Below are 144,179 nucleotides of genomic sequence, written 5' to 3'. Positions count from 1 at the left end.
CTAATACACATGTATACTTAGTAGGTGTCAAAATAAATTTATAGCATTGTAAAGATACCAGTTTGGCCTGAAATTAAATTCTTAATACAGAAAACATAAGAGCCGATACAGAAATGGATTTTGGAGAAATGCCCCCTTATGTCCTTTCTCTCTCTCTAAAATGAACTCTACTCATCTACCCACACCACAAAATGTTCTCTGTTCTAGGCCACTCTGGCTTCCTTCTCTGTACCTCTTGAGTACCTATTTCCTACATCACTGGAAAAATACATATTTAACATCAGAACCTTGTTCTCATTCTGAATCTTGTATTTAAAACCAATACAAATATACCTGTCTATTTGAAGCTGGTGTAAAGTAAGGTAAACACATCTCATCTTCCTTACCTCCTTGCTCAATCCACCACTCATTTTTCCCTTCCTTTCACATTCACAGCGGCACCTGGGACATTACCACATAAGACATAGGCTTAAAGCCCCCGAATTACATCACACTTTATTATTACCTTAAAATATCCTTAGGAGACAAGATCTCTCATGTTAGAACTGAGGCTACACCATGCACTTTAAAAATCACTTCCTATATTAAGATGATAGACAAATAATTGAACTAATAGCATAGTTTAGGGTACATACTTTAAGTTGCTTCTTAAATGAATTTGAATCACATAATTTTTCTGACTTAATTTAGAAAGCCGACACCAGCCTGAGAATCTAAGTACTACCAGTGGTGCGGAGCTCTGCTCGGAGCTGGTAGGGTTTGGGCTTCATGGCTAAACCATACATGGGCGTCAGGTCCAGCTCGGCCCCAGGGCATTTGCTCAGCTTGAGCTGCTGCAGAACTGTGACGATGAAAATGAAGACCTCCTTCCGTGCAACATCTTCTCCAAGACACTTCCGGATTCCCATTCCAAATATCATAACCTTGTCGACAAGACTTTTATTCAGTTCCCTGTTTTCGTTTAGGAATCTCTCAGGATTAAATAAACTGGGATTATGCCAGATAGTTCTGTATAAGAGAGATAAAAGTTGCATTTTAAAAAAGACAAAGAAATCATTTATCATTTTGCCATTCTTGCCAACTTCTCCACAATAATTTCGTTTTGCATGAAATGTTTGTCTGGAATATCCTTTAGAAATTTTATGTAAAATATATGTGTAAATATTCAAACATTTATATGTATATATATTTATGTAGGTATATCATGATTATGACTTTTGTATATAAAATTCTCTAATTTATTTATAAGTTTAGTTATCACAAAGAATTAGTACACTTATTCTTAGTTTTCACTAAAATGACTTCTGTTTCATCAAATAGTGAATAAAATACTTGAAAATTTATTTCAATTTTTTATGATTTTAAATGAAAAGTTCTATAAAATTGTTATACAAATATTCCAAAATATTGGTATAAGTAAAAAGGAATAAATATTCAATCTCCTTTGCTTTAAGCAAAATGAGCCACACCTCTCACTCTCTCACAAATATGTTTAGCAAAAGGCCTTTATACATTGTCACAGAGCTGCCAGGTCACCAGGAAGTGGGTGTGACGGAGGGATTGCCCACATCTGTGCGCCTGGTTCTCACTTTCCCCTCCACTTTTTGTTTCAGGCACCATGTCTGGCTTGTGTATGACAACTCACGCTAGCATGTTCCCTAACACACCCTAAATCGTACATGAGGGACCCACTTTACTTTATGAAGAACTGGGCCTCTTTGTGTATCCATGTCACTCTCTAGCAGAAAATTTATCTTCTTTCTATGCCAAAAAACACAGACCTAGAGACCTACAAGTCATACTCAGCCCTCTAATAAATTTCATTTGCTCTCATACTCTTTTAAAATTAATTCCTGTTGTGAACATTTAAACATCGGAAGCTTCCACATGAAAATTTCCATTTCTAAGTTCTGCCTTATAACTGATAGAGCTGACAACATTGGGACAATGTCCTGCTTGACCTCCGTTTACTGAGCTCAATCAAATACAACAGATGACCTCTTCTTATTGTTTCCACAAAGGCAATTCTCTCATTTTTGGTATTTTCCACTGCTCAGTAGGTGCTTATGTTTGCGACCTTTGTTTTAGTTAAATAGGAATAATTTCCCATGATATCAAGTCTTGAATCACATACTCATTTAGCTTAAACAAGCGCCTCCATACAAATAGTATTTCTTTATAAGCACCTGTGTTAACACAATTTGTTTGAATATTACTCAGTATTCAGTATAATCACACATTCTTAGGATACTAGAACACTTAAAGGCACTTGGGGTAGTGCTAACTGAGAACAAATGCCATTAAATTTACACTGACTATATTTTCCTTACAGTGGGTTTTTGTCTTGTGTTTTATCCTCAACAGAGGATATTTTTTCCATTACTTTTCAGAGAGAGTGGAAGGAGAGAGCTAGAGAGAAACATCAATACGAGTGAGACACATTGACTGGTTGCCTCCCTCGTGCGTCCAAACCAGGGCCAGGCATCGAGCCTGCAACCGAGGTAGGTGCCCTTGGCCGGAATCAAACCCGGGACCCTTCAGTCCATGGGCGACACTCCAACCACTGAGCCAAACCGGCCAGGGCTACAGAGGGGTTTTAATGCTCGATTTTATTCTGCACATTCACTGAGGGTGAAGAATGGAGGTGGCAACCTTGCTGACAATACATTTTGCAGTGGGACGGCCTGTGCAGTGGACGTGCTGTGAGGCGCACAGGAGAACGGCCTCTCTCCCAAACAGCCTGGAGCATGAGGCGTCAGTCGGGGGAATCCTGGCGGAAGGCAACGAGGCTGTGCGGGGCGCTGTATCCGCGGCCCACTGAGCGCGGGAACTCAGCCTCTCCCGGCGCCTGGAGGCAGTCAGCCCCGGCCACGTGGGACATCCAATTTCTGTCAAACCAATAAACAATGAATATGGTCCTGCTTCTACTCCTTGCTGAACTTGTGGCTTTAGGTAACTCATGTCACCTGGCTGAAAGTCTCCTCCGCTGTATAATTGGGATCATGGTAGCGCCACTGCAGAGGGTTGTTGAGGCTCAGAGGAGATGCTTCAAGATTTTGGGCCCAGCATAGGGTCTATCAATACCAGCTGCCACCATCATCATTCCCGCCACCACCATCACCGCTGCCATCAGCCTCACTTCCTCTGTGTGAGGTATCCTCAGCTCAGCTCTCCTTTTATAGCTGATATAGATGAGAACCTAGCTATATTTTATTTGCAAATATTTATTGGGTAGCTACTATGTGCCAGGCACTGATCTGGGTGCTGAGGTAGAGGAAAACCAAACAAACAAAAAGAAAGAAAAATCTCTGCCTGGTCTTTCACGTTCTGTTGGGGGGTTTCGCGCTGCCGTTCAAACATCAACCGGCCATAACCGAGACAGAGGGTGAACCCATGAAGTCCTTGGCCTACATCTCCCCCAGTAAGCCCACTTTCAAAGTTGGGTGTGCCCTGAATGAATTTGTATTAAGATACCATCTTCCCATTATCAGTGAGAAGAGAAAACTGAATTTCCTTCCAACTTCTTTCAACAGAAATAGAAGGAATGAAGTTTGGTTAAGAATGTGTATCTTTCCCTGATTAATAAATAGCAAACAAATAAACAAACTTAACCCCCAAAAATAATTTTGGTGACTTACTCATCATGATTTACTTGATGCATGTTGATAAAGGTGCATGTATTCTTGGGAATGAAATAGCCATTCAGAGTAATGTCTGCTGTGGTACTGGGAAAGCAAAACACATCATTATCACACAGCACATCCCGTGGATTCAAACAGCCCGTCCCTAAACTGCCGCCCACAGCTCACAGGCTATATTTATTAATGTCTTTTAAACAACTATAATGATATGAAATCTTTACAAATCTTCGTTCTTTCATTAGTTGATACATCTCCCACCTATTGTCAAATTAGTAATTTATTTTTGTATTTGTAAAACATACTGAGCACTTAACATATTTAAAGTATTGCTATGAGCTAAAATCTCAGTGGAAAATGATCTCAATATTTCTATGACAAAGTTGCCTATAAGTAGACACATCAAATTATATCAAGAAACTATAAGGAAGTTATAAAGCATTTTCTGTATATCCAAAGTGTTTTGGCCTTTATCAATAGATCAAGAAAAAAACACACATAAAATCTTTTAGTATTTGGTAGAAAGAACAATAGAATTGGAACTAGAAAACCTGAACTCTAGACACTGCTCACAAAGAACTATTGGGCAAATCTCATATCTACTCTATGATTTCATTTCCTAGCTATGAAATGATATTGTTTGTGTTGGATAATCTCTAAATTGTCTTTAAATAAATAACTGTTTTTTCTAGTCCCATACTCAGACTTCTTTATGCAAACTGTATACTTTGTTCTTTATACCTCTGTAATTGTGTATGGATTAGATTAAATCATGTGATGTTTCCATATGGCACTCCCTAACTTCCTAGATGGCCCCAACACTCACTTTCCCCCCAGAGGAGCAGCAGTGACATTTCAGTTTGATGAGTTTGAGAACCTTCTGGGTTCTCTCTTCTGATGGGCCAACCTATAGAGAAGGTGCATCTCATCTATAATCACTAATGGGCTGAGCTTAAAGAAGTAGACTTTGTACTTCCAGGGGAAACTGCTGTTGTTCAACCTTGCGAGAGATTGAGTGGCAGAGTATGTCTAATTCAGGTGGGAACTATGAGCAAGCCTACTTGATTCAGTTCTAAGCTAAACTGTGCAAACTAGTTCTGATCATTAGTAAAGCTCTTATTTGAATTTCTATCTGACTTATGTTTATCTTGTAGCTGGTATTGAACTTTGTCAAATGATACAGATATTATTCATTAGGTGTCCTCAAAATCCAATGAAGGGGAATGCCAAAAAAAGGAATAGATAAATTCTTTTGGAAAGATTACCCTCTATGCATGATCACTCTCCTATCTCAATACATTCCTGTGCTCCAATTTTATTCTACAAAAAAACCGAACTGCTCCTATTTTATAGAAACCTAGCATGGAAAATTTGATCTCACTATTATTAAAATATGAGTAACTATTCTAAAGGAGAATTCAATATATAATTGCATTAATTGCAGGATTTCCCTCTCTCCATACATATTTCTGAACCTGTGTGTGTGAAAGTGGCTTTCCACATAACTTTTAGGTAACATATACATAATAAATATTTACTAGGGTACTGTTTAGTCTTGTGTGGGGTGTACGTGTATGTGTGCATATACATGTGTGTGTGTTATAGGTAATAGCAAGACTTTTGATCTTTTTATCTATGATTATTCCATTTAGCTTGTTTTAATTCATTTTATTTTAACATATTTTATGCTTTTTGATCCCATGCCTTTTAAATGGAAAACAGTAATCTTCCAGGTAGTATAGAAAAATAGATTAGTCCCCAAAACCATATATAAGATGTCTTTTATGTCTGTGCAAAAATTCTTGGTTTGTATCCCACTACTCTCGTTGGTCAATGTGTTTGCTCTTTTATTTTATATTAACTTATTTCTTCCCTCTTAATAAAATAATGAACACTTATGTTTTAAGATACATTTTCTTATCAGATATGTCCTCTGATGTGTTTTCAGGGATCCAGAGTAGATGATAACTATTATTTAATCCAAATGGTGCCTGTAAATTTTCAGAGGCTCTCTGTTCCTGATTATTCAGTAAAGCTTGTAGGTCATACTCTTTCATGAAGAACCCAAAGTCATCTTATGAAAGTCATTGGGACAAAAGAATTGTTTCCTTAAAAATAGGACTTATTTTTAAAACCTAAGTTAAAGATGAAATTTACTTCCACCAGAAAGAGGATATGCAGGAAAGGGATTACTGTGAGTGGACAGCATTGTGTGTGCATATGGAAAACAAAGTAAAGAGACAAAATACAGAGAACCATGTTGCTTACTGTCTGGCCTTAACTCCGCTCAGCTAGTGGTCTGACCCTTTAGGACACCTCTGCTGAAGGCACTACCTACTGCTGTGAAATAACCATAATTCCATCAGTTCCCTGAGGTAAAACACATCCCCACTCCTTCACTATTTAAAGATGGGAAGAGAAAAAGCACTGAGAATTCCATTTTTTATTTTAATTGTGTGAAATGGAGATAGTTCACACTGCTAAGATGTTGGTTGTCCACATTAATATTTAATAAAGCTTGTCCACTCAATCTATACTGGCATGCATTTGTGAGTTGGAGAGTCTGGTTTAAGGTTCAGTAAACTTTCAAATATCTATAAATGGATATTTATAGATATATAAACTCTGTTTAATCTACTTGTGGCAACACTGGCCTCCTTAGCCAATTGCCCAGCAAAATTCTAAGCTACTGAAAATGAAGCCACATCGGGAGGTGGTTAAGACTGCTCATAAGAGGAAGTTAAGTGAGTTTGTATAATACTTCAGGTCCAAACATATATTATGGTTGGATTATCCATTGTTTGAGACTTCTATATCCTTTCCTCCCCTTAATTAGAACATATAAGATGAAAATTAATCACATCCTAGTGTAGTTATGAAAACATTCATGCATATGCTATTGTTCCCTGTAAAAATTTCATTAGAGAATTTTAAAATAAAATGAATTAAGATTTAAAATAATAGTAAAATATACTAACACAATCTATATTTAAAAAGACTTAAAGTATTCTAATGCCTTAGATTCCTCATTCCCCCCAACCACCATTGGTTGCTGTTTCAAAGGAGAGTTGTATGCTTACCAATGTGGAATAGTAAAAGGAATAAAGGAGGCATGTCTGAATATTTCATTTATAAAAGCTTCTGTGTAGGGCAAAATTTTCGAGTCTTCAAATCTGGGTGATTTCATCCCTATGCTTTCATCTGAAAGAAAAGGGTCTTTTTTATTTAATAAGAAAAATGACAATGACAAAAATTATATTTTTCATCCGAAAGCACGTTACCAATTTCTTCTTGAATTTTGGCTTGAATTTCTGGATAGTGTATCAAATAAAGAAAGCTCCAATACAGACATGTTGATACAGTTTCAAACCCTGAAAAAGAAATGAGACAAAATGCTATGGAGAAAATTATTAGCAAAATTGGTATCTTCAATTTACTTCATATTTGAATATGTGAATCCAGAGAAAAGAATCTAAATATACCTGAAAATTAATAAACTCACAATAAAGTAATTATTGTACATTAAAGTTTGTTTAAACAAGGTATCATCACTTTTGAGATTATTTATACATTGGTTAAGTTCTTTTCATTATGCAAGCAAAAGCAAGAAAAAGACATCACATGCCATTTTTTTCTCAAGAGTAACTTTAACAATACATCAAAAATGTGATCATTTCTTGAAAACTTAACACTCAGAAATGCCACATTAAAAAACTTTTCTAGACTGTTTCAGTTGTAAATTCACCTCTATTATGACTAAATGTCAAAATTAATGATGCTATTTGTGTTTTCTACAAAATAAAATCTAGTAGCAAAAATTCATTTTTAAATCCACATATCTTTTTTCCAGGTTTCTTTGGTGATGATTACATCAACAATGATGATAGCATACATTGATCACTTGATTGCATTGTCATTGAGATGGCGGGGGGGTGGGGGCGTAATTAGTCTCACTTTAGAGGTAAGAAACTTGTAGCATGGGTATGGTTAAAAATTTCACCACAGCCACACAGAGATCTAGCTAACACCTAAATTCAAGTCTATGAGACTTAACCATTTGTTTGTTCCCTAAACAATTTGCAACACAACGTGTACAAGAAATACACCCAGATATAGCTGCAGAGCAGAGGGAACTCCTTTCGAAGAGTGTCCTCTCAAGACTGGTTTTCAGATCTTTTGAATAAGTCAGTCTCTTATAGTGAGCCAGTAGCTTCTACAATTTCCAAGTCACAAAATTTGTACCATGACTTTATACTGCAAGAAATTATCCTAAAACTAAGTTGTCCAAGTGAAGTTGCTGACTATAGTAGAGCACAGTATGGTGTGAAAATATTGGCTTCTATTCAGAATATATTGACTCTAACTCTCTAGCAGAAGACGAAAGAGCAAGCCATGAATACTGCATGACAGACACTGATTTTGTCCATTGTAGAGTCATGAACATTACATCCAAGACCTGGGACTATCTAGATATATAATAAGAATCATATTTTTATCATCATGAATTCAGCTTTTTATATTAAGACTTAAGCAACATATTATTTATCTTGATAGATTATCTAAATATTGAGGTCATAAGAAATGATTTTGGGAGATCCTTCACTATTTCCAAAGGAGAAATCAAGTTATCAGTTTGAAAAGTCAAATATGGAAATATAAATGTTAATAATAAGGTAGTGTTGATTAAACAGTGTGCTTGCAAATTTTCTCCACTAAAATATGTGGTTTAGAGCTCAATTGTTTTCTTCTAATATTCTATTACATATCACTAGAGAAGTAACAGACACATATGGAAGTTTATGTCCTATTAATTTTCTTTATTACTCTTATTTGAATTCAAAATACAAATTCTATCAGGTATGTTTGTTGAGCAAATAAATGCATTATATAGTAATGCATTATACTAGATGTTCTTTGTTCTGCACACATTTATACAAATCATTTTTAACTGTGTTGTGCACATCTGGTGGCACTAATCTATATCCCAGTCATTTGCCAAAATTTTATATTTGTTAATTTTTTCAAGATCTTGACAGTATTACACTGTTCTGAAATATGTCATCAAATCATGATGAAAATGAAGCCCGCTTGATGTGTTAATCACCCACACACCAGCCTTTAGTATTCAGTGGTGTTCAGGCTTTAAAAAAATGACCTCACAAACTCTAATAATAGTATTTAGCACTCATAGTTGGCAGAAGAAATGCAAAGTACAGGCATGATCACATTTGCATGATAAGTAACCAGTGCACCCATCAAATTTAAATCATGATCAAAATCGTGTGTGTGTGTGTGTGTGTGTGTGTGTGTGTGTGTGTGTAAGGGGAGCAGGGCTATTTGCATAGAAAAAATAATACAAATAAAAACAAATGCCTCTTGTTTGCAAGAAATTTCAGGAACACAGATTCCAGAAAAAAAGTGAACCAAATTGCCAATAAATATGGTATAAAAGAAAAAAAAGGAAAAAATGAATTTGAAGAATATTCCACCTAAAATGAAACTGCTAAAACATCTTTAGTTTTTTGGTGTTGCTGCTATACTAAGGAAATTTTCTTCCTGCAGCCCAGTATCTTACAGGAACTATAAGAAACTTCATAGGCAAAAAGGGTGACAAAATATGAAATTTAGGAATGATAGTAGTACTGATCGTCTTTCTAAGATTCTGATGATCTGCATGAAAACTCAAGAATCTTTTTATTGGGTGATCCAGAAACTCTGTGTCTCAGCATAAGGCTCTAATTTAAAAGGAGGCAAAACCAATGGACAAAATGATAATCTTAGCATTAGCGAGGTTTTCAACATCAGCATTATTTGTGCAGGTTGGGAGCTGTAAACAGTACAGGTGTCCACCCCAGAGGCAGCAGATGGGTAATATGTGGGAGATACATCCATGGAGTATGATGCAACTGACTAAAGCTGCAAATTAGAAACACACCCAGCAACCATGATTGAATCTTAAAAATACAAGGAGGCCTCACCAAAAATGTTAGAAATAGACTGAGATGTAAATAACAAGGGTGTTTTCATAAGTTAAAGATCATGATAATATAAGAATACATGGTAATACATGACAATATAAAGCCTATTTCATAAGAGCACATAAAATTAAAAAGCAACACTTTAAGCAGATTAAGAATAAACGTCAATGGGTTGGGAGTGGGATGTAGGATAAAGAGTAATAAAGAAACAAACAAGGCCAGGTATCCATGAACAATGATGTTAATGCACATGAACTGGAGACCATCATTAACTCAATTCTCTACTCCTGAGATGAAAATGAAGTTTCCCAAATGACACAGGACGAGGCAGAATGTCAGATTGTTTATGCAGAGTGAGATAACTACATGAAACGATCCATATCAAAAGAGGGAAATACTTGAAACCGTAAACAATAGAACACAAAAAAATGTAATTAATCCTTATTTGCCTTACATGTTGACAAATACTCTCACATACCAGCTCCAAAGATGTCACTCACGGTGCTTATGATTTCATCGTCATTCAAGGTGGCAGTTTTGGCAGTGGCATGTTTGTTGTGGCATGTGTTAATCAGAGCATCAGTGATGTCTCGCATATGGTCCTGAGGAGACAAACCTTAGTATGATTACTGACCCCTGCCTACATTTCACATCACACAGAAATCCCATGCACCATGTAATATAAAATGAACTCAGTTTGCTTAGGAATATAAAGGCTTGAGTAGATCATTTCAAAACTTGCAACCAATTTTGCTTGTCAATGGTAATGCTCGATTTTAAAAGTATGTAGAATTAAAAAAAAAGTTACCAAACTCAATTTTCTTCTTAAGATTTCTTTCAACCAAAAAAAAAGTACCTATGTCTGGAAGCGTGGTTTAAAAAATTAGATTAACTTACTACAGGGAAATTGCTGCACAATGAATATACTAAGAGGTTTCCAAACCCACTGTAAGAATTTTACTGTAATCACCATGCAGAAAGAGATGAGGCTTAGGTAGGTTAGGGAGTAGGAAGGAAATGTATGACTTTATAAATTCTTTTACTTACTGTTTTTGTTCTAAAATTCTCATTGGTACCTTGAAATGGATTGTTCACTTCCTCTTTTTTTTCAGTGGAAGGAATTTAACTCCTTACAGCTCTTCATTTGCTCAATTTTCCACTTTTTCATTTCTATTTTTTTCACTATGCCATCATCTGAGCAAATCGGCCTCAAAGATCTAGGATTCCTTCTAGTACATACATAATTCATGAGAGAAATTGGTTCTTCTGTGGGCCATCAAATTGGGCCAAGAAGATTTGGGTGACCTCACAACAAGGTCCACTTCTGTCACCTCAAGAAACTTCCTACATGTGTTGCGATCTCAAAGTTCATTTCTATATAGTAAAGGGACTCAAGTAGAAAAAGTGGGTAAATTGGAAGCTTCCTATACAATATTCTTTGTAATTATTTGAAACACTCTTTAAAAATATGCTGATACTTTTAAGACCTTGTAGCTTCAGATGGAAAATGGAAGAGACAAAATCATTGGTTCATTTCTTCAACTCACTGAAAAAACATACATGGTCATTATTTATCAGCCAGTAACAGTTTCATAATTCAAGTATGTACCTTATCCACACACTGGGTAAATCTCTGAGGTCTCAAAAAATTCAAAACTCTTCTTAAAGTTCGCACATGAGAACTGAATGACTGGAACTCACTTTTCCTAATAGATTGGGTAGGGGTCAGTATGGCAAAATTTTAGTGAAAAGAACCAAAGAAGAATACATACAATTTTTCTGGGTAATCAACATATCTCATCATTATCTTTTGCTTCTTTTGCCTTAGGACAAATTCCTTGTCCTGGCATGAATTTAAATTCTTACCTTATCATATGTAGTAAGATGATCTTGTACATGTAGTGCAATAAACTGATTCAGGGCCTTGTAAAACACTCGAGGACCATTTATAATTCGCAGTGGAAGGTAGCGAAAACATGGTATGAAATCCGCAGGATTAGCTACACTGGAAGCCTTGAGTATGTCATCATTAGTTTGAACTATCCTAAGAAACTCCTCATCACTGTGGTCATATCTCTTGCCAAAGCAAAGGGCACAGACAATGTTGGCCACTGCACATGTGATGGAACTCCTAGGATCAAAGCTACCATTCTTGGAAGTCAACTCTGCAAAGACTTTTACCAGTTCAGAAACTTCCTCAGTGACGTGTTCTTCGAGTAAGCAGGAGCAGGTAGAGGATTTTGCTTCTGCTTTAGAAAAAGTTCGTAAAGCATTAGAGGCTATTTTCTTATGAAGCTTCCAACTCTCTCCATAATTGACTGAAAATGTAAGACTCTTTCCGTCTGCCAGGAAAGAAAACGTATGTATCTGAGGTCTGCCTGCAAAATGCTCTCCATCCTTGAGCAGTACTTGCTTCACCATTTCCATTCCATTCACCACTAGGACAGGCACCACGCCGAGCTTGATGAGAAAAACATCTCCATATTTCTTCCTCATCTCTGTGAATGTAAGGTAAGGATGGTCTCCAAGTTGAAGAAGATTTCCTATGATGGGGAGGGACCATGGACCAGGAAGTGATGGCTGCTTTCTCCCCTTACTCCCAAGCAGCCTCACACAAAAAAAACACATCACCAAAATTATGAGAGAAGTGGTTACCTCTTCAGGAGTGATTGACTTGTCAAATATCATTTTCAAAAATAAAGCACCTAAAACAGAAATATATAAACCTTATTTTTGCCATTTTAAGCATAGACTAAGAGTCTTTCTCCCTTTAAACATTTAAATGAAAAGTACCGACTCTTGGTAGTTATTTGAAAGCTATTCTTAACCAATGTACCAAGAAGACAGAATCAAATTCTTAGAAAGTGCATTGTGCCTTTATTCCAAGTCTATTATTTTTACAATTTTAAACACCAGACCAAATCTTTTCATGTCAGTCATTGACATGATAGACAGGAGAAGAGGACAATTGGATGTAGAAAGGACTCTGATGGTGGGGAAAGGGGTTGAGGCTATAGAAGCTGATTCCATGCTCATTGTTAGCTGAGGATCTCCATCCTGTCACTTAATCTAAGTTTGTCCAAGTTTTCTTATCACACTATCCTACCTGACAGGATTAGTCGTGCATTCTTTCAGCAAATGTTCTTCTACCTTACCCCCCCATGTCAGGCACTAAAAATACAAAAATTCATAAACTTATTAGAAAACTGGATAAACAAAGATATGACAAAGTGTAAAATGTTATAGAGAGTTGAGTACAGAGTTGTCTGTCATGATTTGAGGATCAAGTTAAATAATTATTTAAAAGTACTTAGTCAGTTACAGCCATTTAGTCGATATCTAATTGGTCGTCTGCCTAGCCTGTCCTTGGCCTCCCTAGCTTGCTTGTAAGGGTGACGTGTTGAAGCTGTCCTTCTGCTCTGGAACTTGCCCACGTTGCCACGGGTGATTGATCCATGGATGAGCCACTGACCCCAAATGAACCTTCTTTAGGAATGTGGAATTGGGACTGTGAAAGATCATCCTCTCTTGGGGCAGCTATATCTACAAAAGCTAAGTCTGAAGATACAATCTGGGAACCTTTAACCCACCAGGAAGATGTGAGAAACTGTAAAAGTAGGCTTGGAAAAAAAAAAAAGAGTAGAAAGGAAAAGAAATAACAGAATGAGGGAGGTATCACGACCTTGCATTCACAACTTCTAGTACCTTCATGATATCTTGTCCTTGGTTTGAATTCTTTCCTGTTTAAACTAGCTATAATTTGTTTCTATTACTTGCATCAAAGAGGGACCTAACCAAAAAAAAAAAAAAAAGTTTCAAGCTCACACAGTCTATATTTGTTAGCCATTGCATTTTGTATTAACTATAGAGGGAATAAAAAATTTTCCCTTCAAAGCATACATAACTAAACTGTTCACATTTCTCAAATTATTTGCTGGACAAGTACCATTGGTAGGCAATACACTTATTGGCTGGTGTAAGTGTCCGATTCTCACCTGATTTCTTCTGGATGTTTTAAATGAATATGCAAGCAAGCCCTTGTCACTTGTCATCAGATTGCTTCACTTTTCCAAGTTCACATATAAAATGTAGCTAATTACACCAACTTGATTGGCACTGATTACTAACAATTGAACTTTGGAGTTAAAAATGAGAGATCAACTTCTTTTATGGAGAAAAATAACCTGAATACACGTTTAAACTAAAAAGAAAAACTGAGTCCCTAATCAATGCAACAACTGCAATTTGCAAAATTTCATTTTCTTTCTGTTCAGAAAGGAAACAGTGGGGCCTTCGTTGTGTTTCTGTTTTGCAGAGTGATGATTTTGTGTGAAACTGTGAAACATCTTCCATTAAAACTAACTGTGACCATGTATTGCACACTTACCATGTGTCAGACCCAAAACTAAGCATTAAATCTGTACTGCCTTTCAAAACTCATCCTTCTGTGAGAGTTATGGAGAAGCTTAGAGAGATAGATGTTTTCTCTATTTATTTCCCTTGTTTTTTGAGCTGAAGAATGAATCATCAATTACCTCTAGCACTTGCTTTTTCATAAAACTTAATTTCTCTTGGGCATTCACCAAACTGCCACTTTTCACATTGATAAATATCAGTGGCATTTCCAAAGCAGACTAATAAATAGGTGAGAAGTGGGTGAGTCTGGAAGAACTTTGGACTCTCATAAAGATGGCTGGGTTTCTTGCCTCCTTCCTCCCCAGTTTAGCTGTGGGACTTCTGTTAAATTACATCTCCCTTGGCCTCACTTTCCTCGTCTGTAAAATGACCACTTCAGACTGGAAGACTTCAAAGGCCAGCTGCAGTCTCAGTAATCAAAGCTAGCACAGAAAACAGGGCAGAAGCACTAAGGTGAGTACAGGGTTGACTGCCCAACAATATTATGTTGCCAGAGTTTCCAGGCAGTTTGCAATTCATCAACAAATGTAAGTAACTGTGATCACCCTGGACTCTTTTTCAGCCTGGGCTCTTCTAGCTTCTTTTACTAAAATCTCTCTGGCAGCTTACCAGGCCCAGATGCATTGCCAACTTTCCCAGCAACTTTCTTGGAAAACCCTGAAGGCACATTCTGTTCCTATTGTTTTGGGGGTGAATTAAGGCTGAGGACAGAGAGTAAAAGGTTCCCTATGGGGTGGGCTGCTGCATCGACAAAGATTCAACGGGAACTCTAGAGAGGAGCCAAGTAAGTAGAGAGTAGTAGGTTGGGGAGGTTTGTACTGATCCTCAAACCTAGACATGTGCATTAGACACCCATCCCCCAAAGGTGTTAAATCATTGCAATGTCCGCATCCCAGACATACCAATTAAATTACAATCTCTAGAGGTGGATGCATTTTAAAAAGCTCCTCAATATGACTAAGGGACATTCCTAGTTGAGGGCATTTTTTTTGAGGAAAAACAACCTGTTCTGAGATCAACAAATCCATTCAGCCAAATAACAATGAAGCATGGAAGGCTTACCTGTGCCCAGAGATTTTGCAGATCAATGTGAAAAATCTGGCAGAAGGATCTAATAACAGAGAAAATTTTAGGGAGAGCTGCTAGTATCCTAAGAAATAGAACAGTCTGGTCCCGGTGGCAGCAGCAGCAGGCCTTGGGAAAGACTGGGAGAGAACATTCCAGAGAGAACGTAATAAGAGGACCTTGGACCCATGGGGGGAGGAGTTTGGAACTGGATTAGGGGCGTTTGAGAGGTGGAGGGAGAGAAGGAGGGAGGGAAGGAGGGAGCCAGGATTTGATCCAGGCAGATGGATTCCACCGTGAGTGGAGAGGGGACAGGAACAAGGGGTTCTGAAGAAGAGGTTAAGATGGAAATTGATCTTGGATAAAAGCAGGGCCTTTTGGTGAACGCAGAAGAGAAATTAAATTTTGTAAAAGTGCAAGTACTAGACATAACTGATGATTTGTTATTCAGCTCAAAAAACAAGGGAGCCCTGGCCAGTTTTGCTCAATGGTTAGAGCATAGGCCCACAGACCGAAGGGTCAGGGCACATACCTGGGTTGCAGGTTCCATCCCAGCCCAGTCAGGGGTGAATGCAGGAAGCAACCAATCTATGTGTCTCTCTCACATCCATCTCTCTCTCCCCCAACTTCTCTCTAAAAATCAATAGAAAAAAATATCCTCAAGTGACAAAATTAACAAAAAGGGGGGGGGGATAGATGAGGAAAATGGAAGACTAATCATTTTTAAATTACTGGTGAGAAGCAGAGGTAAGGTCAAAAGATAGGTAATAAGGAGGCAATAAGCAGGAAGGAAAAAGACGATGGTACAGAGGCATTGCTTTGCTGCTAGTTTCAGGAAAACGCACCACACTCTAGGCAAGGAATGGGAGGAGGAGATATGAACTTAAAAATCTAGGAAACTTAGGTTCCCTTTCTCAGGTGGATTTGGTAGATTCCTCAGGAGACTTCACCATCAGATATGTATTTCCACACTAAAACAGTCAACTTCTGAGTATGATAGTCATAGTTTTGGTTTGAGAATATATTCTTACCTACCTAAAGGTTAGTTTTTCTACCTGTTACTAGGAAAATGACATATGGTTTAGGAATATCTTCCTGTCAAGATATCTGCAACTGATTACATAACTAACTTTTTTTTGCACTTTGGAGTCTGGTCCCATATATATTTGAGGTATAAGGGTCAGCTTTTAATAAGAATGTCCAAGAACGACCATTGCTAAGTCAGTATGTTCTCACATTGGGAAGAAAGCAAGCCTCCAAAGTGCATGCTAAACCTAATGCATTTCCTCAAGGATAAACCTTCAGGCCCTGAGCTACAATGTCATATTCACAAAATATCTTGGATTTCTAAATATCTAAACTCTAAAAATTCAATGAGACTTGGGTTGCTCTAAAGAGTTTTGAAACCATCAATGTATACCACATTAACAGAATGAAGAGATTAAAACCACAAGATTATCTCAATCGAAACATAAGAAACATTTGACAAAATTGAACACTTTTTATGATAAAAATAGTCAACAAACTAGAAATAGTAAAGCACTACCTCAACATAATGAAATCCATATGTGAAAAACCCATAGCTAACATTGCACTCAATGGTGGAAAACTGAAAGCTTTTCCTCTAAAATCAGAAATAAGACATTTGTATTCAACATAGCACTTTAAGTTCTAGCCAGAGCAATTAGGCAAGAAAAAGAAATCAAAAGCACAAAAATTAGAAAGGAGTAAAGTCACAGACAACATAATCTTATACTTAGAAAACCTAAACAATTCTGTCAAAAAAAGTTAGATCTAATCAATGCATTCAGCAAAGGTGCAGAATACAAAATCACACAAAAATCAATTGGTTTCTAAACATTAAAAATGAACAATCAGTAAAGGAAATTAAGAAAACAATTTCATTAAAACAATATCATCAGAAAGAATAAAATGCTTAGGAAAAAACCTAAGGAAGTAAAAGGCTTGTACACTGAAAACTAGAAAACATTGCTGAAAGAAATGAAATAAAACACAAGTAAATGGAAAGACATTCATGTTTTGATTCATGTTTATAAATCAAAATTCCAATGGTTTGTGTTTTTTTGCAGAAAAAGAGAGGATGCATCCAAAAATCCATATGGAATCTCAAGGGGCCCTGAATAATCAAAACCATCTTGAAAAAGAACAAAGCTGCAGGTCTTACACTTTTTTATTTCAAAACTTACTACAAAATTATAGTAATCAAAAGTCAGACACATAAACCAATAGAATGGATGATCAAATAATCAAATGGTATTGACAGTAGAAAAATCTTTTTACCATATATGTGACCATAAAAATTAAAAACTTTTGTGTATCAAAGGTCACTATCAATAGATAGTGGTGAGGCAACCACAAAATGGGAGAAAATGTTGCGCATCATGTATCTGACAAGGGATTAATGTCCAGAAGATATGAAGAACTCCTAAGAAAAAACATGGACAAAGAACTTGAATAGGTATTTTCAGAGATATACAAATGTCCAAAAAGCACATAAAAGATGCTCAACATCACTGATCAGCAGAGAAAGGCAAATCATACCATAGTGAGCTATCACTTCACACCTATTAGAATGGCTATTATAAAACCAAAACAAAATGAAACAAAAATCCTGGAAATAACACTTATGTCAGTGCTGTGGAGAATTTGGAAACCTTTTGCATTACTGATGGGAATATGAAATGAGGAAAACAGTATGGCAGTTTTTCAAAAAATTAAACGTTTAATTACCATGTGACTATAAAAGACTAGCTCCTTGACCAAGCTTTAATTAGGCTTATCTGAGCCCTCTTTTTTTCAGTCCTCACTGGAGGATAATTTTCCCATTGCTTTTCAGAGAGTGGAAGGGAGAGGGAGAAGGAGGGGGGGAGGGGAGGGAAGTTACTGTTTAGTACTTAATACCACTGAACTGTACACTTAAAAATCATTAAAATGGTAAATTTTATGATATATATTTGCCACAATAAAAAATATATGACTAAAATTCTCAAGTGAAAAACTGTAATTCTCAGGATATTAGGCTTTCCCCCCTCCAGTTAGTACTATCATAATGCGCTTCCAACTTACTTAGCATGTATTCCTCATTCAGTTGATGCCTTGGTACATAAATTTTAAAAATGAACATGTGGTCAAAATTCTCTTTTGAACATTGCCTTGTGTTATTAAAAAGATTTTTTTGTTGTTTAATTCTTTATGCATGTATCACTTCTAGACATTTCAGAGATAAGTGAGCTGGGATTATTTTTTTACCCTTTATTTTAATATTTCAGCGTTTGCATATTTGAACTTTTCTTAAATAAATATATAAGGTGCTCTTGCTTTATAAAAATAATTTCAAAGAGTACTTGTCCCCGACGTGTAATTTCTATGATTGTATTAATAGGTCTGGATTTGACTTGAGATTACAGTGAATCTACTTAGAGGGCCGAAAACAAACTCAAGAAGGTACCTATTCATCCTTCTACAAAAGACCGATCCATTCCAGGAAGAAGGCCCTCGGTTATTGTATTCAGTTTTCTAAGATGCTCAGTACAGTCTGCTCTATTTCTTTCTTTCATTTTTTTTTCTTTAAATAATGCTATTCTTGGTTCAAATTGCCCATGCTTAACAATATGCTCTTTACAAAATTCATTCCTTCTTAGTCTTCCTACTTAGTTAGGCAATACTGCGGTCTGTTCCTATGATACATGTTTCTGTAAAAGAAAAGTACTCATCTGTTAGGAGATTTATGTTAATTACTTATTTATTTTGTTAATCCTGACCTACGGATATTATTTCCATTGATTTTTTTTTAACTTTTATTTTTTGTAGAACTTTAATTTGGGTGACTTTACTTACTATTATTTTCTTTTAAATTTAATTTCTTTCTTTATTTTTAAATTATCCTTATTGTTGAAAGTATTACAGATGTTCCCCCTTCTTCCCCCCATTAAGCCCCTCCATCCCTCATCCTTCCCCCACCCAGGCCTTCTCCCCACTATTGTCTATGTCCATGGATTATGCATATATGCATATAAGTTCTTTGATTAATCTGTTCCCTCCATTGATTTTTAGAGAGTAGGAGGGAGGGGGGAAAGAGAGAGAGAGAGAAACGTGGATGTGAAAGAGACACATCGACTGGTTACCTCCTGCACCCGCCTTGACCAGGAATTGAACTTTTCGGTGCTCGAGCTGACGTTCCAACCACTTAGCTACACTGGCCAGGGGGATTTGTGTTATTTTAAAGAGGAAGTCAGGTTTAGTCAGTCTGTGATTTCCCCTCGTACATGAATATTTTGAAGAAAGCAGGGACAAACTTTCTCTCAAAGGGCATCATTATCAACAGGTGAAGAACTAAGGGAGGGACCTTAAATTCTGAGATATTCTTTGAAGGCTCGTTTAATGGCTGTGCTTCCCATATATTTAACTATTTGGTGAAACTAAAAGCGGATATGGAAAACTTCCAAAAATATTTACTTTTGTGATTTAAAAACTAAAAAAGTGGTTGATTAGGAATTCTATACCCCAGGTAATTTTTTATTTTATTTTGATGAAACTGGTTTTTAAAAATAAAGACCCCCCCTTAATCTATCTCCCTGAGGAAAAATCCTGAGCTGAGAGTAAAAGGCTGCAAAGGGTGGGTTGCAATGGCGGTGTAAGGTGTTGAGATTGAGGGTTTTCATGATTTTTATCACTGCGCTGGTTGCAGATAAGAATGCCTTTGAGTGGTCTGCATCTAACCCATTTTTCCAATAAGCCCTATTGGTGTCATCAGATATTTCTGGAAAAGATATATTGTGTTATTGCAGAGACATCTGGTAGTTAACATTTTTTGAGGATTATCTGCAGCTTTAAACAAATGATCTCATTTAATCCTTAATACGAATATTTTGAGTTCAGTATAATCATTTTTCAGAATATTTCAATGGCATTTTTTACAAAAACAGTACAAAGAACTCCCATATATCCTTCAAGAAGTTACCAAATGGTAACTTTATTACCTTGGCTTTATCATCCTCTCTCAGCTTTTACAAATAAGTTGCAGACATGATTGCTATCCCTTTATCTCTAAATATTTTGGAGTATATTTCTTAAAAAGGAAGACAGTCCCTTATATAACTCCAGTGCAATTAAAGTCAGGAAATCCACATTGATACAATAATATTGTCTTATTCAAATTGTCCAATAATGTTCTTTATAGAAGAAGAAAAACACATTGCATTTAGTTATGTTGTTAAGCTCTATCAATCTAGAATTGTTGCACAGTTTTCCTTTGTCTTTCGTGATTTTAACACAGAAGAGTACAGGCCAATTCTTTGTTCAAATGTCATTATAAATACAAATTCATCTGATGTTTCCTCCTGATTATGCTCAGATTATGCATTTTTTTCCAAAAAGTTCCAGTAATAGTTTGTATCTCTATCTAAAATACATAGCTTATTAACATTGGGGTCAGCATTTAAACCTGAGTGAGCATCCAAAGCCTATGTCTTCAACCTCCATTCATAACATCATGAATAATTATGGAATTTCTCATACAGTAGCTTTAACAAAGGCCCAGGATTTTTATAATTATCACTGAAAATTTACTCTAGCCTCTGCCACATAATAGATGTAAGAGGAGGGAAATCAAGTGGTATCATAGTATAGACCTTTCATAGGAAGTACGTGTTCATTTTCTGTTATGTGGGAAATTCAATCTAAACATTTAGATTAATAGAAAACTTTATCAAAGTCTATTTTATGTGTCCTGGACTATGAGTTTTATGCTTCCTTACTTTATTTGCTATTTTGGTACCTCTCTTGTTTTCTTATCCTAAAAAGTTATGTTACACAATATGAAAGTGTCAGTTTGATTATACATTATTTCAGTTTATATTGGTATATTCCTAAAGAACATAATTTAAACATTATAATCAAACTCCCTTGCATTGGAGAAATTCAGCTCCTAAAAGCTTTGCACAAAGGTGGTGATTTCTATGTAATATCCGACTCTTCTAATTATTTCAAAATCCAACCGATTATCAAAATAGATTGAAAAAATAGTTGTATGAATCAATATTAATAAATAAGCCTCCATATTTCCAAAACTCTACATATCTTGGGTTAATTTTCTAATGTCACTCTTACAATCTAAATTGAAACTTAAAAAATAATTAATTAATACTGTGAATTATCCCTGATGTTTTGGTCATGAGTATCTTTATAATAAGTTCTACGAATTAAAACTTAAATTTATCCTTGATATTCCTTATTTAAAAACTTCAGTTTGTATACTCTTTCAAAATCACACTTGACTTGATTTTGACTGGTAAAAGTAAAAGCCCCTGAAATAAGCATAGCTTCTTAGGACACATTGGCATTGCATGTAAAAGAATAAATACATAAAACATGATTTAAATCTATTAACTTAAAAGTGTAAGAATTGTAACATACCTCAGGGATCACCATTCACTCTCAACACTGAAGTCCTGGAAAATCTGTGCACCGTTGAGAAGAATTAAAGACTATTTGCTTTTGTGTTTTCAAAAACATGGGTTTAGCTCCTTAGTAGGTCATGATCAGTGAAACTTGTGTTTTAGTGTGTGTGTGAAGATATCTAAGTGTGCATCTCTTTTGTGTACTGTATAAAAAGTGAAAATAGTTTATTTAAATGTGACACAGTCCAAGAAAACTTGAAAGCCACTGTTTTATTCAGTATTCAATTCCAACTTATTCTTCAGTTATTTTCTACAGGTAACTAATGTGCTGTGTTATATTCTCCATTGACTTTCTTTTCTCCTGCCCATGCTAGATGTTTCTAGGCCCCTTTTCAGTCTCTGCCCACCCTCTGCCAGTGATACACACAGATAAACTCTGCATCTAGGAATAGTGCCTTCCCCTTCACCCTCAGCTTTCTCATAAAATTAAAGCAGTTTCAGCCAGCACACTAGGGTGCTCTTTATTTCAGGTATTAGAGTTTTCTTCCTTCTATTGGTAATGATCCTGAGTCCCTTCCCACTTGATAAAATTCGCCTAAAAATGTCGATCAGTCTAATTTTTTCATCATTATATACCAACCGCCTAACCCATAGTATGAGCTCTGTAAGTATTTGTTAAATAAATAAACAAATATTACAAACGTACTAACAAGAGTGACCCTATCTTTCATTATAAAATGGCCATCCTAAAACATCCTTCTCAAGCAAATTGTTTAATCTGATTCTCAAATGACTAAAAGCATCCTCCCCTGAGATTGTACAATTAAGGGGTAAGGGAGTTAGGGGAATCTTTTCTTCTTCTTTTTTTAAAAAATATATATTTTTTATTGATTTTAGAGAGAGGGAGAGGGAGAGAGAGATAGAAACATCAATGATTAGAGTCATCGATTGGCTGCCTCCTGCACCCCCTGCTGGGGGTCGAGCCTGCAACCCAGGCATGTGCCCTGACCGGGAATCGAACCTCAATCTCCTAGATCCTAGGTTGATGCTCAACCACTGAGTGACTCCTGGCCAGGCAGGAGTCTTTTATTGAATGAGCTTACAAAAGGGCTGGCTACAAATTAAATCCAGCCAGCAAAAATGTTTTGGTTGGTTCACACATTTTAATCAATGTCCTATATTTAGGCATTAGAAATTCTCACATAAAACCTCAGCTTGTCTGGAAAGATAATAAGATCTACCAACACCAGGACCATAGCTGGCTGGAGCTGGGATGGCTGATTCACTTGGACTGGGCATTGTGTAAATCTTTTATTTTTGTTTGTCTCTCTTACTAGATTGTGAGCTCCCCAGAATCCTCATATCATGTTTTGTTTTTGTTTTTTGTTTTAGTCAAAACTGAACAGATGTATGTGAGTGCATAAAGTACAGATGGGCCACATTGCTTAAGGTTATTTGTGAAGATGGCTTGACTAACTATACGGGACGGTCCCCTGTTCTCTTCCTCACAGCATCTAGAGTTTGTCCCACAGAAATCTTATCTAAGCTCCCGTTTCAGCTATCACCTCCACACCATAAAGCTAAACTTGCAAGCCTGGCCCTTCTCCTGGATTCTAATCAGAAATCTCTAACTGCCCCTCAACAACTCAGTCTGTGTCAAGAGACTCTGTTATCTGGCCAAAAACACACTTTTCAACTGACTGCCCAATATTTTTAATGCTGCCATTATCCTTTCATGCATATAACCTTGAAGCCTCAGCAATTTTAGATTCCTTTTCTCCCTCGCAAGCCACATTCAGTGAGTTATTAAGTCTAGTCCATTCATTCTTCAAAATATTAAATGTCTCGTTTTCTCTTCTCCTGCTTCTATTCAAGGTCAAGTTTTATCATCGTGATAAACACTTAATTGCTCTCCTTGCCTCAAGCCTTTCAATATAGGTTTATTTATAATATCAACAAATATCTACCAAATGTCTGCCAGTCTTAGAAGTTAAGGAGTACAGCCGTGAACAAAAGTGATAGAGTCCCTACACTCATGAAATTTGCAGCCAGTAAAGGAGACAGCAAACCAACATACACACACATAATCATATAATGTCAGATAGTAATAAATTATATGAAAAAAGCAGAGTAAGAGAATAAGAAATGATGAATTAGAGAGGTACATGTAAAAAATAATTATAATTATTTTAGCATCTATATTTATATATAACCAAAGAAAACTTATTGTATCTAGTTTCCCAGATCAAACTTCCTGAAACATTTCACATTATGGCATTTCTCCATCCAAACACATTCAACAATTATTCATCTACAAAACAAGTGGAATACAGTCCAAAGTCATCAGCTCAGGGTTGCTTAATCTGACCCCAAGTATTCTTTCTTGCCTTTAGCCTATAAACACAAAACTCCAGAAATACGGTTAACTCTCTGCTCTTAGGCTTTTCTACTTTACTGGCCTGTTACCACTCTACATCCCTCTGAAGCACCTGACCCTTCATACCCCAGCACAAAAGCCCTTCTCCTTTCTCCCTGCTCCAGGTCATCCAGGATGACACAATCTACTACCTTGTAATGAACTGTCTCCTTGTGTTCATGTTTTATCTTCCCATGTGGATGGCACACTTTTGAAAGACGACCATCTTATATCACTTTGCACTCTTTTTAGTACCTTACGAAGTGGTTGGCAGAGAGACGTGTCTATGAAATAACTGTTGACCAACCAATTTCCTGAGTTGACTACAGTCGGTCTCTAGGGCTCTCTCTGGGCACATGCCCACAACATGGGGCTCTTTTCTCTTGGTGACATTAAGCCTGTACCTGAGACAGAATCATTGCTTGAGGTGTCCACTTGAATATGTCTTTCATTTTCGCCTTGAAAGCAGTATGTCACTGTAATCCAAAGAGGTCTTAGTATCATTTTTTGTGTAAGATGCAGTGCTTCATCCAGAGGTTAGCTTTCCTCATGTGCCACAAGGGGGGGCAGCAGCTCTTTCTGAGGAACCAGAATAACCACATTTTCATTGTCTTACAGGTGTACCCCAATATTTTGCCATCCCACATATTTGTTCCCATAAAGTTTTATATTTTTGTCTTGCTCTTTTGCATGTATTTTTTTACAACTAAATGGCAATTCCTTCTTCACCTTAAAAAGAAAATTTTATTTTAGTTTCTTTGATTTGATTCCTCTAGCCACTAAGTATGTACTTTCTACTCAGATTCTTAATTTTCTGTTTTTAAAGAAGTGGACATCTAACATGGCACCAGTACTATTGGAAAGTACTTGTTGTTGGAAATAACAATTCAAGGGGGAACCCAGAAAATATCTTTCAACCAACATCTGACATGGACAAGTTATATATATATATATTTGTCCCTGAGTTTACCTAAAGTACTGAGTGGGGGGTAAATATTTAATACTTTGCAAAATATGAAAAGTTTTTAACTAAGACTGGGTGTTCCAATCCCGTTCACATACAAAATTACATGAATATGTGTATAAGTATAAAATAGAGCTAGCAGGAATATTAGAAATGAGCAGGACCAAAATATTTCAGTTCACAGACAAAGACTTCAAATCAGAGAGAGGTCAAATGATAAGCTGATTTGTTCAAGGGTTCATCAGGTCCAATGCTCTTTCCATGAAGTTCTATCATTTCCCTTGTGATCATAATGTAAAATCTGTAGCTAAAATAGTTTTTTCAAAAGTCTGACAATATTATGCTAAAGATCATTAAAACCATGTTAAATGTTGCTTTGGGTTCTGAATACGATGAAACAGCTATGTCCACACATAGTACTAAGTGTCACCTTGTAGTTCTTAAAGTTATTCGAGGAGATTTATCTCTGCTGAGTTGGAGGGTCAGATTAAGTGAAGAAAGCAAGTTATATAATAGTAACAACGACAACAATAATAATATGTAGTATCACTTCTATTTATATTAAGAAAACCAAATGAGTGAATTTGTGGATATAGTTCTGTAAGTGTATGCAGTTGAAATTCTTAACCATGATACTATGGGAAGAGAGGGAGGCAGGAGCAGGTAAAATGCTTTCCAGAAGGCTTTCACCTAATTCTGCAATTTTTCCACAATATTGGAAAAATTGGAGTTTTTGCAACAAATATGCATAACTTTTGAATTGATGAACAGTTTAAAGGAAAAAAAAAATAAATTATAAGAGGACACACCACATTAACTATGAGAAAAAATATTATTTTTATGAAAGGCCATTGAACTTAATTTAAAAATAAATAAAAAACAAACACAAAGACATCCATTATTTTCCCACTGAAAATAGTCTGTCAGTGATTAACCAGCATAATAATAAGCTCAAAATTCAGTCCTAATCCTGGCTCTGCATTAAGTTATGGCTGACAAAGAATGGACTTGTTTTATAGGAATTATTAAAAATTTTTCATGAGGTACTTCCTGCATGAACTACATTAAATCTACCATTGACCACAGTGAAAGTCTTGAAGAGATAAAGACATCTAGGATGAATGCCACCCAAAGATAAGGCTCAGAAGTTTTTTACTGCCCACTAATATTTGGCCCATGAGAACGGTCTTGAGCCCTGGGAAGCAGTCCTCTGTAGGCTTCTTACTAGTGTCTCCTTGTGTACACTAATCCCTTGCCAGCTTCACTTATGAAAATGTAATTAGATTAATGAATTTCTTCTATTTAAATTTAGCTTTATAGTTTCTTCTCTAAAATGAGAATATAAAGTTTCAGGTGGTGAACACACAATGCAATATACAGGTGATGTATTATAGAATTGCACCCCTGAAACCTACACATCTTACTAACCAATGTCACCCCAATAAATTCAATTTTAAAAAGAATTTTTAAAAGAACATAACAAAGTAATTTTGAACTCTTTCTAGGTTTTTTTGTCCTTTATATGAATTTGATATTTTTCTTAAAGGGGAATATTTATTCACTCCTTTCCCAAACTCCTCACATTACCATAAAGGAACTTACTGATTTAGCTTAGTATTAGGCAAGCTCTTCTAGTCCCTCTCTCTGCTTGGCCATTTCTCCCTTGGAGAGAGGAGTAGCTTATCTCATTGGTGAACTTAGCGAGAATCTGGTATCCATCGGTGTCAGGTTTTTCTGTTGGATGAGATGATTGATGGTGAAGTCGTTGTCCATGAATGGCCCTGCCCCTTGTCTAATGTTTTTTCCTCTTGGAATAGTTTGTGTTCAAGTGGGACATGCTTCCCTCCTCCAACTCTTCTGTGTCCATTTGGTAGCTGCCTGTTAAGGGTGTCTGCCATTCTCTAGTTTCTCCACCTTAGATTGAGGAGATCAAATCCCAGCAAGAGGAATCCCTACAATATACTGAAATCCAGTATTTTCAGAATAATGCTGATTCTGGACTTTGATTCTCATTTATCTCTTTGGGTTGTTTATGACATGGGAGAAAATGTGCATGTAATTAGCATTCTTCTTTGAGCTCCAGAACTGTATATCCAAAGTGTCTAATGTGTATCTTCTTCTTGGGCGCCTCAAAGTGAACTCAAATTTGACATGCCCAAACTTAACTCACAAACTTCCCTCTTTGGTTAAAATAAATAAAGTAACTAGTGCTCTTTTGAGCAGCCTCTGCCTCAGCAAATGACATGACCTTCTCTCTAGTTGCACAAGGCAGAAACTGGAAGTCTTTCCTGACTTCTCTCTTACTTCACGTATCCAAGCCATCACACTTCTCTCCGTCTTCACCACCATCACCCTATTCTAAAACACCTTCATCTGCCATTGTCTCATAGTTGGTCTACCCACATGTTCTCGAGACTCTGTTCAATGACTTCACCATGTTCTAACCAGAAGGCATGTTTTCCATGCCATTGATGGCATTCTATTCCCTTTCAACAAAGAACTCCCAGCCTAGTGTGTAACAGGGTTCAGCCAACTTTTTTCCTCTAAGAAGATAAAGATTTTAGGCTCCGTGGGCCATACAGTCTCTGTTGCAACTTTTTAACACTGGTATTGTAATGAAAAAGCAGCTGTGGACAACAGGGAAACAAATAGGTGGCTCCATTATAATAAAAGTTCAATGTAAACACAACCAATGGCTCCGTTTGTCTCATGGGCTATAGCTTGCCAACCCCTGTTTTATAATATTCTGCATATCATAACCCTATTTACCTCTCTACTCTCTTAGAATATTCCCACTGCCATTCCAATGAAATTTGCTTCATACCTTTACACTGATAGTATTATTTCCCGCTTCAGAGCATTCACAATATCTCTCTACATCTGGTTATTCACCTGGTTAGCTCTTAATCATTCTTCAGGTCTTGGCTCAAAGCCACTTACTCAAGGAAGCCATCTGTGGCCTCTAACCATAAGATAGTCTCTCAAACCCTTCCTCTAGGGCAATGGCAATTCTTATCTTGCAGTTATTTGAGTAATGTTGGTTTCTTCCACTTAACCATCAAACTGTATTAGGGCAAGAATAGTATCTTTCTTTACTTATCACTGCATCCCCATTACCCAGTGAGCAGCATGTAGCTGGCATTCAGTAAATTTTTGGTGACTGACTGAATAAATGAATGAGTGCCTAGGTGAATTATTCCCACTCCCATCACTGGCTCTTAACATCACACTGTGGCCTGTGCCTGTTTTCTCAAGTCCTCTCTTCATAAATTGTTTCTAGCAATGTTTCTTTCTGCCTTTTCTTGTATCAATCTCCCTGTTTTGGTGCATTTAGAGGAATTCCTATTGCTGTTAACTTACCTCTCTGTCCTTTGCACTTGTCTGTCTTTTCTGGTAAGAGTTCCTCTAGCTTTCCTTTGGAGTCCAAATGCTCATGTCACAGATTTGTCAAATTTCTCCAGCTAAAAACCTCCTGGGACACACTAGTGGTAGAAAGCAGTTGCTTTTGTTGCCTTGTTGCATTGAGGGAGACCTTGCACTCTGAGAAACCATATGGGCATCCCAGCAGAAGGGCATGAAAAAGGACTTAGAAGATTTGAACATATGTTTGGTAATTTGGAAAGGTCCAAAGAAGCAGAGCTTTTGCTCTGGATTGGTGGCTGCTGTGTTGTCAGGAAGTGATAAGGATTCATTGATGGGGCATCTTAATAATTATTTTGTAGGAGGCAGGGAAGAATGGAGCACAGCTACATCTGTAATTGGTAAAAAGCCAGGGTTTTTTCCTATTAGCCAAATTAGGGTAATATTTGTGGTTTTTTGTTTGTTTGTTTTTTAATCATTTGGACAACTTTCTTGTTTTTATCTATTAAGCCATGATTACAGAATGTTCTTGTTTTGCCTTGATCCAAAAAAGTCCCAGGATCTTGTCTAGTTTTGTCATTGTGTGAAATTGTTAATGTTTGAAGGGAGAATACAATGGCCTAGCTGAGAGTGGCAGGCCAGTTCCCAGCAGCACTAAGGCCTTCTAGTAGTGCCACGTAGCTCCTGGCTTTCAGAAGCTGCTGCCCTTTTGCTCAGAGTGAGCCCTCCCAGGGAAGGGTGGGTGCACATGAAGGATGTCCACACACACAAAGGCTCTCTGTGCCCAGTTCTGGGTTTGGTAGTCTGTATCCAGGGAGGCCGACCTTGGCCAGCATGTAATAGAATTTCAAGAGTGAATACTTTTATTTATCATTTTTTCATTTTGTCCTAGTTGAAAAGTCACATTAACTTATGAAGTCAGGTAAATAAAATTCCTTACTTATTGAAAAATGCATGGCATTCTTTGGCCTGCGCTCACTATTATAATCACAGATAAGAATTTGAAAGCACAACAGCCTTCAATAAGGTCCCTCAAATACTCCCTTTAAAAAAAAATATCTTGAGTAATTTTGCCAAGATCATCTATAGGTTATCAACTGAGAAGAAAAACAACCGAATTTTGGAAAAGAGCCAATCCATCAGCATTAACTATGGGCTGTAGCCATTGCCCCTGGATATGACACAAGAAAAGGATTTATGAGAAGAAGCCAAGTGTAATGTATAGTCTGAGGACTGTGATAAGGAAGGGTTTGTATTCTGTAGGCAGAGTTTGAGATTTCATGTTAATATGAGATGGCCTCATGATACAGGGTTGTCTAAGCTTGCCTTGGCAAATAGGAGCACAGAGCACCTGATTCACCCACATTGCTTTGGGATCAGTGAAGCACAAGTTATGGAGCTTTCTGGAAGTCTCTGTTCTATACAAAGTTCTGGGAGAAGAGTCTTGATTCTATCTCAGGCTATGCAAAGGCCAAAGCTGACCAGAGCGAAACGCTAAGCCCTTGATTGGACATACAACTTCTTAGTAGGGGCAAATGCTGTTGAATTTGAAATAACTTTGTAAATTTCAAGTATCACACACATATAATGAATTTGTATTAATAGCATTGTTATTTAGAATTAAATTATATAAAGCAAACTACAGGTGTGTAAGCATTAGCAGTGTGTAATTATCTGGAAGAGAGAACATTGGAAATGTTGTCCTGAGGGATAAAAAACCTCAGAAATACAGAAATGAAAGAATTTAAAATGAGACCTAAGGAATATATGGGATCCTGAGCCTTCACACAACTTTTAATCATTTTAACTAACAAGTTCTTTATCTTAATCCCAAAATTATTTACCACTTTTCTTTAGTTGTGCCACTTTCTTTTTCTTCACAAATATGCTGACCTTGAATTTGACAAAGAAAATTAGAATTATCCGGGATGACTACTTGACTCACCTGCAACAAGCAAATCTGGAGCTAGTGACATTTGACCTCATTGATGAGCACCACTCGTATGCGTGGTTAATGCCTCTACTGTGCCATAGGCTCTCCACCTCTTCATCTTCTTGAGGATCTTTCCCATAAATTCTCTCTCCTCTCTCTCTCTCTCTCTCTCTCTCTCTTTCTTTCTTCCCTTTTCCATGGTATAATCAGAGCTCATGACAAATAAATATTCAGTAATAATAAGTACATAAGGTACTTAATAAATATTATGCCAGAGTATCATTTGAAACTATTTTTTTTATTTTAACTTGTACTCTTCCTACTGGTGTTGCCCTCATTTTAGATGCTTGGTAAGTTTGTTACCATTAAATTGAAACTGTAAGGGCTATAACCTTATATAAAATGTTATAGATAATGATGACAATAATAGTTAATACTTGTGGAACATTTACTGTGTTCCAGACCCTTTTCTAAGCCCTACACATTGAATTCATTTAACCCTTACAACAATCCTATGATAGGTGCTATTGACATTTTTCCATATTAGAAATGAGAAAACTGAGTCACAGAGTGGTTAACTTCTTTTTCCAAAGCCACAGAGTTAACAAAGACATGTTGATGTTAAATTAGAAGTTATAGAGGTTGCCTGGCCGGCATGGCTCAGTGGTTGAGTGTTGACCCGTGAACCAGGAGGTCACGGTTTGATTCCCTGTCATGGAACATGCCTGGGTTGTGGACTTGATCCTTGGTAAGGAGCCTGCAGGAGGCAGCTGATCAATGGCTTCTCTCATCATTGATGTTTCTATCTCTCTCCCTCTCCTTTCATCTCTCTGCAATCAATAAAAATATATTTTAAAAAAAGAAGTTATAGAGGTTACAATTATATTTGATATGGGAAATATGTGTAAAATAATGTCATACTAACAGTAGATTAGTACTAACAATATTTTGCTCTGTTTATACCATTGTGTCTTAAAGGTAATTCTAAGCTCTTTTATTGCACTCAAACTCTTTTGAATGCAGACATTTTAAAGTCCACATAGTGCATAGAAGGGAGCTAAATCAGTAACAAAAATAGTAGCTTACATTTACATAGCACATACTATGTGTTATGCACTGTTCTTAGTAATTGAAATATATTAACTCATTTAGTTCTTACAATTATAGTTGCTACTATTATTCTTATTCTATACATGAGAAGTTAAAGCTCAAGGAAATATAGTATCTTTCCTGAAGTCATAGAGTTTGCAAATGGCAAAGCCAGAATTTGAACCAGTCAACCTGGTCCAGATTCACAGCGTTTAACCAATATGCTCTACTACTCACAGAGTGCTTATGAGAAATTAAGCAATCTAATTATATATATAATTAATATAATATAGTATATAGTATATATATAATTTCATTACAGGATAATATAGTTCAAGATATATTTCCCATACGCTTATCTAAGTTCCAGATCTATACTCTTGGATGAACACAAATAAGAACACAGTAAATTAAGAAGTACATTGGCAAAAATATATAATCTCAGAGCCTATAATTTCTCCCTAGATAACACTAATTAATAACTAAGGTCACATTTTAAATGATTTTTTAGAAATAAATTTCCCAGACAAGGGATGACTATTTTATCAAAAGAGATGATGATTTCTCTTCAGACATATTATTTTTAAACAAATATAAATTTCTTTTATTCCCTAGAGAGTATTAATTTCATATTTCAAAAGGAAAGAAAACAAGATGATTAAGTGCAAATTTCAAGACAAAACTTGGAATTTGCCCACATTCTTGACTACAACTATATCATGAAACAAAAGTAATATTTTCTAAAGAAAAGGAAACGAGTGTTTAAAAACAATAAACTACAATTACCAACTACTATTGAACCAAGAGTGTGCATGCGTCACTAAGCTATCTTTAGATTCTGCTTTTAGATGAGTCTATTCATGAGAGAAAAATACATAATAGCCACCAGAATACGTACATACTTCATTAAGACTTACTGAATCATCACAAACATCCAATGCTTTTATTAATAAAGCATTGGAATCCCATGTGGATATGAATTACTACTTTTTTAAAATTAAAAAGACTAGTCCCCTGACGGGTGTAGTTCAGTTGATGGGAGCATTGTCTTGTACACCAAAAGGTCATGGGTTCGATTCCCGGTCAGGGCACATACCCAGTTGCAGGTTCCATCGGGAGGCAACTGATGCATTTTCACTTTACATCGATATTTCTTTCTCACTCTTCCTCTCCCTTCCTCTCTCAATAATAAAAAAAAAATTAAAACAACAACCATGCCTTCAGATGAGAATTTAAAAAAACACACACACCTAGTTTCTTATCCAAAGAATTTAAAATAGATAGTATTTTATATGCTGTATACACTGTATATAAAAATACTATATATGTGTGTGTGTATGTGTGTGTGTGTGTGTGTGTATATATATATATATATATATATATATATATATATTTCCTGCACAGAAATATATAGTAATCATAGAGTATAAGAGAGAGAGGATATAAAAACCTGTCATAAGAGACAAAAAAGGGCATTTTATTTTATTGTGATAAAAAGGTTTAGAAAGAGTTAAAAAGCAGAAGAAGTTAACCATTGAATGCTAAGAATGCAGAAGGAATTTTTTCCTCTTCTTAAGTATTTCTTATGTTTCCATATTTTCTAGAATCAGTTGATATTACTTTTAAATCATTTAAAAGTGTTACAAAAGTCTACCAAAAGAGTAAGGGAAATAATTATCTATTGGAGAGCATTAGCAATTTAAAGCAGTAAACATATGACCTGAAACCCATAACCCTTATAATTTCAAGATCAGCAGTCAGTTCAGCATCTCAGTAGAATAAATAATAAACTCAGAGTGCCTCCACTGAAATCTTTCTATAAAAATTCAAAAGCATTTCAAATCACGCCTCCAATGACACACTAGAGAGTCACCAGCGTACGGTACTGTTTCTATAATTTCCCGTGACAATAACAACAGAAACAGGCTATTAAAATTCACTTAACCTATTTAGTAACGTAGATACCCATATTTATTGTAACTAACCCAAATAACATAACTTATACACATAAACAATTACAGATATTCTAACAAGAAAGAAAAATTAAAAGGAGAGGGACCTACCTTCTCAAAGACTAAAACCCCAAAGTATTTTCCACTTTAACTAAACTTAACTAAAAATTTTGGTTAAGTAACAGAGATTCCCTCCTGAGATCAAATCCAGTCTCAAATTTCCCAACAATTATCATGTTTTGTATTCTTTACCCAGAAACAGCTAGAAAAGGTGAATGCATTTGGGAAAAGAAAAACATTATAGAGCAATGCGTAGATGTGACTATCATTACCCATGCTTGGCTTCTCACTCTTGCCAGTCTTATGTCAGAGAAGATGACGTTCTCCTGGGTCATTTTTCTCCAACCGGAAATCGAGGCTTAAATTTCTTGAGCTCACAGTGGGAGGAAAACCCCAGCTCAGAATTTTAAATCATTTCCTTAAAATTCCAGACCTTCCACTTGACCAGACCCATTACCTAGAAAATAACAAATGCTTGTCTTCAACAAACTCCATCCCAAAGTTGTTTTGGGGGAAAGCAAACAAGCAAGGATTGCAGATGGGCCTGCTGTGTGGCCGAGAGGAGAGCTCGCCCGGATTCACACGGTGCATTTCCAGGAGCAGGCGCACAGGCAGGCCTGCTCCTCTTCTTCCAGCCCGTCCGGCTGCTCCCACGACGCAGACGGGGCCCCCGCTTCCCAGGGAGCGGACTCGAGCCACGAGCTCCTGCTCTCTGAGTACGGGCATGGGCTCCTGGCCTCTGCATACTGAGGCGATTCTCTCGTCTCCTTCCAAGTACCTTCATAGGCTGGAGCAGGATACATTTTAGCTCCGTGGCTGTATCTGATCTGGGGACCAGGGAGTTGAGGCATAAAGGTTTGCATTTCGAAAGAACGGACAAAACAGCCCCAAGACAATTTTTTCTCTTATTGAGGACTTTTTTGGGCTCCCTACAATCTCCTCCAGAAATAGCTGGTGCTGACTCACTTGTCTTTAGGGACACAGTTATTGTGGCCAGATTTTTTCTGGCACTTGATTGAGAGATCTTAGATTAGCAATGTTGCTTGGCAACATGAAAGCACCCCCCTCCGTTTCTTTTCACTTTGATTTACCTACATTCAAATGTTAAACTTTCAGAAAGAGCACAGATGGTTTTAAGATTTAGCATTTAGTATTTGCAAAGAAAAAAATACACTCAATTCCAATGCGTTCTCCTAGCACACAGAATTCTAAGTTTTTGTGTGATAAGCAATTCCATTTATATCCATGTGAAATGTCCTTGCCATTTCCTTCAGTCTCCATCCCAGCTGTTCTATCACTACCCACACTCAAAAAACCTCTCACGATATGCATTTTATTTATTGTTGAAAGTATTACAGATGCCCCCCACTTCTCCCCCTTACCCCCTCCACCCATCTCCCACCCCTCCCAGGCCCCCACCTGTCCATTGTGTCCATGGGCTGTGCATATATGCTTGTAAGTTCTTTGGTCAATCTCTTGCCTCCCTCCTTCCTGCCTTCCCTCTGAGATCTGTCAGTCTGTTCCATGCTTCCATGTCTGTGGTCCTATCGTGTTCATTTTTGAATGAGCAGTAGTCCAAGTAATACCTCAACCCAACAGCATAACATGATTGACAAAAAAGAAAGAAAGAAAGGAAGAAAGAAAAAGAGAGAGGGAGGGAGGGAGGAAGTGGGGGAGGAAAGAAAGAGGAAAGAAAGTTTGCATCTGACCTACCCTTCAAGAAATTGCTTTACTATATGTGACAAACCCTATTTTCAAAGGGACTTATATACAGAGTAAATCTCATTAAGATTCAAAAACATGAAATGTGCACGTTTCTCCAAAATATAGCATATCAACAAATTTTTGTAAAGAATTTCAAAGAAAAGTACTTAACTTATTAATAAGTATTAACTTACTAACACAAGTTATTTAAAAGATCCAAAATGAGGGAATGATTTATAATGTATTAGTATATGTGATAGAGATACACTAATATCCCATGTGGACAATTGATTGGTGGATTATTTCATGACAAGTAAAGGTACTAACACTGTATTAGATTGTTAAGTATAAAAGTATGTTTTAAAAATTGCATGTAGAACGTGACCCCTTTTCTTGCAAATATAAAGGTGTGTGTGTGTGTGTGTGTGTGTGTGTGTGTGTGTGTGTGTGATAAGGGCAGAAGAGGTACCAAATGTTTCCTTTAAATGGTCAGATTATGGGTGATTTTTATTTTATTTTTTTCCTAAATTTTCTTCAATAAGTACATGCTATTTTTATTATATAAAGAAAGTAAGCCAGTTCAAGTTGCTTTTCTACATGCTGTTGAGTCGGCTAACTTGATGATCAGTTTCGTACTGTGCTGGTTACCGGCCTGCCGGGATTTAGCTCCAAGCCCATCCTCCTATCCTCTGCTTTGTGGTGCTGGGGTTGCTAGTGTGCAAATGCTCTTTCTTTTTCCCAGCTGGATTCCTGTTAGATTCCACCAGCGGGGGCCCTAGAAGAGACTGGAAGGCAAAAACAAGGGGAAGGAACATGCTCTTTCTGTTGGCTTGTTTCTGTGGGCGCCGTCACCCCAGCCGTGGCCTGTCACCCCGGGCAGCAGCGTGCTTCACTCTCTAGCTGCCTGAGCACTCCCTTGCCCCAGCGGCCTGACGCAGGCAGTGCCCTCTGCCAGCCACCGCCCCCCGCAGAGGCACCCTTCACCCGGCCGGCCTCAGTGGGGCAGAGCAGGAGCGGCCCTGCAGCAAGCCCAGGCTGCGGGCACGGTGTTCTCCCACTTTCAGAGCCCTGCGGCAGGCCTGAGGGCCTAAGCGTGGGCCGGGCAGCGCGGGAGTGTCCACAGGCCCCGGTGGGGGCCACGTGCAGGCCTCCAGGGTTTGGAATCGGCGCTGGAGCAGCTTCTCAAGAGCGAGCACAGGCAGGGAGCACGCTGACTGGATTCTCGGGTACCTATGAAGACTTTCATGGGCAATAGGAAGAGTTCATAGAAGACCATGGCAATCATAAAAAGGCAGGTTTCTGCGGATTCAGATGCTTCAGAAACGAAAGTGTAGATAAGCCCAGTCAACTGAGGACAAATGGCACACCTTTAGACTGGCATGGCCTTTATATGAGAGGTATCAGGTGGCGGCTCTATTACAATTTAGACGTCAGATTTATCTCTAGGTAAAACTGTAACAAAATTTGAGGAGTAATTAACATCACCCAGAGATGGATACCATGACTCTTTCTGGAGAGGAACACAACTGTTGGGACTCTGCGTGTCCCTGAGAGAGGGGAGAGCAAAGGAGAATTGCGCAATTGCATCATCTTTCTAGGCAAGAGCATAGCTTTTGCTTTATGGAAGTTCAAAAATATGTACAGGTGTGTATAAATGCAGAGTAGTCAAAAGGTGGACTATCCCAGTTTAGTAAGTTCAAAAATAGGCACAAGTGCTGGCCAGGTAGCTCAGATGGTTTGAGCATAGTCCTGATATGCTGAGGTTGTGGGTTTGATCCCCAGTCAGGACATATACAAGAATCAAGCAATGGATGCATAAATAAGTGGAACAGCAAATCAATGTTTCTCTCTCTCTCAAATCAATAATAATAATAATAATAATAAAGAATGTAGCCTAAACATAATCAACCCAATGGCTTAAAACAACTCAGTTGTGTTTCTGTTTTGGCATCTAAATCTTCAAAATGAATAGTGTTTCAAGATAACAGTTTTTGTTTGTGATGTCCACAATAGGCAAATCTGTAGGGAGACAGAAAATAGAGTAGTGATTGCCAGGGATTGGAGGAGGGGGGATGGGGAGTGACTGCTAATGAATATAAGTTTTCTTTTGGGAGTGATAAAAATCTTCTAATATTAGATAGTGGTGATGGTGGCACAACTCTGAATATGCCAAAACCCACTGAATCACACACTTTAAAAGGATGGATTTTTATGGTATGCAAATTTTTATCTCAAGAAATCTATTCTAAAACTTGCAATTAAAACCAAATTATGAAACATGGAGATGAATATCTTCATTAATTTTTACTCCAGGAAAATGGTTATCTTTGTTAATCAGCTTAAAATAAATTTACAGAATGGCTTTCTGTATTTTGTGAGTAAATCACTATCCTATGTGTGTGTGTGTGTATGTGTGTGTGTGTAGGTGTGTGTGCATTTCCCCAGAAAGGCTGTCACTTAAGGGGAGCACTTTCATTTTTCCATGGTATTGCTATCCGTTGATATCTGAGACCTTACAAAGTATTTGTGATTTTGGAATAAAAAGAGAGAGAGAGAGAGAGTATGAATTGTTAATAATATGAAAAAGATGCTCAACTTTACTAAGAGAATGTAAATGAATTTAATAATGGACTATCACCTCACACCCTCAGGCTGGTGAACATTGAGTTGGTAATAAGTAAGAAAGAGAACTTGTATCCATTACTGGTAGAAATGTAAATAGTTCCATCCTTTAGAAAAGCACTGTGGCAGTGTATATTAAAATTAATAATCCACATATCCTTTTATTCAGTAATCCCATTGCTTGTATGCTAGCCCATAAAAATAAAAGTATCAGTGCATAAAGATATAGTGACCAAAATATGTTTCAAATTTTCATAAACAACATGAATGCCTACCAATTGGAGAATAATTTAATATATTATGATAGTTTCATAAAATATTACTTAACCCTTAAAAAGAATAAACTAGATCACTGTATATTTCTCTGGAAATATAGTCATGATATACAGCTAAGACACAAAAATCAAGGTGCAGAGAAATATATACAACATTCCATTTATGTAAAACAAAGTGACAAAAGTGTGTTTTATATGTGTCCTCTGTATTTGTATGTATATGTATCTGATTCTATATACACAGAAAAAGGCATAGAAAGACATACACTATTGTATGTAAAGATGCATAATGAATTCAACCAAAATGTTACAAATGGATATATGAGGGTAGTAGGATCTCAGGAAATTTTTTCATCTTTCCCTATAATTTGATGTATTTTACAGAGATTATGCCTTACTTATATATTCAGAACAATTGATTAGACTCCTTTCAATGGAGAAAACAGATAATAACATAAACAATATTTTGTTACTGTTATGTTTTGAAGGAATTGAACTTAGAATACTTTTGTTAATTTGTAGGTTCAGAAATAGTAACCGTTTGGAGAATGGTTGGGATCGAAGATGACTTTTGCCGGACTGGAAATAAGTTTCCAGCTGCTGAAGAGTGTAACTTCCACGTGAGTAAGGGCCACGTGTGACTCACAGAACGGACCACGGTTTTCAGAAAGTCTAAGCTCCCCAGGCTGAGGGCGTGGCGTTGTAAAAAGGAACTGCTCCGATCCAGCGTGTGGTCCTTGCTCTAACATTAATGTTGCATGGAGTCGCCTTCCTCTTCAGGGCCGGGGGTGGGTGGGTTCTGGTCCGTAACGTGGCCTGGACCAGCTTAGATGTTCTCCAGCCTGATGGTGAACGGACTCACCTCGGGTGAGGGCCGTGGCAAACACAATGAATCAGAGTATCTCAAGCTGCAGCTTAGAATTCTATATTTATAAAAACCCCTCGTGTCTGGAAGGTCGGGGACCACATGGGAGTCCATGTCACATCTAGCCTTAATTGTTCTAACTCTCTGCTGCCTTCTTTTTCGCTGCTGATCGACACTCATGACACGTGCCAGGTCTGGGGAAGGGAGGGAAATGGTTTTTCCTTCAGGGCAGGCGGAGTTCAGGTTGTTGAGGCTTGGCTGGTACCACCTGGTACAGGAGAAACCTTCACTTGCTGTCATTTCCTGATCTTGGTGAAAATTATGCCTTTCCTTGAGAAGGAATAAATTGGATTTTCTGGGGGTTATATTACTTGATCTGCCCCTTAACAATTAATGAGATTTTTCAAAGTACAAACAAAATGTAGACAATAAAAGGGGTGAAAGTTTATATTTTCTTACAAAAATTACATTCTGAAACTTTTAAGTCAAATTAACCCACTTTTATTAAAGGTCTGAAGGATTTAGCACATTGTATGTCTCAAAAAGGAAAAAAATGTGTCCTCTTCGAAGTGCTTCATATATTCTAAATACCATATAAAGTTACAAGTTCATTATATGTTTCAGACAAGGTGCTTTCTACTCCAATTTATTGTACAGTGTTTACATAATATCTTTTTTTGTTACTGTCTAACTCTCATGGAGCTGAAAAGATAATGTGATCAATTAAATTTTCATTGCCAGTGATTAACCACCATTAGAGAATCTACCTTTTCATATATTTTATACTTCGATGACTAGTTTCAATGTGTAAAAAATAAGAGATGTGTAGCCTGTTAAAAATTAATTGCTACCATCCTAAAACTATATTGTCAAAACAGTGTGATATGTGTGAGGTCTTAATTCTATTCATCTTTTCTATTCATTAAATATCTTTAATTAAGAGCCTATGATGCCCCAAGCATTTTGTAAGGTGCTGAAAATTCAAGGATGAACATTTTCGTAGGCCTTTGATTCAGTGGGAGCACTCGTCACTTAAACAAAGAACCGTGATAAAATGTGATGAAATGGCCACAATAAAAGCATATAAAAAGACATAAAAAACCTTTCACCTCATTTATAACTTCCCATTTTTACATTTCCCATTAATATAATAAAGTAGAGTGATATATTTAAATGCTTTGATATGTTTGTATGCCTTTAGTCACCAAATAAAATGTATTTTAATGTAACTATTAATCCTATTTTTATCTTAAGGAAACATACCTTATAAAAATGGCAAGATTTAAATGAATTTCCTGCTAATTTATAAATATTAGTGTTTTAAAATGGAGAACAATGTATAGAATCATAAGTATATATTTAATAATATGATCAAAGAATCAGATATATTATATTTAATAATATAATTATACATGTCAAATTACATTATTGTCCTATTGAAAACCTTTTTTTTTTTAAATGCTCTGTGGAATATTTTCCTTTTTTCTCATTCTTATGTCTTCCTTTTTGGGGGTCAGAATTATAGTGTTAGAGCAAATAAAGTATTAAATTTTTTAAGATATAATAACAACAATAACAAAAAGGGAAAGAAAGTCAGAAACACAACCTTAGCAAAATACATGTTTAACCGCATCTGGGAGATCAAGCCAGATAGCACTTGGTAAATACTCTTGGAGACAGCAGTGCCCAAAGGTTGTGTTTGCTGTTCTGCTTGAAGTTTGCTTTGCGTGGGATCTAAGACACCAGATGACCAGTAATCTCACTTGCCCTTTCCTTTCCACTCTCTGCGGGCTCTGCACACACCTCCTTTCCCCGGCAACCTTGCCTGCCCCGGCCATCGCCCAGCTCACTTGTCCTCTAAAGGTGTCTGGCATGGTTAGGATTCAGCAGGTCACACCTTAGCCTGTCAGGACCTGGCGCCTCCTGTGCCCAGCATTAGTTCATCGCTTCATTTCCCCTCCAAAGGGCCTAGTGACAAGTCTGCCCTGTTAGACACACATCTCGGTGGGCCCAAGGCAGCCAGCAGTTTCCCATCTGGTTACCTGTCATATCTCCTTAGGTGCTGGCGGTCTGAAGCACCCCCAGCTCTCAACCTCAGCAAGGGCCTTGCCAAGGAGGGTGAACCGTAAGATAGACAACTTCACTCGCAGGCTTTTAGACTTAATCGGCACAAGACCAGCAGTTGCCAACTGCATAACGTTAGGCACAGATTCATGACAAATATTTTTAGTTTTGTTTAATTTAACTGACCAATCATTTATAAAAGCTATGCAAGCTGAGGGAAACTGTACGTGGTACTTAAATTTAAAAAATTTAATGTATTGCACCAGTTTTGACCTTCACAACAACGTTGCAAGATAGAGTAAACATTTCTTCCATTCCATTGCATTCCATTCATTCATTCATTCGTTCATTTATTTAACAATTTTTTTTTGGAGAATCTACCCTGTAACTAGCACTGCTCTTGCAGTGGCTGCAAAGACTAATAAAATATTGTCCTTATTTTCTGTGGATTGCCTGTGTTATGGGAGAGGCACAAAATTAGGCAGATCCTACATGTAGCCAAAGCAATGACAGAGGTAAGCAAAGGAAGAGTATATCCAATAAGGTGAGCTAAGGGGGTGTATGCAAGGGCCGGATGCTCAAAGGAAGGGACGCCCGAGTTGAAGCATGAAGAAGTCAGAATTTGTCAGGAAAACAATGGCACTGACATGAGGTTCTCAGTCAGGTTACGGCCTCTCCCCAGCTGCTTATTCCAGATTTAATGGAAACTAAGCACTCAGCAAATAATGGGCAGAAATAGGAGAAAGTAAACTCCTTCTGCCTGACTCATATTTTGTACTTTTCTTCATAAAGCAATATTATTTCCTTAGGAGGAGATAATTTTGTTTTCAAGGAAATATTGATAGTGGAGAACTGAATTAAAGATTGAGATATCTTTGATCTAGTTATTAGCCAGAGAACAAAATTAAGTTTAAGAATTTTGATGAAATGCTCCAATTTTCTAACTCTCCCTAAATAAGCAGACAGAAATTATCATTTATATTATAAATTAGGCTTATCGTGTGGTAAGTATTTTGTGATTTTTGTGAAGCACAGGTTACCATTCAAACTTTGTTAAATAAAAATAGAGTTCATTTTACAGTTAAATTCCATATTGAAGAAGTTGAGGGTTTTGTTTTGTTTTCAGGAATCATCAGAGAACTTAAAAGCATACTCCTACCCAGCCAAAGAGAATGTTTTAAAATTATTTTATTGAATAATTAGAGGAAGTGAAACAGGTAAAAGAATAGAAGTTCATTTCTCTTGTTGTAGACTTTCCCAGAAAAAAACAGCAGGAGGAACATTAAAAAGATCACTTAGAAAAATTTCACAATGGAAAACCACAAGACTAGAAAGGCCAGCTCTGCCAAGACTCGCTGTGTGACTCTGAATACTTCACTTTGCCAAGGTGAGCCTTCTGCTTTCTTTTGTATGATGGAGATAATGGTCACCATTGTATTCCAAGTTACAAGGTTCCAGAGGATTAATTAAATGATATATGGGAAATAATTCTGAAACAAAAACACTAGGCATAAGGTACTAAAAAGAAGAATGCTTGTATTTATTACGACAAATTAAATGCAGGGTGGGGCAAAAGTAGGTCTACAGTTGTTCGTATGGAAAATAAAGCAATATTTAATAAATAAGAATACAAGAATAAACTGGTTTGCATACTCATAACTGTAAACCTACTTTTGCCCCACCCTGTATTGGGTGTGTATTAGTAACGATGAATGTTACACTAGCAGATATTCAAGGGAAAGACATCCTAGAAAAAGCCTGAGTTTTCTTATGAGTAGATTGTGACAGTTCCTATTATGTTGCTTACAATTTATTTTAATACTTCAGCATAGATAGTGTGATATATGGGTAGACAGGTTAACTATAATCTACATGCTAGATTAGATTATTAGCACTATTAGAAGTATTTTAATTAGGGTAATTTGATGGCATTTCAAAGACACTAATCGGTATTGTATGACTTCAAATAACAATGACTTCTAATATTGCCATCTCCATCCGCGACAGAACAGAAGAGATGTTTGAAATGCTTTTTCCCACTGTAAAGATGATATGAGAACCTGGTGAGCCAGCTGCCTCCCCCCCCCCCCCCCCAATATCCTTCAAAGCAGTGCCTTAGTCCTAGGACTCCTGTTCCTTCCCATGGCCAAGGGCAAAATAGACGACTCACCTAATTTCAACTAAGTCCTCAAGACTGTTGTCAGAGGGGCCTCCAAAAGGACAGAGAGCTAGAATCTCACCTGATTTAAAGAACAGGTTGTTTGAATGTTTTTGCACCTTCTTGGTAATAAATCTGTTTATGCTGGCTTGTGTCTGCGGCTTGCTTTTGATGTAACAAAGCACTCGGTGTGTTGGAGAGGGAACCTAGAGCTCACTGCTACCTCTGTGGGCGAAGGGGAGAGAACGACCGGGGTCAGAAACCAACCAAAAAGAGCCTAATAATTGTGAATGGACAAATTGGCTTAAGTCACTACACCAAAACTCTCTTTTTTAATACTACTTGAAATATCAATTCAAATTTTTCTTATAAATGTAGCCAACATCTACTATAAACTGCAGAGTTGTTGAGGAGATTATTACTTGGCATACCACAGTATGAGTTCCCATTCTAAAGACTTCAAAGACTTTATTTCTTGAAAACATTGCTTCCTTTGAGGAATTAATGTAATTCCGTCTTTTTTAATAATGAGAGTCATGCAGGCTACTTATCTCCCTTTTCACTTTGGTTTATGGAAAACTCTAAGTGTGATATTTGATTGAACATCCTCTGGTCTGATCCAAACAGCCCTCATTTTAGTTTTCTCCCTTTATGTGGTTTTGACTTGTTAAATTTTAATCAAATTGCTCTACATTTTAATTTTTTATTGATTTTTAGAGAGAGGAAGGGGGGAGAGAGAGGAGAGAGAGAGAGAGAGAAACATCGATGTGAGAGAGGACCATTGATTAGCCCCCCCCCCACACACACACACACTCACCCTGCCTCTGTTACACGATTCCCAAGCCGGAATGGAACTCATCACCTTCCAGTGTATGAGGTGATGCACCAACCAACTGAGCCACATTGGCCGGGGCTGCTCTATATTTTATTATAATAAATTTTTTCTATCTTAAATCCTTTATGTAACAGAGATTAGAATTCCAAATTTATACTTATGAATCACTCTATTATATTATGGATTTCAAACAGCATGACTGCTATAGGCAAATCTTGCAACACTAAAAAGGATTACTTTTTCTCTACAGCTTATTTTCATAGTAAAAAACTGAGACTGCAGAGAAACTAGTGAACATTAGAAGCACCATTTTCATAAAAACAAAACATTTAGTACAAAAGTAACATTTTAAATGAATTATAAATTATGGAAAAATAAAAAGTGTGCACATTTTCAATAAGGAATTTCATTAATGAACATCTATAATAAATGGTTTCCTCAAACAGTATAATTAATATTAAAGTTCTCATTATATATCTTTCAAAATGTCTTCAATAATATGTTGTAATACTCAGTCTTTCTAAATATTTTAAACTTTAAAAAATATGCCAGGCAGGTTTTTAAATCAATATATTTTTAAATCAATAAAGTATTTTTCTATTTCCACCATTTTCCCCTTTCCCATCCCCGGGCTAATGATACAGGCAGAATCAGGAGCCAGAAAGGGCTTAATCTCATTTTGAAATTTGGGCTCCTGTCCTTTAGGTGCTGAAGTCCTTCCTTGTACAGAGTCAGGACCATGCATTCAAATTGGTTAAAGCCACTGATTGGTTACTGCTAACTTCTAACATTGGTACTTAGTGGCCCAATTTGTTCCTTTAACCTCTATTTCCTTGTTCCTAACATCTTTGAAGTTTAAAATTAGGATTAATTTTTAAATCTTCATGTTGTAGTACTTATCTCTCTCATTAGTGTAATTTGAGTTAATTAGAATCTGTAGTTAGTTCTGAGTCTTTGTTATAGTAGGACAATTGAAAAGAGGGGCACAGACTCAATTATGTTGTTTCATTGTGTGGAGGAGACAGAAAGTCAGTGGGGCTCCCCTTATTAGGTTAATATCGACCTGACTTCAAAATGTTCCAATGCTACAAGTTGCAGTGGGAGTCATTGCACATTCCAAATTCCATCCCTGTTTCCCTTGCCCTACTCTCTACAACCCAATTAATTCAAAGGTGATGGAAGAAGAGAAATGTTCTACATGTCAAAATGACAATGTTCATTACATGACTTACAGAATGAGTAGTATGTGTGATAATGTCGGGGAAACTCATGTTTTTACTTTTAAAATAAATTCCCTCTTTGTCATGTTTTATTAAAATTGCCCTCAAACCAATGTAGAGAAAATGTGTGCCTGAATAATCTTATTTGATGACCATGATGATTTGATAAACGTGAGAATGAAATAAATATAAAATATTATGGATCCATTATCTCTAGTTACTTCATAATCTGGCAGCTGTGGTGTGGTTTGATGCTCCAAAGGGAAACTGCTTTTGAGTGTAGGTGGTGATGCCAACTTTTGTTATAAAGGTAAAACATTGCATTCTTCAAAATCTTTGTGGTTTATTATGCTAAGTAAAATAAGTCAATTGGAGAAAAACAAATAGCAAATGATTTCACCTATATGTGGAATCTAAAGAACAAAAGAAACAAAATTGAAACAGGACAAACTGACCAATTGCCAGAGGGGAGGGGGATGGGAGAACTGGGTGAAAAAGGTAAGCAATTAAGAAGTACAAATTGGTAGTTGGAAAATAGTCATGGGGATGTAAAGTACAGCATAGAAAATATAGTCAATAATATTGTAATAACTATGTGGGGTGCCAAGTGGGTACTGGAAATATTGGGGGGATCACTTTGTAAAGTATGCGATTGTCTAACCACTATGCTATACACCTGAAACTAATACAAAATAATATTGAATGTAAACTGTAATTGAAAAATAAAATTTAAAGTTCTTTTTAAAAAATCTATATGGTTTAGGCCTGGCCTGAATTTCAATGAACAAATAGGCTCTCTATAAAAGCATCAAAAGAGAGGCATAATATTTCATATAATTAAATATACATACCATGTACTGTATTCAGGGGAACTATAAACCAATTCAATGGTTAAAATTAGTAGCAGTTAAGAATATAATCAATAGAGTGAGTCATTACTATTTAACAAAGAGAAATTTTTTAAAACAACATCAATACAAACAATATTCATCGTATATGTAGAAAGATCTTAAAACTCGCCCCTTAGGAAAATTCTAGTTGGAAATCACTAAGAGCCATTAAAACATGAATAAATGTAAAACAAATGAAAAACAGATTTTAAGGTACCAAGATCAGGTGGTAAGAAACAAAATAAATGTCAGCTACTTAAGAAATCTACATTGAATAAGAAATGGCTAATACTTTTCTAAAAGGGATATTAAGGAATTACCTTAAAGATATTCTCCTTAGAGCCCTCTAGATTTACGAAAGCATTAGCTAAGTCATTTTTTTCTTATGTTTAAATAAAATATATAGCATGAAAACAGTGTTTCTTATTAACTAAGAATTGATTTTAATTGACTGCAATGTAAAGGTGTTTCAAAGGTGTTTTAATTTTCAGGAATATTTTCAAGGGAGAACTTTTTTTCATAGGCTTACTGAGATAAGTTGTAGGGGACTAATAATTATAACAAATAAATTAGATTTTGGTGGAGGGTACACTACATTGCCATTACGTTTTTTTGGCTCTTTTAAAACATATTAATTGAATAACAAAAGATGATTAAATCATTTTTATTAGAAACCACAATTCTGGTTGAATTTTAGAAACCAAAACCATGGTTCAATTATTTCCTTGCATTAAAATCTGTTCTTAGCCTATAAGTGTTATGTTTTTAGTTGTAGTGTTTATGTCTATGGGGCCTCACAAGTTACAAGGGTTATAATTTTCTTTGCAAAGGGGAAATGTGGTAATTCTGTGTTTTGTACCTCCCCAAGGAGGAAATTCAATTTCATTTCTTTGGCTGTAAAACGAGGACAATACCTGCTTTACTTATCTCCTAGTGCTGCTATGAAAATACTGATAGAATATATGTGAAAGTTGGGGCAGTAATAAAACCTTTGGCAAATGTAGGATGATAGCAGTATTCTTCCTGCATATCACTTAGGAAGATCAACCCACTCTACCTATATAATTTGAGCAGGAAATAACTTTCTGAGAATGCACTTTATAATGTTGCAATATTGCATGTTGATGCAAACATGCAGAGGTAGCTAGCTTGTGCTGTCTTTGTCCCACTTAGAAAGGAGCTCCATACTCCAGACAAACGCAGGCCCTTGCCAGGGCCAGGGCTTGGTGAGCAGTACAGGCTGGGTCCTTTAGTTGGCAGCCCTTCTGTTGTCAACAACCTTTATAACTGTACACTGTGACCCAGCAAATATCCTTTAATTTAAAAACTCAGATTTGCATTAAAAAAATTAACCTATGGAAATGGCCTCACAAGTAACTGAAAAATTATACCCTATGTGGTTAGATTAGTGTGGTTATACAAAATGGATATGCTCAAAAAATGTAGTAATAATTGGCCAAAGACTTCATAAACTGCAAAAATTAAGTTTTAATTGCTACTTACTATATAGATCAGTGCTGTTCCATTGAAAACATAATGCAAGCTATGTATGTAATTTAATTTTTTCTAGTAGCCACATTAAAAATATTAAAAAAGGTGACTTTTTAAAATTTTAGTAATGTAATTTATTTAACCCATTATATTCCAAATATTCAATGTGTAAACAACATAAAAGTCATTGCTCATTACTTTGTCTGTTTTTTTCTTTATTTTTTATACTAAATATTGTAAATCCAGTGTGTATCTTACACTTAAATCTCAATTCAGAGGTTTTAATTTCATCAGAAATACTTCATCTGTATTTAGATTTCATAAAATCTACAGTTCATAAAGTTGTTCCCAGAATATTGAACATTTTTTAACACTCAAATTTAAAAATTAGTTCTTCAGTCATGCTAGCCATATTTTAAATACTTGGTAGTGACATGTGTTGGGCAGCATGATTAGATTACATAGCTACTATACACTTTTCCAGTATGTGTTTATTAATCATCAGATGTGCCTTTGGATATTTTAAAAGTGTGTCACCTGAAAATATAACCAACTTAAAAAAATAATATTCAAATGAAGAAGTAAATTAGTAATCACAGTCAAAAAAGGTAACATTTATACAAGATACAAAGGTTTTTTTTAAAAAATATGTTTTTATTGATTTTTAGAGAGAAATGAAAGGAGGGGGAAAGGGAGATAGAGATAGAAACATTGATGAGAGAGAAACATCCATCAGCTTCCTCCTGCACACTCCCTACTGGGGATAGAGCCCACAACTTGGGCATGTGCCCTGACCGGGAATTGAACCAGTGACCTCTTGGTGCATGGTTCTATGCTCAACCACTGAATCGCACAAGCTGGCCTACACAGGTTTTGATAAAAGATTTTGTAGAGTACTGCATATCTACTTTGTTGGAATATTAGTTTCCTCTACTGGCTTATCAACTTTGTTATTATCTTTTTTTTTTTTCATAAAATGACTTTTATATCTGCAATAGCCACATTCATAAATTTCTGTTTAAGAATTAAAACTCAGCCCTGGCAGGTGGCTCAGTTTGGAGCAATATCTTGTGCACCAAAAGGATCTGGACATGATCCCCAGCTGGGGCACGAAAAGGAGGCAACTGATCAATGTTTATCTCTCACATTAACATTTCTCTCTCTCCCTCTTTCTCCCTCCCTCTCTCTCTCTAAAATAAATTAAAACATAACAACATATCCTCAAATGAAGATAAAAAAATTAAAAACCCAAATTTAATTGCCTCATTTAAAAATAAACATCCTCTTCTATGAACCTTCTAACTTGATTAGCCTTTGCACAATTTTACTTTCAAGGGAGGAAGGAGAAAACTCCGTTCATATTATTAATAAGAGTGTCCTTTCAATACAGAGGAAGGATTAGGAGAAAACAAATTTGATGCTTTATATTATCTTTTCAAGTTGCAACTTGGAAAATGAAATTATGAACAAAATTGTGAATATTCACATTCAACTTACTTTCCTAGTCCCTGGAACAATGCAAGGATTGCAAAGCTCTATCAAGCATTAAAAAAAAAAAAAAAAATCCCACAATTTTTACTGCAAGTTTTATTGCACTATTATATATTCTTCCTATAGGTTCCGGAGAATGTTCACTTTTTAGAGATAAGCTTTATCATCATGATGGGGGGAAATGACACAGACTTGTTCCAGGTTCACAAATTGTTCTCTTTCCCATTGAAAATTAGAGCGCTCTTATAATTTTCTTCCAAGAAAGCAAATGTCTTGTTACATTCCTGTTCCTGAGGCCCTCTGAATAGAGAAGCATTGTAATGTTTATTTCAGCAGCGTAATTCATGCCTCTATAAATATGCTGAACTATCTAGTAACTCCATGAAGAGGCAATGAATTGCAGCGACAAAGGAGTGCTCTATTCAGAGAATGATGCGCCAATAAGAAAAGCATGCAGCCTCATCTCTTCAAAAGAAAATAGCTTTTACAAGACAAATCCCATGACAGGAAGTTTGCTAATGCACCTGACAATTTTTATACTGGCATTTTATTGTGTCTAATTCTGCTTGTTATAAGTAATACATCAGCTAGGGTATATAAAAACATTCTGTTTCACATGTTTTTATTTTAATGGCAAGAGTTACAGTGGGATTTGAGTCTCAGAATATAAAAAGGAAGCTTCATCTTGATATTCTTTCCAACTTTATGAGTTAAATAAATCTTTTGCATTTTGGTGTTCCTACAGGAAAGTGTTTTTCATCAGTGTATAATTCCACAGTTAGCCATATAAATGTGAATATTCATTCAGATGTATCACGAAGAACATGTCTACTCATGTTGAAACTTAAAAATATTCTAGTTAAAGCATTATAATTCTTTATGACTCTTTATTTAAAAAATACATCCAGCCTTGTTTTTTTCTGAACACAAAGCTGTTGAGAGTTGTCACTTCACATGTAAGGAAGTATCTTCATAGTCTTACCAGCAGGATAACTGCAGATCAGCTGTGCCCCTTTACAACCATGTACAATGTTGGAATTTGTAGGTCCAGGATATAGTATGAGCGAGGGCAAAGATGGTGAGCTAGATAATATATTGGACTTTTCTGGTACATTCTTCATTCTTCTCTCAACTACCCTGGGTTTTTTGCCTGCACTGCTAGGCTCATCTCCTTGTTGATGGAATAATGAAACTGAAAGTATTGGGAGCTGGATCCAAATGCGTGCTTCTTGCTCCCTCCTTTCCTGCTTCCATTCCTGTGAATGCCGGCAGTGTCATCCAAAGACCATAACACATTCTGCTATCATGCATTCCAGGGTAACTCCTCTGCTTCCCTCCCAAGTAAAGAGAAGCAGATTGGGAGATGGACGCTTTGCAGGGTTTCTCAAAACCTGTCCCATACCAGAAGCATTAGTAATGCCTGGGAACTTGTTAGGAAACACAAATTTGGGGGCCCCATCCCAACCTATTAAATTAGAAACTCTGGGATTTGGGAGCAGTAATTTGTGCTTTAACAAGTCCTCCAGGTGATTCTGAGTTTGAAAATCATTGGTGTAATGAGGGGCAACACAGAATTGCTCAAAGTTATATAGTGAGAGATAGAACCAGCCTTAAAAGCACGTGTGTGTCCTGCCTAACTCCCAGCTCAGATCCACTTGCCCAAGACTCGACATATCTGTGAACATCTGCCTCCGCTTGCATCTGTATTTAAGGCTTATTTGAATAATCCTTGAAAAAGAACTTCTCCAAAACTTTGCTGAAATTGAAAAAAAATTAGCATAGATTTTCATATTTTAACAAAAAAGAAATTATAATGTGTAATGAATATTTTTGTTAACTATTTCTTTTTGTTTTTATTTGTAAGTAATTGTTCCATTTTTCAATTACAGTTGACATACAATATTATATTAGTTTCAGGTATACAGCATATTGATTTATATAACTTACAAAGAGATCACCCTGTTTATTAAATATTACTTGATTTTGAAGATCATATTGGAAATAATAGCTTTCAGATTAGACTCAATTGTTTCTGTTTCTAGGAATGTGCTCTTACAAATGGAAAATTCTGAATGTTTAAAAGTACAGTTCACCTTTGAATAACACCAATTTGAACTGCTCAGTTCTACTTAAATACATAAATTTTTTTTGCAATAAATATGCAGTGAGCCCTCTAATCTGTGGATGCAGAGGGCCAACTGTATGCATCATTCCACGGCATTTTATATAAGGGACTTGAGAATCCACAGACTTTTATATTTGTGGAGGGTTCTAGAACCAATCCCTGGTGGATACTGAGAGATGATTGACATTTTTAGGAAGTCAAACGTTACATGTGGATTTTCGGCTGTGTGGGGTATCAGTACCCCTAACCCCCATGTTGTTCAAGGAGCAACTGTACTCAACAAAATCTTCGTGAATTCTGCTTCAGTGTTTCTATTTGAGAAGTAAAAAGTCTCTTGTAGAACAACATTGATGTAGTAAACCCCTTGTTGTACTAATACCATTCTTCTCTTTATCTTGGTATCAGAAACTTTATTTAAAGCACATCAGTAAAATGGTATTACAGGCTCTTGGTACTTTAAGACATTCTAATGTTCTAGTACTGTGTTGTTTTATTGACCTATAAGCTTGTTTTTTTTTAAACTTTTTTTTTTTTATTAAATATATCTTTATTGATTTCAGAGAGAGGAAGGGAGAGGGAGAGAGATAGAAACATCAATGATGAGAGAGTCATTGATCAGCTGCAGCCCGCAACCCGGGCATGTGCCCTGACCGGGAATCGAACCCTGATCTCCTGGATCCTAGGTTGATGCTCAACCACTGAGCCACGCCCGGCTGGGCAAGCTTGTAAACACATAAATGAACTATGGACATCATCATAATTGTTTTACTTTTTTCACCAAGATTTACTCTGTATCCCTCTAATCATAAATAGTTTCTTTCTCAATTCACTTCTGGTAATATCTATATATTTACATTGTATATATTTTAAAATTTTAATGTGGTGGCCCCCTCCATCTTATCCTTCAAAATATTTAGGGATTTAACAAACTCTATAATTTGGGGGGAAAAATGAAACATTGTTCCTCTCAAAGTTAATATCTCACAAATGATCACTGTACAATAGTTTGGCATGAGTAGAAAGTTTTCAAAGGGGGCTGGCGTTTGAAATGTTTGATTGCCACACAGTTTTAAGCACCCTGTATGGTAATACATTTCTAAAGTCACAAATTGTGGAAAGAAGACAAGTTATCAAGGGTGATTATGCTGAACAGGCTTGATTTCCCTGTTCCTCAGGTATACGTACCCTCCCCCACTTTTTCTAGGGAAACCCTGTGTTAAGTACAATGAAATGATCACCACTTAGGGACCAGCACTGCCAGGCATAATCCAGGTAAAGCACATTTGTACTAGGCAGCCAAGTATATGATTTAGTATACTTATGATGGGATTCCTTTTGGTCTGTAAATTGATCCTGATGGCCAGAGGGATTATGTAAATAATCAAGGGTAAGAAATGCAATGCAGAGGGTGTAACTCTAGCCCAGGCTGCAAAGCAAGAGACGGCATGTACCTGGCAGTACATTGGACCAAAGCTAGGTGTCTAAAAATGGAAGCAGATACTTTTTATAGTCATGTTCCTAAGGGGATCTATGCTACATAATTATGTTAAACAATCTTCTCACACTCCCAGTGCTACTGTGGGAGATTCTAAATCATTCTGGAGTGTGCTGACCATTGCTCTCTTGGAATAAACTTTAGGCTTCTGAATTTAGTGTGCTCTGTCTTCATAGCCAATTTAAAAAAAAACAAAAAGCACTGTTATGTACCTATTACATAAACTGATTTTTTTGGTATTATCCCCTAGGATCATGATAAATGTTTATTCATGTAATTAGTAATTATTTATTGAATATATCTACTTTAGGCCATGTGCTATACTAGTTTCTGGTAATATAAGGCTAGCAAGACACAGTCCTATTATAACTGAGTGGGTGTAACAAATTCATAGACACCCTGGTGTGGTTGGAAGGCATGAAGTGCTGTAAGAGCCCAAACAGTCTTAAGGTGTCTGGGAACGTTTCTTAGAACAAAGTCACAGTAAGGCTAAGACCTGAAATGGTAATTAACCAAGTGAAGAGAGAGGGGAAAGATGAGAAAGAGGAAGGAAGGAAGGAAGGAAGGGAGGGAGGGAGGGAGGGAGGGAGGAAAGGAAGGAGGGAACTATCATAATTATATGGCAGCAAATTACTAAAGTCATAAGGTCTAACCCCTGCCTTCAAAACAAACCAGTGTCTTCAAAGTCTAGAACATTTACCTAATCATCATTTCTCTAGTATGTTGCAATCTTTGAGTGACCTATTCCAGTATTTTATTGCCGTTATAAATTACTCCACATCAGAGTGCCTGGAACATTGTAGATGCTCAATAAGTATTATTTGAAATAATTTCCTCTTGTATCATGCAGTCTAGTATGATGAGTATAGGAAAACAATAGAATCTGTTTTTTTCTTACAAATTTTCTGTGCATTACTTATCTTTAGCTTTTTCTTAAGGCTGAAATAGCTTTGCTTTGGAGAGTCAGTCATATCAATAATAACCTATCTCCAAGTACTCAGTAGGAATGGGAATCGGAGAGCACAATAGAGGATTCCAGGGAGGGAGTCTTTTAAAGAATAACTTTTAACTATGAACTTTAGCATTTAACTAATTTAACCCCAATCATTATATACTGGCAAAGCACTTTGGACACAGTCTATCCCACTGTCGTAGAGGAGAAAGTGCTTTCACCATGGAGTGACTGGTCCTTGTTATCATATATTACTGCATTTATGAGATCACTCCTCCTCCATACATGCCTCAAAACGCTGTATGATTAATGTGGTGCTTAATTGCAAAATTGTCTATCTACAGCTTTCCTGCCCACATGTCAAACATGAAAATCAAGAGGCCGTCTAAATCTTGACTTGGAAACCAAGATTGCTGCAGGGAAAGTTGAAAGCTGCTTAATTCCAAGTGCTATTAGCATTGCATGTGCATCATTAGTGACTTTATCTGCAACCTGGTGTGGACAAGTGGATCTATTTGTCTATTCACATTATATTTAATAAAGAAAACTTCAGTCAGTTATTCTTTAAACACCTGCACACAAATTTTTATTTTTTTTAAAGTAGAAAAAACTCATGTTAATGTTTAATTTGCTCTCTTTAGATATGTCATTTGAGTCAGATTGTTATCATTCATGGCAAATAAGTACCTTAATGAGCAGCTTGGAGTATAAAGTGCACATGGGATCATGCATGACCAAGATTGAAAGGCAGGTACACCTAGTCCAAGCATTGTTTCCCAGTCCAGGAGCACAGAAGGACTTGACAACCCAAGCGCTTTCACCTATCTAGGCTCACCTTGCTTTTGGAGGGGCTGGAAATGGGACCCTGGACTCCCAAGTCAAATCAGGGCTCTCTTCACTCAATCCAGCATCTAAATTTTATGTTAGAATTCTCCCAAATGGAGCGATTAATAGATCACTGTAACCTACTGAAGAAAAAAAGAAGTCAGTGGCAAGAAATATCTTTACATTTTGATCACTTACTAGATCAAATTGATCTCTGTGAGGGATATTTTAGTTTATTAGCCTGTTGCGTGTGTTGTTTATTTTTGCTTCTCACTGCCAGTAATTCGCTAAAATTTCACAAATGCATTTAAATTCTTTATATAATTTTGTGTTCCCTAGTAGGTACATATACTCAAATTAACCCTTTCTTGGAAAGGTTTTGAAGATAATTTCTAAGAAATCATTGACTAGCTTTCACAGACTGATTAGTTGCTAACTCTTATATTAAACCCAGGTTTCTTGTTCAGTCATTTCCTGACCCACAGAAGATATCTAATTTAGGGGTGAATTATTTTTTCTCTCAAAGTCTTTTTCTTCTAATAGGTTGACTTGGCTCAGAACAGGCTCAGGCAATATAATTTATAGTTGACAGTCTCCGAAAACATAGAGGAAAAGATACTCCAACAGGCCTTGTAACATCATACAGGAGCCTGGGGAAAAGACATAAGGGTAAGTCCTTCACTGCGTCCCTACGAAGAATTAAAAAGGGCTTGCGATTCTGAACTTGGGACGCTTCCTAAGAAATCAGAATTGTAATGAGAATGCTCTTTGTGAAGCGCCTTCGCCATAAGACTGTTGGACCCAGTGGATCATATTCCAGAAATGACCATGGGAGTCAGACTTGGAAAGATACCCGGGAAGAGCACCCTGCTGATGACAGAGCCCTGGCTTTCCTCCTCAAAAGTCTGTTCTCTGCCTGAGTCAAGCTGCTTCTCTTTCAAGATTCTACTATTAGGATGTCTATCCCTGTGACGTTTCTCAGGGATAATTATTTTAGCAACTTTTCATTTTTTAAACAAATACTTGAACTAATGTATGATATGATATATTTTATGTCATATTTAATATAGTACATATCTCATATACCTTATAAGCATAATTAAAAATTTATTTTCAAATAATAGTGACCCTTACTATATGCGATAACTCTAATATATTATATCTTACTGCATTTTCATTTTTAATATGCTGGTCTCAACTCACTAAATTGATACCATTATGTTTTAGTTTGACAGTTAATTTGATTATTTGATTTATCATTTGAAAAATACTGTTTTAAGCCATAGTAAAAATATTTCTTTTAAAAACCATGTTAAAACAATTTGTAAGCCTGATTAATGATTTTGTGCTTTATCTTGTAAGTGCCAAAAAGCTGTTGAACAGTTTTAAGCAAAGAAATGGAGTTACCCTTTCAGTATTTTATTTTGTACTTAACATCTTAATTAAGGATAAAAACAACAATTAAACGCATGACATTTTCATTAATATTCTCAACTAGGAATCGCGTGGTGGGAATTATTGTAAAATCTGATTTAAACATAACTTTGAACTACTCATGAGCAGAACCATCCCCACCTTCTTTTCGAGCTTTATTGAAATATTATGGCCTGCAACACTGTGTGAGTTTAAGATGAACAAAAGACTCCCCATTGTTCATAAACATTTCCCTAAATGTATTTTAGCTACGTCAGTAATGTTGGCAACAGCTGAAAGAGGTTTACAAAATGCTAAGAGACAGAAGATAAAGATCTGAGCAGCAAGGCGGAACAGAAGTAGGGCTGCTCAAAGCACACTTTCTCCCCAGCTCCAGCACACCCAGTAACTCCCCCTGAGAGTGGCGGGCTTCGGTGGGAGATCAAAGAACATACGCTTGAGACCGTATCAGGAAATCTAGGCATTAACGAGCCAAACATGTAGATCAGAATCTTCTTTCCGATTAATTTAGGATATAAAGCAGAAGAAAGTGGGCAAAATAGCTTTCCAGTGAACTGAAGAAGAAAAGAGCAGTAACCTATAGTTCAGAGTAGACCCCTAAAATATGGGCACTCAAATATTTTATCTATTTTGGATACCTATGGACTGTCTCATCCCCCAACAAAATGCCTATTATTTGTCCCACATTTCTGAAAATTATAAGACCACTATAGAAAATTTAAAGTGCTAACTGAGAAACAAGGAAGGCCTGAAAACGGCTCAGTAATCCTCATAATGATCATTGCAGGAGGACTGACTGGGTTCAATGGCGGGCCATTCTTGGGTTCCCACTTGGCCCAAAGAATGGGTGTTCAGTATCTTTATAGAGTTTGTGATACCTAATGAAATTATTTTTACTCCTCCTTTAGCTTGCAAAATAAAACAGTAAAAGAAAATGAACTCTAAGGCACTTTCCAGCCTTAAGACCTTGTACAATCAAAAGTTTTGAAAGGATATACTCACTGGTTAGACTGTATGTATATGAAAAAGAAAGGTTTTGTCAGTAGAGAAGACACTTGAACTGTGACATTTCCAATAGATGGCACTAAAGGTAGGTCTTGTGAAGCCATGAATGCTACCACCATCTTGATGGATAATTTAATATGTTAAAAAAGAGACCCAAATGGCTTTTGACTTCATATATATTTGTTGACAAAAACCACATCTTTAATCTGAGGCAAATGCAGCTTTCCCTGGATTTAATCTACTTTGTTAGGGTTTGTCTTTTAATTTCTTGCACAGTGAGTTAGTATTATCTGGTGCTGGTCAAGAATATAAACTAATTTTCACACTTGCTTTTATTTTATTTTTAAATTTATCTTTATTGTTGAAGGTGTTGCAGATGTTCTTTGTCCCCCATTGATCCCCTCCACCCTGCATCTACCCCACCCCCAGGCCTTCCCCACACCAATGCCTGTGTCCATAGGTTATGCCTATAAGCATATAAGTTCCCTGATCAATCTCTCCCCACTCACTCCCCCACCCCCGCCTTCCCTCTGAGAGCCCTTTATATAAGCCATAAACATAAAATCTAGAGCTTTATCTCTTCCCATGGCATTCTCATAACCTTGCACCTCGCTATAACCCCAAGGATCCTTACGTATGGTCTTTTGCAACAGCGCGTACACCTGTGTATACAGCTGAGGGCTTGTTTATATCTGGTTGCTGTGGTGGTGCCCACAAGAACATTTTTGCGGTAGGTGTTACTGTTTGCACCAAAACTCTAATTCAAGCTTGACTTATAGACACCAGAACTTAGTAAACATAGGTGATTTCTAGGTGAACACACTGTTTTGTATGTGAATAGTGTCTCCTAGAATTCTCAGACTTCTGTGCCCTGTTCTTAGTGGAGATAATCTGACTTTGGTAACAATTTGAGGGGAACAGTGGGGACTTTGAGAAAGAGAACAGGCAGTAAAAAGTTTCTGAATGTACTTAATCATGATCGTTGAAGTCTTGATAAAATAGTCACCTTCTGTTCTCTAATAATCATTTTGTATATGTTTATGAGATGGAAATATTATGATTATAATTTTATTTCAAACACATTATTTTATGAGCATATAATACCGTAGTTTATCTAAAATGTGTGAGTCTTAAAGCAACCATTCACCTGTAAGTAGGTAGAAATATAGACTATCTGATGAGAGGAGATCCAAGTCTCAGAAGGAAATACTTTTAATATACTGCATTATTCAGGCCTATAATCTCTCGAATTGTTATATAACATTTCACTCCACTATTTGGAAACGCTTCCAAACCACACAAGGTCTTCAGCTTTCAAACCACAGAATGTCTTCAGCATTGCAAATAAGTTACTGTGCCAACATACTTCTGCCACCCTGTTGAGCCACATGATTAGATGAGTTCCCTCAGCACAAATTATTTTTAAGGATCTGTATTCACTTGGTTGGGAACATTATACTTTTAATAACCTCTTAACACAAAAATCTGGTATCTTGTTTCATACCTGCTCTCAGTCAATCAGTATGTGTTTGTTGGGTCATTTGCTACGAGCTACGAAATGAGGTGTAGTGCAGAAAGGAAAGCCAACTAAGACATGGTTTCTACCCTCAAGTTTCTCAAAGTCCAGAATTGGAAACAGACACATAATGACAATTATGAAACAAGCTGATTAAGAGTATAAGCAAGGCCAGTGCCAAGTGCTATAGCAATAGAGGGGTTAGCAACTGACTGGTGGAGTCTAGAAAGACTCTAAAAGGTAAAATTGAAACTGAGAATTGAAGGCCACATTTAAGCTGTTCAGAAAAAAGATTAAGACATTCCTGGTAGAGAGTGCAACACTGTAAATTATAGAAACTTAAAAGGGTAAAGTATGTTAAGAATATTGACAATGATGGTTTATATGGCAATGATGTTTTAGAACCTGAAATGTGCTGGGAGGTGCATGGAAATGACGGGGGAGGCAAGATGAACCCTTAGTCAGCTGCACCTACTGCCAGGCTAGAGGGTTGAACTCCATCCCATGAGGAATTGGAAGTCATTAAAGGATTTTTTACCTTTTAGCAGGAAACTAGAGACATGATTATAACTTTATTTTTAAAAGATAATTCAAATTGCCATATTAAGTGAAATTCTACTAATTTTCAGTTGGCTCCACCAGTCATCGTTTGGAACACTGCCTCTTCTTTCTTGCGGTTTTGGTGGATCTGGCAAACAAGAATCTCTACCTCTCCAGCATGCGGTTGGGCACTTGGGACAAGTTTGCTTATCAAACTGGCCCAAGAATAGACCCTGACAGAAAGAGAACTTACTATGGGCCTTTGGGGGTGAGGTGGGTGGATGACATGTGTGCTGGGAGAGAAGAGCATCACATTTTTGCTTTTGTTTTTCCTCTGGGGTTTCTGGCTAAAACCCTCATGCAAGCCTGTGGCTCCTTGGTCATCTTTGCCACTATGGGGACAGAACCTGTCCCAAGAAAACCAACGGTGATAAAAGCAGAGCTGAGATATTTAAACCTTAATATCTAGCTATGTTTGAAGCCAACTCTCTACTTCAGTTCTTTGATTCAGTAGATTCTTTTTGTTTGTTTGTTTGTTTCATTAACATAGTTTGAGTCGGGTTTCTGTGCTTGTAGCTGAAATGTTCTCACTAATATGAGGAGTAAAAGACAGGTAGTGGTGGAAGCTGAGAGGTGCACCAAGAGGAATTAAAATTATCTAGATGAGTGACAATAAGGGCCTGAACTAAGACAATGCAACTAAGGGAGGGGATGTATCCAAATGTATGAATCCTGAAGGAACAAGTGTGAGAGAGGAAGGGCAGAAGGAGGGTGGAAAGTGAAATCCTTGTCTATGAAATTCTCCACCATGGCATCCAGGCTAGTGAAAGGGTGCACTCTTAGTGGAAGTGAATGAATGAAGAGCAGGCTATGCCTGAGCTTTCCTTGGGGTTCCATCCAAGACAATCTACATGGTTTACTGCACCTTGGTGAACAGCCAACGCAAAGAAACAGGCTGTGCGTGCATCTCCTCTCTGCTAGTCTAGGAGTCGGGTTCCAAGCTTGGTGTAATTACCTGACATAGCACTGGATGTTCCTTCATCTAAAGCTGAGCCCTGTCAGATGTGACATGCAGCTAAGCCGAGCGCCCACAAAAGAATGAGAATGACTCACTGTGCTCTGCTTCTGTGCCCACCACTGCTTTGAATGGGATAGAAACTTAAACCATCATCTTTGAAGCTGGTCTTTGTGGGTTGCTCCAAGCAGAGCAGTAATTCAATCTCCAATTCCCAGAGGTATAAGTGATAGTGGCTTCAGAGAGACGATGCCACGACTGTGCCAGATACAGCTAAAAAGGGACACCGCTGCCTCTATTCAAGAGTTCAAGATTAATCTTGTGTGATTTTTTTCCCCAATAGGATGAAATAAAATTTTTCAAAAAGCTAAGCAGGAGTTTAAAATAGATGCTAGTTCTTAAAAAGAAGTCAAGTTATGCAGCATCTAGTATAAATCCATAACCACAACGAGCCCATTTAAATCTGCATGTAAAACACCAAAACTTCAATATAAAGAGAATGGGCAGGAGAGCCACTCATGAAGAGACATGCACAACAAACAGACTCAAGAAAACTTTAGCTTCATGGGCAATTAAATCAATGTTTATTAAAACTAAGCCAAAGTATTAGTTCATTAGTAATAACTGGAGGCAGGAAATTAAAATGTTACAGTGAAATTATCATGTTGGAATTGAGTATAGCAATATTAATTTAGGATTAATTTATTTCTTCTTTATTTTATTATTTCAGTTTTTTCCACTATGGGAATTTAAAACCATAAAATATCCTTACTCTTACTCAATATTCCTGTTCCTAGGATTATGTTGTGACATTATTATTCAGCAGAAGAAAAGGTATGTGCATAAAATGTTCATGATAGTATTCTCTGTAATATCAAATATATTGGGGAAAAGTTTAACTGACCAATAATAGAGAATGCATAAACAAAAATGTTGCAAAAATGTACATAGGTATAAACATTATAGTTAAAACAGTGTGGAAATATGGAAAATAAGATAACTTTTAAAGTAGAGAATCAGTATAAAAATTATATATATACTATGTAAACAAATGTATATGTTTGGACACAGAGTTGACTCAAAGAAAACAGAAACAAAATAATGCATGTATTGAAACTTAATTTATGAATGATATTAGTAGGACAAAAGAAGGCCTACTCAACAAATAATGCTGGATGACACATAGATAAAATCAATTCCAAGTAGATTAAAAATTTGAATGTGAAAAGTAAAACTGTCAAACTTTCAGAAGATAACCTAGGAGAGTGTTTTTCTGGTTTCGAACAAAGAATAATTCCTTAAACAATACATTAAAAGCATTTACCACACAGAGAAAAGTGGTACAAATGGCCTCACAAAAATAAGAAACTTCTGTTCACCAAAGACAACCTAAAAAGAGTAAAAATATAAGCCGCAGATTGAGAGGGTATTTGTAATACATGAGGCTGACAAAGGACTAGTATACAGACTACAGCAAGAATTGAAAGTTGGGTCAAAGTCATGAATATACACTTTATAGATGAAGGAATATAAGCACCCATTAAATATGCAAAAAGATCCTCAAACTCATTCATAATCAAGCATTAGTAATGATTTTAAATTAAAACCACACTGAGATATGTTTCGTACAAGGGGTGCTGTACGGATGGAGCTGGGTGACTTGTACCCTGCTCAGCTCCATGGCGCAACACTGTCATGCACCTAGGAGTGCCCGCTTCCTGAAGCTGTGGATGCCCTGGCCCTACCGCCACCAAACTGGCAAGGCTTCAGAGTCTGCCATATCCACAAAGAGGTGAAACAATGAGGATCGCAGTCGCTGCTTTCTGAAGTGTAAATTAATCCAACCACTTGGAGATCATTTGGTAATTATCTAGGCTGATTAATAATAGGTTTAGAAGAGGAATGGAAAAGAGTGTTGCCTGGTGATGAACACAAAATGAGCGGATATTCAAAATAAAAATGGGAAATGGCACCAATCAGCATGGGTTTTTCCAGATGTACTTAGAAGCCTGACAACAAAAGTGAAGAAAGCAGGTCAAGATAGGTTATAAAAACCTGTCAGGATGGATGGGATTACATTTCAGGAGGGTGCAGGTAAAGGTAAAGTTGAATAATTATCCATGGTATCCATGTTAGTACCTGGACGAAGGCATAGGCCAGCAAAATACAACCTGTGGACCAAATCCAGCCCACTGCCTGTTAATGTAAATAAAGTTTTATTGGAACAGTCACATCCATTCATTTATGTATAATTTATGGAGGCTTTGGCTCTACAACAGTGAAGATGAGTAGTTGTGACAGATACCAGAAGGCCCGCTAAGTCTAAAGTATTTATACTCTCACCCTTACAGAAAGTTTGCTGAGTTTTGGATCAGACATTTGGAAAAGTAAAATAAAATAAAAATAGAGTGATTGGTAAAATTAAAAAATATATATTTAGTAGAACAATTAAAATATTCTTGGTCACTTTCATGGAGAGAAATTGTAAAATGCATGCATGTTAAGTTGGAGCTAAACTAGAAGACAAAGTCCAGAGCATGTTCATGCCAGCAGGTTGCCAAACTGACAATCAAGTGGTGACTAGATATAGCAGACTCTAATATCTAGTAAGCACAGGGGAAAACCTGGAACAGGAGACCAAATATTTCATGTGAAATGACAAATTCCTACGCCATGTGGGTATAGATATTAACCCAATTTAAAAGATCAAAAAATAAATGGTGAGAGGTTGAGTTTTACTTCTAGATTCTCCGGATATTCTATTTACTTTTATGACTCTTGCAGTTAGGACAACAGCCTACGACAGTATCCATTCACAGACCTGGTATATTTGTCAGGGTAAGGGTAAACTACTAGAAATGATTTCAATAATCCAGCGGCCTGAAGATAAAAACAGTCCATGTCTCTCTCCCATTACGGTCCCTGTGAGTTCACCTTAGGTTTTCAGGGAAGCCTTACTTCTTGAGGTCATTCTGAGACCAGATTCCTTCTAAGTCATTGCCATGACATTCCTTAGGCACTGTCACTATTTGTACGGACAGAACTGAATTTCCACCTCATCTAGCTTAATGCAAAGGGAAAGAGAACATGGAGGAGGTTTCCTTGATGTCTGAATTCCTGGACCAAGAAGTGGCACACATCACTTCTGGAACTGTTTTGTGCCAGCCTTAATTCCATTTTTATGGAAGATGAGAGTAATGGATTTTGGTGAACAAGTAGCATTCCGTCTATCACAAGGAGTAAAATAGTTTTCTATCTAGCAGAAGAACGCCAGCTCAACCCATGCTAAACAGAGATACAAAGGATATGACCCCAAGTGTGGAGATGAGAGGGTCACCTGCTAATGAGTATTTGCTTGAAAGAAAGGTCCATACACATTTTTAAGGGTTTTCTACCTTTAAAATGAATTCTGAGAGATATGCAGAGATTGTCTCTCCCTTTTGCTAGGGGATAAGAGAAGGAAACGTAATATTGTTTCAGTCACTGAAGCCTCTGTGTATTTAGTTATTTGAGAACAAAGTTTGCAGATTGACAATGTGGTCATAGAAAAAATAAAGCTCAACCTAAGATGACAAAAACTGGCAGTGCAAAGCTGCCACAAACTAAGAATACTGGCCATGTGACATGGTCATGGTCTCTTTGCCTCTCAAGGCAAATAAACACAAAGTTTCATGGGAAGCACCCTTGTATATCAACCAAAGAGCAATCCAAGTCTCTTATTTTATTAACTAGGTTGACCACAGTTTCATGAATGAAAACTATGGTGCTAAAGACTTTCTAAATTCTTTGGACCAGGTGTGCTGGCTGGGAATCCTTGTTCTTAACTATAATATGAATATTTTATCGATGCCAACTCAAGTTGAACCACCACTCAGAAAATCTGGAAGCAATAAACCATTTATAAATGTCTAAAACTTAAATATAATTATGGATGATTCTATTATAGGAAAGGCACTACCTTCTAAACTGCATTTGGTACAAAGCTGAGGGGAAAGGCTTTTCCCCCCCAATTTATAAGTTGCTGGAAGGATGAACAAGGGTACATATGGGAGCTGGATTAAGAGAGATATCAAGATAAAATTAACACATTTCTGTAGGGGGTGGCAAGTCAAAAGGTGTAGGGACTAAATTGATTGGGAGTGGTGGGTTAGGAAGAGAGTAGGCCTCTAGGATATTATTAACCTCATCAAATCTTAGTTTTTTTGGTAAAAATAGTCATACTTTCAATTTAGACTTATAATGCACTTAGAGTAGAATCAGGTTTATTATAACTATAAATAACTGTCAGTTGCTGTTAATGTTTTGGTTAATGTAGTTCTTTGAAAGTTTGATTTTGAATAATGAACAGGATTTTAAAGGTTGAAAATGCTGGAGTGCAAAATTCCAGGCCAATGGAATGGTATCACCAGCTACTGGCTACTTCAATGGCATGAATCCAGAATGCAACAGGATTTAGTGTGGATTTACTAAGCGAAATGCCTTTCCTAAGCCACATGCCTAAAAGGGACTCTCTGAAGTACCAAGTTTTTTCATCCTTGGTCCTATATTTACAAAGAATGATTTTACTTATCCTATTTTATGAATTTCCTATTTTATACTTTTGAGGGCAAACTCCACCAGTCTCTTTCTATATGTTTGTATTGGGGTGAAAGGGTTCATCCATGCACGTATCAATGACAACCCAGATAGGCAGGCATATAAACAACATTTCTATCGTATCAGTCCTCACTCAAATGATAGCTGAAATGAGAATAGCTACATGTCAATTTCCATTAGAGTGCTAAACTTGGGTTAAATGCTAAGGAATGAATAATCCAGTTCTATGGAACAGAGTGGAAGCTCTGTACATGGGTGTTATTTAAGAAACAAAGAAACTATTTTTGGCATCAGTTGTGTGCTTCTTGAAATTTTGCAGTTTGAGGATTAAATTGGAAACCTAAGTTCGTATTTGGGGAAAAAAATTTTTTAATGGAAAATCAACTAGTTAATGCACAATGAACTTTCCAAAGCTCTTTTAGGACTTTGAACTATTAAAGTACATTTTCTTCAAAAAAAACCCCACACAACTTGAATTACCCACAGATAATGTAATAAGATTATACAGGTAGTGGCAAAAGTAGGTTTACAGTTGTGAGTACATGAAACATAGTTTATTCTTGTGTTATTGTTTGCTAATTATTTATTACTTTTCATACAAACAACTGTAAACCTACTTTTGCCCTACCCTGTACGTGTTTATGGAATCCATGACCCACTTATTTAAGAAGTCTGTTTTAAACAGGAACATGAGGGAAATAAATATGCCATTGCTTTTTTGTGTAGAAAAGTTATATCCTGGGAAAACCACCTCCCAGTAGTTTAGAGGGAGACTTTGAAATCTGGGTCCAGGACAAACCATGATACTATTGCCTGAGGGGAACCATTTCTTATGTTCACACACCACTTGTTTTTAAAATGTTTAAATTCCACATTCTAAATGGCCATTCCTTGCTTTTAAACCAGAGCAGTCTGACTTCAGAGAGAGAGGAATTCCTGATTCTCAGGATGTTGTACAAACCCTTTCCAAAACTCATCAGGATGACTTACAAACAATTTTGGATTAATACCTACTTCTGTTTTATTCTCTTAAAGAGGGGAAATGTGAGAGAAATTGTCCTTTATCTTTCAGAAAATAATCAGAAACAACAAGAAAAATATACAAGTGCTACCCTTTTAGAATATTCCTGAAGTGTTATCCAATACATGCTAATCATTATTTATGTTGTCACAACATCTAAGAAACGAGACTGAAACAATAGGACATGGGAGCAAAATATTTTAAATGGCATGAAACTCACATTTCCACAGGGTAACCATTCCTGGATCAGCTAGAAAGTAATAAAAAACTACGCTTCTCGGGCTTTTAATATCCATGATGTTGCAAAGTCTACAGCCCTTAAAAAAGAATCATTCATTATTTTGGGTGGCCCTTGGGTTGTCACATGTAGACAGGGGAAGGTTCTATCTGCTTCTCCTTTATATTTCTGAGTAATTTATTGAAGAGAAATTTGCATAACATGAAATTAATGATTTACAAGTGAACAGCTCAGTGGCATTTAGTCCATTCACAACATGGTGCAGCAACCACCCTATCTAGTTCCAAAACATTCCCATTATTCCAAAGTAAAACTCCTTACCCATTAATCAGTTTTTTTCCATTCCTGCTCTCCCCAGGCCGTGGTACCTGCCAGTCTGCATTATGTGTCATCTGCTTGCCCCTGCTTGTTCCATTCCTTTTAGTGAGTTCCTACCAGGGCTTTCATTCTCCATAGTCGTCCGAGAGCACCTCACTGCCGCCATGTACAGCCAAAGAAAGGTGGTACTAGAGCCAAGGCCACAATCTCTTTTTTGGTGATCACTAAGCTGCCATTTGCAACCCTCTTGGGCATTGCCATCGGCCCTATATCTCTGCAGCCAAGGCTGAGAGAGTGGAGGCCAAAAATGCCAGTAATAATGTATTTTCTGAGTTCATTAATGCCTCTAAACCACTTTCTGGAGAATATATCTCTCTTCCGTTTTACATTTCTCTGTATCATGTGAGTAGCAGAGATAAATCAAGTACTCCTAGAATATCTCCATGCATATGGAAGACTGTGTTTTCATTATTTAATGACTTTTTCATTAATCATTTTCAGCCTACTGTTTCTGTCATTACAACAAGAGACATTGCAAGGTCTGGGAGAGGGAGTGATGGGTTAATCAGAAGCAAATCTCAATAGTAAATTACAAATTATGATCAGATTTAAACCCCATCACTATCCACCAAAGCATTATTATGTATCCAAGTTTGTATGCTGTATCTTTACTTAGAGAGTTATTCCAGATATATCTTAGTCTCTTCTTTAAAAATACTCCTGATGGGCCAAATATGATCAGTCCTCCAGACACATCCAAAAAACACTTGAATACTATTGGATTTTAGTTTGAATTTAAGCTCAACCTGGGACTCTACATATAAGCGCAAAACTTAATACTTGAGCAATAACAAATTGATATGATTTTTGTAACTTTAACATAAATTGACCAAGACTTTCTCTAAAAGGGAAAAGCTGAGAGACAATAGCTCCAAAGCTAGAAAGATATTTCTATACACATACAACTCTATGCATGTAAGTAATAATTAATTTTAAAAATACTATAAAAGAAAAAGAACATTTTCTGATATTGATTGCTACTTATAAGAAAAAAGCTTCTCAAAAATATGTGCAAACTAAAAATGAACAAACCATAAATATCCAGCAGTCTTATTAACCAACTAGATTTTGAAAAAGTGTGACTGTGCTTTTTTTTTTAGAAAAATGCCTCCATTTCACTCATGATAGCAGGCTAGATCATGTGGGAATCCTCCTCCTAAAACACAACTGAAAATACAAGATAAAAATATAATAAGTAGCTATCAAATGCATATTTGGCTCAGTGAGAAAGCAAGAGAAATCCCCAGAAGCCAAAAGAACAAAGAGGAAACTAAAATTGAGAGGTAAACAAACTCTCCCTGCCCTTGAGAATTTGCAGCCTTGATAGCCAAAGCGTTTAAGAGCCAAGTCAAGGTTGCATGAAAAACCTTGTGGGAGCTGAGATCCCACATTTGGAATGGCTTACACTCACTAAAGACTGTAACGGAAAAAGATGTCCTCTATCTCTGAATGGGGAGGCAACAGCAACAGCTTAGACTGTGTCCAAAAATTCTCCTGTCTTGAGATTTCATAAACGCAGGCTTAGCCTCTTTGTCTGTGTTCCATTAGTTAGACTTGAAACTGTCGTCCTTCCCAAATGCTATGAAAGGAATATCAGAAAGATAGCAATAAAATGTCCCCTCTTCCCCTACAGTACAGAGGAACAGATATAATTTCATGTCTTAAATTAAATTCTGATAAAGGAGTGAACTGAGAACATTCACAAAACATCTCAATATGATGTTCCTTTCCAGCATGGAGATTTTTTAAAAAATGAATAATTCTGCTCTATTTCATAACACATTCTTGTAAGTATTATTGATACAAATGAGCCTTTTAAGACATCCTGGTTTGGGAGATTGCTGCTGTGCATTGTGAAATGCAACCTCAGTAAACTTCTATGGGTTTTGACCAAGTGATACTATTTGGGCTGACAAAACATTCTGAGGTTTCATGGTTAGTCCAAGAGAAACTTAAGCTTTCTTTTTATCATTTATGCACAAAGATGCTACATATCTGTGATTCTGTTTAATTCTTTAGTCAAATAATGACTTAAGACTATTAATCCTATTTAAAAATCAACACAATACCAAAAAGACAAAATTTTAAGAAGAATCAAATAAAGCTCTAAAAAGAAAAAAAGTCAAATTAAAAATCCAATGGGCGTTCTAAACAGCAAATTAAAAATAGCTGAATTGAGAATAAGTAGAGTACAAATTTGAGGAAATCCCCTAGGATGCAGCACAGTGAAGTCAAACTGCGGGAATTATAAAACAGACGTTCAAGCATTCAGAAGCTGGAATGTGAAGATTTTCCATGTCTACCAGAAATAAAGGCTGAGAAACCTCCAAAACTAGTGAGGTCATACAACTCAGATTTACATATTAAAATGAATCTCAAAAAGGATAAAATTTGTTTTCAGACACATCCAAGTAAAAATGAGAATATCACGAAAAAAAGGAAACAGAGGGAAAAGAGCACTTTAAATGACTGACTGAGAATAAGCTGCCAGCATAGAATTATCATTTAACCTAAATTTTCAATCAAGAAAATTTCATTAAGAAAATTGAGAAAGTTTCTTCAATCTCTGATTCTGGAAACGGCAAAACAAATAATTTGGACTCAACCCTCCACTGAAGAACAACTAGAATATCTGGAAAAATATTTATTTAAACAAATCTCTTCAAGACATAAACTTGCTCACCAGATAGAGAGGCCGGATGAAGGTCCTGGGAAGCAAGCCCAGGGTTTGGACAACCTTCATTTTCAGGGCAATTTCTGATTGCAGATGTATGAACATTTAAGAGCCTCTGGTAGACATTTGATAATTTCACTGTCTTTAGCCCAGAGCATGCAGAGAAGGGAAGGGTGGTCTTGATGAAAGCCTCTTACATTTATCCCAGAATACTGTGGAGCAGAGTTGTTCTGGAGGACCTGGCGGTGCCAGGAGCCTAGCAATAGCAAATACACGTACTCTTTGGAAGGACATAACATTATCATAGGTCTCCAATAACTTCTACAAACAATTTTTAAAATCCAATGCCTAGTACATGTCTAGCAGAGTCAGAAGAAGAAAAAGTGAGAAGGAACAACAGACAAAATATATTTCTTAATGTAGAGGCTTGGATATTGGAATTATCAAACACAGACTTTCAAACATCTATATTTAAAAGGCAAAACTGAAAAATTTAGAAGATATCTGGAAGCTAAAAAAGAAAAACAAAGAAATAAGTCCTGAACTAAAAATTGGCTGTTAGTAAAAGCTAATTAGATGAATTATTTAATAGGAATTGGACAGTCAAGGGAAGAATTAGTAAATTAGTTAGAATAGAAGAAAATTTCCATAGTGAAACCTAGACAGACAAAATAATGAATAACAGAGAAAAAAGGGTCAATGATGAAAGGATGTGGTGACAATATCTAATAAAAACACAGTTAAAGTCCCAGAAGGAGGAGAGAAGATTCAACAGAGTCCCAATTAAAATCCCAGGCAGACTTTTTCTGGAATTTGACAAACTGATTCTGAACTTTATATGGAAATAGAAAGAATCTAAAACACCCAAAATGACTTAGAGGGGAAAAAAAACACCCCACAAACTATGTTATAGAACTAACACTGCCTGTTTTTAAGGCTCATTATAAAGTGACAGTTATTACAACAGTGTGGTATTGTTATAAAGACAGGCAAATAGATCAATGAAATAAAATAAAGAGTCCAGAAATAAACCTACTTATACATGGGCAATTGATTTTCTACAGGGGCACAAAGGTAATTCAGTAGAAAAAAGAATAATGCTGGAACAAATGGTTCTGGAACAATTGAATAAGTTGATATGTGGTTGCTGATAATGTTTTCTTATTTTCTCTTCAATTGCTACATTATCTATGAGCATGTCCCATTTTAATCGAAATATTTTTGTATCTTTTTTCTCTTTTCTTACATAGTATTGCAAAAGGACTCTCCATCTTATTTTTTCATAGTCAACTTTGGGCTTTGTTTAATTTCTCTAATATGTCTTTTTTTAAAAAAATTAATTCACACCTGTCTTTAATTTTACCTCCTTTTTGTTACTCATTTAATGATATATAATGTTATGGATTTACTAACTTCTTAAAGTGAGCAATTCGTTTATTAAATTTGAAGTTTTTTTATAGGTTTATAAATATAAGTTTTCAAGTTTTCAAGAATAAAAAATTTCCCTTTAAGTACTGTTTATGCTGACCCTCACAAATTTCAATATATGATAATTTTATTATTAGACACTTTTAGACATGTATTATTTTTCTACTCCCAGTGCAAGTCATCAAACATAAACCTAGTTTAGCTTTAGCTCCAGGATGCAAGGACCTTTTTAATATTAGAAAAACCATAAAGTAACTGACAATATACAAAGTTAAAAGGAAAAAACTTGTGAAAAGCTAAGATGATATAAAAATTTATTTATGAAATGTAATACATTCATAATAAAATAAAAGTTCTAAGTAGGAATAAAAAGAATCATTTTAGAACTAATTAAAAGAACCTTTTTAGAACTAACCTTTTTAGAACTAATATTTATTTCTGAGTATAAACAAACAAAACCCACTACAAAAATAAACCTAAATGGGAAAATATTAGAAACATTACCTTTAAAATCAGGATACAGGGGAGGATATCCACCATCATCACTTAAATTCCATGATGTGTTGAAATGGCCTAGTCAGTGTAATAAGACAAGAAAAATTAATTATAGGCATACAAATGTGAAAATCAAGTACTCATGAATAAATCTAACAAAACCTGTACAAATCTCAATAGGGAATTTTTAAACTTTAGCAGGTATTACACATTTTCTAAATACATTGGGGAAATATACCATTTCATGGATAGCAATATTTACATAATGAAGATGTCAGTTCTTTCCAAATTCCAATTAATATTTCAACTTGATAGCCTGAAAGGTTCAGTGAGTACCGGAGTTGTAGGAGCCAACACTCAGTAGGGCCTGCAGTCATCGAGGAAAGATGCATCTGCCAAAACCCTGCCAGAAAGCTATTTAGACACGAAAGAAGCAAGGGAGGAAGTATCCTGGCCTTTCTCTCTCTTATACTTCAGTCTCCTATGAGCTCCTCCCTCCCTTTCTTATTGGTTGAACTAAACCAGAAGCTGGAGAGCTGGAGAGCCCAGGTCATGAGGCATAGAGATGAAATGGATATGGGGTGGCAAGCAGAATATCCAGTAATATGAACACACACACAAACATTTAAGTAAACATCTACCAACAATGACATGTATATTGGGAGGAAAGTAAATGGAACTTAAAGTGTTTTAAGGTTTTTGGATCAGCTGAGAAAAAGTGTAAAAGTACTAATTAATTTTAGACTTCTATAAGTGAAAAAATTCATGTAATTTCTAGAATAACCATTAAAATAATTGTAAAGATATAGTAAATTCCCAACTAATAGAGAAAGTAAAGAATTAATCTTTAAATTAATTAAAATTAATTTACACAACATGCAAAATTAAAATTTAGTTTAGTTTAATTTTAAAATTAAAATCTTAATTAATTTAAACAAGAAAAAACACAGAACCAATATAACAAATAAAATACTTAATATGATGGTAGAATTTTTATACATAAATTCATCAATATATTACATGTCAATAAAGTAAATAATCCAATTAAAAGACAAAATGTGTCAGACTGAGTAAATAAAGCTTAGCTATGGGCTATTTAAAGACACATATGAAATACATATGGAGATTGAAAATAAGAAGGTGGAAGAAGATATATTTTGCAAATCCCAGTGCAAAGAAGCTACTGAAGGCCACAAACATAAACAGGAACAATTTATAACAATAAAAGTTCTATTCAGGAGGAAAATACAGCAAAGCTAAATTTATAAGCCCATAAAAATATAGCCATATTAATGCAAGCTACAGTGATTTGCCTAGCAATAGAGAAATTAAAAAATACATATCAAAATAACCCAAGAGTCAAGAAAGAAATCACAATGAAAATTAGAAAGTATTTTGAATTCAGTATAAATGAAAATACTATATCCAAACTTGTAGATGCTGCTGAAGACTTGCTTGGAGGAAAATTTAAAGATTTAAATGAAAAGAGAAAGAATGAAAATCAAATGATCTAAGTATCAAGAAGTTAGAAAAAGAACAGAAGAACAAACCTAAAGAAAACAAAATGAAGAAAATACTGTCTTAAAATACTAATTAAGGGACTAGGTTGTTAATGGAGTGAAAACCAGTTGAACTAAATAATAAAAATAGGTTGGGTCTATGATGTAGTGCAGTAGTCCTGAGAATTTGCAGCTCTAATACCTTTCCAGGTGATGTGGGTATAGCACAAACTTAGAGCATCTCTGCTACTTAGCGTCGGTTGGTTGTATCCTGAGGAAATGGAATCAGAATTACCTGAGGAGTTTTATAAGCGTACCAACACCTGGGCCCAAACCACTCCTATTGAATCAGAATCTGTTTTGTTTTTAATTCCTCAGGTGATTTCAATAGGCAGGCAAGGCTAAAACCACTCTTCAGATCTTCTCATATTTAATAAGTAAAAATCTGGGATTTTATGTAAATGTTTCTAATTTTTATAACACTGCATGGTACACATGCAACAAATATGTGGGCCCTCAAGTTTGCAAGCCCAGCTACATGACTAAGTGTTTCATTTAGCTCAGGTACCCAAGCAGCTGAAATGTAAAGCCAGGGCCTGGAAGATAAATTTGCATTGCGCTTATAGGTCTGGGTGCGTATGTGTAACTTTAAAATGTTGGGAACAAATCCAAGCAAGCAAATACAAACCAAGTTTAACACTGTCCAAATAAAGTAATTATTTTACAAATGAATAACTTTCACAAATGCCATTAACTAACTTTTGCAACTGAATAATTATCCATTTATACAGCAGCTGAAATTGAAAGATTTTCTAAATGTCAAGTACCCAAGGAGTTTTATTCCAAGGTACAGGTCAAAGTCTTTCCTTGACCTGGACATGGATATTTAGATATTAACAATGAACTTAGATTTCTTTTTTAAAATTTCAATTACAGTTTACACTCAGTGTTACTTTGTATTAGTTTCAGGTGTACAGGATTGTAGTTAGACAATCTTATACTTTACAGTGTCCCCCTCCCCACCCCTGATATTTCCAGTATGCACCTGGCACACCACGCATAGTTATTACAGTATTATTGACTATATCTCCTATGCTGTACTTTATATCCCTGTGACTGTTTCGTAACTACCGTTCTGTACAGAAGGCTGAAATCAGTTTCCCTGGCTAGTATCAAAGGGGTGGGCAGGGTCTGCTCCCTCCAGAGGCTCTAGGAGAGAATCTATTTCCTTGATTTTCCAGCTTCTAGAGCTGCATTTCTTGCATTCCTTGGCTCCTGGCCCTGTGCTCCATGGTCAAAACTAAGAGTTTCTGTGGTCACATTTCCTTTTGCTTCTGTAGTCAGATCCCCTTTGCTTCCCTCTAATGAGGACACGATTACATTTAAGATCCACCCTGATAATCTAGGATAATCTCTCACTCCAAACTCCTTAATTTAATCACAGTTACAAACTTTCCTCTGCCATAGAAGGTAACATTCATAGGTTCCAGGGGTATATTTGAAGGTAATTATTTAGCCTGGGGAAATTATATAAAATATAATCGAGGTTATCTTACGAATATTGTTCATGTATAAATTCAGGATGCCAGAAATGACACTGAAGTCAAAATTCAGCTATTTCATTTTCCGAATGCTAAGGCTGAGGTCAAAGCCAAATTGCAGATTTGGGCCCAAATACTAAGAGTGAAACACAATTTACTAGTATGCCTCCACACAGTTTTATAAGCTGCTTTTTTATTAATTTACAATCTATCACAAAAGTTTACCAGGTTCTTCCTTAAGTATTTGTTCACTTTTTTTTTTTTTTTTGCTAAATCATGATTTATCTAACCACTTGGTATTTTTCTATTTTATAAATAACATTATATTAAGTTACTTGTTCATAACTTACATTTGTTTCTTTAAAATCAATTTCTCAAAGTAGAAGAACTGAATTAAGGGTTTGAACATTTTTGATATTTTGATACAATTTTCCAAGTGCTATTAAGCTCTGACCATCACTGTAGGGCAAGGGCCATTTCTCTGCACTCTAATTTGTCTGTGATTGGGATGAAAAAGTGTTCCTCTCTCATAAAAATGCTGTTTTGTTGCTACTTATTTCACACTTACTATTTATGTTTACTGGGGCATACTGGGCTGAGGAGTACTCTCTGTGAAACTTTCTGTGTCTTCAACCACAATTTAACTCACTTGCCAGATTAACTTGTGCCTCTGAATTTCCTTCATAAAAATATCCTGACTGTATGATTTGCTTACATCAAATTCAAAATCAGGGGCTAAAAGAGTGTGTAGCATTCAAAGTTAGGATGTAGATCGTTTAGGATGAGGAAGGAGGGGATGGTGACTGGGAGGGTGTACAAAGCGGGTTATGGGGTACTGATACTGTTCGATTCTTTGACCATAGTGATGCTCATTTTCTTTTGTTCATTTTATGACTATTTATTGAGATGTACATTTATGATTTTTGCAATTTTTCTAAATATGGTATACCTGACTTACAAAAGTTCTTTAAAAATAAAAAATTAATAAAAAGTAAAAAAACCAACAGACATTAGTACTAGTGATACTCAAGTCTATAGCTCAGCTTAGGACAGTTTCCTCTGCTTACCAATAATAGTCAAATGTCTTTACTCCAAAGCTCGGTCATGCACATGAACCTAGTACTTCAATGACATGATTTCATTAAATGTTATTTAAATTATAGATTTATGAAGAGGAAAAGGGGGGTTATTTCTATAAAAACTAAATTGAGTGCTATGAAAACACTCAATCTTGTCAAGCTGCTGTGTAATCTGTGCGTAAAACAATTGTTAAAAAATATGGGAAAAATTGTAAAAATCTCAAAGTAGTCTACTACATTAAGGCTGCCTCAAAGATGCCTGTAGTGTCTTTAATTTCTCTTTCCACTTTGAGGAAACAAACACACTGTGAACACTATTTAGGCAAAGTTATTTCAAACTCCAGCAGCTGACCCAGTTCCAAGAAATGGCTTTGGTCCATAAAATTTAGCAAAAACGTATTTAAACAAAAATAATTAGCTTATAGAGACTTTAATCTACTGTTTCCTTTAGCAACATCACTAATTAGTGTCCTGACTGTACCAGATAAGAGGGGCATCTGCCAAATCTAAATAATGAAAGACAAAAAGAAAACAATGATAGGATATGTGAGAAGCAGGAGAAATCAGAGGTGAGGAAATGCTTGCCAACCAAGTACAGATTCTCTCACCACACAAAAGATCCACATCTTCCAAATTATTAAAACCTAAACAGGCATGTGCACAATGTGCTGTCTGCTAAGACTGCAGTGATCAAAAGACAGATTAACCAACCAGCAGACTCACCCTTCCATGCTTAAGGCAACATTGAAGAATCGGGAAGGGGGGGATGTCACTAAGCAGGAGAGGTTTAAGCATCAGCAAATTGATCCTGAATTCTAAAATCAGAAAATGTGAAAAGAAGCTATTTTTATTTCACCCTACAATTATGTTTGTTAACAAATTTGAGTGGTTTTTATTTCAGGTACTCATGTGGGTAGGAGCAGGTTCGGCTCCATTATCTTTTCAGCGACTGGGACATGAATGGAGTTCTGGAGAGATTCCTTGTGAAATAAGACAGTAGTTTCAGCGATGGTTGAAGCCATGGTCTATACATATCTTGGTATAATGACCGTTTTCACAAAGGGCTGGAAGAAGTCAGATTCAAGAAAACAATAATCTATGCTTCCACCTCCTAAGAAGGAAAGGGAGAGTAAACATCCTTTGTCTATTACCTCCAAGTAAAGTTCCAGCCCCTCCTCTGCCACATAATACTGGATTCCAATCAAAACACACAGCCCTAGGTCCAGTCTTGAGGTGTGCCTCCTTGGCTCCTGTGCTCTCACCAAAGCCATTTTCCTTCTGTCAGGGAGGGAAGTGGTCTGATAAAGCGTTTTATCCATGCACCCATTCCCAGGAATATACTAGTCTTCAAGGCAAGTTCTAGGAGCAGAACAAAGCTTACCTCAAAATAGAGATCTCAGGCCCTGTGGTTTCTGGGCAGGAAAGATTTGCCCTTCAAGTAAGATTAAGGTTAAAGAGCTCCTGATACTCTAATCACAATACATTCTCCATAAAAGATACTTGGTAAATATTTGTTGAAATTAAATGGGCAGGTGGTGTAACCTGTTCCCAAAGCTGCACCTTTTACCTATGTTCAGTAATGTCTGGTATAAAAGGACCTGTTCTTATGTAATTATTCAATAAAATATGATCAAGGATGAGCATATAAGTAGTGAGGTGACATGCCAAGTGTGTTATAAAGCTTTGAGCTTTCACTGCCTGGACATCAAATAAACCAGTGTTTGAATCCACAAACAACTGTTCCGCTGAGAGCAGTAGAAAGCAGCAAAACACAGCTGTCTGGGCATGGCCAGAGCACCAATCCGCAAGTTATGTAACAGCTGTTGTGTAATTGTGCATTTAACTCAAAACACATTTTTAAAAGGGAAAACAATTCGATTTTCAAAAAAAAAAAAAGTGAAGAAGGAAGGAGGGAAGGAAGGAGGGAAGGAAGGAAGGAAGGAAGGAAGGAAGGAAGGAAGGAAGGAAGGAAGGAAGGAAGGAAGGAAGGAAGGAAGGAAGGAAGGAAGGAAGGAAGGAGGGAGGGAGGGAGGGAGGGAGGGAGGGAGGAAGGGAGGGAGGGAGGGAGGGAGGGAGGGAGGGGAAAGATACAAAAAATGTTGAACTAACCCAGAAGATTCTATCTGGTCTTCACACATGAGGCACAGGGGAGGCAAGGACCTTGGGGACAGTTGCCTTAGAATCTAGGGACCTGGACCATGAGCCAATTCTGGCCTGCCTCCTATTTTTGAACATAAAATTGTACTGGAAAACACCTACAGACATTAGTATCTATTGTCTATAGTTTCTTTCAGAGCCTAAGTAAATTACAATAGACACCATCTGGCCTAGAAAGCAAAAAAATATTATTCGTCCTTTCACAGAAAAAGTTTGCTGACCCTGTCTTAGATGAATAAAAAGCTGTGAAAGTGCCTGGGAGGGTAACTATTCATTTTGAGAACCAAAACAGCCAGTTACCTGGGAAATGAAATTCTTGTCTTACAGTTACTAGATTTGTGATCATAAGCAAGCTACTTACTCTCTGTCTGGCCGCCTATAAAATGGGGAGCCTGGGAAGGATGGAAAGAGAAAGTGAGGCTCCAGCACCTGGTTGGGAGTAACTATTCAATGAGCCTATGTTTTCCTACCTAAATCCTGTATTTGGGGGGATCTGGCAGTTTTCACTAGGAGAAAAAACTATTTAATTCATAGTGCTGTAGTCAGAATTAAGAGCATCCAGAGTTTTCTGTCTGTTCCTATTGTAACTTTTGCTAGAGCTTAAATACAATGAAGTGCTGTACTTGAAATGGGAATAGAACAGTTAAAACTTTTCATTTTTGGATGTTCCCAGCTTGAAATATTAATTTAATTTTAAGAACTTGAGTTACTTGAGTCCTGTTTAAATTTACTCCTTGTACAATTGCCTGCATCGATTGAGAAATACAGCCAACTTCCAGAACCAGAGTTTACTTTCATTTTAAGTGAGTCTTAAATACGATATTGCCATATTGCCATATTGCTGCTGCGGTAACCGTGTGTGACAGGGCCCTCTGGGTTCCCTAAAAACCCTGCTGACTTTTCTATTCCCATATATAAAATATACTTTAGAGCTCCTAAAATGATAGTGGGTCTACTTACCCAGCAGTTAAAATACACACTTGATTGGTATAATTTTTTTAAAAAGCTGACTTGGGGTGGGGTCTGGAGAGAGGGCCTTTCTTCCCCAAACAGCAACTTTTTCCCTGGAGGCACTGACCTGAAGACACCTGCCTTAGGGTCCTTTCCTCACCAGCTTATGCTGAGAACAAGCGCCCCTTTAGACTCCCAATTCTCAGATCCTCTGATTCCAAGCCTGTCAGAGAACGGAAAGTTTCCCAGGGGCAGAAAAAGCCAAAAAAATAATAACTGGCCCTCGTGGCCAGAACAGCTGCGCTGCGAACCCTCCCCGCAGGTCCCGGCTTTGAGAATTAATTCGTCTGCAAATAGCGCCGCGTCCAGATGCGGCTTCAGCGCCGCAGCGCCGGTTTCTTAAGGATTTAACTTGAAAGTCAAGGGCTTCCTGCACTAGGTGTTACAAATAAGTAGTGTCATTTTCTTTTTGCTCCGAGTTTGTCCGTCCAATCATATCCCAGTATGCAAATAAACCTTCGCCCGTGCAGATAAAAAGGAACAAATAAAGCCAAGGGCTCTATCAGAAACAAATCGCTGAGCCTGTCACCTGTATTTCAGGAGCTGAACCAGCAATGTCATCCTCAGGCATGTCAGACTTACCTGTCCCACTCACCAATTTGAAGTTTCAATATACTAAGGTCAGTACAATTTCTGTTTGCTGCTTTGCCTCAGGCTTCTAAAAACGACATTGATTTAAAGCATAAAAAGGTCAATTTAAGTAACTTGGGTAAAGAGCCCTTTGCAAATACAAAAATGAAAGCCTTGCAAAATGCAGTCCTGAGGGTAGTGTCTTGATCAAATAATGAATTCCAAATCACGACGGGCAACTTTTCATAAATGTATTTCTTAAAAGTATTTTTTTTTTTTTTTTTAAGTGAAAGGCATTCTCTTCTATGTGAAAGGTTCTTGTGTGGGGATTCGGTGGACTTTATTAAGCAGTTCCATTAACTTCAGCATAGCCCAGCATGTATGGTAAGAGAACAAATAAGTTGCTAGAGAAACTGGAAAGAGACAAACAAGTGGGAAATATTAAAAAAAAAAAAAAAAAAAAAAGAGAGAGAGAGACAGCCTGCTGAAGTAATATGATCTTTCTATATGGTTAATGAGTGTCCAAATCTACGAAATCTGAGTATTGAATAAATTGAATAAAAGCTCCTATTTCAAAAACTTCAAATGGACTTGCTTGCATTATTCAGCATATTTCAAAGAAAGAAAGCATTCTTATTTATTTTTTCAGCAAAGTTTGTTGCCATTGGAGCAGATGTGTAATTGTTAACTGACAAATACAGAGAGAAACAAGAGCAGGAGCCAGTTCCAGGCTTAAAAATCCACAGCTAGGGAGTGAGGAAATGGATTTTGTTTGAGTCAGTCAAGAAACTGCCTGTTTCACACTGTTATATGCCAGCTCTCCTGCCAGAGCCTAGAACTCCCAAACAAATAAAAGAAACAAAAAACAAAAAAACCAATACTAGTCTAACCAAAATTACTTAAATTTAGCCTTATGTTGTCATGGAGAAAGTAAGGTAAGAAGGGAAGTATTTCAACTCAAGCAAAGCCATTTTGCTTTCTGAATCAGTCAATGAAAAAATCAAGAGCATTATACTTTAATGATAAAGGAAAGGCCTTGCTATTATTTATTTTCTTTATTTTTATACTCGTAACCATGGATGATTTTTGTGAATCCTAAAGTCAGTTACATTTTCATTTTCATATGTACAAAAAATGAGGAAGTTGCTGAGCTGATTGGCTCTTTTCCTTAGGAAAGTGTCTGCAGATATCAGATTGTGCCTTGAACGCAGTTCACCAGCAGCTATAAAGTAGATTATCATATTCTTTTCACAAGGTTTTATTAAAAGGGGAAACTTTTTTTCCATTTAATTTTATTCCAAATGGGAGCATTAAAAATGTGGTGACCATTTACACTGGGCAAAGGTAGGCCCAGAAGATGACGAGACTCAAGACTCCAGCTTTTCCACCTTTCTAACTACAAGTTGGTCATTCACAAGAAATTTCAATCCAAGGCATATTGAAAAATGAGTTTCATAAAGATCAAAATAATTTGCAGTGATTGAATTATCTCACTACTATTGCTACAAAGAGCCTTTTTTTTATGATACTAATTGGGAAAATATTTGGTGATCTAAATGTCACATTTTTAAAAATTTGGCTTTGCAGAAGTCTGTAGCATCCTCGATTGTGTATCTCAAGGAAGCTTTAATGTGAAATACTCTTTCTACTTAATTAAGCTTCATTTAGTAGTTATTAATTAAGCATGTAAGAGACAGTACTAGACAAATGAGATGGTTGTTAAAATCTAACATGCAAACACAGATCTAGTAATCCTTTAACACAGAGGGAAGTTTTTAAGATGGAAATCTCCTGTTCCCTTCAAAGTCATTGCACAAGAACACCCCTTTAGGGAACATGACTGACCTAGGTGTTCAAAAGAAGGCAAGATTCAACGAGCAGGATTTGCTCTTGCATCTAAAAACTTTTGTGGGTAAAAGTTGCACTGACACAATGCAAGTCAGTGAATTTTGATTGCTCACACATCTCTATAAATCTGTTCTGCTCAGATAGCATTTTATTGTCTGATTTATTGGTTACAGCATTTTCACACTCGGGAGGACACCAGTTATGTATGTAATTAAATCTAAATGGGTGAGCTTTTTCAAATGCCTTTGCATTTTCTTTTTACTGTGCCCCACTGAAGAACTGGATTGGATTGGCAATTGCAAGAGGAGTTGGGAAAATTATGGTTATTAGCTAAGTTTCCTGGTTGCAAACCAAGTAAACAAGGATTTTATAGTGTCTGAGGAATTACCTTCTATGGCCAACCCCTAACCTCTGAATTATTTTTCTCTTACTATGTTAATGCCCTTCTCTATTATCACTAGAAGTATATTGATCTTTTGGGGCAAAGTGGAGGGAAGAGACAAGCAGGGCTGAGTAACAAAACATTATTACAAGTATGGTAGCAATAGAACGACATAGTAAGTCTCATGCTTGAGACTGCTTTCACCCAAACAAAAGAAGTCATTGTTGCATATCTTTTTTATGACTTAATTCTCTAGTATAGTCTCATTAGCTTTTTGGTGGGATGGATAAAAAAGAGATCAGAGTTAAGAATTACTTTCTAAAATGAAACAAAGGTTTTTAGGATTTAAAACCTCAATAACATCATTATAAATCTTCATAAACTCAGATCCCATCTCTAACCTCATTTATCCCCTTTCCAACTCTAAATGAATCATATATATGCCAACTCATCCATTTTATTGAGCCTTTAAATGAAGAGCTTCTTTGAAAGTTATGTGATCATGGGCAAACTACATTACCTCTCTTTGCCTCGGTTTCTTTATGTGTAAAATGGGAATAATAAAGGTACCAATTTCCTAAGGTGGATGAAAGCATTAAATGAATTTAATGCTTATAAAGCACTTGAAATAGTACCTGGCACATGGGAAGTGACTGGTTAACATTAGGTATCCTAGTCCTATTTATTTTTCTGATTTCTTTCCAGCTTTCCAGAATCTTCTTTTACTCATCCTTTCCTAGAGCTGTTTCTTATTCCACTCTAGTCTTTTTTGTCACTCTTTCTTGCACAGTCATATCCCACCTGACAAGGACCACACTGGAGCAAAGTTCCAAGGATTTATCCAAGATTTCAGGGATCAAAACTAAACTTGGAATGCTAGTAGCCTGAGCCCTCACACCAAGTGACTTCTCTAAGAGCAATATCATTGCTTTTGAGCATGGAGGTGTTGGAATCCTCTTCTGTTCACTTGTCCATTGGGACTACTGAAGGGGGCATGGCCATGAGCCTCTCCAGCTGCTGATGAGCTATTCTCAGGCCACCAGGTAGAAGAAATAAATGTTTTCTTTCCCCAAATATGCTAAATAATGTAAGTCAATTTGAAGTTTTTGAAACTGGAGCTTTCATACAAAGGATATATTTTCAATAGAGAAAAGTTATGAATCATTGAATATTATGTTGATTATGCACCATTATCTTTTCATAAATTCTTACAACAAACAAATTCAGGCCACATGCATTTTTTAAAAAATATATCTTTATTGATTTCAGAGAGAGGAGAGAGAGAGAGAGATAGAAACATCAATGATGAGAGAGAGTCACTGATCGGCTGCCTCTTGCATGGCCCCGACTGGGGATCGAGCCCACAACCTGGGCATGTGCCCTGACCAGGAATCGAACCCCGATCGCCTGGATCCTAGGTTGATGCTCAGCCGCTGAGCCACGCCCGGCCGGGCCACATGCATTTTAAAATACCCCATCCTCTTCACTCATTTCTCCCATTTTTCTCTTTCCTTTATTTAACGTGTTGAATGACTGCTCCATGCCAAGTCTTGTGGTACAAAAAGACCAATATGACTCTTGCCTCATTGGGCTTATATTCTTGGAGGGTGTGTGGGGTGGTTGGTATGGAGAAAAAATGAACAAGTGAATAAATTAATCTCAAATTATGATAAATGTTAAAAAGAAGAAAACACAAAGCTGAGAGAGTATGAGAGGAAGAGCTTCTTTTTGATGAGGTTTTAGGGGAGGTCTTTTAAAGGAAGGAACAGTTAAGATGAGCCTTTGGGATGCAGAGCATAAGGGGGCCATGGCGAGTGGGGAAAAATAAAGATCCAGAGCTAACAGTGCAGGCAAAGACCCTGTGAAGGAGAGTTTGGTATGTGCAAAGAACTATCTGAAGGCTAATGTGGCGAAGTAAAGTGAGGAAAGGAGAGAATGGATGAGATGGGGCAGAGGCTGTGGCCAGATTGCCTGATGGATTGTATTTAAGGGAAACCACTGGGGAGTGCTTAAAACAGGACAGGACTTATATTCAAGACAAAGCTGATTGTGCAGTAGTCCTGCTTTCACTTGGCAATTCCTTTTAACTTGCTTCTGACTGAAGAAATATTTTGTTTGCTTTTGACTTGGAAGCAGTAGAACAACTAGCTGGGTGGCTGCAAGATGTAGTGGCTTAACAAGATAAACTCAGCTTCGATTTCCAGCTCTTCTACTTATTTATGATATGAATAAATATCAGGCTTCTAATCTCTGAGTTTCAGTTGGCCTGTCTATAAATTGGGAGTAATAATGATTACCATAGAAAGTGGCTGTGAGAATTAAGGGAGGTAATTTATGGAAAGCGCCCAGCACTTGTAGGCTCTTTTTAATGCTCTTCTTTCCAAGATGATTCCTAGAATTCTAAAATTACTCAATTCCCACTGTAAGGGGAATGAATTGCTAGTCAGGGTTCAAAACTGCTTTTACCTATTGATCTCATGTAAGGTTCATAATCACTGGAGAGGAGTTAGAGAAGGTGCTACTACTCTCCCATTTAAAAAAAAAAAAATTAAAAAAAAAAAATAAAAAATAAATAAATAAATAAATAAAGCTTAGGTTCCTGAGCTCAGAGAGCTTAAGTGACTTACTCAAAGTCGCACAGCTCTTAAGAGGCAAAGACAGAAGAAGCTGAATTCTGAATCTTCTCATTTCCGATATGATACTTTTCCACATGATTGTGGGGTTTTTTCTTAAACACTAAAGACAGTATTACTTGAATCTCACTGGATTATCTCTAACAAGTGCTTTCTTTAGTCTGATTGAGAGAACTGAAATTTGGGTGATAAGGAAGAGGGAAGACTTGGGCATTAAATTCCCCAAACAAGGGGACCAATAGAGAGTAGTTACTCTAGAGTAGTACTTCTTGTATGTGAATGTGCCAGTGAATCACTTAGGGATCTTGTTGAAATGCAGATTGATTCTGTAGGCCCTAGGTGAGGTATGAGATTCAGCATTTCCAGCAGACTTCAAGGTTATGCTGATGTTTCTCAAGCCAGGTCTATTGACCAGAAAAATGGTCTAAAAGTTTGGGTCACCTTTATAACTTTACCTGCAGTGACCACCATCTAGTTCCTTAGGAACCTGACTTGCTGTTTCTGCCAGAAACTCACACTCACACAGGTCAGAAATACTTACCTCCCCCTTCAAAAAGGGTCTGAGTCCAACAGGAACCAGATGATGGCCACAAACTAGTGACGGAATTTACCATTAATTTTTCTCCTGGGACATAAACATTCATGAATGCCATATTTTAGCTCATCCCTGAGGAATGCATTCCTGGCAAATTGTTTTGTAGTCTGGCACCTGCACGGCTACAAGAAATCTAATCAGCCCTGGCTGGTGTGCTCAGTGGTTAGACCATCGGCCTACACACTGAAGGGGCAGGGTTCGATTCCCCATCAAGGGCATGCACCTGGGCTGCAGGTTCAATCCCCAGCCCTGGTCGGGGCGCATGCAGGAGGCAACCAATCGATGATATGTCTCTCATATAGATGTTTATCTCTCTCTCTCTCTTTCCCTCTCCCCCTCCCTTCCACTCTCTCTAAAAATTAATGGAAAAAATGTCCTAGAGTGAGGGTTAACAAGAAAAATAAATAAATCTAATAAACAAAAATACTAAATCAACTCACACATACCCTAAGAGAGATTATTATCCCCATTTCATAAGGACTCTCACTATTACAAGTGTCCACAAGATTCCTCTAAATTGGACTTTACCGAATGAATTTGTTGTTACCTACTTGCCAGAATGAGGGGGCTGAGTGAGAAAAACCCTTAAAGAGTATGAATAACAATTCATCTGAAGAGCAACCCAAAGTTAAGGAAATGCCCTGAAGTGCATGGGTAATCTATGGGCTGATATAATACAGGTCAGCATGAAAGAAATCTCATGGGAATACAAGTATTGATAAAATGATGATACAGTTGTCTCTAAATAGCAATTGTCTGGATGGGGGTGATGGTTGTGGTGGTTTGGGTTTTCATGATGCTTTTATAATTGTGGCCAGATACATTACACATGTACCAGATATCAGTGGCAACAGAGACAGAGCCAAGTTCAAATGAAAACATGGGCAATCATTGCTTTATAATTAAACATTTCATTAAAATCCACTAATAAGCAAATTGGAAAAGTAAATACTTACATAAATCTTGATTTTATCACATTGATATATTCTGCGTATGTATGTGAGCATGCGTGTGTGCATGTGTGTGCGTGCATGTGAGTATTTAAAGCTCCCGCAAATAGCGGCATTGATTACAAAGACTGTAATGTATTGATAATATTTAATTTTTTTATGTCATAATATGTCTACCTGATACCTTTATTGTAATGTTGGAATTGTTAAAGGAAATTTGTTTGCTGGGAATGTGCACAGTTACCACAGATCTTAGAACTTTGCCTAAACAAAGTACCTCCCACCCTAGGTTCCATTGTCCTACTATTTGCACTGCTCACCCAATATTTTCTTAGGAGTTGAAGGAACACAAATAACAAACTAAATTAGGTTCTATATTTTGCATTTTCCTTGGAAGAAAGCTTGAATGTAAGTATTGTATTATTGGGTCTTGATATTATTAAATATTAAATATGCACTGAACTTTCTTTCTGGTGCTCTTATATTTTATCCCTTTAATACAGGGAATATATGATGTACAGAAATTGTTGACAAGTATTTTTGTTGTCTGTGGGACATAGTGGAGATGTGGCTCAAAAAGAAATGCTTTTCTTTTTCCCTGAGTTGAAAGGCTGAAGAGGTTTTCCAAACAAGAAAATAACAGCATACACTCATGTCACTGAAGTCAGACTATAATGTAAAACAGAAATCAAAGGAAAATTGTATTTCTCCTACTTTTGTTTTGGTCACTTTCTTGTTTTGTTTTTATTCCTTTCACTGCAGTTAAATATTTTCCTCCATCTGTTATTTCCTCCTTAATTTCCTTTTAGATTTTTTTACTTTGAGTGGCAACATTTTGCTTAGCTGCCTCCAGGTGTGGGCTGAAAGTAGTTGCCAGAGATCTAGCTTTGAAGCTTCGATTCTTTTAAATGTTTAACATCCTCACCTGACTTTTATTGAGCCTCTTATTATTCAACCTGCATCTTGTTTTTCTGCCGCAATTCCAAAGTTTTGTGGGTTGTTTTTGTGTGGGTTGTGTGCCTAAAGCTGAGAAAAAAGGTACACATTTACAGCACCCATCACACTCCACCTGCTGTGACAGGGGCTCTCAGGTTTGGAAATTCACACCGGTGACATAAAAAGGGGAACTGCGTCACCTTTCTCATCCTTGTCATATATTAAAAGAAATACATTGTGTATTTAATATGTGATCTGTTAAATCTCTGCCACCAAGAAAGCACTGGCTTCCGTTATAGGATCAAGAGCCGCTGGCCCAGTTCCAGCGACCCTCACAGTCAGAGATAATGTGACTTGCAGGGCTGGGTGGAAAAAGTGAAGTAATTAAGTAAAAAATAAAAATTGAAAAAATCATAGACACAGATAACAGCATGCTGATTACCAGAGGGAAAGGGAATGGGGAGAGGTAGAAGAGGGATAAATGGTGATGGAAGGAGACTTGACTTGGGTGATGAACATACAATACAATATATGGATGGTGTATTATAGAATTGTACACCTGAAACCTATGTAATTTTATTAACCAATGTCACTCCAATAAATTCAATTAAAAAAACAGATACCGTGAATATAGGCCACCCTGAATATCTGTTGGAGGGAATCAGAGGCTCTCTCCCCTTTAAGCCAACAGGCTCCAAAATCTTATATCAACAGATAAGGCTAATAGGTTTTATTTTGCCTATCAGTCAAATTTGGCTTGATCCAAGCCAGAAATACTCCGAGGAAAGGACTTACTAATTTAGAATTGTAACTTTATACCAAACACATTAAGACATAATAACTTTTACCTGGAAAGGCTTTTTTTTAAAAATTATGACTTGGACACTAAAATGCATTCAGAAAACAGCCACTTTTTCTTTTCTTTTTTTTTTTTAATCAAAGGTCATATGATACATCCCCTAAAATCTGACATATCAAAAATTTAAGAGTAAAATCAATTTTTAAGTTGCCTCAATGTTGCCATTGATTGTTTCCCCATATAAGAAGCACTTGAAGTCCAAATGCATAGACATCTATAATTTCCGATCAATATTGTGAACTTTAAGTTGAGGTTTACTGTATATATAAATATACATTATTCACATATCCTGAATCCAAAATTCATAATTAGAATACAGTTAATATAATGGTTAAATAGGACTCAAGAATTTATTTTATTTTATTTTACTTTTACAACCTGATCCCATTTCCTCTGAACTTACCAATGGCAAATAGCAAATGGAAAGTGAACAAAAGGAGGGAAATGATAGAGCATTTCAACAGGTCTACATAAGTGTCATTATTATTATAATAAACATTTGTTAGCCTACAGTTTTCCATATATATTACTTTTCCTTTATCCATGGTGGGTTTTTTTTTAGCATTTTCGGTTACCCTCTGTCAACCACTTCTAAAAATATTAAATGGAAAATTCCAGAAATAAACAATTTATGTTTTAAATTGCATGCCATTCTGAGTGGCTTCTTGCTCTGTCCCACCCAGATAACAAATCATCCCTTTGTCCAGAGTCTCCATGTTGTTTACACTCACCACTGCGTTATCAGATTGACTGTTCTTATGGTCAAGTAACCCTTATTCTACTTAATAATGCCACATTCACATAAGTTTTATTACAGTATATTGTTATGACTTTTCTACTTTATTATGAGTTGTTGTTGCTGATCTCTTACTGTGCCTAACATAAACTTTATCATGGGTATGTGTGTATAGGAAAGAACACACACACACACACACACACACACACACATATATAGGGTTTGGTACTCTCCATGGTTTTGGGCATCTCCTGGGGGTCTTGGAAAGTATCCCCTGCAGATAAGTGGGGCTACTGTAACCATTTTATATAACCACAGGAAGGAGGATTCTTCAAATCATTTGGTCTCACAGTTAGATGGAAGCAAATGTCAAATGTAAAGCCAATAAAATTAACTCCTCCTCAAAAAAAAATCATTAATGTAGTTCCTGCCAATTAATTCTCCATAACTCAGAGGAAGAAAAATGGTGATGCAACTCTTGATTTTTATAGTAACTGGATCATGTCATTATTTGTGCTGAGTTTTTATGCTGTTTTTATGCTGAAAGGCCTCTGATTGGGGCAGAACATGTGTAATTCATACTTTTCAGACTGTGGCTCTATATGAGTGTACTCTCAAACTTCATGCCTGGAACATTAAAATGATTTTGACTAATATCTGGACTCTGGTTGCTGTATTTTAAATCTGTTCGGGGACATAAAAATCAGTTTTCCTAAAAACATTTATTTCATCCTGTCACTTCCTTATTATATCCAGAATAGAGTCCAAACCTCCCACTCTGGGGATCAAGATTCACCACAAACTGGCTTCATTTTCATCACCAGAACTTATCTGTGACTTGTTTCCACTGGAATTCTCTGTTCAGGGCTGATCTCTTCTCTCTTACAAATATCCCAGCAGCGTTCCCTCCCTTTGCCCACTGGTCTCCACCAACCCAATCCTGTCCTTCAAGGATGCATCCCTCTAGCCCACGTCCCTCTCTTCCATGATTTCTGCTCTGTAATTTAACTAAAGCACTGCTTTGGCGATTTTACTCTACAGCCTTCAGATCTTTACTGGCTCACCTTGATATAAATACATTCTCTTCATAGTTCATAAGCCCCCTGAGAGCAGGGGTCATGGCCCACTCATCTCTCATTTTCCCACAGTACCTTCCAAATAATGAGGCAGGTGTTACTCATTATTTGACAAACACTTTTCTGATAAAAAAAAAAAAAGTGAACATTTGGATTTTGTGAATATAAACACAAATTCAAACAGAAGTTGAGTTCCCAGTGTTCTATCTAAAAGGTTAAAACTGAATAATGCACAGCAGTTGCTGGTAATTTGGGATTATCTATGGCTGGTCTCATTGGTTGCCTACAGGCTGCTAGATAAACTTGTGTTCCTATTTTAGGTTAATGCTTATCTACAAAACATTCGCTGACTTTAATTTGAACAGGGAGTTTCATGTACAGCTTCGATACAAGAGCCTGATAATGAAACTAGATGGTAAATACATATTTTAACGGCTTTCTCACCAAAAAAGATTCTATAAAGGGAGTAAAATAAGCTCTAATACATCAAGAGATATATTACTGAGAACTTGAAACTTCAAATTATCACAGACCTAGGAGGACTCAAGTAAGAGCTGCAAAGTTTCACCTGTAAACAAAAATCTGGTGATACCTTTTTAAAGAAACTTAAAAGAGAGTTTATTTAGGTAACAGTTTGCAAACTGGGAAACATAGCCCTTGGTATGAACCGAGAATATATTTCCAAATGGAGGGGGTAGGGCAGGGTTTATAAAGCAAAGGTTGCAAGGAGCTGGTGATCGAAGAGATGGGTTGCTGGGGGTGAGGTGGGGGTGGGGAACAAGGTCATAAACTTATATCATGTGCTTTCTGATCGCTGGGGAACTGGCCTTTCAATAGTTGGCTGACTCAGTGATCCAGCAAGTGAAGTTGAGAGGCGAGAACCACGGGTAGTACTGTACACAAACAAGCGTTTATCAAGTCCTAGTTGCAGCCCGGGCCTGTAGAAGAAGGCTGCCTTTGATCACACAATTACGGTACAGGGAGGATTATTGAACCACGAAGCAAGGAGTACAATTTATCAAACGGTACAATCAGTAGAGGCGTGGGGGGGGGGTAGTTGGGGGCAGCCTGGGGGGGATCCGACCCTTTAGGCAATTCTGGAGCCCAAGGGCGAAGTTATGCTCTGCAAGCAGCTTCAGAGCGCAAGCCAAAAAAAAAAACCCAACAAAGTTTGGGCCACAAGTTATAATATTAAAGTTCTTATTAAGTCTTCACACCACAGGCCTAACAGAATATAATTAATTCTGTATCTTGTCTTTATTTGATTTTTGGTGAAATTTTGCTGCGGTGGAAGGGTGGAATTCTGGATATATCTGACAAGATGAGACTGTGCTCTCTTGGTTTAAAAGCTATCATGTCTAAAGAGGTACTACAGACTTTAGGGCTGAAGAAAGGGAGAATTAGAAACCTGTGACTGAATCTCATGCGAGTTCTGCAGACTGGCTAAAAAACCCAGGGCAAGTACCAGGATGTCTCTAGTTTTTTGTGTGGAATTAGGTGCACTGATATGCAGATTCTAACTTTAATACCAAGCAGAACATAATAAGTAATTTCATAGAAAGATAATAAAATACTATGTTAGAAAAGAGGAAAAAAGAGGTTAAATCCAACTGGACCGATTAATGAAATCTTCGTGAGTTGATGATATTTTAAGGACAGTTTGAGGTGTGAGTAGAAGAAAAGAGTAAACTGCCAGTCTGAGGAAGGCATGAATAAAAGGTGTGGAGCAGAAGGCTTGGTGCTTGGCAGAATGAGGCTGAAACAAAGGTAAACTGAGGAAACAAAGGGTTGGAAAAGCCAGATCATAAGCAGCCTTATTATCACGCTAAGGAACCTGTGAGTGGAGAACCACCCAAGTGTTCTGAGGAGGGGACAAAATCTGAACTGGGTTCACTTAAGATTATGATAACAGGGTGAAGACTGAATTTCAACTAAGCAGAGGTGGGGGGCAGAGAGAACAAGGTGAGGTTCTTTATGACAGCACAGAACAAAGCCATGCCGAAGGATGACTTGGAGCTGTGTTTCTCTTGAACAGGAGAGGGAAAGTGTGTGTGTGTGTGTGTGTGTGTGTGTGTGTGTACGCAAAATGTCTTAAACAGACAAAAATATCTTGTGGAGGGTCCATAAGGGAAGTAAGTTTGTGACATTGTGCTCACACAGACATTCTGCAATGCTTAGTTTGATTTTCATTTTAAAAAATCAAATTTGCTGCATATTTAAGTACCTGTTTGTCCACTTTCTCTCCCTCTTGACAGATCTTTATAAACAACGAGTGGCATAATTCGGTGAGTGGCAAGAAATTTCCTGTCTTTAATCCTGCAACTGAGGAGAAACTCTGCGAGGTAGAGGAAGGAGACAAGGTGAGTTTCCTAGCACTAGTTCCATTTTATGCCAGGCTTTTTGCTTGTTTCTCACTATTCTGAGCCATAAACCCCATTTCAAGTTTAAGTAGACATGTCATGAAAATATGGTTTGTGAGGCCATCTGGGGAAAGGTACTCTTTTTAGCCACTTTTACAAATGATGATGTAACAGCAGAATATAAGGTTTGAGTAATTTACTCAAGGTGACACTGCAAATAAATAATGAAATCAGCAGTCAAATGCTGTCCTTTGATCCCAGAACTTGTGACTGACAGGGTTACTGCCTTACCTTGTAATTATTGTAAATAATTACATAAGATAATTTAAATAGCCTGGGGAGTGAGGAGAGTAAAAGCCTTTAGAATTTTAATCTGAACACATACCTTAAAAGGTATATGTGTTCACAGTTTAATTTGAAATGGTTTCTGGTCTGGAATTGTCCAGATGTTATCAAGCTTTAAATCTCTGTCATGTAAGATATAAAGACATAAAAATGTGGGCTTTTTGCTGTATGAAAAGACTACTGGGAGATGAAGTCAGCAAAACCCCAGGATAATAGCATTCATGACACTATGTTCAGTTCAATCACCATAGCAATCACATGTTCCTGTTGAGGCTTCCTTCTTTCATTTCCCTCTTCCCAATCAATGAGGTCACTAATCTCATGGTATTAAACCTTGCAGACTTATTCCAAGATAGTGATAGACCTGAGGGCCTCTTCTGAGTTTAGGGAGGGCCCTGGATTCAGGTTGCAGTATTAGCAGTGCAAATTAAGACCTATGCCTTTAGGGGCAAGAGTACAGTTTAGTCAGAAGGGTCAACAGCTTAAGAAGCAGAAGCAGAATAGAATGGAGACACATGTCAGCTGCTTTCAGATTTGACTTTCTGTATATGCCAGAGTTCATCTGTGCATAAATTCTTCAAGGGCTTCTCATTGTCTGGGGCAAAAGCAAACCCTTGTTTCTGGCCTCCATGCCAGCTTCCCCAACCCCCTTCAATGTAAGAGTCCCAACTTCATCATGTTCAATATCATCTGCCAAACACTGCATGTTGGTCACCGCCTCAGTGCCATAGTACGGTGAAGCCCTCAGGGCCTAGTTTAAATCATCTTCTGTAGTAAGACACCAGAAGTTGCACATTTGTATTTACCTGTAGAGCTTCTATTCCTTTTTCGATAAAATAGAGAGATTGCTGGGCCCCACCCAACCCTGGTGTTTGGTTCAGTAATCCTAGAGTGGGGCCTGAGAATTTGTATTTCTGACAGTTCCTCAAGTGATGCCAGTGTTGCTGGGTAAGGGTGGGCGAATACACTTTTAGAACCTGATCTAAAGTATTAAACAATACACTGTATCTCCTCTCAAGTGGTAGCGCTTAATAAGGTGCATGGACATTAGCAGGTAAGAAAGTTGATGATTGGAAACTGCTTGACAATCACTTTGTACCTCTAAGAAATGTTATAAGACCAAACTCGGGCAGAGAAATACTGAAAACACCTGGTGACATGTTCTAGTAGACCCAGAAGTCTGTGTCCTATGAGCCATTCCCAGAAAAAAAAAAAAAAAAAAATCTATTCTTCACATTCAACAAAGAGGAACAGTTTTGTCAGAGACTTCTAGAGATCTACACAGCACTACATTACCTTGAATGTCTGTCTAGTTGCTTGCATGGCTCTGTCAACCCTGGGGAGGTAGGAAAAGCAATAAAAGTCAAGGTGAGGGCGAGGTTGAGCCCCTGATAGCTGCCCACTCTTTCTCTCTAGAAGTACAAATGCCACTCAGGAGGGAGACTGCAAAGCTTTTGGCAGGTTGCAAGTACAAAAGAAAAAATTCTTGATGCTTTAGCTCTAGGGCTTGGACATCTCGCTTTACAACTCACTGGCTTTCGGGTTTAGTTTCATCAGTCAAACAAATCTGAGCCTGGAGTTCCAGTAGAAATCTTGTCAGGCAATCTAAGGTCTTCTTGGCATCATTGGTGAGATTTACTTTCTTCAAGTGCAGTGAGGGTGAGCTGAGACCATTCCTAAAGCTTTAGAAATATTTGTCATTTACTTGCTTTGCATTTATTGACAATTATTTCCTGTTCATAGGAGAGCAGAAAATCTGTGCATGAGTAGATTGAGGACACTCATTCACTCCAACAAATCTTCTAAGCAGGTCACAATGTGAATCACGTTGGCTGGATATTTGACACTCAAGTTAAATTGTTTATGCTATAAAATGCTCACGGTTGACGACTGTTCACCTAACATCCAGCACTCTTGTCATCATATTTTAGAATGATCTACTAACACTTATTTTTAAGTAATTATTGCTGTTTTCACAATTCTGGTGACAAAAAAGTATAGTAACTCCTAACAGTGCTTAGCCAAAGGTAGAAATCTACTAAATTATAGAGTCGAAGTAAACCTAATATTCTGGAACTGACTCTTCAGATAATGAGCCAAGAGGTTTTAAGGATTTAATTGATGAGTAGAATGGAACTAACAATGGGCTATTTAGGGCCTTTTAATGGTATTATAAAGAAAGGGGGAGGGACAAGAACAAATGGAGGTTACAAAGCAAAGCACGGATGTGGGTGGGAACTGTTTTCTTTTCCCTTCACTGGCTCTTTTAGGCTATGTTGACTAATCCTGAAAACTGCTTTTAAAACTAAAGCATGACGGTAACAAGTAATTGCTGAGGATACAAGTAAATGTCCATTAAAGTATCTGCTATGACAGGTGTAAAAGTGAAACTGATCTGCTAACTATTTTCTCCAAATCTGAATGAATTCAGTGTGGAAAAGCACAGTCTGAGAGTGATAAAGAGTTTAGTCTTCTCTTACTATGTTTACAAGGCATTTGATATTTCATCATTATTCGAGTTATCTTTACCCATCAGCCTCGGTCCCTTACTTCAAAAAATGAACGTTTTAAACCCTGTGCAGCAAAAGTGTTATTGAGGGTAGCAAATTTGACTCATGTACCAAACTGTGTTCTGGTTAATTCAAAAATGATGACCTTGAAAAGTGTCATATACCTAATAGTTTTGATGAATGTAAAATTTTGTTATATAATTAAGTCAATTAAAATATGATTTATTATTTAAATGTCAATATAAGATTGTTTATATAAGGAGCATCATTATAAAAAAATTAATGTAACATGATGAGTTTATATAATAGGTAACAAATTATTAAATATTTATTAACTGCTGATTATACTCACGGAACAGTAAGGAATGTTATAGCTTATAATACAGACAGCAATAAATATTCACTGGAAAGGAGATCATTATCAGCATAGCCTTGCACAACTATAAAACTGGATTTTGAAGTCAGAGATAGGATCAAATTTTGTAGGATGGATTTCATGCTGTATTTCATGTCTTGTAAAACTAGGTCCATGATGCTTAACTATTGTAGTAATTTGAGCTTATAAAGAAAACATTTAGTTTTTTGCCTGGAGCTCCATAGGCTCTTAACTAGTAGCTGGTGTCAAGCTGGATTAGTCTGTCAAAGGTTTAGGCAGGTTGTGATATTTCAGCTGGGTCTTAAAGAATATATAGGACTTTGAAAGTAAAAGGGGTGTGGTGGTAGAAAGTTCTAGGCAAGAATTACAAAATCAAAGGTGAGGAGTTGGACCAGATTGAGTAGAAAAAATGTAAAGAGAACTTTGAGTAGGTGAGGTGGGGCCCAAAATATTGGACCTTGAACATCAGAAAAAGGAGTTTGGCCTTAGTACTGCTGGCAAAAGAGGGGTAGTTGCAAATATGTGAAAGGGAAAGTGATAAGATAAAAAGGTTTGCAGAAGATTAGCCTGGTAGTAATAAGCAAGACCTTTGGGGAGAGAAGAGAATGAGTGGACTTGGGAATGTTGGCAACAATATGAGATAATAATGCCAAAAATAATACAGGGCAGTGAAAACCAAAGGAAGGATTAAAATATACTAGAACCGCTGAGAGAGATTTTAAAGTTTTTTTTGACTGCTACAACTACAATACAATTGCTACCATTTAATGAACAGTTAACATAATGTGTGTCACATAGAAAATGTGATTCAAGTGTTACCTTATTTAATCTTCAAAACAACTCTATGAGGTGACATCTCTATTTCAAAAATAAGAAAATTAAAGCTTAGAGATGTCACTTTCCAGTACCTTTTGCTTCAGAATATTCTTTACATTTTACAATATATTGGAGTGTTTACTTTGTTGTATATTTCTCCCATTCTATTGGAATTTTCAAAACAATAATCTCTTTACATCAGTATTTTATTATTAGCAGCCTGATGATAACAGTGCTACAGAACAGAGAAATTAGCAGATCTTTGGATGGATGGATGGATGGATGGATGGATGGATGGATGGATGGATGGATGGATGGATAGATGATGGATGGATGACTCAAAGCTTACATAGTTAATACATGAGGCAGCAGAGTTAGCGTCTGAGTTGTTTTGTTTCAAAGCTATGTATTAACTTACTCTATTTCTGTGCCTATAAGATAAAATATAAGATGTAAGAAAAGTAGAAGCATGATGCAAAGAACATGACCAAAAGAACATCCTTATTTATAGCAGCGTTCTCCAAGGATGTATTTTCCATATGGCGGAGTTACTCGTCTTGAAGCAAGTTTTTCCATGTCCCTCTGAGGGGCCAGACTGTCTATGATAAACCGTACTTGGCTAAGGCTGATGGCAGAACACTGAGCAGAAGGGTCCAAATGAAAGCTGTGTCATACAGACCTGTTTAAACACATCACAGCATATATTTTATAAGCTGTGGTATCCACATATCATGCGGGCAATTTCAGGTTCTTGTGGTTGGCTTTTTTATTTTTCCAACAGTGCTCTCTAAATATAACTTGGAAAAGGTTAGAATCTATGGCATAAAACAATGTCCAGATATAAGCAATCATTGTGATTAACTGAATGCCCAAAATAACAGTATATATGTTTCTTAGGAAGAGCAAGTAGTAATGCATATATTTTCCTGTATATATTCATTCTCTCAGGTTAGACAGGGAGATATACAACTGTATGATGTATTATAGTGAAGGAATGTTTGCTTGTAGTTTGTAAATATCATTACTTAATCAAACCAGATTATACTTCTAAAATCTCCTTCTCACCCCAAATCACCTTAGAGTGGTGATAAATACTGTAAAAATAGTTAATTTGTTTGAATTTTAATTTACAGACTTGTAAGTTTAGGATTTCTTAATTGACTATATCGTAAGGTAGGGATATTCATTTGAAGTACATGCCTCTCAAAGGGGTGATGTCGTCTTTGAGTGGAGTTTAGTTTAATTGTGGGCAACTTAAAAAATGTAGCTGGCTGGGTAGCTCAGTTGGTTAGAGCGTTGTCACAATATGCCAAGGTTGCAGGTTGGATCCCTGGTTAAAGCACATACAAGAACCAACCAATGAATGCATAAATAAGTGGAACAACAAATAGATGTCTCTCTCTCTCTCTCTCTCTGTCTCTCTCTCTCCTTTTCTCTCCAAAATCGATCAATCAATACATTTTTTTAAATGTAGAATAATTTTTCCCCTCAGATTCTCAAAGAAAATTATGTCTCCTGCAGAAAGTTGCAACCTATGGGCTTGAAACATAAAAAAAGAGAACAATCTGTGTTTTTAAGCTGTTTACAACAGATTTCATAGGGAAAAAAAGAAACACATGAAGTGGTAATGGCAGAGGTGGTGACTTCTGTAGTGTATATATTCTATAGGAGCTCGGGAGAGGTCTGAACCGGAATCTGGAGGGAATGCAGTGGTCAGGGAAAAGTGGGTAACTGAGGTGGACTAGGAAAGAACAGGAATATTAAAACCAGTTCAGAAAAAAGACAGAATGAGGGCAACGTGGGTGAAGGCAAGGAAGCCTGACTGAGTGTGATGGCATTACTTGATTATCTGACTTTTACTTGAAGTAATGCAATTTTAAGCAGTACCTTGTTAAAAAGAGAGAGAGAGGGAGGGAGAGAAAGAGAGAGAGAGAAGAAGAAATAAATTGACTCTTTACCTAGTTAGGGATCTAAAAGGATCTTTTGTACCCAGTTGGGAAAGGAAAGGCTATCACATACAGACCCTTCTCTATGCCAGTTTCACCACCTATATAACCCGTATGTATGCCTTTTTTCCACTGCACAAAAGGAACGAGCAACTTGTTTATAAAGTTTCCTCTTCAACAGCAAAACAAAGTTCTTATTCACCCTTCAGTAGGTTCTTCATGAGAGAATGCACAGACCATAGAGTCACCGGAGATTAAAGAAGATAATCACTATTTTAGATCTTGAGCTTTCCCTGGAGCTCTGGGTAACTGAGTCACCAAAGCCCTATAACGAAACAGTGAAGAGCAGAGGCTCTGCAGTCGACTGGCTCCGTGTAAAACTCAGTTTGGCCACTTTTGGCTCTTGACCAAATCTCTCTCTCTTTGCTTCAGTTTCTTCTATAAAATGGGGAAGATACTTGTTTCAGAAAATTATTGAGAATGAAATGAGTTAATATGTGTGAAGTAATTAGAACCTTCCTTGACATGTGGCAAGCACTCAATTAATAGCAACTCTCAAAATATTATATTTATATCCTAGAAAATCTCCCATGTACTGTGTGTGGGGAACTCATTCTAAAGATTAGGCAGCCGGTGCAATTTCCAATGTACAGTAGTTGGGTTGACACAATGTGCTAGACTGTGGGCTAATGAAGACACAGTGCCTGCTTGTGAGGTGCTTTGATCTGTTTTATAGGGTTATTGCCACCGGATTTGCCAATATGTTTAACTTACTAAATTGAATTGCCTTTGACTTGCAGGAGGATGTTAACAAAGCGGTGAAGGCCGCACGCCAGGCTTTTCAGATCGGCTCTCCATGGCGTACTATGGATGCTTCCGAGAGGGGACGGCTGCTGTACAAGTTGGCTGATTTAATCGAAAGAGATCGCCTGTTGCTGGCAGTGAGTACTAACCAAACTGGGCAGGAAGTGAGATCTCTAGAAAGCATTCACAATTTGGATGGCTAGCTGTTTTGATTTTAGTGATCCCTACATGTTCTCTACAAAGAAATCAAAGAGACTTTATGTATCAGCTCTCATAGGAACATTACCATTGAGATTATTCTTAGATAGCAGTCTGCACACTGGTTCTGGACGGTGTTATCTTCTACTCTCAGAATAGAGTCTATAGTCTAAACTTTGGCAAAGTCCTAGTTAAACCAAACTAAACAAATCTCTTTCCTTTACTCTGCAATTTCTTAGAGCAACGTGGGGTGTGACTATCCTAGAATAATACACTGAATTTTTCTAACTTACTTGACCATGAACCTCTTTGAGTAGAAAATCTCACCGAGTAAAGGTGCCTAAAATATTTCCCTAAAATAAATCTTATTTTTCTTTACTCTCACCCTCCAAGACACTTAATAAATGGTCACTTTTTTCCTCCCTGAAATGAATATGTTTACAATGGTCTTGATTAAATTATGTTCTTTTTACAGGTGAAAAGATGAAGAATAAAGAAAAAATTTAATTATTCATATGTTTATAAAAATTATGTTCTTATGTATACTGACTATTATTTTTAAAAACATTTTAGCAGTTAGATGAGTAAGCACATAAAACGGATGGGGGAAGATTACTTCTTTGTTTTCTTCTCAATTGGGTATTACAATGAAACCAATTTAACACAAACCAATACCAAGATCAGGGCTCAGAATAAATTTTTATTACTTCTAGACTCTTAACTGGCAGTAACATTTGTTTAAAAATCAACAGTAGCAATTATAGTCCCTCAAAACACGATTTACTACTCAAAAGATTCAAAACATGCGGAACTATGCAATTAGAAGCTATATACAATAAAACTACACTAACCAAAATGTCCTGTAGGAAGAAAGAATTTGCCAGAAGCTGGCTGCTACTATTTATCTGGTCTGTGGATTATAGAGTGCTGACTGCTTTTGCCAGCATAAGATCCTAAGGGGGGAAATAGAACAGGCATACAAAATCATGTTTGATGAAATTTTGAGATGGCGTGGAGTATAAAGTAGAGACAGAAGATTGTGTGATAGATGAGGAACAGCTTTAATAGCTTATCACCTCTATGTTCCTGCCCCAGAGAACATCAGGTTCCGATGAGTTCTGCTGGAGAAAGGGAGAAAAAGAGGAGAGATCATCTTATGTTGGTTAGGGCGCTAGGCTAGAAAATGTTGAACTTCACAGCCTGACCATCCAAATAATAATTATGATAATAGTGGCAAAACTAGAAGTTTCCCAATTAAAAATTCTGCTGAAGAAACTCATAGATGAAAGATCCAGGGGTCACTTAACTTTGTGTGAACTGATTGGTTCTATCCAGATGGAATGCAAAAATTAAAAATGATTATTGAGGCATTATTAATAGTCACTGACACTGAATTGTCACCCACATTTGTATTAAACAAGTGAAATCTTATTGGAACCCTGAACCATCTAAGGAGAACAAGTTGCCCCTCTCACTAGCTGTGTGTATATCAAATTGTGATCACTTCCTAGAAAGATGGTGAATTAGAGAACATTCAGAATGAGACAGAAGGAGCAGTAGAGTTTAGAAACCAGGATCTTACTAACCCTTCTCTCTAGATCTTGCTCTGACTATAAGAAAATCATTTTAACTCCTATTTCAGTCTTTTTTTTTTTTAAGAAAATGAGGTTAGACAAGATGACTTCTATTTCCAAAATTTACTAGCTCATCATTATTCAAAATATTAATATATATTTTTAATCTAAAAATTCACAGAAGTCTAGATCTGAGGTTTGACCTATTTTTCAGACAATGGAGTCAATGAATGGTGGAAAGCTATTTTCCAATGCCTATCTGATGGATTTAGGAGGCTGCATAAAGACACTACGCTACTTTGCAGGGTGGGCTGACAAGATCCAGGGCCGCACAATACCTATTGGTGAGTAGCTTTGAGAAACCCCGTGGGGGTGGGTAGCAGTGAGGAGATTACTATAGAGCTGAATAATTCTAAACACTCCCCTTTAAAGATGTCAACCAAATAAGGCAAAATTATTGTCTTCTTGACTTTGAGACAATGCAGTTCTGAACCTGGAAGTTCGGCTAAGATTCATCAACCAGCTTTTAAAATTGTTTCAGCATAATTGTGCAGAAGGGAACACTATAGATACTTTATAAAACATTAAAGTGAAAACATTCTTATGCTTGAATTACTGACTAAAGGCAATTTTCTCTCTAAGGGCCCAAACTTTGCAAAGCTGGCCACTGAAATGATTTATGTGAGTTTTATTCCAATAGAAGCACTTACACCCTTTCGAAATTGTAGTTATTTAAGCCACTTTGCATGTTTCAGTGTGAGTCAGTTATGGTCGTCTGTGCCTGGTCTCACTTAGTATAGTTACATTAGATTAATTAAACAAACCAATTCACATTGATTTGTTTCAAGTAGCTTTAAAGCAAAATGGGACTCTGTTTATAGCACGGTTTAAGAATTTGTGTGAGTAAATGATTATTTTGTGTTTTAGTATTTTAGTACGCTATGCACATAATGGAAATAGGAATATTGAAAAGACATCATTTGGGAAAACATTATGGGTAGAAATTGACTCAGAAACCAACTATAGAAATATAGGGCTCTCCAAGACTGGCCCTGATGGGTATTTTTAATGTAGAGCGTCCAGCAGGTTAGAAGTAATAGCCAAGAAGATAAAAGGGGAGAGTAAGACCCTGGTAATACCAAGAAATGTGGCTATTTTAGAAACTCTTACTTAACCCTATGACAAAATGGGAGAAGCCATTTAAAGTACCAATAGAGCCCTAGCCGGTTTGGCTCAGTGGTTAGAGCATCAGCCTGTGGGCTGAAGGGCCCTGGGTTCGATTCCGACCAAGGGCATGTGCCTTGGTTGCAGGCTCGACCCCCGGCCCCAGTCGGGGCGTATTTGGGAGGCAACTGATTGATGTGTCTCTCTCATGTCGATGTTTCTCTCTCCCCCTCCCACTCTCTCTGAAAAGTAATGGAAAAAATATCTTCCAATGAGGATTAAAATAATAATAATAAAGTACCATAGATTTTGATAAGGAGCCTTCTTGCTATGATAGCCAAGACGTTTTGTGGGAACTAGGACAGAGAACACAAAGCACCATGTAGCCTCGGGATGACCACATCAAACTTTGAGGCATATGAAAAATCAAATCCAGATTGAAAAGAAATGTCTTGTACTTTGGGCATTTTTTTCATGGATTGAAAGAGTTTGCTTTTATTGTTTGGTAGGCAAAAAACAAACAAACATTTTAGAACAAACCAGTAGGAAAGACTTATTGCTTGTAAGGAAATTTTTTTAAAAATTCTGCTACCTTTCAGTTTTACTAGTTTAAATTATGTTACTTAAAAAAATTTCCATCGTTACTGGTAGAACTTAGAGTTTCCAGAAACAGAATTTTAATAGTTCTTTTCTCAGTCACAGGCCTTTTATTTCCTTTCTGATGAAAGAAAGGAAACAGAATAAGATGATACATAAAATAGTCCTCCTATATGGTGAGAGAATTAAATATCTGTCAGATCTTTTCCAATTTTGCATTTTGGCTTTGGCCTAATTCAGTTTTATGGTTCCTCTCAGTTCAAATGACTATTTGAAGGCTCAGATTTTTATTTGGAGATATAAAAGATATAGTTGGAGATAGCTTCTTTTTTTGTTATTGTTGTTTATACCTTCCTCCCACATCAGCCCCAAACTACCATTTCATGAATGTCAGTCACATTATATATAAATGATTGTGTGTTTTATTTTCCAGATGGAGACTTTTTTACTTATACAAGACATGAGCCTATTGGTGTGTGTGGCCAAATTATTCCTGTAAGTCAGTCTCCTATATAATTTTCAATCTTAAAAAGAAAATGATTTCTAATTCTGTTTCATTTAGTAACAAGACTTTCTCCAGCACAAATGGATTCTTACATGTTTGCTAAATGTGGGGCAAATATAACTGTTGAATTTGTGTCTCCCTGTGACTGAACTCCTTGGATATGAATTGGATAGTCCAGAAACCTATCTATATCCTGAATCTCTTAAGTGTGTTTCAGTATTAGAGCATCAACAAATCTTTACCTTTTACTCTGGTTTGTTTTTAAAATACTGTATTATGTGCTCTTTGAGATTCTTTGTTTTGTTTTGTTGTTGTTGTGTGTGTGTTTTTTAAAAGCAGTGTTATATACTCTTTTCAAATTATGAGTGAATTTTTAAAATTTAAATGGAAAGAAAAAACTATGGGAGCACTGTATGGAATACATTCTTACTTTAGATAAGAGGCTTTGACACTTCAAATGCCTCATAGAGAAGGTAGTATTTTTAATCAGAATGGTGAGGATTTTCTTGTAAGCCCAACAAATAGGAAACTATCTAAAAGATTTCACTTTCACTGACTTATTCAGAAAGGCCAAATAAAAAGTTGGTGAAGTGTCCCAAAGCTCTTAGATGAGGAAGTAGTAATGACTTATCTTCTGTTCCAGTGAGATTGAAATGTATACATATCAACATTTTGAAAGAAATTTCTTGTTAGTTTAAAAATTCCAATAAAATTCATAAAAACGACAGTGTCAAATAGCTAATATTTAATATGCCCACCTATGATGAACCAGTCACTGTGTTAAGTATTTGCCCCATCTTTTCCATGAATCTCCAGGACAACTTTCTGGGGTAGAGAAGACTTGTATCAATACTTATAGATGATGAGCTCATGCCGAGAGAGCAGGGAACTTGTCTGAATTCACATGGCTAGTTGGTGGTTGAACTAAGATGTGAACCAAGCTCTCAGCCTTCAGACCCTAGGTTTCTTTGTCTTTAACAAGATATTTGTCTTAGAAATAAATCCTAAATAACATTATTGGGTCAATAGTTACAATAGATGATCTACTTACAGAGAAGGAGAAATAATCACATTTTTAAACACTTACATATAACTTATAATATGCTGAATAGTAAGGCTTGATTTCCAAACCATGCAGTGATTTTTCTTTTTCCTGGTAGAAAAAGCTCAATAGAACAGCACTTGATATGTTGTGGCTCCCTCCTGTTCCTCTTCTGTGTCCAGTTTCTTTGGAACTTCTTAGCATTTATGAGTCACTTTTAGCAATGAAGTTAATTAGAATACCCCTGATGATTAAACAAAACTACTACAATTATTAACATCTACCAGAAGGGTATAATGTAGAAGTCAGATTAGCAAATGTGACTTTCAGCAATACAAAGACTCCAATGTTTCCCCTTGCTTTCTAGTGGAATTTCCCATTGGTTATGTTCATTTGGAAAATAGGGCCGGCCCTAAGCTGCGGAAACACAGTAGTTGTCAAACCGGCAGAGCAAACTCCACTCACTGCTCTTCACGTGGCATCTTTAATAAAAGAGGTAAGTTCCTAAATGAAAATATGCACAAAACTCAGGAGTCCTACCTTACAATAGGAAGACCTCATTTGCTGCTACTGTAAATGACATCACCTGTCAATGGCTCCCTTCCAGTGGTGCAGACACATTTAGCATGGCCGTGGGCTGGGATCTCTGCAGGCAGTCAACCCAAGTGAACCTCTGCCCAAATGGAGACAGGAAGCCACACTTGAAGGTTTCATGTCAAACACTCACTTCATGATGACATTTTTATTTCTTTAACCTAATTCTCGTGAATGCAAATTCATGTGAATATGATATGACTTCCTTTCAAATGTTGAAATTTAAGTTGGTTTATAACCACTAATGACCTGGAGGTTCTGCAAACTGTCTAAACTAGTCCATCCAAAGGTTGAAGTCCTCTATGCTAATACACTTGCTTGTAACATTGGACTGCATTATTTTTAAGCACATCTACTCACAACGAGATATGTTGATACTCTCTTTTCTAGTTTGATTCCCTCTAAATGTACCTTCTTAGTCACTAGAACATAAATTCAGGATTACTGAACCCACATTTTAAAACTACTCTTCACTTCAAATTTTAAAATTCAAGAGAGAGACCAGACTGATGGTTACTGCAGAGGAGGGGATTGGGGAACTGGGTGAAAAAAGGTGAAGGGATTAAGAAGTACAGATTAGTAGTCGAAAAATAGTCTCAGGGGTGTAAAGTACAGCATAGGGAATATATTCAATAATATTGTAATAAGTATCTGTGGTGCCAGATGGGTACTTGAAATACTGGGGGGAACATTTTGTAAAGTATGTGATTGTCTAACCACTAAGCCGTACACCTGAAACTGATACAAAATAATACTGAATGTAAACTGAAATTAAAAAATTAAATTTAAAAAGCAAGAGGCATTTTGATATAAATAACATGAAATTTTAATATACCCATGTCAGTTGCCGCACTGTTTTCTACCTAATTCTTTAACTAGGACTAAAATCAATCTGTGAAGCTTAATCATGACTGGATGACTGTTCTTATCTAACACTGTACTGATTACATAATGCGAAGGGAATCTGCAACCCAGTCCGTTTGCTCTGAACCATCAACAGCTAGAGACTAAAATGTGGGTTCCCTTTAGCTTCTTAATTTTGCTTTCCTTCTATGTGAGTAATTTAGCAGGCACTGCTGTACATACTATCCTTCTGTTTGGCTACTAAGCAACTTGAGACAGTCATCAGTGGAGCGATGATCTACAAAAGTCAAACATGGATTCCCCCGAGAAGAAAGGGGCCCTCAAAAATGCAACCAACCCTTGAGGTTATTTTAAGTGGGCTAACAAATGAAATAATCATAGTAGTAATAATAATAATAAAACCACTTAAGTGAATCTTGTCTTGTATAGACGCTCATGAGGTTAACATAAAGTGGCAGCTTCGATCCCATGCTCTCCCCTTTTCTTCATGGAATTAAACTCTCTTTCCTGTCATAACTGTTTTTACTTGGCCTCTTTTAGGCAGGATTTCCTCCTGGAGTTGTGAATGTTGTCCCTGGTTATGGGCCGACTGCAGGGGCCGCCATTTCTTCTCACATGGACATAGACAAAGTGGCCTTCACTGGATCTACAGAGGTAACTTCCCCCCCTCAGGCCAGTCGTTAAGGATGTCTGCCTCTCCAGCTGTCAGAAGCGTGTTTCATGTAACTCTTTTTAAGCTGACATTTCCTTAAAACAGAAGTTCTTTTTAATGGTTCGTTCCCTGTTCTAACCTTCAAACATGTTTATAGAACATAAGCAGATGTGGCTGAGATGAAACGGAATACCCAGGACCAGCTCCGAAGGACTGGAGTGCGCTGTTCAGTGCGCTCATTACTTTCCCCGATGACAAATGTGACCAGTTAGACCTTGTCTTAAGGTTAGGTACAGTTTATATAGAAAATATAAGTTAGGCTGCAATGATTTGTATAGATGAATGAAATTTTATCCTGTGGATTATAAAACTTAAACAGCAGAGCCTCTCCCTTAGCTCCTTATTAGGGGCTGTCTCTTCTGCGAACATTCAAAAGGCCAGCAGCTCAGCTTCCCCGGATGTTACTGCTGCCCAGCCTCATTTTTCTGCCTCTCTGGGCCAGGTGGGCCATCTAGAAGGTTACAGAACAGGACCTCAGCCATGGGTACTGCAAGGAGAGGTGAGGTGGGGGGGGGGGGAGATCCCCTTGGAAGGTGGAGTTCGGGAGAATGGATTCCCACCTACTGAGATGATTTTCTAGTGAAAACAAAAGAAAGTGGTGAAATTTTACTGTAGGAAGCAAGAAAACTCTGGAGTCATTTTTATTAGATTATGTGACATTGTCAGTTGTTTAATACAAAATATAAAGTGTGCCTCTTCCAGGAATACAGCATAGAAGGTGAAGAGCAGCTTTAACCCCATCTTGTAAAGCTGCTGACAGGATGTGATAAGATACAAAGTGTGTACGAGGTGCTGTAAGGGAGCTCACAGGAAGGAATCCTGATGTCTAAACAGGTGCTAGGACTAGCTCTGGGGTTTGAAAATGGTTAGTTTTTTAACTTCCTGAAAAGATTGAGAGACAAGAACATTCTAGATAGTGAGGAAAAACTAACTGGATTACTTTATACTCTAATTAGCCACTCCAAAATAAAGAAACATTTACATAGAGAACTAAAACGGTAGGAAATCAAATTTTATTTTTTCTGATCATTTTAAAACTAGGTAAATATATACTTTTTCTTGTGTTTTTATACATATTAAGTAGAAAAAGTCTTCAAAGCCCTTACTGAGGTAAAGGAAAGCCAATCAACCCCACATTCAGGATTCTGCGGACAAAACAAATGGGAATGTTCGAGACACAGCAACAAAAATTTAAAAATGGTGAAGTCATAGGTTGTAATCATGGCAGAGGAGGTAAAGGCAGGAATGCACAAATTCCTCTCAGCCTAGCATTCCAGACCCTCTGCAGCAGGGACTCCATGCATATGTCCAGCTCTAGATCTCATGCCTACTCATTTCTCCAGCTCCTCTGAGCCAGGGGCTTCTGTTCCCTGGTCCCATCTCCAGCATCATTGCCTGTTTGTCTTGGCTCATCCCTGAGCCACTATACTATCCTGGGACAGTATCTACCAACAAAGAAATCTTGAGGTTAGAAGACTAGGAAACACCCCGGTTCACATTCTCACTCTATCCCTCTTAGTCGTGCCTTCCAAAAGTTAAGTATTCTTGCCAAATTTGAGTTTCTTCATTTGTAAAATTGAAAGAATTATATCTACCTTCTTGAGTAGTACAGAATAAAATCACATGAGCTAATGAGTAGTAAAACATTTAGCATCCTACCGAGTACTCAATAAATGGCACAGTGATTATGCGTGCTCTGTGCTCATTCCCATTTTCATATTTCTTCACTCATTCTTTGATTTCTCACATGGGTTTAGAAGTTGTGAGGGAAGAGGTCATCACTTCCTGATCATTCCATGTGTCTTTGATTTCTCCAGGCTTTTGCTCATAAATGACCACACCAACTCTAGTGACTCCCACCACATGTTACCTCTGTCTTTCTCTGCGGTCCCAGAAGCATTCTGAATTTTAAAGCTCTCCATCTGTGTTCCTGTTGTCCATGATATGTAATTATGATCGCGCATGCTCATTGCTTTCTCATGTACTCTCTGCTGACTGTCCTCAAACACTATCTTATTCATTGTTACTTCCCAAGCCAGCACAGTAATTACTTCTAAATAAATATCAAAACAAATTAAGTTGCCCAGCTCGATCCCCAGTGGGAGGTGTGCAGAAGGCAGCCGATCAATGACTCCTTTATCATTGATGTTTCTATCTCTCTCTCTCCCTCTCCCTTCCTCATTCTGAAATCAATATAAAGACTTTTTTTTTTTTTTTTTTTTTAATTAAGTTGACTAAGATGACCTTTGAAGCCACACAGAAAAATCAGTCTTTCAGAGTTCTTTCAGCTTCAGGTTTGTTACCTGGAAGGTAGGGAACTTGCCAAATGCCATAAAAGAAGCAAACTATGCATTCTTGTGGTCATGGTAGCAATGAACCCCATCCTAAAAATGCTTCTGGCAAGGTGTGAATGTTAATGTCCCATTAGATTCATTTAAAACAGTATCAAACCCACATTGTGCAGGATAAAATAAGTTAAGACATTTTCATGAGCATTGCTATTTCCACCCACATGGCAATGCCACAACTTCATGACACATGCTGTTTACCATAATCTTAAGAGTTCTTATGTTTTCTTCATTGCAGACCTCTTTGGAGAAAATGATGAAACTTTACTTTTTTCCAAATAAGAGAAGAAAGTCACAGGACAAAAATTAATGTTTCCTGGTTTTGGCTTTAGATATACTTTAGGGAAAATGGAAGCGAGCCTGTTTATTTGCCAGCTGAACTGGCACTAAGTAAAAGTGTAACCTTTCTACTTCCCTTGTATTTCTTCTTCTTCTTTTTTATAATATATCTTTATTGATTTCAGAGAGAGGAAGGGAGAGGGAGAGAGAGAGAGAGAGATAGGAACATCAGTGATGAGAGAGTCGTCATTGATCAGCTGCCTCCCGCGCGCCCCCTGTTGGGGATCGAGCCTTCACTTGTACTTCTAACCATTCTTCATACTGGTTCTTTTGACATCTGTGGCTTTTAGAAAAATGCCTCTTATCTTACTCCTTTCCCAAAACAAAAGTCATCTACTTTAATAAAGTTTCTCCAGTAAACCTAAGACAAAATAAAAAGGGAAAGAAAAGAAGAAGAAAAAATGCAGAAAGAATTTGGAGAATTCAAAAGGCGAAAGGCAAGGAATATTATCTAAGAAACAGAAAATTCTTAGTTGCCTTAAATGAAAATTTGGTTTTTTAAAGTGCTCATAAAACGTATATTGTGGAAGGAAAAGGGGATATAAGAGAAATTTCAGACATGGTTTCCTCATGGCAAGTCTAGTTTTAGTTTATTTTTATTAATCTTAAAGGTTTGGTTTAGTCCCATGAAATTTTAAATCAGATGAAAACATTATCAAATTAATTAATGCTCTACTCTGTAATGTAGTCAGTTCAGTAACCACACAAAATTTGAACATATATTCAGCAAGCATTTCTTATCTTTTGTTCAGTTAGGATAGAAACCTTTTATTTTATTTTTTTAAGGATCTAATTGGCTTTACTCAATGATTCAGGAATTGGGCAGCATCCCATCTAGTAAATAGAAAGGTGCTCCTGAAACTTTTCATTAAAATCTGATGTGTCCAGAAGGAAAAGAAATCCAGAAAATAAAAGAAGCAAGCTAAAATGAATCTTTTTAAAAAAATACAAGGATCATTTTAGAGCATTAAGATTTTAATAAAAGTACCAAATAATCATACAGGCCAGGTTTCCGAGATGGGAAATAAAAACAAGCACAGAAAATAATCTTGATGGGACGTGATCCACAAAAAAAGGAGTGAAAAAAGAAAGAAAGCAATGGGTTTCTCTGAAGAGAGGCAACCAGCATTAAAGAACCAGAACAGCAGGATTCCAGCAGCGCAGAGCACAGATCCAATTTCTTTCTTCTAACTCCACTGTTCAAAGGTGCGGAAGGGGAGAGAGGAAGGTCTGTCACTGTGGTAGCTGGTGCTGAGAGGAGGTATGCAGAGATAGAATAGTGTCACTGCTCCCAAGGAGGGGACCTCTGTTTGGGAATTGAAATCTGTCCACATAATACAATCTGAGGGAGGCTCTGAAAGAATCCTCAGGGAGGTACCATGGGAAATAAGAGGAAGAAGGGGTCATGTCCACTTGGAGTCATCAGAGAGGGATTGGAAAATAAGCTAAGATGTGACCTGGACCCCAAGGAAGGGTAGGGTCGGAAGCAGCCCAGGTCGGTGGGCATCTAATGAGGAACAGGTCTGTGAGATTCAGGAGGTGGTGAGTGTGGCAATTAGTCTGGATAAAGTTTCCTTGGTTTCAGTAGAGGGATGAAAAAAGTCAAATATACAAGTTACCTTTGGAGGCAGATGTGTCAGATCTATCCATAGAAAGGTGGTGTTCTGCTTAAAATGAAAGAACAGCATCCGATCTAGCCATGCACATCAAGGTTAGATTTCGTATTCTGTATCTCTGTCCTCATGAGCGTTTTTCTGATTCATCGCATAGTTATGCTTGGAGTAGGGGCCTTAATATCCGAAGGTAACAGATCTTTAAAAATGCCATTTGATATTTCTCTGGAGTGAAACTTAACCACGGCACGCACTTCGTATACGTTTAAAATGCTAAGTAAGCCTTCGGTCAGGAGAGCAGGTTTAAGCCTCCGCTTTTGTAACGCTCCGTTTCAGGTCGGCAAGATGATCAAAGAAGCTGCAGGAAAAAGCAACCTGAAGAGGGTGACCCTGGAGCTCGGCGGAAAGAGCCCTTGCATTGTGTTTGCTGACGCAGACAGTGAGTAGAAGCCACTCGCTAACTTTTCACCCTTCCTCCTTTTTGGCGCCTGGTCATGTCACACAGTGACCTGGAAATTGGCACCAGGGCTTGTTTCTCACGTCAAAGTGTAAGGCATTAACCAGAGTCCAGAAGTACTCTTGAAAATTGCTTAAATTTTCCTAACATTATAGTTCTATGTAAGCCTAACAGAGATACTATTTCTTTCTTGTTTGGAATGGATCAGGCTAAACTCTAAATGAAACAATTGTTTTGCACTCAGGAGCCATAATATATTTTTTTAATTCCATACCTTTAAATATGAGCATCACATTAAGAATAGTGAGATACCCTCAGACATATTGGACTGAGGCCAACAACCACATTTATTCAGATTCTACAATTTGTTGCTGTCTTTTCAGAATCAGAAAGGATTAGAAAGGTTAACTTGTCACCTGGCTGATAAGAGGTGGAATATATTGAATCAGTATCTGACTACATGACTCATGATTTTTCCGTAACACTGCATTACCTTTGAGAAATATATATAAAATATATTGTCTTTAGGAAAGAGCTCTTCTTTAACATGAATGTCTTCCTTGCAGTGGGCAGTGCCGTTGAATTTGCACACCATGGGTTGTTCTACCACCAGGGCCAATGCTGTATAGCCGCATCCCGCCTTTTCGTGGAAGAATCCATTTACGATGAGTTTGTTCGCAGGAGTGTTGAACGGGCTAAAAAGTACGTTCTTGGAAACCCCCTGACCCCAGGAGTCAATCAAGGCCCTCAGGTGAGGCTACAATAAAGGGCAGCCTTTCCAGGGGACAAGATAAAGTGTCCTAGGGGACAATACTGTATCGATTTGATTTAAAAAATAATTAATCTGACTCCCAACAGTGGAGAAAACATCATGTTTTTGTGTTGCCTCATTTTTATGTCTAGGAGTGGAAGAGTCATGTTGGGAATTAAAGATGTGAGGAAAAATAACAAATTATAGAAATTTCTTGTTTTCTTCAATCTGCATGCCTCTTGATTTCTAGATGCAGTTATCTGTCCACTTGGAAGTTCTTATTCAATCTGTCATTTATTTCTTCTTCAGCATCAACAGATAGAGGTACCCAGGACGTATCTACATTCTCTCCAATGTCTGCATTTACTCTAATGGTGACATGAGTATCCTAAAAGGTCCTGAGTTCCCACATTTGTAGCAACCTTCTCATCTTAGTTGTTAAAAACCAATTACTCCTATAGGGTTCCCTTTTTCTTCTGTCTACTTAGAACCATTATTAATAAGAGTGTCTCCCTCTTTAGCTCTTTCTCTCTCTTACTGAAAGGCCGCTTTTACCTCTTTCTTGCCCAGTTCTTTGTTTCTTGTCTATTATGGAAGCTCCTGAACCTTTGGTTCTAAATTTACCTTGCCCTTTGGGATCTTGGTCTGGAGCAGAGGTTCTCAACTGAGGACAATTTTGCCCCCCCCATCAAAGGGACAATTGGCACTGTTTGAGACATTTTCTTTTGTTACAACTGGGGGCAAGGAGCAGTTCGACTGGCATCTAGTAGGTAGAAGCCAGATGTTACTGAACATCTTACAATGCACAGGAGAGCCCCACAACAAACATTTATCTGGCCCAAAATGTCCATAGGGCTGCTGTTGAGAAATCCTGTGCTAGAGTCTACATGGTAAGCTCAGAGGCTTTATTCTTTCACACTAAAAATTATACACTGTTCCACACTGTTGATTTAAAAGAAAAACAAAAAACTATTATTGACTTGTTCACTAAGCCAAAGATAAATTTGATTAACCAAAATTTATTGAACACTATTGTCAGCCAAACACTGGGATAGGTACCTGGCAATGCCAAAAGAAACAGGAAATTATGCTAACCGACCTCATGCAGTTTCCAGTTGAGATAAGTTGAAAGGCTGTCTTGTCATTTCCTGCTCACAAGATATCCTAGTAGTAAAATCTTGAAAGTTAGGCAATGCCAAATATTCAGACATAAAAGCCCCAAAATAACTGGCAAATCAAGTAATAAGTAGTTCAGCGTTATCCCTTTATACTTTGTATTTATCTTGGAGTCACATTTTGGTATAACATAGTGCTGGAGCTAGCTGCTGGTTGTATGAGCACATTGTCAATAACTAGACATTAAAATATAAATTTCCATATTTTTTAGAAGTTAGTGACCATATAAGTTTTCTAACAAACAAACAGACAAACAAATAAACAAATCCTTTCAGCCTCTATATGCCAGTGCATATAAGCAGGTATTGTATTGTCACCAGATATCCACTATGGTCACAGATAGGGAAAAGTTCTGACGGGAAATACATCATGAGATAAAAACCAAAAATTAAAATTAAAAAAAAAAATCATGATTTTTGGAGACAGATTAATATATTAGGATGGGCCAGAGAAGCTTTGCATGGAAGTACATAGATCCTTGACTATTTATTGACAAACTAGAGTATTTTAGCCAGGTGGAGCTACCTAACCTCACCCCATAGTCTGGTTGTATTAAATATTATGCAATAATTTAAATGTCACCTCACTAAATCAACACAACTTTCTTAATCAGCTGGAAATAAAGGAACGTTGTTTTTTTGGATTATTCAATTAAATATTGTGCACCGAGGAGCACTGAGAAACATTGTACTGAATATTATGCCAATTTTAGAAAATGGTTCCTACTTTCAAATAGCATTCAATCTGTTTGGCTGTGGTTGCTGGGTTGTGTGCAGTTAGAACTTTATAAAACCTTTTATTGGGCCTTGAAAGATGGGGGAGATAGTAGAGTCAGAGAAAAGAATAAAGAACATTTTTTAAGTAGCGAGAAAAGACAAGTTAGACTGGCAGGAGGCCCTCACCTTAACTCCTTGATCTCTGAAGATTTTCCTTTAAAACTTACCTCAGCCACACCTGAGGCCAAACAGTCCTCACCAGTGGTTGGGGAGTCCAAGTCACCCAACCCTTCAACGTGCCCACATAGGAGCTGAGGCAATAAGTAGCCCAGCTCCAGTGCGTGGAGGAGAGGTATGTGCTCCTGGTGCTCCTAGACAAAACTCTGCATTCATTTTTCTGCTTATAAAAATATTATTTAATAAACCATTCAATTTCTGTGATTGTGTCACATGTTTAGATGTGGCCCATTTAATGAAGCAGGATGGTAACAATCAGAACAGGCCAAAAATTGAAACCAGACCTACTGACTTCTGCAGGGGGACCTGAACTTGGGAGGGTGACCAGGCTGTGTCCAGCCTGGACCCAGCCAGAGGGAATGACCAGGAATATGAGAAGAACCAAACAGAGGTCTAGAAGTCTTCCTAAAGTCCCATATGCAGCATCTGCTTTCCCACTGCCAGATCCAATTCAAATCTCTATCTTCAAGGTTCATGAAAATATTATCGAAATGTCTTCAAAAGGCATAAAAATAAAATATACCCAAAGAATGAATCTGAGCCTCTCTCAGCTGCTTTATTGAGTATCTGACTGAACCCTAGCATTCTGAAGCCCTCAGTAACAGGCCACACAATGTGTTTTCTTCACAAGCTGCTAATTTTTTTTTTCCCTTTTCATGTGGTATTTTTCAAATAGATTGATAAAGAACAATATGAAAAAATACTTGACCTCATTGAGAGTGGGAAGAAAGAAGGAGCCAAGCTGGAATGTGGTGGAGGTCCGTGGGGGAATAAAGGCTACTTTATCCAGCCCACGGTTTTCTCTAATGTTACAGATGAGATGCGCATTGCCAAAGAGGAGGTAAATGGCTTCATTCTGTTCTGCTCCCTTTATTGCCACATTTTGTCTGCCTGTGTGTACACAGTGTCCCTTGAAAGTTCTCAGCTCTTTGAACATCTTTCTCAGTAAATGTTAGTCTTTATTTCTGTTATTGATAAAGGTTTAAAGTTGTGGTCAAGACTAAAAATAGTAAGGAATTCATGGGGTAGGCCAAAAACATCCAGCCAAACACAGATCAGGATGCTTAACAATTTCTAGGTATGTCCTTCACGGATTTAAAGTAACGAATAAGAAAAGCGGATCTTCAATGTTGCTTTTTCTCCTTTGGAAATAAAATATTTGAAAATAATTGAAAAGTGATAAAATTATGTGCCGTCTATTAATTAATATTTTTTATTTTGAGATTATTAATAGATTTAGTTGCCGTAGTAAGGAATAATACAGAAAAAGTCTTATGTCTCTTTATCCAGTTTCCTTCAATGGTAACATCTTGCAAAGCTATAGGATCAGAGCAAGCATGTAGACATTGAAACAGTCAAGACACAGAACCACATTTCATCACCACATGACTCCCTCATGTTTCCCTTTAATAGCCAAACCCATGTCCCTCCTACCCCACCTTGGCTTGCCCTTAACCACAAATCTGTTCCCTATTTCTATAATTTTGTCATTTCAAGAATGTTAAATAAGTGACATCATACTTCATGTAACCTTTTGGGATTGGCTTTTTTTCACTCAACATATTTCTCTCTGTATAGATTCACCTAGATTGTTGCATATAAGGATAGTCTTTCCTTTTTATTGCTGAGTAGTGCTCCATAGTATGGACGTATCACAGTTTGTTTAAACATTCACCCATTGAAGAACTTTTGGGCTGTTTCCAGTTTGGGACTTCTATGAATAATACTGCTATAAACATTGGTGTACAGATTTTTGTGTGACTGTAAGTCTTCATTTCTCTGGGATAAACGCCCAGGAGTACAATTGCTGAGTCATATAGTAAGTGCAAGTTTTAAAGAAACTGCCAAAATGTTTTTCAGAGTGGCTGAAAGATTTCACATTCCCATCAGCAATACATGAGTGTTCTAGTTTCTCTATATCTTTGTCAATATTTGGTGTTGTGACTATTTCTTTTTAGCCATTCTGATAGGTGTGTGACTAAATATAATAAAACATAATATACTGATCCAAGAATTTTCCCAAATAAAGACGTGGTGGTTGTTCTCAGTCCCTACATGTTATATCTATTCTATTATCCTTATGAATATAACATGTCAAGCTTTTCTGAACCTTTTTGTATTTTGAATTCTCCTTTGAGTCAGTCAACTATGACTTAGGAATATTCTTGTTACCATTCTGTATAGTACATGAGAAACCTAAGGCCCACAAATGAAAAGTACAATGAAACTTCAATTTTGTCGACCTCAGTTTAACAGACTTTGGATTTAATGGACAAAATTTCTGGTCCATATGTCATATGTGAAAATTAATACCTTGTTAATTTTAAAATGCTTTCAATCAAGATTTGCTTATAATTAAATTAACAGGTTATTTTTGTGTGTGTGTTATTAATTCACTGTTATTTTTAACAAATTTTAGTGAATAGGCCATATGTTGGAAAAAATACTGTAGTAATTTTGCTGACAAATAAATATTACATATCTATGACTATAATCTACTTATTTAAGTCCAAGAGTCATCGCTGGTAAACAATGTTTGGCGAATGATTGACACAAGATCACACCTTATGGGGAGAGGTCATTGGTTCTGTTGTCTTGAGGGGTGACTTTCTGTAGCACTTTGAACGCATGCTCACCGATGTTCCCACATGTACTAAGCCACTCCCCAGCCGTGTGCATTTGTTTACTCTAGGTAACTGGTGAATTCACACATTTACTAGACCTATTCAGTATAAATTTAATTTAAAATTACAGTTATACATAGAGAAAACTTTTCTGTGAAATTAAACTTTTCATACATACTTAATTTTAGTTACACAGACATGTTTACATAAGTAAAAACAGGTAAACTAACTAATTTTTCAATATTTTAGCATATGCATTCAGAAAACCTACTCTATTATATAATGGACTTTTGTCTTTAATGGACACCCTTTTGCCCAAATTAGTCTGTTATATTGAGGTTTTACTTTAATTAGGTCACGTGTCTAGTTAAAGGCAGTTTGGGAGCATAACATAATTCTCATGATTCCATTCCCCAAGCCCTTCCACCTGACTAGCTATTGCTCGTACTAACTTAATTCTCCATTCAATCCCACCATAACCTAACATTGTAGAATCTCATGAAACACGTGGGAACCATTCTGTTAAAAGTTGATCAAGCATTAGTACTAGAAGAAAAATTTAGATAGTTCAGGCCAAAATCCAGATTTATAGGTGAGGTCATTGAGATCCAAAGAGCTTGAGTGATTTGTTAGCACCATAAAGCTAGAAGGATTACTTAAGACCGCTTCTTCAACCCCCATTATGTCCATCACTTTGTTCCTGATCAATAGCCAGCCAGTAACAACATCAACAATAGATAATTCCCTATTTATTGAGTATTGCCATATTTGGACAATGTTAAGCATTAAAATGGTCTGCTCTGGCTGCCCTGGAATTCCTCCTCTTATGTTCTACTTGCTGGTCTCATATCTGCCCTTTGGCCTTTTTCCATATAAGACCCGTTTATACACTTGAAAATAGGATTCACCCCCTACATTACCCCTCCTCTCCATGTGCTCCTGGTCCTATATTTTTCACTTGTTTCACTTCCTAATTGTTCCAGACAAATATATTGCAGTTAAATATTTGGTGAGCACAAACTAATTAACAGCAAGAAGAATGTTATTCATAGATATGACACATAACTAGGAAAACCCAGTTTGCATTTAGGAATTGTAAAAACTCTACCTCATGTGCACTGAAGGCTTTTAATAAATATAGAGCTAGATTCATTGGCTTTGGGCTATGAAGATATTACAAAATACACTACAATGGATTAGATTCAGTACACTCAAATGTACTGAATCAAAATCTGTTGATTTGATAGACATATATTTCACGCTCATGAAATGACAGAGAATCTGGGTGGGTTATTTTCTTTACCTCACCTCCACCACCACCAATGTCATGAAATTAGGGGGAAAGTGCAGAACCAGATCTATAAACAGGAAATAAGTAGGAAAAACAAAAAAAGCAGATTCATATGGATAATCAAACACTTTATTTTCTCCATATTAATTCAGCCCTTCACTGAATTGTAACATTTGCATTTACTGACAAATATTTGTCTTATTAGAGCTGTCATTCTTGCTTATCTTGGTTATCAGATAGAAGGGACTAGGAAAAAAATCTTCAAACATTTGGTTTTTTTCTACAGTACTCACAGTAGAGCGCTTGTGTGTTGCTTCAAAGTAGGAGCCTGGAGCCATGTGCTGAGCTCAGTTAAAATCATGTAAGATATTAATACATTTGTTACCGTAGCTGCTATATACCTGGTTTGCAGGTTACAATATCATAATTAGATTTATAACCTTAGGGTTTACACTCAGCATCTCCTGAATGGTAGCCACCCCCTCCTACACTTAGAGCAATGATGAACACCATAAAACTATCTTTTTTTACTTTTATTTTCTCTAATTTACATTAACAAGAAAATTCTGGTAACACTCAGAGGAGCGCCTCTCTCCTTTAATTTTAATATAAGTTTTATGGAAAAACAATACAGGAGTTTAACTTTTAAGAGAAAACCCAGTTGTTTTTCTCCCACCAGGAGGTAACATACAGAATCAGTTAAGTTTGGGCTGCACCAACTAGAGAGTTCAGCAAAAGTGAGAAAGTGTTCAGGCTGGAATGAGCAAGTTGTAATTTGTTTCCTGTGCTGTGATTATAGTCATTGTCAATGAGTTCATGCTTTGGTTAGTACAGAGAGGATAAGAATTTAAGCTCTTGCAGTAATTAACCATTCTGCTTGGTAGATGTGTGTTGAATAAGACTTGGCTGAAGAGTAGAATCTGAACGAAAACTCACGTCGTTTCACCTAACTTGGTTGATTATGAAGAGATCTAAGGCCAATATAATAGTTGCTATTTCAGTGGATGGTAAACTGATATTTAAAACATTATATCAATCATTGCCTACTCATTTATCCACTAGAACAAACGTTGCTCTCTCGGGTTTGCTGTTTATACAGTTACTTGGAACATGAGGAAAACTAGGACGAAATTTTTAAATGTTCCGAAATGGGAAAGTGACTCTGTGGCTAATGATTTCATGCATAATCATTATGTTTTTAGAAGACTGATTCCAATTCTAGAATATGAATATTGCCTTATTTATTTGTATCCCATCTTGTTCTATAGAGAACTTAACAACTGCCTTAACCTGCCATTCCAGCAGCTACCATTCTGATTCTTACAAGTGGGTTTGAGATGAGAGGCAAGATCTTAATTTAGGATAGTTTGTAAGGCAAAAAACGATAAATACTATTTTAAATATTTTGTTTTAACCTATTACTTTGATTTATTATATTCATTCCTTGTGGTATAGATATTTGGACCAGTGCAGCAAATCATGAAGTTTAAATCTTTAGATGATGTGATCAAGAGAGCAAACAATACTTTCTATGGCTTATCAGCAGGAATCTTTACCAAAGACCTTGATAAAGCCATTACAGTCTCCTCTGCTCTGCAGGCCGGGACAGTGTGGTAAGTCAGACCTTTTTAATGTTAACTACATTAACAGGTTCCTTTGAACCTTTGCAGACTTTGATTATTTCACTTGGAATCACGTGGCCTGCTGAAAAAACAGTTGTTACCAAAACAAAACAAAAACCCTGCTATCTTGGAAAAACTTTAGAAGAGTATTTTCTTTAAGTCCTTCCAGCCTCCTGAAATTGCTTGCCCAAATTATTTTATTGATGTTTGGGTAATACAGTATAAGTTTTACTAACTTCTAGGCACTTAGTACTATGCTATACACAAAGGAGATGAAAGTTGTGATTTAATCAAGTTAATTAGATAATGACAGTATTTATTTGGTGTCCTTATGTATGCAAACATTTAATTCTTTCATCAGCTTCTTGCTCTGGAATTATTTGAGATGTCTGAAGATCTTTTTTTTAATCCTCACCAGAGGATATGCTTTTTATTTATTGATTTTCAAGAGAGAGGAAAGGAAAGGGAGAGAGAGGGAGAGAAACATTGATGTGAGAGAGAAACATCGATTGGCGTCCTCCTGCATATGGCCCCCACTGGGGATAGAACCTGAAACCTGGATACGTGCCCTGACCCCTGACCCAGAATCGAACCCTCAACTTTTTGGGATAAGGGACAACACTCCAACCAACTGAGCCACACTTGCTAGGGCTGAAGATCTTAATTTGGAAGAACATATTGAGTTTTGAGAAACATGTCCCTCTCATTTTTGACCTGGTTTATATCTCTGATTTGTATACTTTAATTTAGAGAACATAAGAGCTGAGGTGGTGCCTCTCAAACTATTTTATCCCATGCCCAGCCCCCAGTCCCTGGGCTGCTTTCTTGGTATTTTTTGTCCTGTCGAACCTCACTTTATGCCCTCAGTTCTGGCAACAGCCCAAGATTATTTTCTTTTCCTAAAATGTCACATATATTCCAGTTAAAAATTTGTTAGACATTAAAAAGAGACACACAAGCAATCCTTGCCCCTCCTGATAGTTCCAGGATTGATAGTTCCAGGATCTTTTTCCCCAACCAAAGGGAAAGCCATCATTTAGTTAATATGCACTCTACGCTGGGCACAGCACTGCATTCTTTACATTCATTATCTTATTTTACTCACAGCTACTTTAATACGTCAAATTTACCAATGAAAAAATGAAAGCTTAGCAAGATTAAGATCACACAGTAGATGACAGCTGAGGTTCAGACCTATTTCAGGCTCTAAAACAATGATTCTCAACCCTGACTGTACATTAATTAGAGTCGTCTGAGAAGTTTTAGTCATAGATAAACTGATCTGGGGTGGGGAGTGTGTACATTAAACCTACCAATTACATCAATCTCAGTAACTGACTCTGGGCATAGCTCTTTTATTTGAGGAGTATATTTCAAAGCTTTCACATGATTCTCATGTGTAACCAGGACAGAGGACCACTGTTCGAAAGCCTGATTCTTTGAGAGACTCTTAAATAAAATTGAATTTTTCTTAAATAATCAGTATGACCAATGACTAATGTAGAATTTTCCTATGATAAAATTATTAATAAAATTTATCATTACTGTTGTATGTGTGTATATTATCTGCATCTATTAAAGACTTGCTATATATCAAGCACTATATGAAGCACAGTTCTATACATCACCTTACTTACGCCTTGAGACAGCACTGTTAAATATCATCATGACATTTTACAGAGGAGGAACCATATGCTTAGAGAAGCTAGACAAGTTTCTCAATATCTCCAAGTTATAAGGAGCAGAGCCGGGGTTTGTGGGCATAACACCTCCCTTTACAACAAGAAAGGATCGTAACAAGAGAATCAATTGGCAAGGCTGGTCAATTTGAACATACAGTTTTCTTTAACTGAGTATTTCTCAGTTCTCTGTTTACTAACACTAACATAGTTTCATTTCCAGTATACAGTCTAAAGGGCAAACTTGTTTTCTGTGCTTTTTAACAAAGTTAGGCTTTGTTATATGCCTGTTTGATTTAAGAAGCTTGTTATGTGACATCATTCAACCCAGTGGCGTGGGAATCCCCAGTCAGAAATTTCTCTACTATTAAAATAGAGGCGACCATATTCTTATTAATGAATATCTTAAACCATAATAATGTTCTGGCATTATCCCAGAAGTAGTCACTGCTTGATGTTTTCCAAATAACTACTGAATTCCGGAGTTGTTGGGACTTTACCCATAATTTCAAAGTAATGATTTGATTTTGCAGTTGAAAGAGCAATGAAACAAAGCTGAGACAAGTTGGCTTTTGAAAGTGTAACTTTTTTGCCCGGCCGGGTGTGGATCAGCGGTTGAGCATTGACCTAGGATCCAGGCGATCAGGGTTCGATTCCCGGTCAGGGCACATGCCCGGGTTGCGGGCTCAATCAATAACTCTCTCATCATTGATGTTTCTCTCGCTCTCTCTCTCCCCCTCTCCTTTCCTCTCTCTGAAATCAATAAAGATATATTTAAAAAAAAAAGAAAGTGTAACTTTTTTAAGGAACTATCCCTCCAGGAAGAGAGGCTGGATAAGAACTCTGTGGTCCAGTGAAAATGTGGAAGAAACTCCAGGAATTGGATAGTAAATACTGTAATTGAGAAAATGTCTGAGTATTACCTCAGAATCAAATTAATAACCAAACTCTTCCAAGCATAATGCAATTTATCTAGAAGTCGCACTGTCGTTTACCTATCATAATGATCATAATGGCATAAAGGGAAGGAAGAGTATTTTAAAAGAGTGTTGTTCCCCTTTTAAATAATAATGTTTTCCTCTTGTGTAGAATGAGAATCATGTAGATAATTAGAATTTGCTGTTCACTTTGGCAGCCAGGAAATTTAAAGCTAAACAAATTGTTCATGTCCTGCATAACTGCATTCTAACTGTCCCCCTTGTCTTGATCTTTTATTGTAATTTTTTCTTTTTTAGTTCTAATCACTCATGTTTTTGTAATTATTTTTGTTCAGAAATACTGCAAGGAGTAAACAAATTAATAATGAAATCCAACTCCTGCCAAGGCCTCAGTTTAAGCAGTTATTGAACCAATTAATGAAAAAAATGAACTGAGAAATATGATACATATTATCATTGTGAAAGAAAATTGATTCTAGCCTGTTAAGTACACAACTCTCAAGAGAATTACAAAGCTCACTGAGTAAAGGCAGTAACCAGCTAACAAACTGCAGTCTCTAGCAATCCATATTCTTTGTCATATGGCATACAAGCTATTCTATCTTTTATAATTCAAATTACAGCTTCTGAGGGACATAATGCCCTAACCAAATGGCTGTCCACACATAAAGTTGTACCCTTGTACTAGTTTCTAGGCAATATATACACACACACCAGTGATTTTCAACCAGTGTGCTACAGCGTGTTTAAAACATGCAATACCGAACTGTTCAGTCAGGTGCACTTCTTTCCCCTTAGATTTTCAAATTTAAAAAAATGACAACAGCCAACACAACAATAGCCACCCCAGTGTGAATGAGTCAAAATTATATCTTTTTTTTCTGGTGTGCCACATAATTTTAGTAATTAGTTTATGTATGTCATGAGATGAAAAAGGTTGAAAATCGCTGACTGTGCACAACCCAAGGACACGAACAGTGGTGGGAAGAGGGACTGGGGAGGGCGTGGGACGGGGTGGAATGGGTCATTGAGGAGAAAAAGGGACATCTGTAATATTTTAAACAAAAATAAAATTAAAACAAAAGAAAATCGTTGACTTATACTTCTGCAATCTAATTTATAGTGCTAATTTTTTTGCAATGAGCATGTTATATTGAAATTAATGGAGTTCTTAAACAGCTCTCTGAATTTCTAAAATTCCAGGTTTAGGAGTTATTTACTAGGTAAGTATGATCTATAATATGATATTTTTTTTCTTTCCAGGGTGAATTGCTATAACATGGTGTCTGCCCAGTGTCCCTTTGGTGGATTCAAGATGTCTGGAAATGGACGAGAATTGTAAGAATACCTCTCTATTAAGATAAATTCTTATCTCTATAAAAATGATTGTCACTCCCAGAGGATTAATCCATAGTCCCTACTTGAATTCAAGCTTGCCTCTGTTCTTCCCTAAAGAATCATACGACCAAATCATTTTTTGTTGTTTTTTTATGTTCACCTCTTTTTTTATTGTTGACATTATTATAGATGTCCCCCATTTCCCTCTACTTTACCCCCCTCCACCCAGGCCCCACCCTGCCCTCCCTCTGGCCATAAGCACATTGTTTAAATGCTGGGTTTACCCTATAAGTACAAAAAGGTAATGGCAGAAGGGAAATATAACTTATTAAACTCCTACTATTCATAAGGGACCATCCTAAGCACTTTACTTTGGTTATTGAAAATATTCCCAGAAAGAAGCTAGAAATTATAAATTGGCGATTGTAAGAACTGTGAAAATATAAGAACACTAATGATTTGAATATACCTCTTAAGTAAATAGATTAGTGGCCTTTATCTAAAAAAAATCTTTCAGTGTAAGAGGAATGATTTTTATTTGTTGAACTATTATTGATGTAGACTCCAAAATTTTAAATTACCTGAACTAGTTATTCCTTGGTACTAAAATCTAAACTGAATAGGAAGTTTGACTAAGGAAAACATGTTTTATAGTCCTGATTAAATTGAGAATATATCTAAAAATGCATTTATGAGCCTTCAATTGCTTTTTAAACTGGGGTATATCGACTTTTTAAATATGCACACATACTTAAATACACATAGGAAGCAATGGCAATATGTTTGCTTAATTTTGTCCAAGCAATTTTAACCACTTCATTTCTTAAAATTTTCTTTTATTTAGCAATAAAATTTAAAACTCGTAAAGAAAAAAGACATATCATATACAAAGCTTATCGAATCAAACATGGTAAAGCTGCCCATTTTATAAATAGAAAGTAAAAGTGAGTCTTAGTTTCTAAAGGTCATGCATTCGTGTACTTTGTCATTTAAATAATTCAGCAAAATTACAACAAAACTGTCTTTGGAGAGCTGGTGGGAAAAAAAGGAAATGATAAAGTTACCCATCATGCTTCTCAATTTACATTCATTAAGTACTTGTATGTATATAAGATCAGAGAGCCCCAGAATCATGATACCATATCCCATCCTTCATATAATTGTGGTGGCAGGAGGAATGTGTAAAAAGAGCTATAGTGCAAAATATCCTACATACACTATGAAATATGTGTTAGACTGGAGACATACCTCATGGCGGTAGAGAAGCAGTTAAAGTGCAGAGCACAGTATTTAAGGACAGAAAATTGGGCACCACTAGTATACTATGGCATCTAACTCACAATTTTAATCTGCCCAACAAGGACAGCATTTGTGGTGGAAATAGGAATGGGAGAAGAAAGCAGAAGGTCCGTGATCTCCTTTCCATGTTTAAGATTCTATGGTTGTAACTCCAGTGGAAATTCAGTGGATAAAAACTGAATGGCAGTGATAGAATAAGAGAAGACCTCACAGCAAAGACAGGAGTTTATCAAGGGCGTGAAAGAAGTGTAGGAATTCAGCGAGTGGGAAAGAGGCAGTTCTCAACAGAATGTTACATGTGGCATGTGGAGGGGCCAGTGAATTCGGTTGGCTGGTGGGAATTTATGGGGGTGGAAAATATAAGTCCAGAGTTAAATAGGATACAGACTAAGAAGTTTTGAATTCAAGAAAATTGGATTACATTTTATTAGTGGACCAGTGAAAAGCTACAGATATCTTGAGAATGTTGTTGAGGAGGCAGAGAATGGCAAAAGGTCAACCGATAAAAAATGTATGGCATAGTAAGGAAAACATAACTGGAGGTTAACTGACTTGCACTGAGTCCTGACTCCACCGTTTGCTAGCCATGCAGCCTGGTCCGACTTGTACAACTTGTGAGCCTCTATTTTCTCCTGTTTAAAATGGAGATGTTAACATTCCTCTTAAGATGGGCTTAAAAGTAAAATGACCTCCTGCATGTTCATTCCCTAGGCTTGTAACTGTCACAAATGGAAACTCTACAAATAGAGTCTTCCTTTCCTAGCTCTTTTTCTTTATAATATTCATTATTAGAAAGTCCCTTGGCAAAACTAATTACTACATACAAAAAGCTGTAACAAAGGTTAGATTACTCTGAAGGACAGTTAGTTCATCACTGGCCCAGCTAGCTAACACATTTCACTAGGAGTGTTGAAAATAAACTAATCAAAAGGGATGAAATAACTAAAGTACACCAAACATGTCAATTTTGTTTAATACGATTTGGTCGAAGCATAAGGAAACTGAGAAAGAGAGAGATGAAAAACAGGAACCACCCTTCAGTAATTTCCTAAAAATTGGGAATGTGGGCACAGATACTTTTCTTCTTTAAAATACAAAGAAAAAAGTTATATGGTAATTTTTACTTCAAAAATTCTAGCTGAGGATGCTACTGTTAATGTCCACCTGAAACCAAATTTGGCAAACTTAATAAACAAATCATTTTCTACAATATGTTCAAATAGAACTATCGAAGCGATAACCTCAGACCACTAACTCCCAAGAGTTCAACTGTAATTTCTCCTCAATGATAGGAAGGCAGAATTCATCAGGTGGGAACAGAATCCTCAAAGAGCCAAAAATAGTGGAATGTAGACCCCAGTGTGGTGGTGATGCTGAGCACCTGAACCAGCACTTGCATTTCAGATCATGGTGCTAGCAAAGGAATTAGTTAAATGGCAGAAATTGCTCCCTTTGTGTAACTGCACTAATTTTTATTTAGGTTAATGTAACTTGAGACTTAACTAGTATGCCATTTCAAACTTTGATTGGCTCTCAGCACCCTATACGATATTTCTTTCCTCCTGTCCCTTTTGAAAAGGTGAACATGAAAATGTTATTAACTACTGGCCTTAGAGAGAGAGCTCACATGAGTACTTTTGCTTGATTTTATTTGCAAGTTAGTTCAGCAAACATTTCCTCTCTACTTAATTAGTATCAGGCTCATTTCTGGGTCCAGAGTGGAAAACAGATGCAACTTGTTACTACAGTGAAGGTCCTAGAGGGTATCACTGGGAAGTTTATTGGAAATGCAGAGTCTCAAGCCTCTCTCCAGACCTCCTGAAACAGAACCAGCATCCTGTCAGGTCCCAGGTTATTGGCATATTAAAGATTTTAGAAGCACAGAACTAGTCACCCACAGATGAATAAGATAAAGAGATGTTTTTGTGTTATATCATAGACATAATATATGCATAGGTATGTTCAGGAGCAAGACTGACTTCATCCTGAGTATGAAAACAATCACACTTACTACAGTCCTGGCAGTTTCAAGTGTCCTGTGACCCAAAACACAATGGAAAGCCTATTGGCCAAAATTGTGGATTAATTTATCTAACTTTGTGAGATAAAATACTATCCTTTAATGGGTTTCAGACAACTGAGGCTAAACCCTTTAATTACTTTGAAGAACATGCTCATTGAAGCTTTTAGAAGCATTTTCAGAAGCTTAATGGCCCAAGAAAATAATCAGGGTAAGAGGATTAGGTTACCCAGGAGAAAGAGATGTCTTCTGCATACCTGGCTACATCACCAGAAGGGAGGGGTAGAAAGGATCAAGGTCTTTTTCCTCTGTAAGCCTACATGTGCATTAGTGTTATGATTTTAAGACTTCTCGTAGGCACATGTAATTCAATGCTCTGATCAAAATAATACAGAGAATAACTGCCTGGTCTTTTTACTTATCTCTGTAAAAAAGGTAAGTCATAGTCAGTTTTGAAAACTGGTAGGAGGCCTTGATAAACCTGATAACAAGATACCAGGGTCCCAATTGATTGACCCAGGTGAATGCCTGGTCATTTGGATTGGATGTAAGAGCTGTATAAGCAAATGGCAGGGGCTGGATGAGCAGGAAAACCCAGCAACCACAAAAAGTCCAAAAGGCCTGAATTTAGGCCGATGAACCCTTTCCCCTTCTTAAAAACAAAACAAACAAACAAAAAAGAAAGAAAAACCTCTAACAATAGATCAAATTTTTTATTTTTCCAAGAATCAAAAATCAAAAGATATTGTTAAAACTACAGCTAAAAATATTTTGTTCCATGTCCTCTATTAGAGCATGTTAGAATGAAGATGGGATCATGGTCACTTTTAACCCCCTCATCTCTTGTGGGCTAATCACATATGGTAAATAACTCAGCTAAACTATACTTGAATTTACTAATTTTTCTATACGACCCGAATGATTATGCAGGGTGAGGCAAACAGAGGTGTACAATTGTGAGTATGTGAAACATTGTTTATTCTTGTATTATTATTTACTTATATTATTTTTCCATGTGAACAACTGCAAACCTACTTTTTCCCTACCCTGCATATTACTACTTCTCTCCTTGTACTATATCTGATCTTATTTATTTTAACCTAAACTAGAATTTCTGGGTGTGTATGTGGTGAGTTCCTTTATAGTCAAGGAGAACAATGTCAGAAATGGACAATTTCTGTGAAAATCAACTGAGTGCACATGATCCATTTAAAATGCCCCCAAAAAAATTTGTTTGAAATTTTCCCCACAAGGAGATTTATGTAACACCAGATATCTTCTGGTTGGCTAGCTGCTGTTTGAAATGCTTCTGTACACAGAAAATACCTTCCATTGTTCCTAGTCAGATAAGCAAGAACAAACTTGTACCAAATCACGGACTATAGTAGATTTTGTACTGCTGTGCTAAATTCTGTGGGATTTCCCCCCACTCTCTCTAGGGGCGAATACGGTCTCCACGAGTACACAGAGGTTAAGACGGTCACAATGAAAATTTCTCAGAAGAACTCATAAAGAAGCTACAAGGACAGAGAGAAGAGTCCTCAATGGCTAAGCATCTCTTACAGTCACTAATATATTATGGTGGGTTTCAAATACAAAATTGTTGTTTTCTTGATTTTTTTAAAACATAAGCTAATCATATCAGCATTAATACTACGCATAGAATACTTGACATATACCTTATACTGAATCATTTATCTTCTGGTATGTGACCTCCAAGTCCTATCTGTAATAAGAAGAATGGATTTAGATGCAAGATATCTCTAGTTCCATAGCAGTCATGTGCTTTTCTTTGTAGCTACTTGTCCAGGATAATCATTGTGTAGAAGAGGACCAGTTGTCACTTAGCTTCTTCCCATTAACAGCCCCTTGACATACTTAACGTGCCTGTTAACTGCAGAGTAGATGTGCTCTGTTCCCAGTAGTTGTGAAGTCCTTAGAATTGTTGAAATGTTTCCAACAATGTGTTGTCTTCTTCTCAAATGAAGTAATCCCTGAAATACTTAGCTGTAATCTAATCATAAAGCTTAATAAAAACAACCTTGCATGATTCAGGTTAAGTTTGATTTTTTTTTTAAAGTAGAAGTCTTGGTTATGGTGAATTATTCTCCCTGTCACTCTAAATCAGTGTTAACTTGAGCGTAAAGATACATTTAAAAATGAAAGTCTGATCTACTTATTCTCAAATGGATAAAGAAACATATTTTATTTTCCAGAGGAATTCCTGAAATCAATAGCAAACATTTGAGATAAATGCTTCAGCAAGCATTTATTGAGTTCCTACAAAGTTCTAGGATTAAAACACATAAAGCACTGTGTTAGGTCTTATAGAAAACAGGGGAATAGTGGATGTTCAATCATCTCAGGGTGCTTTAATTTAGTGGAGTACAAAGATGCCATCAGGAAGGAAGGAAGGAGGTGGGGGGAGAAGAGAGGAAAGAAAGAAATGAAAGGGGTTTATAATAGAAATGAGAATTCTAAGAAGCATGAGAGTGCAGTAATGTGCCAAAGGGATAATGATGACCTCTAACTGCAGGAATTGAGAATGGCCTCATGAAGGAAATTTGGCTTTATATGACCCTTAATTGATTATTGATTTGCAGTGACAAAAGGAGAAAGAGATTCCACAGCATAGTCTCTCAGGACAGGTTCTATTAGAAAAAAAAAAACTGGAAAAATTTGATATGCATATGTAATATTTTCCCCTCTTGGAGTTTCAAATTGAATATTGGCACATTCCAGGTTCTGAGTAGCCCTACAAAGCTCACACAGTTTTTCCCAAAAAATTTATTTAACCAGAGAACATGCCTTCTCTCCACCCTCATTTAACACCAGTTAACACTAAGAAGCCCATGTTGGAAGATGCTGCTCTCTGCAACAAGGTAGCGCTGAGTGTTCTGAGGAAATGTCTGGGGATCAAGCAGGGAGCAGATGTCTTCTGTATAAAACTAACTGGACCATACTTACATATTTATTCCCTCAGATAAAGAGCTTCTGTGCACACTCCCATGAAGGAAACAAAAGAAATTAATAATTTTATGTGTATTACTGCACATATTCTAAAATATTCTTAATACAACATTTTAAAACTTAAGACTAGTAATCTTTAGGATAACTTTTTTTTTTCCAGTTTCAGATACTATATAAATAATTAAGTTTACCATTTTAACATTAATAGGTACTTCAGTGACACTATTATTAGGACATTTTAATAATTGCCACAGTAGAGTGCAACAGTGTGTGAATGAATAAAATTTATTAGCTTCTAGACCTGAAATAATTTCAACTCCAATTACAAGAGTTTCTCAAAATTGTATGGACCTATAAGATTTGCATTCTGAACTGTACTGTAAATTTTGGGACATAATTACCATTTTGAAAACTGGGGGAATCAGAGTCTTAGGGAGACCTGAAAGATCTTTGGACATTGAGAGGGGAAAATATCCAAATACAGAGGAGGGTTGTGTTTTATGAAAACCAGACAGTGTCTACATTTTTAAAAGATGTGTTTAAAAACATATGTAAATAAATTAATAGGTAGGCAAGTTAATATTATAATGGCATCACACCAGAACATTTTTTAAATGTATAACAAAGAGGGCTGAACACAGAACAAGACAAAAGCCAGATGCAAGTTTAAGTATTTGAAAATTTAAACTTCACTGTATAAATAAGACATTACAGGATTAAACAGAAAATATCTGCTTTATATTGGCTCGTTGTGAGCCTGCAGACATTATTTGTATTCCTTTTTCCCCAATTTATAAAGCCACACTGGCAATAATTCTTTAAACCTTGAAAAGCTAAAGGTGTTTTATTAGTCCATGTGCTGCAGGAAATACAAAAACATATGTGATCTCATTGTCCTCAATATCCACATGGCAGAAAGCATTTTTTATTTTCAGCAATACCAGACTAAGTCACAGAACTTGGAAGTATTTGTTCGTTAAGAGACAATATCAGGACTTAGATATGGATTCTCAAATGTCCAATGTCCTTCCCCACCCCCTTCCCATTTTTTAGGCTATATGCTTCTAAATTTATTTTAAAACAGCCAAGGAGAAATAGGAGGAAACATTTTTTCTTAAATTTTTGTGGCCAACTGAAAATAGGGCTAACCAAAGTAAAGAATTTTAACTATTTCTTCACATAATTTGGGAGGAAATGATGAACCCCAAATGCCCCTTTCCCTGAGTAATGCTTGTAATCTTTTGACCAAGGAATTTCACTTGAACCTTTACAAGTACACATGTACTAACAACTAAACTTTTATATTTTGGTGGCATTTTCAGAGTATGTCAAATAACCAGGTTATGTTTTTACATGCAGCACAAGTTCCCAATTAGAACTTCATTTTCTGGTTTACTTTGGAATTTTAAAAAATGTTTTCTGGAGATGGCGTTTGAACCTCCCTATTTTGGTGGTGAAAGAATCTTAAGGGTCCAAGATGGCTGTGGAGTAGATGTATGTTACACTCACCTCCTCCCAGGACCAAACTGGGAGGTTCAAACTAAAATTGCAGCTAACTTTAGTTTGAATTATGTAGTTGTTAAATTACAACTAAAATATAGAGCAATTAGCCTGAATAAAAAACTGAAGACTAGCTAAAGAGAAATCTTATAACCAAGGATTTATAGAAGAAGTCACATCAAGACTGGTAGGAAGGGTAGGGATGTGAAAAAGGCTGTCTCCACTCTTATGGGTGATGGCTGAGATTCCAGAGGGATATCTTAGCTGCAAAGTTTCCTCCTGAGAAGCATGTGGTTTCAACCCCATACCGGGCTCCCTGCTCCAGAGCACCAGAACTGGGAAGAGGTGCCCACATAATATCTGACTATGAAAATCTTTGGGAATTCTGTCTGCCAGGGAGGGACCGGAGACTATAAGAGACAAAGGTGAGCTTTTAAAGGGACAATGCACAAAATATTGTTCACAGCCACTCACTCTGGGCCCTGGGGGAAGGAGGAGAGGATTATAGTCATGGGAAGAGAGACTGAAGTTTGTGGCTCTGATGAGAGCTGAAGAGACAGCTGCCAGGAATCCTGTGCTGAGTTCCTCTCGCATACCACAGATACTATCTTTCTTGGGTGGAGCACTCCCCTCCATATGGCATCAGCCTGGTGGGGAGAAGGGAATGCAATAGCTCCACACTCTGGACTCACTGTTGCCCCACCATGTAGAGCTTTCACCCTGCTGAGGAGTCAGCTGCTGGGCAGGGATGTAGAAGTCTGGGTAGACTCAGGGGATGTCAGTGACTGAGTTGTGTGGTTTTGGGGTGGGTCTGTTACCCCCATTTTTTCCTGAACCTGACTGGGGCCTCCATGTCACTAGAGATACACTAGCCCAACTCCCTGGGCTCTCAGCAGCCCCACCCTCCTGATTCCTGGTGGTTCTACCCTGTGGAAGTCGGCAAAATCTGGGATGACTGAGTTGTGCTGCTCTGGGGAGGGGTCACTACCTCCACCACCCCTAAGCCTGACTGGCACTTTCCCCTCATTGGAGATCCATTAGCCCCATCCTGACTCCCAGTGGTCCTGCCCTGCTGAGACTGAGCTTCTGGTAGAAACTAGGACAGATTTAGTTCTGGGCTCTAAGTCGGGGGCCATTTTTCTCATGCACATCCCAATGGTTCAGAACCCTCCCTTCACATGGCCAAATCTAGGTCTAGTTAGCCTGATAAACTTTGCTTATCTCACCCTGATGACTCTCTGAGACCCTGCACCATCACAAAGGTGTGTGAGTAACCAGTGGGTGGCAGCTAAACTTGGTATAGTCTGGGACATTTGCTGAGTGGCCTCAGACCTAGCACTGCATAGATCTGCATAGATCTGGTGAACACCATTGGCCCCTACCTGGTGACTCACTAAGAACCTACCTCATGCAACTTGAGTACTGCCAGAGGTTCTTTCAGTAACTGAGACTAATAGGCAATTGGCAGGCAGAGGTAAGCAGAGGCGGATCTTGGGGATCCTTGGGACTCTTGCTGACCTGACCTTGGGCCTGGTTGGTAAAAGCCAGCCTTGGTGCACATACCCAGGCCCAGCAGAGGCAGCCATTAGTAGCTCCAAACAGGATACCCAGGGCCAGTCACAGGCAGCATCTAACATTAGCTTGCACCAGAATCCCTCCCAAGAGGCTCCAGAACCAAGACAACCAGTGGCCATCTTCAGACAACGTCAGAGCAGGATCCCACAAGGGGCGTATACAAAGGGAGGTCATGCCAAGCACCAGACATAGAGTTCAATAAAATCGTTATAAGGATGCTCACAGAACTTAAAACTACAACAGCATGAAAAATGACATAGAAACCATTTTTAAAAAGTCAGAAATGAAGAACACAATAGCTGAAATAAAGAATACACTAGAAAGAATTAACAGTAGGTTGGATAAAGCAGAGGATCTAATCAGTGACTTGGAAGACAAGGTAGCAAAACACACCCAATCAGAGCATCAAAAAGAAAAAAGAACTTTAAAAAATGAGAATAGTTTAAGGGACCTTTGGGACAATGTGAAGCATATCAACATGGGCATCACAGGATTACCAGAAAGAGAAGAGAGAGAGCAAGGCATTGAAAACATATCTGGAAACAAGATAATATTTTCACAAAACCATTATCTAATTTGTCAGTGTTTATCTAACACTGACAAAATACTAATCTCTAACACACGATCCACATATACTTTTCTCTAATGGTCCCACTAATGTCCTTTATGCCATTTTCCCCTTGATCCAAAATTTAATCTAGGATAGTGCATTGCATTTACTTATCATGGCCTCCTCCAGTCTTACTAGTCCTTTATAATGGCAATAGAACTCATAAACACACTTAATATTTAGTCAGGTTGGTTAGCACTGCCTTGGACAGGAGAGAAATCTAGGGGACACCAAAACTTAGAATTACTGAGTTAACAAGAATTAGAAAAAAGAGGGTTGAATAGTTTTACAGAATAGATGTTTTATTTTAAGATTTGTTTATTAATTATCATCTGCCATGATAAACAAACAAGAACGTTTATATAGGCTGAAAAATATGTTTTCTCCCTTGGACAATTTTGAAGAAAAACTGTATGTTAGACAATTATTAAGCCTTTCTCATTTAGCAATAATTCAACAGATAATGGTGGCTGTTGATATTTGGGAAACAATATGTTCTACATAATAACATGGTCCTTAATGCCAAGCAATCTGGTTTCAAATTCCTGCTCTGCACTCTCCTTGGGATTTGAGACAAGACACATAACCTTCCTAAATTTGAGCTCCTTTATCTGCAGAAAGGAATTAATGACAGTAGTTATCTAATTGGGTTATTCTATTAAGTGAAATAATGTAAAACACTTAGTAGGATTCCTAAGATATAACAAGTGCCTAATACATGTTACTAATCTACCGATGAATGACTTGATATTAATAACAACAATATCAACAACAACAAAAAAGCCTCTTTAGACTCCAAAGAAATTATCTTTCTCTTAACATTGACTTTGTACCTTCAACATGTTCTTTTTCTTATTCTCCCAGTGTCGTAGCTGTTAAGTTAATCTCAGTTAGGACCTCATACTAGTGATTTGTCCATCCCTTCCATCATTAAATAATAAAAATAATAATTTCCTTCGATAAAGGTTAAAATTTACCATCAAAGAAAGAACAGGGTGGAGAAGAATGAGTGCAGAAAAACTTCCCTTAGAGTTGAGGTTAGGAATTTAAATACATTTAATACCAAAGTGGAGTAAGTTCTAATTAAATGAATTCAACTGCCATTCACCGCTGAGTTTCCAGTCATCACGGTTAATCTTTAAGTTAATAGTCGGGACCGTGGAACAAAGTGAACAACAAACAGAAAAGGCTGGTTTCAAATGCAGCGCAGGAGCCCACAATGACGTCGGTCGCCAGTGGCTGATTCAGAGACTCAGCCCACATGAGTTCAATGGGAAGGATTAGTGAACTTAAAAGCACATGGCTTAGTATTTGCGCTCTCTGTTCAGTCATTCCACAGTCACATAACCACAAAATGTCAGAGCTGAAAAAGAACCCAGTGTTCTTCTAGCCCAGTAACTTCATTTCACAGTGGCGTGGAGACATCGAGAGACGCTTGGAAGGCCACTAAATTACCACCCGCACAACTTGGCTAATGCCTTCTGTGTTCTGACTGCTTGTTTGGTGTCACTGCCTGTGTCCCAGGTGGCACTAGAGATGTTTGATTGATATTTCATTAAATATATAACATTTATTGTTGTACTTTATTATATATTTTTTCCTTTTGTCCAAGATTATGTAACCCCACTGTTGCATTTGGTTGTATGTATTTTATTTACTCCTTTTTGTTTAGGAAAGAAAAAGTTCTAAGTGATAGTTTTTTTATAAGTTCTCGAATAATACAAATTAGTTACAATCACCTGCAAGGCAAAGGGCCATAATTTAGCCACAAAAATTAAAATCTATTACATTTACTTAACAGTTATTGGAAGTCTACTGTGTTCAAAATACCATAAGCTGCAAAAGAAATAATGAATATTAAGTCTTTGTTCTGTGCAAATACCTTTCTAGGTGTCTTTCAGACATTATTTGCTTCATAGAAAAGTGAAAGATCTTGCTTTTACACTGCTTAACTCTAATAGTGGAGATGAGAAATATGCACAGAATGATGGAAATAAAAGATAGAATATACAGAGTATGATAAGATCAATAGCAACAAAATCTGCAGTTGTTTGGAGGAGCAAAGTGGTTTCCCCCTGGAGTGGCTTTCACGGAGGAGGCAGCATTTGTGTTATTGTGTGGTTGTGATATTGTCCTAGAGGCTTTACAGGATGTTAGCACTGGAGGGAACTGGGTAAATATATAAAAATAATATTATATTTACTTATATTATATATGAGAGTAAGTATTATAAAATTCTCTGCCCAGAGATGTTCAAAACAATGATCTCCACAAATCTAGTGTCGCAGGTCTTATGCAGCCACGTGAAGTGATCATGGCATTTCTATAACATCAAGCCTTTTAAGCTACTTTCAGATGATTTTCAAAGATAAAAAAATTAGATTAGGGCTCATCTGCAATAATAAGAAGAGCGCCAGTTTTTAGGTAAGTCAAGTCTTAAGGGAAAGGGTAGAGAAGGAAGTATTTAGATTTAAGATTCTTTTATAGCTAAATTATGGCTAAGGGAAAAATCAGCGCAAGATTTGGAGAAATGAGGAATGAAAACACAGGGTGATTTGTTGCATGGATGCTGAAGGGGGAGGAAGAACTGTATTTTATTATTGTGTTAAGGTTGGCAGTGTTTCTATACGGCTTAAGTCAGTGGTCACCTTCACCCAGAAGCCTCCCTCCCACACAATTGTCCCTTCCACTCTCCCCATTAGTTGCCTGTCCTGTATGTCCCATAGCACACTCAGTTAACCTCTCACTTAGAAGTCATCGTTCCCAACTCTCACCCTCTGTTTACTCGCTCGCCTCACAGTTAGGCTGAGAAACGACAAGCCGAGATTTGGCTTTTGTTTTACGTTCCTAGATCCAGTACAATCCTCAGCACTTATTAGGAGTTCCAATAAAACTTATAGAATGAATTTGCACTCTGACACCCTGTTCTTTTGCATGCTCTGGTTACGCTTCCCAAAAATATGTTTTATTTGTAAAACGTGTATGTTGCATTGGCCACGACTCCGGGTTTTGCCTTTTGCTCCTCCCAGGCCTCTAGCTCTGGGGATGATGGAAAGGGCTTGGATCCTGGGATCAGGGAATGGAGGCTGAGACAGAACCAGGGCCGCTTGTCTTTGCACACGCTGCAGGTGCCGAAGGAAAGCGCAGCGGAGCAGAAGCGCGCCCTCCTCACCGCAGGCGGGCCTTCCATCCCTCCGAGGGGTCCTGCGGAGATTTCGCCTGAGAGCGCTAACGTCAGCGGCACACAGGCTTGCTTCAAAGAGCCAGCTCCTGACTCTGATGTGGATAATTGTGCCACTTTGGCTAGAATAACTATTCTAGGCTTCCCTTTCTCCATCTCATCAGTGAAATGGATACCTGAGAGTACCAGCTTCAGAGACTTGTGAGAATTAATCCATGTAATGAACTAATTTAGCATGGTCTTCAGCTCATAGTCTGAGATTCGTAAAAGTTAGCAGTGAATCGTTAGCTGCTCCATCAGTCATGACAGTTAACATTTTTGCTGTGTTTCCTAGGGCACTTTCACACACGTTATTGTATTTGATTCTGGTAACATCTCATGAGGTGAGCTGGGAAGGTATTGTTATCCCAGGGACTATATAAGAAATCTTAACTTCTGAGAGATTTACAGACTTGATCAGAATCACACAGGGAAGGCGCCATGGCACAAAGATTATGGGGAAACTTTTGATTTGATTCCTCAGGCTCCGAGACGGGGCCCCCAACATTAAGAATTGTTCTTTCTCTCACTGTACTTTTAAAGTCAGAGCCTGCCAGAGAAGCAGCTATGGCAAAGGACATCAATTCACTGTTGGGGAAGGAAAGGAAAGAAGAAAGGAAGGTGGTTCTTATGCACTGAGGTGAGGTGGCATTTCTCCTTCATGTCACCCATAAGCTGCATGGTGTTAGTTCTGCACGGGGAATGGGTGCATGTAAGGGATACGGGTCTCACTGCTACTGGAATAATGACCCCATAAGTTCACTCCTTAGGGGATGCTCTATTTCCCCTTCAAATCCTGCCTGCTAACTCTTTCATGTCCTCTCACCATTTCTAGCACTGCACAGAACATAGAACAGGGTCTGCGGGGACAGCGTAAGAATGGAAGGGACAAATCGGAGAGTGCCATCTGGACATCCCAGAGTCCTCTCTGTTTGGGGCCTGAGAATTTGATCACAAATCCAATCATGTAGAAAAGATGAAGAAACACTCTAAAAGAATGTCTGAATGGTGATGGAAGTGGGACACCATGGAAATATCTGGATCTTTCATCCAAACAAATCCTAGAAGCAAAATGATGGTTATTAAAGAGCCCGAAACCCTCCCCTAAACAGGACTTACAGCAATGAGCATTCTGAAATATAAACCCTGCGATCCTTGCAAATCCCAGACCTCTTTGTGTATAACTGAAATGGAGAGGTCTGCCGAAGCTCCTCTCCAGGCAGAAAGGGCTGGGGGTAGATGAAAATGTTTAGCTGCAACCTGCCCTTGGTATAATTGCATGTTCTGAACAACATCAAACAAAAAGGCAGCCTCGACTTTATTGGCATGAGGTGCTATTAGGATGTCAAGAATCCTGTGATCTCCAACTGCAAGAATAGGCAGAAAATGACTGTGCAGAGGATATTAAAAGATTGAAGGATATTCTCTCTTTGCGCTATCATTTTTTCCCTTCAATCATTCTGAGTCACATTCTGGAAGGGAAAACTAGGTAGGATTTTCCCATAAGGTAGATGGTGTAATTTAAAGAAAAAGAGTGGTTTTGCTAGGTTTATAAAAGTCCCATCCAATCTCTTGGTTTATAAGGTGTTTGTTTTAGATCCAAAGAACTGAAGGTAGCTATGCCATGATTATATCCTGCAAGTCAAAGGGAAGCACTGAAACTACATTTCTGTAAGTTGTCCACATTTCAACGAACTTCCCAGGGTTGTTTGGTTGTTGTTAGTGTGACAGATTGTTTGCCATAGATCTGAGGAGGAAGTCAGAATAAAATCACCACAAAGTCAAACTCCTCCCTCTAGAAACAGACAAAATCTTTCTAAACCTGCCGTGGGGTTGTAAGTGGTGAGGGATCTAGTATACATTTTAATCCCAGGCCTTTCACTATATAGACAAAAATATTGAGGCTTCGAGAGCTTAGTCAGTGGCAGCGTCATGATCAGCACCCAGGGTTGCTAATCCGTAGACCGAGACGTGCCCCACTGTCAAGCTACCTGCAACTTTTCCAACATAAACTATTTGTATCTTCAGGTTGGACATGACTTGAGGGTTTCTGGCACATGTTGCTGGTTGTTTTGTTTTGCTAGCTTAGCATGTGCTTGGGGAACCTGTTTTTCTCCATGCTTATCCATATAGTTTGGGGAAGTTGGAACCCATGTACTTCCTCTAACTTCTGGGATGGGTTTTAAGTCAAATCTAGTCAATCAGAGATTTTATCTTCCTGGGCTCGACGATGGTGGTGTGGAGTTAGGCACATAACCCCAGCAAAGCCAATCAGAACACTATCTGGGACAATTGCTAAAATTATAGGTAATGATTACTGGCACACCTGGCATATAGAATAAATGAGACTTAGAGGACCTAATTGGTATACGGCTTTGTTTTTATTGCCCACTGTCTCCTTTAGTGGGAGAATTCTTCTGATCCTGTATGAGAACTCCAATAGACTGATGAATTTATTTCACTTTCAGGGAATAAAACATTCTTTATATTTTTTAAAGATGTAGTTCAGCATTTATCACAACCTTCTGAAGTATATGCTATTTTAACGTCCACTTTACAGATGAGAAAACAGGTTTAGTGGTGTTACGTAAAGTCACAGGGTGTGGCTGACCCTGAACTCAAACTCAGGTCAACCTCTGAATAATAACCTTATTCTGACTTCTGTTTCTGCACCTCCTTTTCTTCTCTCGGGGCTTTATCTAATGAGCATTTCCTTAATCCCCCTGAATTAGTCAGGATAGGCCATACTGTGCTGCAATAACAGATAAAACTTCAAACCTCAGTGGCTTTGCACGGTGGAGGCTTATTACTCTCACATAAAGTCTCGTATGGGTACTGCAGCCTCCCTGCATCTTTCATCTATGCCATCTGGGGTGCATGACTTTCTACACAGTCACTCCAAGGGAAGAGATAAATGGAAGGGGCACACTAGATTTGAACTCCCTCAGCCCAGAAGTGATACATTACACATGTAATCTGGCTCACAAAACATTAAGAAATTGTATTGGCTTTTTATAACCCATGTCACCATCACAAGAAAATGCATTCTATTTCAAAGTCAACTCAAAACTGTACATTTTCCTAAATATTAAATAAGCTCATTCACTTTTCTGTATATTTCCCAATCCTCTCATCACTTTTGCCAGGCAGACCCCACAATATACAGATAGAATTATTATGAAAGGTCTAGAAGAAGAAAGCTTTGGGTGACTCTAATTTGGAGTTTATCGGGTATTCATATCTTCTTCGTGTGGGCACCCAGTTTTTGTAATATAAGGAACCTGCAATTAACCCCAGAAACATCTGTGTGCTTCTGCCACCTCACTGTCAAATATAACATCTGTGAACAATCACTCCCGTGTCCAGCATCTACACATTAAAATAGCAAGATCCTGTAAATCCTTCAAAGCAACTGAGGAAAAAGTGAAGAATCTATTACTATCTAAAGAACATTAATCAAAATAAGACATCCTAAAAAACCCAAGGATAAAAGAAATGCAGAAGCTATCAAAAGGCCCTATCCTTCAGTAAGATAATGCAAGATGTTGAAAAAATGTCTTACTAGAATATAAGTGGAAGAGGAAGACAAGCTGCTACTCTGACAATTGTTTGCCCACATTTATCATGTTAATCATGACAGTTCAGTTGGGATATATATCCCCTCTTAGTTTTTGTTTTTGTTTTTGCCTTTGCCGCCACAATAAATGACAGCCATATTTACTGAGCTATAGGCACGAGACTAAGCACTGTGTGTGTGTGTGTGTGTGTTCTATACAATTTCGTTTCATCCTGGTAACATCATAAGGGAATAAAGAATCTTTCTTCATTATATGGTGAGAGATATTGAAGTACAGAAGGGAAAGTTATTTTTTATAGCTTTTTAAAAAAAATTATCTTTATTGTTGAAAGTATTACAGATGTCCCCTTTTATTCCTCCACTGATTCCCTCTCCCCCTCACCCACCCCACCCCCAGGCCTTCCCCACACCAATGTCTGTGTCCATAGGTTATGCATATAAACATATAAGTTCTTTGATGAATCTCTCCTCACCCACTCCCCCACCCCCACCTTCCCTCTGAGATCCCTCAGTCTGTTCCATGCTTCTATGTCTCTGGATCTATTTTGTTTATCAGTTTATTTTGTTCATTATATTCCATGTATGAGTGGGCCATGTGGTACTTGCCTTTCTCTGACTGGCTTATTTCACTTAGCATAATGCTCTCCAGGTCCACCCATGATGTCCCAAAGGATAAGAGATCATTCTTTTTCATAGCTGCATAGTATTCCACAGTGTAAATGTCCCACAGCTGTTTAATCCACCCATCTACTGATAAGCACTTGGGCTGTTTCCAGATCTTAGTTATTGTGAATTGCTCTGCTATGAACATAGGGGTCCATAAGTTTTTTCTGATTGGTGTTTCAGGTTCCTTAGTATATATTCCTAGAAGTGGGATCACTGGGTCAAATGGCAGTTCAATTTTTAATTTTTTGAGGAAACTCGGTACTGTTTCCCATAGTGGCTGCACCAGTCTGCATTCTCACCAGCAGAGTATGAAGGTTCCCTTTTTTCCATATCCTCGCCAACATTTGCTGATGGCAGCCATTCGGACAGGTGTGAAGTGATACCTCACTGTGGTTTTTATTTGGATCTCTCTGATGATTCATGACTGAGCATTTTTTTCATATGTCTCTTGGCCATCTGTATGCACTCTTTTCAATGTCATAAGCCTACTAAGTTGTAAGCCAGCATTCATAACTTCATTGAGATGACTTCAAAAGGAGTCCTCTCACCAAATTAAAAAAGGGGAGTACAAGACCTCAACCAAAACCTCTTAAAGTATTCCACGTAGCCTCTACTCTGTCTAGACCAGCCAACATGTGGTAGAAATAAGCAAAGAGAATAGGAGGGAACCCACAGAACCAGATGGTAAAATAGGTTCCAGGGCCTGGGGGGTGGGGAAGGTGGAAAGATGTTAGTCAAAGGGCTCAAACTTCTAGTTATAAAATGAATAAGTTTTGGAGATCTAATGTACTATAGTTAATAATGTGACTTTAGTTAATAATACTGTATTGTACACTTGAAATTTGCTAGGAGAGTATACCTTTACATACCACACCAAAAAAAGGGGGGGGATAACTATGTGAAGTGATGAATGTTTTTACATATATCAGACCATCACACTATATACCTTAAATATATACAATTCTCTTTGTCAGTTATAACTCAATAAAGCTGAAGAAAAAATAATGAGGAGACAAGAAGCTTGAGGCTTTTCTCTCCTCTCATCAGAACCCAGCCAGGGTTAAACAAGGTAGTCCCTCTGCCCTTACATGCTTTTACTGAACCAACTAATTCATTCATTTCTTCCTTTGTGGGTTGGTTTATTGTTGATTTATTAACTCAACATTTTTGCCCCCTTGTGTACCCAAACTTCTGAATGCTCCGCTGCTTAACCCCTCCTTATTCAAACCTCCACACCCAGAGGGACTCCTGAGCTCAAAAGAACCTTCCTGCCCAGCCCTCTGAGTAATGAGGACTCCAGACCCACACCACCACACCCAGCTCCCCAGTTACTGTGACCCTACTAGTTTTATGACAAGCCAGTAGCACAAAACCAACTGGCAATAAAACACTTGAAAAGATTCTCCTCATCAAGAGAGTGGTTTTAATTCAATGGAAACTTTGCAGACAAGAAAGTAAGACTGAAAGCCTAAAGTCTCTAAAGCCGGGCAGCCCCGACTTCAAATCATGGTTCCACAGTTCACATTGTAGGACCTTGATCAAGTTAAGTTTAAAGTTTTCCCTTGCAATATGGAGGTAAAAATGACACCCAGCCCATGGGTTAAGAAGATTAAACAGGATCATATAAAACACTTAGGACATATGATACTATGCATTCCAGTCACCATTCTAGGTGGTAGAGACACTGCAAAGAAGAATACTGAGAAATGTCATGCTTTTACCCAGTATATGCTCTAATGGGGGATAGAGGTAATAAATAAATAGACAAAAATTACAATATTTTGGATGGTTATAAGTGCTAAGAAGAAACACAAAGCAACCTGGCCGGGCGTGGCTCAGCGGTTGAGCGTCGACCTGGGATCCAGGCTATCGGGGTTCGATTCCCGGTCAGGGCACATGCCCGGGTTGCGGGCTCGATCAATGACTCTCTCATCATTGATGTTTCTGTCTCTCTCTCTCCCTCTCCCTTCCTCTCTCTGAAATCAATAAAGATATATTTAAAAAAAAAAAAAAAAGTACTGCCTTCCCCATTTAAAAAAAAAAAAAAAAAAAGAAAGAAACATAAAGCAGGATAAATGTCTAAGAGTGGCCCTCGAGCAACTGGGGTACTCTCGAGGGAACATGGGGTGAGGAACATAGAGTGATTGCTGATGTACCTGCTCCCCGGTGTGAGCTGCCCATAACAGGCCTCACCAAGTAGACCTTAAAACTGACAGTTCTGTTGTGGAAAATGAGAAAGAAATTCATAAAGTTGCCATTTATATCAATGTTTCCTTACTCTCCCTTTGCCTGTGTGAAGGCTATCCAAAGTCCCTGAAAATATCCAACTGGGTCTTTTTATTTAACAAATTGCTGATCAAACTCACTGTTTCATCCAAATTTGTTAGCCTGCAGAACCCAGAGCACTTTCAATGAAGGAAGGGGCATGAGGCCTTGCAGGCTTCATAGTCATATGCCATTTCCCATTTGTTAGAGTCAGCATCTTACATGTGGTAACATCCCTGAGCTAGGATATTTGAAGAACCACCAGCCTTTTATGCTGATGGAGAAGGTAACAGACAGTGTGGTGATTACCAGAGGGAAAGAAGGGTAGGAGGAGGTAGGAGAGGGTAAAGGGGGGGTAAATGGTGACAGGAGACTTGATTTTGGGTGGTAAACATACAATACAATATACAGGTGGTGTATTATAGAATTGCACACCTGAAATCTATATAATTTTATTAACCAATGTCACCCCCAAATATTCAATTTTTAAAAACATCCCCCCCAAAATGTCACCAGTAAATTCCAAACCAACCCCTAGAGGGAGTATCTCTCCTTTGACCTGGCCATTAGCAGGGTCCTCTCTTCCTGGACTGTCTTTTCTTTCTGAGACAAGTGAAGCTTCCTCACAGCACAGATAACTTACCCAAGGCAACCACACGTGCTCAGAAAAAAGGAGAGCGCAAAATAAGGTTTTTCAGAGATTTTTAAAAACTTTTTCTCACTTTTTAAATCGACTTAGTTTTACCTTTCTTAAATTTCATATAAATGTAGTCATTCAGCACCTTTGTGTTTGGCTTCTTTTGCTTAACATAATGTGTTTGAGATTAATTCACGTTGTGTGTATCAGTAAATCGTTATTGTTGTTAGACTGTATGGATATAGCTCAATTTGTCCATTTACTTGTTGGACCTTTGAGTTGCTTCCAGTTACGAGATATTATAAATAACGCTGATAAGTATAAACATTAACGGGGGGGGGGAGGGGGACCACATCAGTGTTCAGAGTAAAAAGAGATATTTGGCAGCAGTTTCCATGGGTTTCTTATGACCCTCCCTCTCAACTCCCCCTCTCACCCCCTATCCCCACACACATGCTCCCGAATATTGGCTCCCTATAATGCATCCTACACAAAGAAATTGCCTCTTAAAAGCCTCCCTCATTCCATTCTTCTGTCTGGGGCACCCTGTTGGGGTGTTCAATCTTCAAGGTCCCTTTAGCAGGTCCCAAGGCTCCGGGAACCACTAACACTTTCCCACACGGTCTGCCTGGCTCTTATTCTCCACGGCAGCCCTGAGCCCATGCAGCTCCTTACTGCTTATGCTGAATCCTCACCGCCTTCCTCACTGCTGTGGCCCCACACCAATAACCTGCTTAACGTGAGGCCTATTGGACAGGACAGCTGACCCCACGTGGTTCCAGTCTTTCTCTTTCAGTATAATGGCTCTTGCAGCTGAATTTTGCTACGCTGGCTTCTAAGAGGTTATCACCCTTTGGCTCAACAGGATAGAGGCTGGCTTTAAAGTGGCAACACCCTCCTTAGGGTGGGTTCTGGTCTGTGCAAACTGACCCGCATGGCCCACATGCTGAAGCAGGGCAGGAGGTGTTTGGAAGGCGGAACGAAGCACAAAGAGGCCAGCTTTGGAGAGCCTGTCCTGCTCCCTCCAGCTCCAACCAGAACAGCTTCTGTATCTCTGCACAGTGTGCTTCAACAACAGGTTTTTAGTGGAAAAGGGCTATGGAAAAGGTTGAAAACTTCTGGTTTGGACTGACTCCAGCTTTGCCCCTTAAACAAGTTTCAGGGTAGTGTGACTCAATGCACTACAAAACCTCTTGCACACCAACCACCTATATCTCAAAGTGGAGCCCTGACTGGCTTTATCCCACCTTTCTTCACGCAACAGTTGATGATTAAGAACATATTCTGTACAGCTAAATGTGAGCAAGAGAGAACACCTACAAAAAAGACAGAGTAATATAGATCTGCTCTCTTTTGTGTGAACATCTTAATGCTGGTTTCCAGGGCCTGGCTTCTAGACCTCTAAGGTCCCTTAAAAAATATCTCCCAGGAAGGCCTATGACTGCCATGCTTCCTTGACATCCCAGGGTCCCTGAGTCATGCTCCACATGTTAGATATTGAAAAATCCTCAGGGTCACTAAAATCAGCTTGGTGGCATCACTTAGTAAGCTTAACACCAAGCAGGTGCTTCTCACATCCACAATAAACTATAATGTTTTTAAATTTTTCATTTCTTGCCAAGAAAGATAGATCCCATAGGAGAGATAATGAACTGGGTCTCATACCACACCAAGTGAGAAAAAAAGAAAGAAAGAAAGAAGAAAGAAGAAAGAAGAAAGAAGGAAAGAAGGAAAGAAGGAAAGAAGGAAAGAAAGAAAGAAAGAAAGAAAGAAAGAAAGAAAGAAAGAAA

At 37.3% G+C, this 144,179-nt stretch overlaps 2 protein-coding genes across 2 annotated transcripts; one reads left to right on the top strand and one right to left on the bottom strand.

Annotated features, from left to right (window-relative positions):
• Nucleotides 1-686: 686 nt before the first annotated feature.
• On the bottom strand, nucleotides 687-15,130 carry LOC107532321 (cytochrome P450 1A5-like). Its single transcript, XM_016206666.2, is given in 7 exon segments — nucleotides 687-1,008; nucleotides 3,639-3,725; nucleotides 6,719-6,839; nucleotides 6,920-7,009; nucleotides 10,095-10,218; nucleotides 11,483-12,321; nucleotides 15,095-15,130. Coding segments are annotated over 6 exon segments (1,566 nt in total). The 5' UTR covers nucleotides 12,305-12,321; nucleotides 15,095-15,130.
• A 63,324-nt stretch (nucleotides 15,131-78,454) lies between these two features.
• ALDH1A1 (aldehyde dehydrogenase 1 family member A1) lies at nucleotides 78,455-127,384 on the top strand. Its single transcript, XM_016206668.2, has 13 exons — nucleotides 78,455-78,549; nucleotides 90,770-90,874; nucleotides 97,668-97,808; nucleotides 99,658-99,787; nucleotides 101,638-101,699; nucleotides 103,119-103,247; nucleotides 104,750-104,863; nucleotides 109,558-109,660; nucleotides 110,245-110,429; nucleotides 113,235-113,399; nucleotides 117,929-118,086; nucleotides 121,976-122,050; nucleotides 126,809-127,384. The coding sequence occupies exons 1-13, from the start codon at nucleotides 78,484-78,486 to the stop codon at nucleotides 126,879-126,881; spliced, it is 1,506 nt and encodes a 501-aa protein (XP_016062154.1). The 5' UTR covers nucleotides 78,455-78,483; the 3' UTR covers nucleotides 126,882-127,384.
• Nucleotides 127,385-144,179: the final 16,795 nt, after the last annotated feature.

This window comes from Miniopterus natalensis, chromosome 12 (genome assembly GCF_054644295.1).
Source record: "Miniopterus natalensis isolate mMinNat1 chromosome 12, mMinNat1.hap1, whole genome shotgun sequence".
Taxonomy (NCBI): domain Eukaryota; kingdom Metazoa; phylum Chordata; class Mammalia; order Chiroptera; family Miniopteridae; genus Miniopterus; species Miniopterus natalensis.
This window is presented reverse-complemented; position numbering and strand designations above follow the sequence as displayed.

What these genes read in the sequence shown, in the direction of transcription:
- ALDH1A1 (XM_016206668.2), top strand. Translation starts at nt 78,484, where the DNA reads ATGTCATCCTCAGGCATGTCAGACTTACCTGTCCCACTCACCAATTTG. An exon ending in AGGTAGAGGAAGGAGACAAG is followed by an intron (nt 90,875 to 97,667) that starts GTGAGTTTCCTA and finishes TTTGACTTGCAG; the next exon opens with GAGGATGTTAACAAAGCGGT. An exon ending in GAGATCGCCTGTTGCTGGCA is followed by an intron (nt 97,809 to 99,657) that starts GTGAGTACTAAC and finishes CCTATTTTTCAG; the next exon opens with ACAATGGAGTCAATGAATGG.